The sequence below is a fragment of the Macaca nemestrina genome, chromosome 4 (genome assembly GCF_043159975.1).
Source record: "Macaca nemestrina isolate mMacNem1 chromosome 4, mMacNem.hap1, whole genome shotgun sequence".
NCBI classification, from domain to species: domain Eukaryota; kingdom Metazoa; phylum Chordata; class Mammalia; order Primates; family Cercopithecidae; genus Macaca; species Macaca nemestrina.
Genome location: NC_092128.1, coordinates 121831445 through 121975623, shown reverse-complemented (window position 1 = coordinate 121975623; position 144179 = coordinate 121831445). Strand labels below are relative to the sequence as shown.

At 42.6% G+C, this 144179-nt stretch overlaps 3 long non-coding RNA genes across 3 annotated transcripts; 1 reads left to right on the top strand and 2 right to left on the bottom strand.

Moving 5' to 3' along the window:
- Positions 1–32977: 32977 nt before the first annotated feature.
- Positions 32978–42400, bottom strand: LOC139362553 (uncharacterized). Its single transcript, XR_011621701.1, has 3 exons — positions 41890–42400; positions 35832–35964; positions 32978–33021 (listed from the first exon to the last, which is right to left on the bottom strand). It is a non-coding gene; the product is annotated as an uncharacterized lncRNA (long non-coding RNA).
- A 13676-nt stretch (positions 42401–56076) lies between these two features.
- Positions 56077–106730, bottom strand: LOC105492385 (uncharacterized). The gene is made up of 3 exons (XR_011621700.1): positions 106682–106730; positions 64961–65198; positions 56077–56703 (listed from the first exon to the last, which is right to left on the bottom strand). It is a non-coding gene; the product is annotated as an uncharacterized lncRNA (long non-coding RNA).
- Positions 105555–122341, top strand: LOC139362552 (uncharacterized). The gene is made up of 3 exons (XR_011621699.1): positions 105555–105670; positions 115436–115540; positions 122013–122341. It is a non-coding gene; the product is annotated as an uncharacterized lncRNA (long non-coding RNA).
- The last annotated feature ends 21838 nt before the right edge of the window (positions 122342–144179 follow it).

The window sequence follows — 144179 nt, the reverse complement described above, 5'->3', positions numbered from 1 at the left end:
ATGTGCGTGTTGGTTTAGGACACGGGGCAGGGGCTCCCAAAGGATAGCAAACACTCTTTCCTAGTCCGGTATTCAACAATTTGTGAATCTTTCAACGAATAGAATCAGACTCAGTCAATGTAAGAAAACCGTCTGAGCCAATACATTTTCATTTTTGTGTTATTTTATTTTGTACACCAAAGATTGATGGCCTGAAATGTGTCAAGGAAAACAATAATTAAGAAAACTACAAAACTCTCTCCAGTTGTAGAAGTACAGATACTTGAATTCAACTATTTTTCACAATTTCCTTGGAAATACATGCCATCTGGTGATCTCTTTTAACCCCTGCAGGCAACTTTATTCTTAATTTTCAGTATACTTTCCCAGGACAGATTCAAAGCTACTTGGATCAAAGTTTTAAAATGCTGCTGCTACTAGTGAAGGGATTAAAATTATGAAATAAAGACTGCATATTACCATACTGTATATGGTCCATGTGTTACAATTCATATTTGAATAAGAAAATGTTTGAAGACTTTCTTAGCATGATTAAGAAGAGGCAAGCAATAAAAAGCACTGTATAAAAACCAGCCTCATTTCATAAAGAAGATATTTTCTTGTAATGACTTTCTGACAAAATTAACGAATGCCTGGGCCAGCGCATTAAGAAATAAATTATCACCATGATTCTTTCTGACTAGGATAAGACTTTCCATGTGCCTTTGCCTATGGGAAGGTAATTCAGGGGCTGAAAGATGTGGGAGCTATATTTTTTATTTTATAATAATTAAAAATATTTTTATTTCTTCACAAAAAAATCAATGATATTTTTAATTAAATTTAATCTTGCAAAGGAAAGAGGAAAAAAATCCTTTTATTGTGAGACCCCAGTGGGCTAGGCTTCAAGATTACCTTGAGTGTTCTCAGCACCCTATGATCAGCTTGGGAAGAATAATAAACAGCTTGATACCAAGCGCCCTGTTATGAGGCCTGCACATGCTGTTAGAGGCAGAAGCCAACAGACAGGGTTCAAGAGTATGTCTCCAATAACAACCCAGGCCAAGGTTATCCATCAAATTTACTCCGGAGTAGAAAAATCTGACAGCTCAATTTCACATCGAAGCTCTTGAGGGAAACCTGATTGAATGATAAAAATAGTATCTATTTTTATTGTATGTGTATAATCAATATACTGTGCACTCTTCATAATAGCCATGAAACCATTTTAATATGAGGATATTGAGGTTCTGAGTGGTTACAACTAACCAGTTATGTGGTAATTAAGCCAAAGTTGAATCCCAGTCTCTCCGCCCCTCTAATCTCTTTCCAGACTGGGAAAACTGAGAGATCTTTAACAGATTGTTAGTGGTCTGAAGAAACAATCTGGGCTCCTTATTCTACAGAGAAGCATCTCAAGTTATGTTTCTAAAAACAATGACAGGATAACTCTGGAATCGTGTTGGCACCCAAGTCCAGAGACAAATAGACTAAACACACGCTCCATTTGAAACGGGCAGGAACAGGTTCAAAAAGAGAAGAGAACCAAGCATCAAATGTACCCAGGAAATAAAACCCATAGGAAACATTTAAGAAAGTCTGGGGCCAATTGCTGCAAAGGAGCCTGAGAGGCCTCCTGCAGGACATTCTTGACCTCACCTGCTGGTCCAGGATGCTTTGGCCTGACTCAGAATCCAAGCTGAGTGGCCAGAAGCACACAACTTGTGCATCGGATCTTAAAAGCCAAACAGCAGCCAGTCATTGTTGTCATCTTCAAGCATATGACCAGGGGGCTATGAACCCTCATAGGAGTTAGGTTAGAGAGAAGGAGTAAGAACTAACAGTTCTAAACACTAATCAGTTGTTGAAACTGGTTTTACAATTGGTGAGCCCTTCATCTTCCTGAGTGAGGAAGTCTCTTCTTCCCTGAAGTCAAGAGCAATTACTAGCTGAACAGTCACGATTCTGTTCTAGGAGTAGGTAAGGCTTCACATATAAAACGTCCATTTTTCAAATTCTTTCATCAGAACCCCTACTAGGTTGCTCTCCTCAAACATTACAAGAAAGAAGATTGAAACGTGGAATCCTTTGAGGTCAGAAGAGCCAACGATGAACAGCTAGGTAAAAACATTATTCTGGCCCAGTTCCCTTGAAACAAGAACTCTTACATTATTTCCTTTTAAACTAAAAATAATTCTTCCTTTTTTCTTCTTTTCCTTACAATGAAAGAAATAATATTCATTAGAGAAGAATTATGCAACATAGAGAATCTAAAATAATGACATAAATCCACATTTGTACCACTCTGATAGAAGAGTTGTACTTTATTTTTTTCTTTGTAAATCTTATTTCTGAAGGAGGTATGTGTGTGTGCGTGTGTGTGTGTGTGCGTGTGTGTGTGCATGTCTGTGTGTGTGCATGCATGCACATGTGCTCAAAAGGATTATGAAGAGGAAGAGGATTTCCCTCTAGTGGAAAACTGGCCATGAGGCTTGAGGGAAATCCCAGCTGGGGGAAATTCCTGGGAGCAGGCATTTCATATTGGTGATAGCCAATATTAAATTGTGTATTGTTGGCTATCTGTGATGTAACATTCCTCCACCACTTCCATTATTCCCCTACCTTCAGCAAAATCTTCTCTACACAGTGCCTTCTCTTGGTGATATTTTGTCCAGAAAGAAAGGTGGGGAAAGGCATTGTGATAAACTTTTTAGTTGCATTCAAGTGGATGGAATTTAACAGTCACAGGAGCAGAGTTGCAGAGTGGAGAAGCAAAGTTCAGTAGAACAATCAAACAGACTTAGAAAGCTGGAGGCCCTCAAACAATCCTTCCTGGTTTGGGAAAAGAATCTGGACTGCTTACTCTACAAGAGAAGCATCTCAAGGTGGATTTCTAAAAACATTAATGAGAGGATGACTCTGGAATGGTATAGAATCTGGGGACACTAACGTTGCTGAGAAATCTCAATTGGTCCCAAGCAGCCCAGTGTTGAGGCACCCCATTTCACAGAACACAGTCGAGCAATCCAGCAACCATTAACTTAGTGTACTGTAAGTGTTCATGTAGACTTTCAAAACAATGCCTAATGGAGTGTAAATCTGGGATATAACCTTGGGAAAGTTAATTACCTTCTCTGAACCTCACTTTCTCCTTTGTAAGGTGGAGATCGCTATACTTCATTTGCACTGTGGTGGAGTAAGTGAACTAACAATATAAGGGGAGTGTCTTAGTTTATTTACATTGCTATAAAGGAATACCTAAGCCTGGGTAATTTATAAAGAAAAGAGATTTATTTGGCTCATAGTTCTGCAGGCTGCACAAGAAGCATGGCGCCAACATCAGCTTCTGATGAGGGCCTCAGGCTGCTTCCACTCATGATGGAGACAAAGTAGAGCCGGGACGTGTAGAGATGACATGGCAAGGGAGGAAGCAAGAGAGAAAAGGGAGAGGGGTCAGACTCTTTAACAACCAACCAGCTCTTGCAGAAACTAATAGAGTGAGTACTCACTCATTGCCAGGAGGATGGCACGAAGCCATTCATAAAGGATCATCCCCTACCACCCAAAAACCTTCCATCAGGCCCCACCTTCAACAGTGTAGGTCAAAATTCCACATGAGATTTGAAAGGGGAAAAACATCCAAACTATACCGGGGGTGAGAACAGTGCATGGCACATAGTTGGTGGTTCACGGACATGAATTTCCATTCCTCCTATTGGTAGCACCTGTACTGAGCTTTTTAATACCCATTAGGCTCCCACCAGTGTTCATATCATGGTCATTTCTCACATTGGAGTTTCCTGGTGTGAACTTTCAGGATTTATATATCACCTCCTTTGGATCAGCTGCTCAGTGCCTTGCAAAAGGGTAATATCATAAGTTAATATGTTTGTTGGCAACAATATGCCCGTGAAAGAAAACTTGTCAGCCTCCTACTTGGACTATCACTCTGTTTGTTTTCAAATGCAATGCTTTGGAGTTATCTAGACAAGCTGGAACAAGTTGAAAGGAAATACAGCAGTAAGAGGAAACTCCTCGTTTTTCTGCATGTGAAATAGCTGCAGAAATTGTGCTGAGGAGCTAAGAGGAGAGAAGATTCAAAAGACTATAATCCTCGTCTTCAAGGGCCATAGCTTGAGACATATTTGAGAGTATTTATGTTCAGTAATTTTCCATAAGGATATAGTGACTGTGTTCTAAGAGTGCATTACTGACTCGCCAGAGGACGGTGGAAGCCATTTCCTCAGCTGTGGGCCTAAGAGAACTATAGCTGCTGTCTCTCTGACACCTAAAATTCAGGGGTTCTAAGAATCAGAGATATTTGGAATCAATAATTGATGATCCATGAAATACCTGAGCAATGCCCAGAAATCTATAGGGTTAACAGCATGGAAGTCTGTGGCATAAAGGAAACTGAGCTGTCTGCACCATTACCTGCCTATTCCTTGACAGAAATCACAGTGATCTAAATATATCTTGTGCTGATTTTGATCAGAAGTATATCTGAATCATTTTTATTTGGTCTCCAAATGAGCAAGGACTAAGCCAAAATTAAAGCCAAAACTCCTCTTATGTAGAAGAAGAAAGGGTACCATTAGCTTGATCTATATTACCTCAGAGGCTAAAACTAGGACCACTGAGTATAAGGCATAGGAGAAAATTTTATGCTGAGTGTAAAAAGGAGCCAGAGAGGTGGAAATGTAGACTGAGTTATCTCAGCAAGCACTGAGTTCTTCATGGATATATTCAAGTAGAAACTGTGCGGCCACTTAGCGAGAATGTGGCAGATGACACATAATGACCTCACAGTCCTCAGCTAGGTCACCTTGAGGCTTCCTTTTACATCTGAGAAGTTACAGGATTCTAACACAGCACCATAAAAACAGGCCCCCATGGAGGACACCTCCAAGCAGATAGCAAGGTGGGACCATAGAGTCACAGGTCAATGTTGCAGGGATCTTCAATCTGTCAAGGTCCTATCGTGCCCCTCAAACCACACTGCCACAAGATAGCGAGTTGTCTGGAATTTTACCTACTACTTCTGTCACTTGGGCATCATGTATCAGACAGTCACAACTGATGTCTATGGTTAGGAAAAAGACTGACTCCCCAGATGAATTGGTCTAGGAATTTTTAGCCCGAAGGAGACACTTAGAAATGGATGGGTCCAGACATCAGCATGGGTGTCCTGTTGGGAAAAACATTCATTGTGGATTCCAATATGCTTCTTGTATTTATCTCGAGCTTGCAACTACTACGGAATAAGACAGAATGGGGTGTCTTGAAGAAAGGGCTGTGGAAGCCATGGAAGGGGCCAGGTTAGTCACTTATCAATTCAACTTATGAATAATAGTAATTTGCCACTCTTTCAATGAGCAAAATATAATGATCTAAGTCTTCCCTGCCTGTAAATTCTGCTCGTTTTGGATTATTCTTCAGCCCATATCTTCAGCACATTCTAAAATGCCCACCAGGCTCATTCGGGGGAATAAGACAAAGTTTTCCTTTTTGCATCTGATTGAAATACTGTTGTTTGGTTTTTTTATCATCAGTACTTTAAGAAATTTTAAGTTCACCCCCTACTCCTGTATTGAGGAAGGACAGCAGGACCTGTGATCCTCCTTAAACTGGGGTGCTCCTTGGGATGCCAGATCTGCTGGGATAACTCAGAAATCCCTGACACATAGCTTCAGTTCCAGGTCGCCCACTTCCAAACAACTTACCTCTGCGCTCCACAAGGATTTCAACAACCTCCAAATGCCAGAGGCAGATGTCGGAAGCTGCCAAAAGGAGCAAGCCAAGACAGCTGTACTACAACTTCGCGCCTGCCTGTAGCGGTTCGCAGACGAGGCAGCACCCACTAAGCCCTGCTCCGCTAAGGCAGACGGCTTCTAGGAAACACAAAGCCATTTGTTACCTCGCATGGTTTTTGCATAACTTGCTTATGAAATTCTGGCATATGTCCAGTTCTTTGTCCTTGTTCTCACACAGCACAATGAATATATCATTCCATTAGCCCACAGCTTAGAGCCGATTTCACTATCATCATCCGTTTAGGGCTTAATAGTGTTTACCGAGGCTTTAGCAGAGTTCTTTGTGACATGCGGCAGAAGCCAGCCTAGCAACTGTAGCTAACAGGCTGGGAGCAAAGCCATGCCGATGCAAAATCAGTGGCTTACAGCATCTCAAGGCATTTGGCTGGTGTGCTTTGAAAAATCAAGAGGCTCTAACAAAAGAAAATAAACTGCTAGGGACCAAGACGGACAAAGGAAATAACGAGCAACATCCTGAGAAGCATTACAGTTTTTAGCAGCCTTGGATGAGGAGGAGGAAGGAGGGGAAAGAAGGTGATGTGGCCCATTTATCAGACCGCGCAGTGGGAGTTGATGTCAGGAGAGAGCATTAGTACTTGGTAACAGCCGCCCACAGGCACTCGATGTGATTCAGAGATGTCTGAGCAGGGGCTGGTGGATGCAACCAGATGTGCCCCACTGCCCACCTCTGTGGCTATGAGACCACCTTCATCAGCACTGGGGCAGATGCCAAGCCCACTGCCTGCAGGGCCACACTGTCCTTCCTGGTCTTACCTACCCTCACCCAGGACCTTCAGCTACCCAGAACTTTCAAGCTAACTAACTCCCCAGTCCTCCTTACCAAACCCCATTTGTGAGCTGGGTTTCCAGAATGTTCACTCTCACTAGATCCAGTTTAAATTGGTTTTGTTTTCTGACAGTTGCATTTTGGTGTTTGGTCATCCAATGGCCGATTGTAAGGATACCTTCTCTCTCAATGGCAATTTCAGACACAAACAAGCCTTTGTTTTGAGAAAGGCCTGGGCTATAGTTCTGTGCATGAAAATGTTAAAAGTAAATGTTCCCATGAGTCATCTGAACACCCTGAATCCCATACTGATTTCACAGGAATCTTCTAGAAAATTATACTTCATTAGTTTCTTCAGGTTTTTCAGGTGTTACATTTTTACTTTTCTTTGCCTTTGTTCCTATCTTTCCCAATTCTTAAGAGAACAACTACATCTTAGGAGTCAAGCAAAGTCCAGTTTCCACTTTGTGCCTCATGTCCTGATTGTGTTCGGTTCTCAAAATCCTCCCGGGAAGATGATTTTCTGTTAAAGGTGGCTGACAGGAGTCAAGGGCCATGCAGAGGCAGTTCAGACGTGGCTTTCTACTTTTCACTCAAATCCCTTGAGGGCTGTCTACTGGTGCATCCCAGGAAAGAGAGAAACTTCTGTGGGGAGGGTCGTAGATGGTCCCCAAGTTCTCAGGTCCCTTGCATATTGGGCCAGGTTAAGCTTCGCAGGAACGGGGTCATCACCATGTTGCAGACGCTTTTCATTCCTTGGAGGTGCCTTATGATCTCTCCACCTGTTTCCTTGATATAATTTATGTTTTCTTTTTCTCATCAGTAAAATTGAAATAGTAATAGAACCTAGAGCTCGCATTGCTGATTGACCTCTCTCAATTTGCCCACCACCCTGAGAGACCAGGGCCAGACATAGAGCCGTTAGGAGTCAGCTCGCACATGTGTGCTCCTGCCCTGGGCTCCCATTACAGCTGCAGCATGTCCACAGGCGATGAGTGAGAACACGTTCACCTGCACCAGCCTGCCTCCCCTCCCATCCTCTGTCTCTCATTCCCATCGCTGATCTTACTGATCCTGCCATTCTGAATCTCCTGCTCCAGGTTTCCAGGTTGCCTGTGCCCCCACCCCCCACCCCCGCCCGCCCGTCTTCAGGGGAGTGTCTGTTGCAGTCTCACAGAAATCTAATCCTGAGTGGCCAGATTTAGCCCTGCCACTATGAAGGTGGAAAACTGCTTGGAGACATGAGGGAAGAGAATTTGATCCAGCGCTTGACTGCAGGCTGGTGGGGTCGGCGGGGCCAGGACGGTGGCACACGGCCACCTGAGGGAGGGACACCCAAGGACCAGGATCATGCGGGACAAGTCAACTCCTGCTGCTTCTCACCTACCTCCCGCTCTGGGACAGAATCAGCAGGGGAGAAATGCCACCTCTGGAGATTGAGGAGTGCAGGGCAAAGCCCCCAGACATTTAGGATTCAGGTTCTTATTCAGGCTTCAATAGGAGAAGAGGAGCTAGGCAGATTTTTGTAGGTACGTAAATCAACATACACAAGAGACAGTGGGGCGCAGGCTTCCTGGCTACTTCTGGCTGACCCGGGGAGAAGGGGCTGCTGCATTCCTGAGTTTCCTCATGTGGGAATGTGGAGAGCAACACCACACAAAGCATTCCGTGGATTAATGCACGAATAGCACTCGGCCCGGAGTCTGACTCACAGCAAGCACTCAGTAAACAAACGCAATTAAAATTATCTACAGCTTGATATTCATCTGAAGTGTCTGGAAGTGCTAGAAGGGGGGCCTTATATAAGGGATAAATGCAAAAGGCTGCAGAGTGATAAATGAAGCCACTTAGCTGCTTTAAACCTTGAGACACCAGACATACATCAGCAGAGATCATCTGGACACCCCCCAATGCCGCGTGCACATCAGGAGATGCAACTGCGTTTGTACCAGTCTGGGGGAGCCTGAACAGGGTGGCACCTGCTTTGCCCACTCAGAGGGCACAAGCTCCATAGCAATAATCCTTATGCAGAAACCTGAGAGTGGCGATCCACCTTCAAAGCAGGGTCCCAGAATAGGGAGCTATGGGTTCCCTGGTGAATCTGGCCCAGCAAGATTCAATACGCCAAGGTACAGTAAGCAGGCAGTCACTGCATGCAATATCCACAGCAGAGCAGAGCAGGGCTATTCAGAAACTGAGCAGGCTGCAGTCCCAGGCAGGTGCGCTCACCTTGCAGAGAAAATGGAAAGATTACTGGAAAGTGAAGTGGGAAGGAGAACAAAGCCAAGGGCAGGAACTAACACCCTGGAGTGAAGACAACCAGGGACCTCTCAATTTGTGCAGGGGAAGTGGGTGCAGTGGAGGCCGTGTAGGAGCTGGGCTCTGCACCATTGGGGGACTGTGGGTCCTAACAGAGCGTGGAGTAGCACCGCCATTAGGGGTTGAACTGTGTGTCCCCAAAACTCATATGTTAAAGTCCTAAGCCCCCTGTATATCAGAATATGGCCCTATTTGGAAATAAGGTGATTGAATAGGTAATCAGTTGAGATGAGGTCATACTGAACTAGGGCAGCCGCATTCTGATATGACTGATGTCCCTATAAAGAGGGCAAGTTCAGAGACAGACACATACTCAGGGAGAAGGGCATGTGTAGATTGGAGTGATGCTGTCACAAGGCAAGGAATTACCAGGAGCCAGGAAAGAGGCCTGAAGTAGCTCCTTCCTAGCACCTTCAGAGCACGATGGCCCTGGGCACACCTTGATGGCAAGCCTCCAGCTCCCAGAACTGCTCAACAATATGTTTCTGTTGTTCAGGACACTCAACCTGTGACACTTTGTGATGGCAGCCTAAGAAGACTAACACAACTTCCCAGACTGGCTCAGGGTCAGGAGCCAGATGAGAGAAGGGTGGGTGAGGCTGATGTGGACGCAGCGGGAGGGTTGGGAGAAGGTTACCCTGCTGTGGAACACAGCACCCCAGAATCTGGAGTCATGAAACAACAACATTGGTCTTGTTCATGAATCTGCATTTTGGGCAGGACTTCGATCCTGGAGCCCATGAGCCAGGCACAGGCAGGGCATCCCTGCTCTGCTCGTTGTCACTGGTGTGGCTGAGGGCTGAGGTGGAAGCGTCTCAAGATGCCTCACTCACACACGGGGCTCCTGCAGGCCACAGGCACAGCCAACTCAGCGGGGCTGGCAGTGGGAACATCCACTGGGGCTGTTCATGCGGCCTCTGCTTAATCACAGCATGGCAGCCAGATTCCAGGGTGAGGAGACCAGAAGAGAGTGAGAGACAGAGAGAATAGGACAGAGAAAGAAAAACAGAAGAACAGAAACAGAAGGACAGAAATGGAGGGAGACAGAGACAGAGAGAAACAGAGGGAGACAGAGAGACAGAGGGAGGCAGAGAGAAAGATAAAGAGAGACAGAGAGAGAGTAGGACAGAGAGTAACAGAAAGAAAAAGACAGGCAAAGAGAGAGACGGAACAGAGAAAAAAGGAGAGGTAGAAACTGAGACACAGAGAGACAGGAGAAACTGTACCCTATTATGACCTGGCCTCAGTGGTCACTCAGCATCCCTCCATCACACTCGTTGGTTGAAGTGTCAGTAGCCCACCCAGGTTCAAGAAAAAATAAGCTTGATTTATTGATGGGGAGCGGCAAGCTTCTGGAGGAGCATGTGGAACCAGAACTACTGCCATGGCTATTTTTTTTAAAACACCATTTGCCACAGCCTGCCCTCTGGCTTCTATAGAGAGTCACATTAATGCATTAATACATTAAGAAAGTTTTAAGTGGTGAATTGATACTGGAAGTATTCAGTGCAGAGGATACAGAAAAACTAATTTGCTCTCTTAATAACAGGATAAATGAAAAAATTAACTTTATTTGGCAAAGACAAAAAGACACTGTCACAGTTCTATTTCCAGCACTTTTTCCACGAACAATCAGTTCTCATTGTCCATATGTATATTCAGCATTGTACTTTATTCATGCTAAATCTTACTTCCAACTCCCTTTTCTATATCATCTCAGATTTAAATAAGTCCTTCCTCGGTCAAATACTCAATAGAATAAATGCAATTGGCTGTCAAGATGATTTGGTCAATCTGGATAAATTTCCTTCTAAATTATATTAAGGATGGAGGCTCCTATAAAGTCGTGGGTATACAACATTTAATTTTATCATGGTGGCATATTAAAAGTATTCAAATTCAATGAACTAATTTTGCTTATTATTACCCTAAATTATATCCTCTGGTTCAGCAAGAGATTAAAGAAGATCTTAGTTTCTCCTCTTGTAGTCCAAGCCATATAGTAATGACCTCACATCAATTCCACCTCTTCCCCTGTTTTCTCCACCCCTGCCTTTCCAGGGACGAATCAGAAAGTGAGCAAAAAGTTTAAAGGCAGCAAGGACAGATGTTTTTATTTTATTTTCCAGAGGTGCTTCATGGTACAGAATAAAAATTATATGTAAGCCTATATAGTAGAAAGGAAATCTCGCTTCTTTTTTTTTTGAGCCCCAGCACGTCCTCCTCCTTGAGGCAACTAATGTTAATAATAATATGTACCTATGTAATCTTATTGACATAAATGTGAAGACGTTTTACCCACTGAGCTGCTCCATGTTCATTATTTTGACAATAAATCTTGGAGACTCTTTCCCATCAGCTCCTAGAAGGCTGCAATATTGATTGCGATGGCTGTCTGGCATTCCACTGGATGACAACCCTCCATGACACAGCCAGTGCCTTATGGTGGGCGTTTGCGCAGTTCCCATTCCTTGGGTTTTTGTCAGTCACACAGGACAGCTCTTCCTTGTCTGGAAGCCATCAGTCTGAGTGGTGGTGTTCTCCCAATTTATCAATGGACTTTGCTCAACAAAGGGGCAAGAGGCAGAATCTGGAAAGCACCTCTGCTCCCCATGAAAGGGGTGTTCTTGGGATGGCTTCACCACCTCATCCAGGTCGTAGGATATATCCGTGTTCTTGCAATTGAACTGCACAGGGGCAGGAGGAAATGCCGGAGAAAATCACCATGGGCACCGCTTTACAGGGTCCACTGGACTCTTACGATTCTAACAGCCCAGCAGAGATTTCACACTGTTCAGTGCAAGTGACACTGACTCTCAAACACATCTTAGTGGAGGAGGCATTGTCCACCTTTGTGTTACCCTACACTGGTGGTGTGGCACACCGTTGCTCAGCCCATTAGGGTCTTGTCGCCTGAGCTGATTCCGTCTCCACAGATGCTTGCCACGAGTGCTGGGGCCAGGGCCTTTTTTCCCCATCTCTTCCCTTTGCCTCTCTGTGGGAAAGGGTCTGGACTCACACAGAATTACAGGCTCCATGACAGTGTGCCTCAGGTTCCTCTGTTAGAAAGGATGGGGTGAGGGAAGGTCAACTCCACCTTCGTGATACAGCTCTTGGTGTGAGGCTGGGCTACAGTCCTGAAGCCAGCAGTGTCTAGGGGGAAGGGTCAGGCTTACGGCAAGGAGTGTAATGACTGCTTAGTAAGTGTTCTGTGATGCCAGGAAGCTGCCCTACCTGCTCAAGCCTGGAATAAGAGGGGAGAACAGAGACAGGGGAGCCCACCTGACATAGCCCTCTTCTGCATTGTTCTGAAGTGGGCCTTGCCAAAATGATCCCTACCTGGCCGTATTCCTTGACAGATAGCTCAGAGCCACATGAAGTGTCTGGAGATTTCTCCACTTCCTGCCTGGTTCCATGGAGCAGATCATGGATCCAGATGTAAAGATCACATTTGTGGTCACCAAACTCTAAACTGTTTTGCAAACCAGAGCTCTGCAAGCCATATTGAGCTCACATAAGCCTTTGGTTTGTTGGAACATAGAATTTAAAAGTATACATTTGCATCTGTAGCTTGTCATGCCCTCTCAATTCACATGAGTCCCACAGTCCCAGTGAATCTACAACGGGTGCTTCCTACAAGTGTGCCACCTGCTTGGCCCCTGTGTCAGCAGTTAAGATGGGATTGTCAGCCGGGCGTGGTGGCTCACGCCTGTAATCCCAGCACTTTGGGAGGCCGAGGCGGGCGGATCACAAGGTCAGGAGATCGAGACCACGGTGAAACCCCGTCTCTACTAAAAATACAAAAAATTAGCCGGGCGCGGTGGCGGGCGCCTGTAGTCCCAGCTACTCAGGAGGCTGAGGCAGGAGAATGGCGTGAACCCGGGAGGCGGAGCTTGCAGTGAGCCGAGATGGTGCCGCTGCACTCCAGCCTGGGCGACAGAGCGAGACTCCTTCTCAAAAAAAAAAAAAAAAAAAAAAAAAAAGATGGGATTGTCTTCTCCTCCTCTCTGTTTCTCAGGGCTCTTCAGGAAGGTGGAAGCTTCAGCCTACATCCTGCAGACTTCCATGCACACGGTGGCCTTGGTAAGTTATGTAAGAAAAGGAAATGCTGATGTCCTGTATTATCAAATAGAGATAATAGCACTTATCTCCCAAGACCGTCATGAGATTCAGGATGATCTGGGTAAAAGGCCTGGTTCCAAGGCTGGTGCAATGGGAAACGGTCAATAAACATCTTAGTGTTCTTCCTGCATCTTCACCCTGAGCAACTGTCAAAATGCTTCACATTGAACATTTTGTGTTCTACTCTCTCTTTAGACAGCATAAAAGCCTCCCTCCCTCCAAGTAAAACTATTAGTCAGGCGACTTGATATAAGCCTATGTTCTCAGCATAAAGAAGCGTGATTGATGTAAAGAAAGACACAAAAGCCAAAAATTCAGCCCTGAGTGCTTCTTGCTTCCAACTTGAAGACAAAACGCCTTCTGACATATTATTGCTTAGACTGCAGGAAGCAGTGAGTGGCTGATGACATTTCCAAGGGCCGGTAAACATTTTTCTAAGGTGCCTGACCATGCAGAAACATTTTTTTGTTTGTTTGTTTGATAGAAAGCACTGAAGTTCCTCTGGGTTTTAAGGAGAACTCGGTTTTGCCTGTGTAGGTTCCATGAGCTCCCTTCGAAAGGCTGCTCATACTAAAAATGAGATAATGCCAATTTCCCAGAGACACAGCTAGATCCGGGGATTTTGAGACTTTTATTGTAGGACCCCGATCGGCAAATTCATTAAGTTTGGATTTACGGGTTGTACTTGATTTCCTATTCCTGCCAGAGAGAGTTCTTTTTAAGTTAGGTCTTTACCTATTTTTAGGAGGATAAGCAGAATTTACCTATTTTTAGGAGGATAAGCAGAATTATCGTGATGCAGAATTAGAGCCTCAGAGACTGCAACGTCCTTAAAGCTGGGAAAGGGGTTGTTAGAAATGGGACACTGGCACCTGTCACCTTGCAGGGACAGGCATCTGTCATGCTGAGAGTTGGGGTGTGAACCATGTCTTCGTGGCTCCATTACTCACTGCCTTGTTCCCTGGGCCTCAGGGGGTCACAGAGCATTATGGGAGAGGGAGAAAGGAGGACCAACTCCCAGCTGCCGCCTCCTCTTTCAAAGTCCATATCACACATTTGCTCCACTTGTGCCCTTTCCTTTTCTCACCTAAATTATATTTTCCTCAGCAGCAACGATTTGCAGCTTGTAACTCAAATTCCCAAGGAGGAACCTCACGCAAATGCCCTGCTCTTCTGTATACGTAATTCTCTAATAATCCTATTTTGAGCCCCTTGTCTTAGAATAGTGCCATTCAGTGGAGACACAATGTGAGTCACATGTAATATTCCAGGAGCCACATTCTAAAAATTTTAAAGGAACTGGTCAAATTAATTTTCACCATAAATTTTTAGCCAAGTTTGTCTAAAATGTTATCATTTCAACCTATAATAAAGATGAAAAATAGTAGTGATCTTTTTTCAACTAAATCTAAATCCAGGGTGTACTTTATGCTTACAGCAAATCTCAATTCAGACTGGCCACATTTCAAGTGCTCAGGACCCATCTGTGGCTGATGGCTACCATACTGGGCAGGCGATACAGTTGCCAGGGGGTGGGAAGGAGCCACCATGGGTAAGGGTGAGCACGACGAAGATCGCGTTCCCCAAGAGCTGTGCTCTTGTTGAGTAGCAAGATGTAGCAAGAAAACAGCAGAACGATTAAGAACAGCAGCTTCTGCATCAGAAAAGCCTGGATTTGATAGATTAGCTACCCCCTTGTACCAGTTATTTAACATCACTAAGCCTCGTGTGATCACACACACTGAAGAACATCAGTAATAGGATCTTCTCTTGAAATCGTTTAAGGATTGAATAAGTTGACGCTTTCATGTGCTCAGCCTTCCGGAGGTACCTATACTCTTAAATTGGAAGTTGTCTTCACCTCTGCACCAATCTCCGGTATCTGAGGATCCTACCTTCCTTTCCCTGTCTTTCTAAGGGGCTTGGGTATGTTCTGGAGAGGAGAGCTGGCCCCAGCTCCTAATGGTGGGAAAATATTGAACAGGAAGTGGCACCAAGCCTCATGGAAACTCTCAGAAGACATGGGCAGTCCGCATCTCTACTTTCCCCCAGTTCCTGGGAACATCCATTTCTATGAGCATATTTATAATATTGTTTTGTACCTGGATAGTTACATGAAGGTTTCCCTATGGACTTCTTAAGGGCAAATATTTTTAAATGCCTCTTCTCCTAGCTCTGATTCCTGGGAATTGAGCTACCTAGAAACCAGCCATGCTGTGCAGACTCTGCTCTAGGAACCCCCTTTCCCCTGCCTGGCCACACCACAGAGGAACAGGCTGCTGTCACACAGCTCCTCCTCCAGGGGAGGGAGAAATCAGAGGAGGAGAGAGGCTCCAGGCCATCTGGGTTGAGGAGTAGGGTTGGGGCCTGCTGAGGATGGCGCAGCTGGAACTGCCACGGGTAAGGAGAGGACAGGTAGGTGAGGACCTGACACTGGCTGGAAGGAAATGAATGGATGGGACCTCTAGAGTTCCTGGTCTCTCACCTCCTCCTTCCAGCTTCTCCTGTTGCCCCATCTGCTCCTCCAGCCCCATGCCGTGCCAGCTCTGCAGGCACTTTGCCCTCTTGTGATGATTTTTCATCCCTGGCTTCCCTTTACAACTCATACATTTCATGATGTTTTTGAAAATACATCCATGGCCAATCTGCAGGAGCATCAACTGGGAGCTTCATAAAATGAAAATCCATGGGCCCCACTGGCATCATGCCACAGTAGCACTGGTGGGATTGAGGAAGGATGCCAGGGCACTGGTTTACACTTCCCTCAGCAGCAGCTCCAGAGTCACCTGGGAGCTTGTGGAGAATGCTCATTCTCAAGCCCCAATTCTCAGACTGAGAATTCTCAGTCTCAGAATTCTCAGACATTCTCAGGTCTCAGCTCAAGACCAACAGAATCCAAAGGCCTGAATGGAGCCCCGCAAGCTGCTTTGACCAGCCCTCCAGGCAATGCCCATGTGGGCAAAAGTTTGAGCCCTGCTGCATTAGAAGATGTCAACATACTTCAATGGCAAAGGATGCGGACATTTATCACGCTCATTCTACAAAGCAGGAGGTATTACGTCATGCTCTCAGACACATTACATCTTTCCTGGTGACCCCAAGTTATCCATGAAGCCATGAGGGGTAGGGATCCCCTGGTTCTGAGAAATGGCCTTTATCCACTTCACAGTGGCTTCCCCTTCTACCTCTTTTCCTCTCTGACTCCTCTGGAGATATTGCCTCTAACCCCCCATCCTTTTCTGGGTATTCATATCAGCCCAGGTGCCAGACCTGAATCCCGAGGAAGGAAAAAGTGGCAATCTACATTCATGCCAGGTCCCCAGATTCTTCTTCTTTCATGTCAAAAATGTGACAGTTCCACACTGCACGGTGCTGTCTCCTAGGCTACGATGGGCCCAGGGACTCCAGTGCCCAGCTCCCACTTACCCCAGGCTTGGTCTCCTCCCTGCCTAAGCTCCAACCCCAGCAACCTTGTTCCTTTACAGCTGTTGCTATTGGTCAATAAAAATGCCACACAGAGATTCTATGTGAAGCTAATGAGGAGAATGTCAGTGGCAAAAGTGTTCTTTGCCCCACTCCTTTTTCAAAGAGTTCTTGTCCATTGTTCTGCTCTCTCCTGGGATGCATACTGTTCTCTCTCCATAAGGCTTTTTCCTTGATCTACAGCTGTGGTTCTCAACTGTGCACACCAGAGTCACCTGGAGAGTGTGTAAAAAACGCACATGGCTGCAGATGACTGGCCGTGCTGCCAGGGTTTCTGATTCTGGTGAGCCTCGGTATTTGCATTTCTACTAATTTCCCAGGTGATGCTGATGCTGCTGTTCCATGCACCATGCTTCAACAACTGGCGGTAGTTCTTAACAGCGTGGTGGAATCATCTGTGAAGTCAAAAAAAAAAAAAAAAAAAGCAATGGTAGTCCCAGCTACTCAAGAGGCTGAGGCAGGAGCATCACTTGAGCCTAGGAATTCAAGGCTGCAGTGAGCTATAATCATGCCTGTGACTATCCACTGAACTTCAGCCCGGGTGACATAGTAAGCCCACGTTTTTTTAAAAAGTAGGGAGCCATGACAACCTACCTAAGACCAATTAAATCAGAATTCTGGGACTGGAACTAGCCTATGCGTTGATATTTTTTAAAGCATCTCAGAAGATTCTAATATGCAACCAGTGTTGAGACTATCTGAAACCCAGTCAGTAGCAAGAGACTCAGATAGCTGTTAGCCCACAAAATGCCATGGAGGGTCTCCTATCTTCATAGGCTTTCAGGTTTCATTGTTATTCTTGGTGCAGTGGGAAAGGGGCCCCGAAGAGTGCGAAGAGCTGAGAGGGGTCGGGGAGTCTGACCAGGTGATGCAGGTTCCTGGCTCCTCCTCTCCTCTGCACAACCAGACTAGCGGGATGAGGAGCCTGTCCTCTCCTTTCCCCTTCCCACGTACCTTCCCCCAGCTAAGGATACCTCCTCTTGCTCTCACCCAGGCTCCTTCCCCTCCACTGAGAGGTGTAGGCACCAAGAGGAAGGGAGTAGGCTGCAGAAGACCCATGGGGGTCCTGAAGTGGCCTTTGCAAAAATTATAGCAGTGAGAAAATTATGGCAGTGGGAGACATCTGATCTAAACAACCCCACTCTTGCCTTTAGCTTTCAAGCTGCCCTTGTGTATTCCTGGGCTTAAGCCAGGCTAACTTTGGGAGACATTTAGTTTATAGTTTAAATGATAATATCCCTTCCCCGAAACTCAACTGCTTTTGTAAAGCTAGTGAGAGACCATGAGGCTAGAAGGGTGAGGAGCCTGAATCCTGCTAAGATGTAGACATAAATAGTCATCAGTTATTATTCTGGAGGTCACGAGATATGCAACTTCCCCAATTATGCCTGCCAATAGCATCACTATCGTAGAACCTGAGATTGGCCTTTTGCAATATCTTTCCAGGTGTTTTGCGTGTCTTACAACCAATGGCTCCACGTGGACCTGCCAGTGCTCCTGTAACCCCACCCAGAAGTGACTCAGCTCACAGGAGGACAATTTCCCACACCCTTATGATTGCACCCCAACGAATCAGCAGCAAGCACCCATTGCTTAGCCTCCCCCATCATTTCCCCCAAACTAACTTTGAAAAATCCCTAACCTATGAGCCTTTGATAAGATTGATTTGAGTAATAACTCCGTCTTGCACGTGGCATGGCTGGCCTCACATCAATTAAACTCTTTTTTTCCTGCAATGCTATAGTATTGATTTTCTTTGTACAGCAAGCAGGAGGAACCCACCAGGTGGTTACAGTCTCAGACACAGTTCCCAGACCTCAGACAATACAAGGGGAGGAGAGAGAAGAAAGCTGACAAGCCCCAGCAGCCCACAGGAAGGGGATTTAACAAGAAGAGAGGATTGCCTCAAAGGGAAGGATTGAAATATCTGTTCCACTTCTGTTCACTCTGCTCTGATTCCTGGTTAGAGGAACAAGATCACTATCTATAGGATATGTCTATAAACTGGACCAGGGTAAGTCAGAGGCAGCTTGTACTTTGAACTTTTTGAACTTGTATCTTCTTGTATCTCTTCCTTTTATATCTCAAGTCTGATTATTTTTTATGAGGTTTTTGGGAAAATTTACATTTGTGAGTAGAAACTGATGTCCATCTTTTTCCTGCATCTTTGGAGGTCTGAAATTTAATAGGACATATAAATGTAACCATGATTAAAATAATAACATTAGCTTTTATTGTTGATAGCCAGTGCGTTTTGGTGACAAATTTCTGCAGTCAACAAATTTCATGGAATATTGTTGGAATTCTTCCAGAATTTGGGGGAATATGTGAAAAAGCAGAACAGTACTCTTTCTGTGGTCCTGTTGTAAGAATCACAATTTGGCCGAACCCAGTGGCTCATGCCTGTTATTCTAGCACTTTGGGAGGCCAACGTGGGCAGATCACCCGAGGTCAGGAGTTTGAGACCAGCCGGGCCAACATGGTGAAACCCCATCTCTACTAAAAATACAAAAATTGGCCGGGCATGGTGGTGCATGCCAGCTCCTCGGGAGGCTGAGGCGAGAATTGCTTGAACCTGGGAGGCAGAGGTTGCAGTTAGCCAAGATCACACCACTGCATTCCATCCTGGGTTGCACAGTAAGACTCCGTCTCAAAAACAAACAGACAAACAAACAAAAAACTCACAATGAATATATAACCATACATATTATAAAGCAGTAGATTCTCAAATGAGCATCCACATGAGCTCAGACCTTGTTAGAAATGTAGATTCTTGGGCCCCACCCAAGCCTACCAAATCAGGAACTCTAGAGTGAGGCTCAAGTTGCAAGCCACTCTCAGAAATTACATGCATGCTCTGCAGAGGACTGAGCCCCAGCAGACCCTCCTTCCCACCACCCGGCTGTCTGTCTTGTGGTTTCCCCAACTCTCTACATTCCAGTAATCCTCCACATACTATCGTCTCCCCGAGGACCATCCCTCGGTGCAATTCTACTGGGAAATTTCCCCCTTATCCTCCATTTCTGTACACATCACATTGGAAGTGCCCTGACATCTATTTCTTACAGTGTTTTTCCTTCTCTTCTTTACATTTGAGAACAAAAAAAATAGAATTCTAAAGTCCCCAACTGACTGAACTAACCCTTCTTAGCCAAGAGGACTGCAGAGAAACTACAAAAATTGAGTTCCTGTCCATGGCAGTGTTAAGGAAGCGGGAGGCTAGGAGAGCAAGTCCATTTCATGCTCAACTCCATCTGGAGACTAACAAGGCACATACCTTGCCAGTCACGACCCATGGTCATAAGCTGTTTATAGCCGAAGAAACAGCCTAAAGATACCTGCAAGGACACACTCCTACCAAACAGAAAGTCCAGATGTCTCAATGCCCATAGCAATATATGCTTTCAAGGTAATTATAGTTATGCTGTGATGGACTCACACACTAAAATGTCAAGGACTGTTTCCTCTAAATCAATAGAATAATAAGTTTTGTCATGCTGCCAGCCAATCCACATGTAGGCACAGCTTAGTTTAGTCTTTACATAGATAAGACTCCTATATAAGAAAAACAAAAAACAAAGCCGAGGTGTCCTTTCTCTTGCTTTCTGAAGATGCCGTACTCTGTAACTAAGGAGCTTTCAGTAAACTCTCTCTTCCTACTGCACTGTGTGACTCATCTTGAATTCCATCCTGCAGGAGATCCAGGAACCCTCTCCTGGGGTCTGGATCAAGACCCCTTTTCCAGTAACAATGGGATGGGAGGTCAGACCCACCTTATCATGCCCCCTGCCTTTCTCAGTTTAGACACAACAACCGACCAGCATTCACATTAAAATAGAGGTCATGGGACTGACAGAACGAATTCTTTGTGGCAGTAAGATACCAAATCATAAACAGGACCTAAGGCCACACCAGGCAAGGGTTACATCACTCATCTCTATACTTAAAGAGTCAACTCTGTTCTAATTGCCACAGGGTTTCTTCTTCTCCAGCATCTAAACAAGTGCTGGCCTGGAGATGAGCCACACTGAAACAAGTGCAGCACGTCCACTGCCCGACACTGACTGACTGATTTCATTCTACAACCATAACCACAGCTTTGACTGGACACAGGCTGATTTCAGTGACTTTCTCATGGAAAAGACCACCAACCATGGGCTGAGTCTGAATGGTTCACAGAGGCTGCACACTGAGCACCTGCATGCACTCTCTTGTTTCACCTTTTGAAGGATAGGACCTGATGGGAATGTATTTAAATGTGAAGATTCCACCGCAAAGGGAATATGGGTCATATGTAACATGCGTGTTGTGCACGTTTATTCTGTGTGCATTCATTGGGACCCTTTCCTGAGTATTCACAGTTATTCCTGTAACCTGTTGAATGTGTACATGAGGCCAACCTGTTCAGCGCAAATCCCTGTTCCACCCTTCCCTCCCTTGAAACATCTGCTAACAGTGGTTACGCTTCCCAGCCTGTCAGGATGGCTACCTTGCAGGCTGTAACTCTTTGTAAGAAATAAAGTCTCTTTTCCAAATTTACAGATCTTGTGATTTTTTTTAATGTCAGCACTTTTTAGAATCTTCTCAAATTTGACCTTAAAGAGGACCAATAAAAGTGCTGTGTTAGTGTGTTAGTCCATTCTCATGCTAATAAAGACATACCTGAGACTGGATGATTTATAAAAGAAAGAAGTTTAATTGGCTCACAGTTCCACATGGCTGGGGAGGCCTCAGGAATCTTACAATCACGGCAGAAGGCACTTCTTTACAGGGTGGCAGGAGAGAGAATGAGAACTGAGCAAAGGGGGAAACCCCTTATAAAACCATCTGATCTCATGAGAACTTACTCACTATCACAAGAATAGCGTGGGGGAAACTGCCCCCAAGATTAAATTACCTCCCACTGGGTCCTTCCCACAACACGTGGGGATTATGGGAACTACAATTCAAGATGAGATTTGAGTGGGGACACAGCCAAACCATATCAAGTGCTAACTGGTTTCATTTTCCTGACATATCTAATTAACTTATCCTAGTTTTGCTGGGTTAAATTTTTGCAAAATATTAGACTGGGGCATAAGAGCGTATAAATGAAAAATCCTTCACAGACCAAAAAATCATTCTTAAGTTAATAAAAATTGGAATAATGGTAGGAAAAAAAAAAAGCTTTGAGTTTTCTTTTTTTTTTTTAATTTATTTATTATTATTATACTTTAAGTTGTAGGGTACATGTGCATAACGTGCAGGTTTGTTACATATGTATACCTGTGCCATGTTGGTGTGCTGCACCCATCAACTCGTCATTTACATCAGGTATAACTCCCAATGCGATCCCTCCCCCCTCCCCCCTCCCCATGACAGGCCCCTGTGTGTGATGTTCCCCTTCCTGAGTCCAAGTGATCTCATTGTTCAGTTCCCACCTATGAGTGAGAACATGTGGTGTTTGGTTTTCTGTTCTTGTGATAGATTGCTAAGAATGATGGTTTCCAGCTGCATCCATGTCCCTACAAAGGACACAAACTCATCCTTTTTGATGGCTGCATAGTATTCCATGGTGTATATGTGCCACATTTTCTTAATCCAATCTGTCACTGATGGACATTTGGGTTGATTCCAAGTCTTTGCTATTGTGAATAGTGCTGCAATAAACATACGAGTGCATGTGTCTTTATAGCAGCATAATTTATAATCCTTTGGGTATATACCCAGTAATGGGATGGCTGGGTCATATGGTACTTCTGGTTCTAGATCCTTGAGGAATCGCCATACTGTTTTCCATAATGGTTGAACTAGTTTACAATCCCACCAACAGTGTAAAAGTGTTCCTATTTCTCCACATCCTCTCCAGCACCTGTTGTTTCCTGACTTTTTAATGATCACCATTCTAACTGGTGTGAGATGGTATCTCATTGTGGTTTTGATTTGCATTTCTCTGATGGCCAGTGATGATGAGCATTTTTTCATGTGTCTGTTAGCTGTATGAATGTCTTCTTTTGAGAAATGTCTGTTCATATCCTTTGCCCACTTTTTGATGGGGTTGTTTGTTTTTTTCTTGTAAATTTCTTTGAGTTCTTTGTAGGTTCTGGATATTAGCCATTTGTCAGATGAGTAGATTGCAAAAATTTTCTCCCATTCTGTAGGTTGCCTGTTCACTCTGATGGTAGTTTCTTTTGCTATGCAGAAGCTCTTTAGTTTAATGAGATCCCATTTGTCAATTTTGTTTTTTGCTGCCGTTGCTTTTGGTGTTTTAGACATGAAGTCTTTGCCCATGCCTATGTCCTGAATGGTACTACCTAGGTTTTCCTCTAGGATTTTTATGGTATTAGGTCTAACAATTAAGTCTCTAATCCATCTTGAATTAATTTTCGTATAAGGAGTAAGGAAAGGATCCAGTTTCAGCTTTCTACTTATGGCTAGCCAATTTTCCCAGCACCATTTATTAAATAGGGAATCCTTTCCCCATTTCTTGTTTCTCTCAGGTTTGTCAAAGATCAGATGGCTGTAGATGTGTGGTATTATTTCTGAGGACTCTGTTCTGTTCCATTGGTCTATATCTCTGTTTTGGTACCAGTACCATGCTGTTTTGGTTACTGTAGTCTTGTAGTATAGTTTGAAGTCAGGTAGCGTGATGCCTCCAGCTTTGTTCTTTTGACTTAGGATTGTCTTGGAGATGTGGGCTCTTTTTTGGTTCCATATGAACTTTAAAGCAGTTTTTTCCAATTCTGTGAAGAAACTCATTGGTAGCTTGATGGGGATGGCATTGAATCTATAAATTCCCTTGGGCAGCATGGCCATTTTCACGATATTGATTCTTCCTATCCATGAGCATGGTATGTTCTTCCATTTGTTTGTGTCCTCTTTGATTTCACTGAGCAGTGGTTTGTAGTTCTCCTTGAAGAGGTCCTTTACATCCCTTGTAAGTTGGATTCCTAGGTATTTTATTCTCTTTGAAGCAATTGTGAATGGAAGTTCATTCCTGATTTGGCTCTCTGTTTGTCTGTTACTGGTGTATAAGAATGCTTGTGATTTTTGCACATTAATTTTGTATCCTGAGACTTTGCTGAAGTTGCTTATCAGCTTAAGGAGATTTGGGGCTGAGACAATGGGGTTTTCTAAATATACAATCATGTCATCTGCAAACAGGGACAGTTTGACTTCTTCTTTTCCTAACTGAATACCCTTGATTTCTTTCTCTTGCCTAATTGCCCTAGCCAGAACTTCCAACACTATGTTGAATAGGAGTGCTGAGAGAGGGCATCCCTGTCTTGTGCCAGTTTTCAAAGGGAATTTTTCCAGTTTTTGCCCATTCAGTATGATATTGGCTGTGGGTTTGTCATAAATAGCTCTTATTATTTTGAGGTACGTTCCATCAATACCGAATTTATTGAGCATTTTTAGCATGAAGCGCTGTTGAATTTTGTCAAAAGCCTTTTCTGCATCTATTGAGATAATCATGTGGTTCTTGTCTTTGGTTCTGTTTATATGCTGGATTATGTTTATTGATTTGCGAATGTTGAACCAGCCTTGCATCCCAGGGATGAAGCCCACTTGATCATGGTGGATAAGCTTTTTGATGTGTTGCTGAATCCGGTTTGCCAGTATTTTACTGAGGATTTTTGCATCGATGTTCATCAGGGATATTGGTCTAAAATTCTCTTTTTTTGTTGTGTCTCTGCCAGGCTTTGGTATCAGGATGATGTTGGCCTCATAAAATGAGTTAGGGAGGATTCCCTCTTTTTCTATTGATTGGAATAGTTTCAGAAGGCATGGTACCAACTCCTCCTTGTACCTCTGGTAGAATTCAGCTGTGAATCCATCTGGTCCTGGACTTTTTTTGGTTGGTAGGCTATTAATTATTGCCTCAATTTCAGAGCCTGCTATTGGTCTATTCAGGGATTCAACTTCTTCCTGGTTTAGTCTTGGAAGAGTGTAAGTGTCCAGGAAATTATCCATTTCTTCTAGATTTTCCAGTTTATTTGCGTAGAGGTGTTTATAGTATTCTCTGATGGTAGTTTGTATTTCTGTGGGGTCGGTGGTGATATCCCCTTTATCATTTTTAATTGCGTCGATTTGATTCTTCTCTCTTTTCTTCTTTATTAGTCTTGCTAGCGGTCTGTCAATTTTGTTGATCTTTTCAAAAAACCAACTCCTGGATTCATTGATTTTTTGGAGAGTTTTTTGTGTCTCTATCTCCTTCAGTTCTGCTCTGATCTTAGTTATTTCTAGCCTTCTGCTAGCTTTCAAATGTGTTTGCTCTTGCTTCTCTAGTTCTTTTAATTGCGATGTTAGAGTGTCAATTTTAGATCTTTCCTGCTTTCTCTTGTGGGCATTTAGTGCTATAAATTTCCCTCTACACACTGCTTTAAATGTGTCCCAGAGATTCTGGTGTGTTGTATCTTTGTTCTCATTGGTTTCAAAGAACATCTTTATTTCTGCCTTCATTTCGTTATGTACCCAGTAGTCATTCAGGAGCAGGTTGTTCAGTTTCCATGTAGTTGAGCAGTTTTGATTGAGTTTCTTAGTCCTGAGTTCTAGTTTGATTGCACTGTGGTCTGAGAGACAGTTTGTTATAATTTCTGTTCTTGTACATTTGCTGAGGAGTGCTTTACTTCCAATTACGTGGTCGATTTTGGAGTAAGTACGATGTGGTGCTGAGAAGAATGTATACTCTGTTGATTTGGGGTGGAGAGTTCTATAGATGTCTATTAGGTCTGCTTGCTGCAGAGATGAGTTCAATTCCTGGATATCCTTGTTAACTTTCTGTCTCGTTGATCTGTCTAATGTTGACAGTGGAGTGTTGAAGTCTCCCATCATTATTGTATGGGAGTCTAAGTCTCTTTGTAAGTCTCTAAGGACTTGCTTTATGAATCTGGGTGTTCCTGTATTGGGTGCATATATATTTAGGATAGTTAGCTCTTCCTGTTGAATTGATCCCTTTACCATTATGTAATGGCCTTCTTTGTCTCTTTTGATCTTTGATGGTTTAAAGTCTGTTTTATCAGAGACTAGTATTGCAACCCCCGCTTTTTTTGGTTCTCCATTTGCTTGGTAAATCTTCCTCCATCCCTTTATTTTGAGCCTATGTATGTCTCTGCGTGTGAGATGGGTCTCCTGAATATAGCAGACTGATGGGTCTTGACTCTTTATCCAGTTTGCCAGTCTGTGTCTTTTAATTGGAGCATTTAGTCCATTTACATTTAAGGTAAAGATTGTTATGTGTGAACTTGATCCTGCCATTATGATATTAACTGGTTATTTTGCTCGTTAGTTGATGCAGTTTCTTCCTAGCCTCGATGGTCTTTACATTTTGGCATGTTTTTGCAATGGCTGGTACCGGTTGTTCCTTTCCATGTTTAGTGCTTCCTTCAGGGTCTCTTGTAAGGCAGGCCTAGTGGTGACAAAATCTCTAAGCATTTGCTTATCTGTAAAGGATTTTCTTTCTCCTTCACTTATGAAACTTAGTTTGGCTGGATATGAAATTCTGGGTTTAAAATTCTTTTCTTTAAGAATGTTGAATATTGGCCCCCACTCTCTTCTGGCTTGGAGAGTTTCTGCCGAGAGATCTGCTGTTAGTCTGATGGGCTTCCCTTTGTGGGTAACCCGACCTTTCTCTCTGGCTGCCCTTAAGATTTTTTCCTTCATTTCAACTTTGGTGAATCTGGCAATTATGTGTCTTGGAGTTGCTCTTCTCGAGGAGTATCTTTGTGGCGTTCTCTGTATTTCCTGAATTTGAATGTTGGCCTGCCCTACTAGGTTGGGAAGTTCTCCTGGATGATATCCTGAAGAGTGTTTTCCAACTTGGTTCCATTTTCCCCCTCACTTTCAGGCACCCCAATCAGACGTAGATTTGGTCTTTTTACATAATCCCATACTTCTTGCAGGCTTTGTTCATTTCTTTTTCTTCTTTTTTCTTTTGGTTTCTCTTCTCACTTCATTTCATTCATTTGATCCTCAATCGCAGATACTCTTTCTTCCAGTTGATCAAGTCGGTTACTGAAGCTTGTGCATTTGTCACGTATTTCTCGTGTCATGGTTTTCACCTCTTTCATTTCATTTATGACCTTCTCTGCATTAATTACTCTAGCCATCAATTCTTCCACTTTTTTTTCAAGATTTTTAGTTTCTTTGCGCTGGGTACGTAATTCCTCCTTTAGCTCTGAGAAATTTGATGGACTGAAGCCTTCTTCTCTCATCTCGTCAAAGTCATTCTCCGTCCAGCTTTGATCCATTGCTGGCGATGAGCTGCGCTCCTTTGCCGGGGGAGATGCGCTCTTATTTTTTGAATTTCCAGCTTTTCTGCCCTGCTTTTTCCCCATCTTTGTGGTTTTATCTGCCTCTGGTCTTTGATGATGGTGATGTACTGATGGGGTTTTGGTGTAGGTGTCCTTCCTGTTTGATAGTTTTCCTTCTAACATTCAGGACCCTCAGCTGTAGGTCTGTTGGAGATTGCTTGAGGTCCACTCCAGACCCTGTTTGCCTGGGTATCAGCAGCAGAGGCTGCAGAAGATAGAATATTTCTGAACAGCGAGTGTACCTGTCTGATTCTTGCTTTGGAAGCTTCCTCTCAGGGGTGTACTCCACCCTGTGAGGTGTGGGGTGTCAGACTGCCCCTAGTGGGGGATGTCTCCCAGTTAGGCTACTCAGGGGTCAGGGACCCACTTGAGCAGGGAGTCTGTCCCTTCTCAGATCTCAATCTCCGTGTTGGGAGATCCACTGCTCTCTTCAAAGCTGTCAGACAGAGTCGTTTGCGTCTGCAGAGGTTTCCGCTGTGTTTGTTATTGCCCTGTCCCCAGAGGTGGAGTCTACAGAGACAGGCAGGTTTCCTTGAGCTGCTGTGAGCTCCACCCAGTTCGAGCTTCCCAGCAGCTTTGTTTACCTACTTAAGCCTCAGCAATGGCGGGCGCCCCTCCCCCAGCCTCGCTGCTGCCTTGCCTGTAGATCACAGACTGCTGTGCTAGCAATGAGGGAGGCTCCGTGGGTGTGGGACCCTCCCGGCCAGGTGTGGGATATGATCTCCTGGTGTGCCTGTTTGCTTAAAGCGCAGTATTGGGGTGGGAGTTACCCGATTTTCCAGGTGTTGTGTGTCTCAGTTCCCCTGGCTAGGAAAAGGGATTCTCTTCCCCCTTGTGCTTCCCAGGTGAGGCAATGCCTCGCCCTGCTTCAGCTCTCGCTGGTCGGGCTGCAGCAGCTGACCAGCACCGATCGTCCGGCACTCCGCAGTGAGATGAACCCAGTACCTCAGTTAAAAATGCAGAAATCACCGGTCTTCTGTGTCGCTCGTGCTGGGAGTTGGAGACTGGAGCTGTTCCTATTCGGCCATCTTGCTCCGCCCCCCAGCTTTGAGTTTTCTTCTGCACTCCACCACCAGCCTTTCAGCTGCTGTTGAGCTTCATCTGCTCCTCAGTCTCCTTGCATTCTAAGGGAGGCTGAAGAGGGCCCTGCTGCAGCTGTGTTCCTGGGAGCCCCGCTGCTCCGAGAGCCACTTAGGCTTTTGCGAAAACATTTGGGGAAGAAAGTTGCAAAGCAAAATATAACTTTCAAACTTCTATGATCTTTTACGTCCCTCTGGTATGAAATGTGTGTGATTTTATGGAGTCTCCCAGGGGAGCATGACAGCAGCATGTAAGGCGAGGCTCCACTGTCTGGGCTGAACCAGACTAACCAGCATGAGGCCACTGTGCAGGCTAGGCTAAGCTGAGGCTTGGACCATGGGAGAAAGTAGAAATAAGTTCAAGGGCAGAATCACTGTTGGGACAATGTGAGGTGATGGTAGGTTGGTGAGAGCAACTGAGTGAGGTCCCAGGGGTGTCTTGGAGGAGGGCCTGACCTGGCAGTTCCAGCAGGAGCTCACCTCTGAGGGGCACGGCTCACACATCCCTCCCTAAGCCAGGACGCAGCACCACTGTGTGTACCTGTGTGTGCCTGCGTGTACCTGTGTGTGCCTGCGTGTGACTCAGTGCAACTGTGTGTGCCTGTGTGTGGTGGCTGCTTTCTCCTCAAACATTGAGTCATGCAGGGAGCATGGATTCATCCCAAAGCTCCTTGTCTACTCTTGCAGCAAACACTCATTTTATGGCCAAGGAAATTAAATTTTACTTAATTGGTAAAAGCAGAAATATGGGAAAACATTCATTTCAGTAATATTCCGATAAAATATTTGAGGTGCTGAATATCCCTATTACCCTAGTTTGATGATTACATCCTGTATAAATGCATCACAATATCACATATACCCCCCAAAATACGTACAATGAGGATATATCAATTCCAAAAGTTTTTATTATCCTCATGGATGTTTCCATCACTTAATTTTCTTTGTTTTCCAGCAGTACAAAATATTCTAGCTAAAACTGATACTCAGATACAGGATACCGCTAAAGACAATGCAGAGCCACGGACACGGGGTGAGGATTGGGGCAGGCCTCAAGGCCCCAGGAGCAGACGGCTGCGGGGTCACTGACAGGGTCCCAGGAGAGCCCCATTCCCGGGAGAGGGAGGAAGGCCAGGCTTGTTGGGGCACGTGTCCATCCTTCACTAGGTCAGTGGCCCGGAGGCACAGAGGTGAGACAGATCCTCAAAAGAAGAAAAAGCGCTGACAGAACACCTTAATGAAGAGTGCGGAAAGGATGCCGCAGCAGCAGCCCAGCTGTGTGTGGGAGTGGCCTCCGCAAGGGATGCACCGCGGTGGCAAGCAGGAGCTGGGTGGCCCTCCGAAAGGCACGTCAGAAGCCAAAAGCAACAGGACAAGAAGGAGATTTCGTTATCATAAATGCTGGTGGCAAAGATGAGATTGCTGGCAGAAATAGAACCTGGAGGAAGGAAAGAGAGAAGCGGGAAGCAGCATGACGGTGTTTTCATCAGGGCTCTGTGTGACGCCACATCAGTTGGCTCTGCCTCCTGATAAAACGTCCAGTAAAATGATTATCACCAACGAGCGCTTTCAGAGAGGGATTCATTTTCAGGCAGATGCAATCAGGGAAGGGCGAAATTGATTCGCGGTGGATATGATGAGAGCAGAGGCTGCCGGGGGGTCCCCTCCATAGCACTTCACAGACCTGCCACAGAGACCGGGGACAGACCTGTTTTCAGTCTTTCCTTGCCTAGAGAAAAACATTCTGTGTCCCTCCCAAACACACAAACTTTTAACTTTTCTAAGTCTTGACCTGAACAACTTTTAACTTTTCTGTTCCTGACATTTTAAGTGCTGAAATATATTTAAAGATTTAACTTAATATGGGTTTAACACTTTTTTTTGTATTTCTGAGTACAAATAGGATAAATATCATTATTGGAAATACTTAAAAGGTTCATATTCAGCCGGGCATGGTGGCTCACACCCATAATCCCAGCACTTTGGGAAGCCAAGGTGGGCAGATCACTTGAGGCCAAGAGCTCAAAACCAGGCCTGCCAACATGGTGAGACCCCATCTCTACTAAAAATACAAAAATTAGCCAGATGTGGTGGCACACACCATGGCCTGCATCAGCTCCATGACCCTAGTCATAAAGACGACTTCGTGTGCCATCACCATTACAGCAAATCAATTGCATTGTTTCTTCTAGTAACACAGCTGAACTCAAGATTACCCAACACATCCTGCCCCTCAGAACTCCATTGATATGACTGTGTCCCCACCCAAATCTCAATTTGAATTGTATCTCCCAGATTTCCCACACGTTGTAGGAGGGACTGGAGAAGGTAATTGAATCATGGGAACCAGTTTTTCCCATGCTATTCTTGTGATAAGGAATAGGTCTTATGAGATCTAATGGGCTTATCAGGGGGTTCCACTTTTGCTTTTTCCTCATTTTCTCTTGCCACCACCATGTAAGAAGTGCCTTTCACCTCCCATCATGATTCTGAGGCCTCCCCAGCCATGTGGAAATGTGAATCCAATTAAACCTCTTTTTCTTCTCCATCTCGGGTATGTCTTTATCAGCAGTGTGAAAACGGACTAATATACCCATTTCCTACCTACCCCAGGCCTAAAAGTTCTGTGGTTCTGAAACAGAGTGATCAAAACGACTGTGAAGCCAATCAAACCCAAGAACTTAGCCCTAAAGATGTTCTTCTTTGGGGACTGGCGAGGGTGTGTAAAATTGAGAACACACTAAAGGAGATCATGGCAGTGATGGGTCAAGAGAAGTTACTTTCATTGAGCACCTACTATGTGTCATGCTCAGGCACAGTTACCCATGTTTCCTCATTTCCTCCTCATGGTGCTGCTGAGAGAGACAGTCATCAGCTCTCCTTGACAGATGGAGAATCAGGCTGTTTGACTCACCCTACAGGAAGCATCAGCATTTAAAGTCAGGAGCTTAAGGCCAGCAACCGTGAGCCGTCTGGCCTATGACACATCATTAAGTAAGGTCAGAGTAGTGTAGAGCATGAAGGCTTTGGAGGCCCAGACAGAACTGAGTCCTGTCTCTGCTCCTTAATAGGTGTGGAATCTACTTGATTCACTGAAATACTCTAAGCCCCAAGTTTCTCACATGTAAGACAACATATATGTATGATAACATACATTAACATACACCACACAGACATGTTGTGAAAACAAGACTTAATAGTGTGCTTGGCTCATACACATTTAATAAAATGGTCCCTCATTTGCCACTCCAAATTCACATACCTGTCAACTCTAAGCTCAAGATTTAAATTCAGCCCATCAGCCTCCAGAACCTCTGAGCTGTCTGCCCTATGGCACATCACTGAGTAAGCTTCGAGTAGGCCCTGCAGAGCAGCAGCCCTGCGTCTAGCACCACAGACTGCAGCCTCCAGGGCCAGGCATCACTGTGTCCAGCACCACAGACTCCAGCCTCCAGGGCCAGTCATCACCATGGAACATGAAGAGCAGTAAGGCAGCATCATTGCCCCTCACTGCCTTGTGTTTACAACTTACACAGCTTTGTATCACACCACCCTAGAGAGAGATGTATAGTGTTAGACTCATTGTGGCCATAGATACAGTGGTAGTCACCCAGGGATCAGCACAGAATTTCCTTTGCTTGGCAACAATCCCCACATCACACACAGCGAGACATTCTATGGACACATTTGTCTATTAGTTCCTGTAATTGCAAGATTTCTCCCATAATATTTTGAACAAAGTACTACTGAGCAAACAAAAATTAATGATTTTCAAAATAAAATTTAGTTGTGGACTGGGCTTATTCTCTAGTACCAAGGTCTCCATCCAGGCCATGGTTTTCACTAAGCATAACCTAGGCTCCCACTGATCATGAAGCCACATGTCTGTTTTGTTACAATTCAGTCACACAATAGGCCTCCATTCTGGTTTCTTGTTCTTTCTCTCATCTTCCAATAGGTTTATTCTCATCTTCAGGGGGTCCTAAACAGAGAAATGCTCTGCCAGGAGACACTAGCCTTTTCTTTTCTTTTTTTTTTTTTAGATGGAATCTCGCTCTATCGCTCAGGCTGGAGTGCAGTGGCACAATCTCGGCTTGGCTCACTGCAACCTCCGTCTCCCGGGTTCAAGTGATTTTCCTGCCTCAGCCTCCCAAGTCGCTGGGACTACTGGCACCTGCCACCATGCCCAGCTAACTTTTGTATTTTTAGCAGAGACGAGGTTTCACCATGTTGACCAGGCTGGTCTCAAACTCCTGACCTCAGGTGATCCACTCACCTCGGCCTCCCAAAGTGCTAGGATTACAGACGTAAGCCACCCCACCTGGCTGACACTAGCCTTTTCTGTTTCCTCTGTTTATCCCTCTTCACCTTGAGGCCATGCTAATTTAAGTATCAGATGGCTACACACACACATGCATACACACTTTCACATAGATAACACTTTTGAGTACATGATGCTCTTTGATTGATCTGATCCATACGTTACTGGTGCACAACTCAAACCATTATGACACTGAATTTCAGTACTTAATATTATTGGACCTCAATTTTCTTCCCTGTAAATGAAGATGGCAATGCAAGTCCCAAGAAGTCAAAAGGAGGTTTCCGTGAGATAATGTGAGTAAACTCCTAATAGAGTGCCCCCTCTCCATTAGCTGCTCAATCAGCTCCCTGTTTTGATACTATTTACTGATTTTTCCTTAGATTACACAACTTAAACTGTTCAGGAGCCAGCAAGCTAACTCTCAATGTCTCCTTCATTAAGACTATCATCAGACATCTCTTTATTTGCTCACACTCATTATGCATATGCTGAACTAAAAAAATAAAACTGTCAATCAAATACAACAGAACAGGCCAAAAAGGGACATTTACTGTACAGCATGCTACCACAGGCAAAATTGAATTCAAAAACAAAGGCAGATGGACACACTAATTGGCAAAGCTGACGGCACACCTTTTGTTAAGTCTCTTCATAATGAGTAATTATCGGGATATATAGAGAATGAAATGAACACTGCATGAGCTCCCAAAATTCTTCAGCAAACTACAATGGAGCCTCCTTGTGCCACATGTCATTTTTCAAACATACCTTACATAACTGCTGGTCGTATAGTTTCCTCCAAAGCAGAATAACCACGTAAGAACTGAGGAATACAAGAACAAGGATTAGCATTAGTCCTGAAAGAAATTTCAGGCAATATACTTCTCATTTGGCAGGCTAGGCTTCCAACAGTAATCGATGACTTAGGGATGGGCAAGAAGATCCTGCTGTCCAGAAAATACTTCCCCACCTACTCAATGATGCACTCAATCACTTTATCCATACCTGTTCCAATCACCCTGTGGCTCTGACTTGCAATGCTTGATATGGGTGGTTCTGCCAGTGAGTTTGGTAGGAGACTCATGGGAAGTTTTCAGTGTCCTCAGTTTCTGCATCCTCATGGGGACCAGTCAAACTCCCCAGCCCTTTCTGTCTATTCGCCAACCCCACATACCAATCCCAATGCCTCTCAGGTGGGAGGCAGGTAGAGGAGCTCCATTCGTGTGACAGATGACTCACCATGGGGAAGGTGGGCAGGAAGGTTACTCAGAGCAAGACATGAAGTGGGGTGAGTTCACATGACCATGGCCACGGCAGACCTGGAAGCATGGGGTGAAGGGAAGCAGTAGTAGGAGGAAGGGTCTTTCAGCTCAGACAGAGGCTAACAAGTCAGAGAATAAGCAGGGCCTCCCACACACAAGATACGGTTGGAAGCCATGACGCTGAAGAAGCCCAGGTACATGAGGTCAATTACAGGGCTACTTGCCTATCTTGGAGTTTGATTTTGTTACAAAGCTACTGACATTCGTCATATTTAATAATTTAAATTCAATACAAATAGGTTCAAACTACCATGGTGTGGATGCACCATCAGGGTAGCCCGCGCAAGTCTTGGTCTCTAAACCAAGAAATCGGTGCGAAGCCTGGGACATGGGCAGGCCTGAACCCACTGAGCAAACAAGGGACTAAGTGAAGGAGCGGTAAGGACAGCAAACACCACTGCTTTCTTCTTTGCTTTGAGAAAATTGTACAAGACACAACAGAAAAACAGAACTCAAATCTGACTTCTGCTCCGAATGGTGACTATCTCCTTTTGCCACTCCTTCCTCTTGGTGTATTCATAGTCTGTGTCCTTAAAAATCTCTCATGGGTTTCTCTTGGGATCAACACTTAGCTCACCAGTCTATAATCTTCCTACTTCTGAGTCATAGAAACCCTTGGGAAATTCATGAGACCCTTGACTAACTCTATGGAATGTTCTTTCTTTCCCTTTGAAAGTAGATTGAAGTATTAAAAACTGTAACTATTTGTATTCTTTTTAAAGTAAATGGCATCAAAAGCTGTGTGGCCCCTTTTTCACAACATGCTCACATGTTGAAGGCAGTGAGCAGTGTGTTTGCTGTGTTTCTTCAGCACTAGACAAAAAGAAGAAATGTGCCTTTCAGGGCCAAATGAGAAGACCTAGTGCTATGAGGTTCACCAGTGAGTCCACCCTGTGGACCGTGCACTACGGACTGTCAGCAGCTCATCCCACCCTTTGACACAGTTTCCCTGTTCTGTCCATGGAAATGAAATGAGCTGACAACCAGCTCTCGGCATCCAGCCCTCCAGCAGATGAACAGGACCATGCCTGGCTGGGCCGACAAGGTCCTTCCCGGGCACAAGACCAGAAGCTGTCCTTGCAGTACTTGGCACCATCTCAGGGAACAGAGGGGCACTAAGAGCCTTACAACTGAGCCCTGTCTCTTGGTTTCCTGAAACTTCTACCGCCTTCAAAATCTATTCTCCTTATCCAGACACAGAAAGAAAAATACTGCATGATCTCACTTAAATGTACAATCTAAAAAATAAGTCAAATAAATGAAATCAGAGAGTAAAATGGTGGTTACCAGAAGTGAGGAGGGGGAGGAATGGGAAGAAGCAGGTCAAAGGTTACAACTTGCAGTTAGGGAAGATGAATAATCTAGAGATCTAAGGTACAGCATGGAGACCACAGTCAATATTGCATTAGATAAAAGAAGTTTGCTAAGAGAGTAGCTGTTAGGTGCTCTTACGACACATATACACAGAAAAGTAACTATGGAAAGTGATGGATATGTTAATTTGCTTGACTATGGTAATCATATCACCATGGTATACATATAAAACATCTTGTTGTACGCTTCAAATATATATTATTAAGATCTATGGAAGTCACACACACACTCTCACTCCTAACATTAAAGTTGGAGTAAATACTCTTCTGTAGTAAGTCTATTTTCTGTTAAATCTCTCTCTCTCTCTTTCTCTCTCTCTACACACACACACACACACACACACACACACACACACACACACAGAGTCGGTCCTCCATCTCCCTGGATTTCCGGTTGTGGATTCAACAAATCAGGGATCAAAAATATGTGAAAAAAATTGTGTCTGTACTAAATATGTACATGTTTTTTATTGCCATCATTTCCTAAACAATGTAGGTTATATGTAAATTCTACACTATTAGCAATAAGGAATGTGAGCACCAGTGTTTGGTATCCTTGAGGGTCCTAGAACCAATTCCCCAAGATATCAAGGAAAAACTGGGTATGTACAGTCCTCTTTTCTGTATCTCTAAATATACATATATTTATATTATATATATAGTATATTATATTAAACATATATATTTATATATGTATGTTTATACACATACATGAAACTCAAATTATATATCTATATTGACTTATACACACACACACTTATGTATATATTTATACACATACAAGCCAACCTCAGTCCTGCTGGAGGCCTGGACACTCCTTCCCCAGCCACTCCTGTAGCTCCTCACTCCTTTCAGGTCTCAGCTTAAACTTCATCAGAGAGGCCTTCCTGGCCATTCCAGGAGACCACACGCTGGGGCTGTAACCTCTCCACACTCACCTGATCATCCTCCATCTTAGCTCTTCCCATCTCCTGGCATTTGTCTTCTCTGAAGGCAGGGCATTTTACAGTTCCCTATTGTCTGCCTGGATCCCACGGTTATGCCTGGCATGTGGTCGGTGCCCAGTAGATGCTGGTGGAAGCCAGAGAAGGAGAGGCACAAAAAGGTCAGTGGAGGTTGTTTGTGATTGCTTGGCCAGGCTGCCAAGGGCCTGTACTGTACTTCGTGTGGCCAAGTCATTCAACTCTACTCAGTTTGGGGAGCTCTTCAGTATCTTTTCAGTGAATTTTTTTTAAAGAAAACCCGTGTCCAGTGATGTGATTTGCAGCCAAAGACCCTAGGTGGACACACCCCCTAAGTGTTCTCTTCTCCCTGAGGAACCCAAGGTTCCTCCTAGCACGTGCTTCCTTGTCACCCACTCTTCTCAGCCCCTATGTCCAGCCATAACCCAGGCCCTTCCACTGACTGGTGGTGTCACCTTAGAAGCCCTTAACTGCTCTGAGTCTCAGCTTACTTGTCAGTCCCATAGAGATTTCAGCCACCTCCCTCCTGGTGCTGCTGTCTTGGGTTTAGGGACATACCTAGGGAAATATCTTATAAACAGAGAGAGCTTCATCAGCACAAAGCATTATAAAGTCAGGTATGTGAGGTTTTAATTGAAGAAAGGAGGTGTATTAGTCCGTTTTCATGTTGCTGATGAAGATATACCCAAGACTGGGCAATTTGCAAAAGAAAGAGGCTTAATCGGACTCACAGTTTCACATGACTGAGGAAGCCTCATGATCATAGTGGAAGGCAAGGAGGAGCAAGTCATGTCTTACATGGATGGCAGCAGGCAAAGAGAAGATGAGGAAGATGCAAAAGTAGAAACCCATGATAAAACCATCAGACCTCATGAGACTTATTCACTGTCACGAGAATAGCATGAGAAAGACTTGCCCCCATGATTCAATTACGTCTCACCAGGTCCCTCCCACAACACGTGGGAAATCAAGATAAGACTTGTGTGGGGACACAGCCAAACCCTATCAGGAGGCAAAAAGAGAAAAAGTAAAAGCATCATGGGATTGGGGTGAATGGAATTAGGCGGCTGGAATTTTCCACCATGTAGCTGTTCGTTAGTGGGCTCAAAGGCCTTCCTGTTGTCATGCATCTAAACTTTTATCATTTAAATAAGACCTGGGGTCTACATTTGAAAGGGTTTATGTAAAATTCAGGAATGTTCTTAAAGAAAGTTGACACGTCTTAACACATTTCCTTATGGCCTTCTTGCATAAGGGCAGATGAGGATGGAGGAACCTCAGTCTCCAGTCATCCCAGTGAAAATACTGACCTAGATTCAACTTACTAGCACCTCCTACTTACAGAAGTAATGAATGGATGATCATCATTTCACCGTTATAACAATTTCTAAGTGGTCTTGCCATACCCACAGAGGGCTTGGAGTGAATGTAGAGATAATGACATGCATCATGAACCTTTATTTCTCACAAAAAAAGAGATATTTTGAACCATCCACCTTCAGGGTTAGGCCAGCTGTTGGAAACTGACTTTTGGGATAAACAGCTGCACATGGCCTCTATCCTTTCTCCACAGCCTCCAGCCCTGGTCTATGTGTTGAGCACTATAAAACCTAGCATTTAAAATAAATATGAAGGAGACACCCTCACTAATGGAAGAGGCTCCAAAGGAAAAATAGTTCTAGTACCCTCTGCCCTTCCTCCTAATCCTACCTGATCCCCACGTTGTTGTTGTTGTTTTTATTACTCTCTGGACTTATTTATTTAGGGTGAATTTGGCTACAGATCCTATGATATTAATCTTTTTGACCAAGAGTTGGTTCCTTACTCTACGTGGAAAACCAGGGGGTCAATATGGATCTCCAAGCATATCCTGCCCCAGAGGCATTCGAGCCAGAGTGACTCCATCTTGAGTGAGGGCTAGGAAAATGAGGCTGGACTTGCTGGGCTGCATTCCCAGAAAGTTAGGTATTCCTAGCCTTTAGATATTTGCAGTTAAGGAAACAGATTGATAATGTCAACTAAACAGACCCAGATTTGGGAGTGTCCTGATATCTCAATATCTTGAAAATAAACACATTCCTAATTTTGCTTTAAAGAAAATAGTATCGATTCTTGCAAAATATAGCAATTAAGAAAATTAATCCTTTATCACAAACCCTTGTAGCAGAGCACATCTCCTCATGGTCTTTTTTATCCTATATAAATGAGTCTTGTATCTAGGGTGAACACATTCCTCCTCTTACTTTGGGAACAGCCTACTCTGTCTATGGGGTAGCTGTACTTTCACTACCTTACCTTCTTAATAAACTTGCTTTTGCTTTTCACTGTGGACTTCTCCTGAATTTTTTCTTGCATGAGATCCAAGAACCCTCTCTTGGGATCTGAATCGGGACCCCTTTCCTGTAACACCTGAACAGGGGCAGCACCCACCACCTGGGTCCTGCCTCAACTGCTCAAGTGTGGCACCACTCCCAGCCAGGGGCCTGCTGCTCCTTGGTCCTGGCCTTCCAAAACCACTACCTAGTAAATGGGGTCTGTGGTGGGGAAGGTAACTGCCATTGGCTGTAACGCCTTTATCTTGCTTAGGGTCAACAGAACTGGCAACACAAAAATCTAAATCTTTTCTGGTCAGACTGTGGGACTTTTAATACAAATTGTATCTTCCTAGACACTGAGCAGGACCCATGAAAGAGAAACAATAGTATTCTGCAGGATAAATATTCTATACACAAGTTAAACACGTTCTACCTTTTCTCAAAGACAAAACATTATTATATAATAATAAAAACTTGGAAAAACGTGCTCTCCATACATTCTCAGGAAAAGGAAACCATCTTCTATATTGGGCTTCCCATTCCCGGGAGAAATTGATTGTGTTGCTTCCCAGGGGAAGCCACGAGGGAGTAGAACATCAAATAAACTGATTCTGAAACAAAACGACATTCACCAAAGGTTGTTCAGATAAAGAACAATTCTTTCTGCGGCTCTCACAGCTTCCCCAGTGCCCTTTAACACGGGTGCAGTTGTGTGGAATATCGCTGCTGTCTGGAGTTGGGTTTGGCAGGCACAGGCAGCTCAGTCACATTAAACAGATTCATTTAACAATCCAATGAGCCGAATGGCACGCACAGCCAACAGGGGGTATAGTAGGAAGCAAGTCTCTCTGAGCAGGCATCCACCTCTCCCTTGAGGCTGGAGGAATCAAACAAAGCCAGCCCTTTCCAAGGAAGCTGGTGACTGGCCTCCCCCTACCTCTCCCAAACACCTGGCCCTGTCTTGGAATGCCACAGACACGCCCCCAGGCACTCTTCCCCTCATCCTGGCCATGACCAAAAGATCACAACAGACAGAGGCCCTACAAAATCTAAGTCCTGTTTGTTTTCAGGATTAGCATCATGGAATACTATTTTGACACACTTATAGCAGGTCGACGGCCTTCTTTGAAGAAATAGAACCTCCAGCCTTGTAAAAGAACGTGCAGATTTGGAGAGTTTGAAAAACAAGGAGGTATCTAATTAGTATCACCTCTCCAGCATCCCAGCCAAGGAGTTAAACGACACTACCCCTGGCCATGATGCTCCTTCTCAAGACAGCTCTTTCTATCTGCCACAGATTTATGAAAACATGCTTCCTGGTATTGATTTGAAATTGCTCTTTTCTCAAACAGTGGATCTCTCCTTAATTCCATGATTTTTTTTTTTTTTACATTTTTTTTAAAAAAGTTCCACAGTGTTTAGCATTTACTAATCCATGCCATTCAAAGATTCTTCTTTTTGATCACAAGTTCCCTCCAGTCTCTATAGGACTTCTTAGTTATGTACCCTCCATGCTGTATGCTCCTTTTTATAATCAGAGGTCATTAGATAGCTCCTGTAACAGGATGAATCCCAACAGGAAACAGGATGATTCAAGGAAGGTTATTTACAAAGGGACCAATTATGACAGTGTAGGTGTAGATGGGGGGCCGGGGTGGAGGTGGCGGGGAATGACAGGACCAGCAGCAGCACAGATGTTATCACCTTCAGACTAGGAAAGGCAGTGGGAGGAGGAAGGTACCAGAACCCTAGAGCCCAGAGAGTGGTAGCCTGGAGGTGGGCAGTGACTTGTGAGGGAGGGACCTCGACAGTGCTAGAGAGAGCCAGGGGAATAAATCCCTGCCTGATCCACCTCCCTCCAGCTGTTCCCCTATAGGGCGAGGGGTCTGTTTATTGTATTTTAAGTGACAAATAATAGATCTACAGAAGCACTCCCCTTATTCTCAGCTCTACTTTCCCAGGTTTTGGTAACCCATGGTCAACTGCAGTATAAAAATATGAAGATATTGTGTGAGAGAGAGGAGAGGAAGAGAGAGAGAAAGACCATATGCACTTAACTTTTATTACAGTATATTTTTATAATTATTCTATTGTATTATTAGTTATTAGTCTCTTACTGTGCCTGATTTCTAAATTAAACGTTGTCATAGGTATGTATGCATAGGAAACATAGTATATATAGGGTTTGGTGCTATTCAGTCTCAGGCATTCACTGGAGGTCTTAGAATGTATTCCCTATGGACAACAGGGACTACTGTAACATTCATGGGATACAGTGTGATGTTTTGGTCCATGTTTATATTGTGGAATGATTAAATCAGGCTAATTAACATAACCATCCCCTCATATACTTATCATTTCTTTGTGGTAAGAACATTCAAAATATATCCTTCTAGCAATTATTAAGTACACAATACATTGCTATTGACTACAATACCCTGCTGTACAATAGATCATTAAAACTTATTCTACCTGCCTAACTGAAACTTTGTACCCTGTGACCAACATCTCCCTATTCTCCATCCCCTCACCCTCTGCCACACCCTACCTCTGATAACCGCCAATCTATTTTCTACTTTCATAAATTCAACTATTTTTGCTTTCATATATAAGTGAGACCAGGCAGTATTTGTCTTTCTGTGGCTGGGTTATTTCATTATAGGCAGAAGAATGAAATTAGGCCCTTATCTCACCCTATCTACAAGAATCAACTCAAAATGAATGGAAGACTGAAATGTAAAACCTGAAAATATAAAACTACTCAAAGAAAATAGGAGAAAAGCTCCATGACACTGGTCTGGACAATGATTGTTTTGGATAGAAATCCAAAAACACAGCAACGAAGGCAAAAATAGACAAATGGGATTACATCAAACTAAAAAACTTCACAGCAAACGAAACAGTCAACAGGGGAAGAGACAACCCACAGAATGGGAGAAAATATTTACAAACAGTGTATCCAACAAGAGGTTAATATCCAAAATATATAAGGAACTCAAATAATAGCAACAAAAAAAAAAACCAAATAATCTAATTTAAAATGGACAGAAGACCTGAATAGATATTTCTCAAAAGAAGACATACAAATGGCCAACAGCTATATTTAAAAATGATCAGCATCACTAGTCATCAGGGAACTGCAAATTAAAGCCACAATGAGATACCATCTCACACCTGTCAGAATGGCTATTATTGAAAAGATTAAAGGTAAGTGTTGCTGAGAATGTACAGAAAGGGAACCCTCGCACACGTTAGTGGGAATGTAAATTGGTACAGCCACTAGGAAAAATAGTATGGAGGTTCCTCAGAATCTGAAAACATATCTAGCAATCCTTCTTCTGTGTATGTGTCCAAAGAAATTGACATCAGTATCTTGAAGAGATACCTACACGTGCATGTTCACGACAACATTACTTACAAGAGTAAAGATATGGAGTCAACCTAAGTGTCCATCAGTGGATGAGTGGGGAAAGAAAATGTGGCTTATATGCGCAATGGAGTACTATTCAGCAATAAAGAAGAACAAAATTTTATCATTTCAGACGACATGCAAGAACCCAGAGGGAGTCTGTTGAAGCCTCCTACAAAGTCAACTCTAAGAAAAGGCAGAAAAGGGAGGAGTGCATCTGGTGGCAGGTTCCCTGTGCAGTCCCCTGGACTCAAAGGGGACTCTCCTTGTTGTACCTGTGCAGTAAATTCCCTTCTAAGGATCTTCTCACCTCGTGGGCGTTTTGCTCTCCCATTCCTGGTATCACTGCTTGGAGTCTTGTCTACCTGTCCTGGGAACTTTCTGAAGCATGTCTTCCTGCAGTCCTGGTGACTCAGCTGAGGGGCCGTCTCCCTCCTGGGGATGATCACTAATCATAGCTTTGCATACTGCCCTCTGGACTCCTCCTGTCATTGCCCTGTCTCCTAGTAACGCTGACCAAGGCAGGGACTCAGGGGCAGGAAACCTGGGTTCTAACTGGACCAAGGCAAGCCTGAGCCCCTGGCAAGTGTGTAGCCTGCCTATTCTGAAAGTCCAAGGGCCTGAGTCCATTTAGAAGGAGGAGGCCTTTGCTTGGAGCCGAAACAACGAGAGACTTTGGGAGGAAGGCAGAGGCTCCTGCTCCAGTAAACAGCACTTGTCACAGATTGGAAGTGGTCAGCAATTCTGCTTCTGTGAGGATGCAGCAGCTGCATGGTCTACAGCTCTGATCACATGGCCTGTGGGCAGCCCTGGGCAGCAATGTCAACAGGCTCCTGTAGAAACAGACAGCAGTGGTCAAGTGACAGCATCCAAAAGGATGAGCTTGGCGTTGCTTAGGAACACACATGAGACATCTCTGAAGATGGCTGGAGTCTGGGAAAGGACAAGAGTTTGGATGGGGGAAAGGGTATGGTCATCTGTGACAACTGAGAGTCCACCTACATCTGAAGGCAGGTGCATTAGAGAAAGGCATGCTGGGCTTCCTGTTCCTCAGCATAGGGCATGACAACAGTGTCCCTACCTGTCCTCGCTGTTGCTATTGTTTGTTTCATTCTCCCTTTAGGAGAAGCAACAGGTACTAAGCTGATTTAAAACCTTGTCAGAGTCCTCGCTGTTAGCCCAAAGACATGTCTGCAGACTGCTCAAGATGTGACCTTGTCCTTGGGCTACTTTGCGTGATCTGTGCACTAGCACCATGGAAGCCCTTCCCATTATACCCACTCTTTCTGGTCATGGATTTCTACACAATTTTGTTTCTCCTCAACTTTTCCTCAAACTTTCAAGACCTCTCTCCTCCCTGTGAAACAAGCCCATTCTTTATAAAACAGCCTCTCATTCTAGCAACACTCAGGTCACATCAAGGCCCTAAATGTTGTTCTCCCCAGTTCTTGCTGGTCACTCTGTGCCCGGGTTCTGATGGGAATTACTCCTGAAAATAGATCCTTTGCTCTCCTTGGGAACTGAGTTTCCATAACGTCAGAGCTATGGTTTGAATGGTCCCTCCAGAATGCATGTTGAAACTTGGTTCCCAACGTGCCAGTGTTGACAGATAGGGCCTTTAAAAAGTGATTGGATTATGAAGGCTCTGCCTGCATAAATGGATAAATTAATGGGTTGTCACGAGAGTGGGGCTGATGGCTTTATAATAAGAGAAAGAGAGACCTGACCTAGCACATGAGCACACTCAGCCCCCTCACCATGGGATGCCCTGCACAGCCTCAGGACTCAGCAGAGTCCCCAATAGCAGGAAGGCTCTCACCAGACACAGCCCTCTTGACCCTCGGCTTCTCAGCTTCCATAACTGTAAGAAATAAATTTATTTTCCTTATAAATTACCCAGTTTCAGGTATTATGTTGTAAACAACAGAAAATAGACTGAAACATTCAGTTTCCACCAACATAAACTGAAAGTCTGTCCAAGTCTCTGGCAGGGAAATGCCTATGACTGTCTCGTAGAAAGCTACTAGGCCAGGCGCAGCAGCTCATGCCTGTAATCCCACCACTTTGGGAGGCCGAGGTGGGTGGATCACGAGGTCAGGAGATCGAGACCATCCTGGCTAACACGGTGAAACCCCGTCTCTACTAAAAATACAAAAAATTAGCCAGGTGTGGTGGCGGGCACCTGTAGTCCCAGCTACTCAGGGGGCTGAGGCAAGAGAATGGCATGAACCTGGGAGGCGGAGCTTGCAGTGAGCGGAGATCGCACCACTGCACTCCAGCCCGGGTGACAGAGCGAGACTCTGTCTCAAAAAAAAAAAAAAAGAAAACTACTTAACTACCACCATCCAGTTTCTTGTTTGTAGAATCGAGAGATTCCACTAAAGGATCGCCACCCCAAATTTGATGGGTGCACAGCCCGGCATACAGAAATGATGTTAGAACAATGCCTTCCTTTCACACTCTGACCACAGTGGCAGCACTGTCTCTTGCTTCACCTGCAGCTTCTGACTCCCAAATCTACCTGCAGAGACTGCATTGAAGTAGGTGACTTGGTGATTCCCATCAAAAAGGAAGACGGGGGAAGAAATGCTCCTGCAAACAGTGACCAGCAAAGAGGTGGTCCTACCTAAAAGGCTACCAACCATGCAGAGGAGAATCCAAGACAATCCCACGCCTCCTCACGGGGATTCCCTGGTGGTGACATTATATCTCTTTTGATCCCAGAACACACTTGCTCTGTGGCATCCCATTATCTCCAGGATATTGACTTCTTCACAAAACTCTTCCAAAAGCATGCTTATTTGTTTTCCTTTTCCCCAGGGGACTTCAAAACTCTTGAAGCACTCACATCATGCATGGAGCCCTCCTAAGATGGCCAGAAAACTTTACCAAAGAAAGCACCTAGAAATTCAGGCAAAAGCAGAAGGAAAGATGGATGTGGAAATGTTGACCCAATTTCCTTTACCATGAAATGTTTTAATTTTATTCCACTTCTTCAAAAAGGAAGCCCCTCAAGACTCCAGGCCAAGTAGTCTCTGACCTCTCTCCATCTCCTTCAGTTCTCCCTTCTCTCCCATGTTCCCAGGGGATGGTAGACATGGTCCCCAGATTGAGGACATGGAAAGAGCTATTGAGGAAGTAGAGACTCGGGGCAAGACAAGTATGTCCTTCAATGCCTTTGGACTGTCTGTATCTTTCTGTCATCCTCAGGTTTAATGAAAACCACTTCTCATTGGCATGCATGCCGGGGCCTCAGAAAATAAGCAAGTCACTGACCATGAGTGGCGGCTGCAAAAGAGCCTCAAATGCCTCTCTGGGCTATACAAGGTCTCTGGGCTATTCACAGATTTTCCTATTAAAAGCCCATGAGCTCTCAGGAATGCCAGGCTTCTCCACATGTGTCCCTGCCTCAGGCTTTCCAAAGGGTTGGCTAACTGTCCAGCATTCAGTATTTGGCCTCAGCTTCCCTCTCCATTATATTAATACGTTTCCATCTGCCCAGCTTCCTGTCTACTGGCTTTTGCTCTTTTTAGCCAAAGTGTAGACAAAATCACATTTTCCTCTTTTGGTTAAAGATGCCCCATGGTCATATCACATGTGCTTCAGCCTCTTTTTTTGTTTTATTTCTACCATTTAATTCAAGGCTTTTGTGAGACCTTTTGACATTTATCCCCCACGTTTTCCAGTTACCCAGTTACCTTACAAGGAAACAGCCTTTTTAAGGCTTTGCAGAGTGCTTAGCCCAGTAAACAAATCACTTCTCTGCTGTTTATTTGTTTGGGACAATGAAGACTCTTGTCAAGAAACAAGCATTTCCACCTGGCATTTATGATCAATTTCTGTAGCTATTTAACAAGGCCATGAGCTTTTTGAGAAAAGTCTACCTACTCTTTTGTCTTATACAATTCATGGTTACTAAAGGTTCTTTTCTAGCATCATGAATAAAACATCAAGAAAAATAGACTGGTCTCTGCCTTTTATTTATGAATCTTGGTTTTTCTATAGAATAAATACTCACCCTTGTATGTGTCTCCACTGTGCCTAGTCTCTTATGCAGCTCACTGGGAAGGTAGACACAGGATCTTTGTGCCCATCCCATAAAGGGCCAAACAGCACTGCATGCCGGGAAAATGTGTAGAGATCAGTGCAACGCAATCCTCACCAGAAAGGGGCTTTGTGCAAATTGTGAAGACAGAGGCAAATAGGTTTTTCCATATTTCATCACGCTAACTTGTTACAGCAAACACACTGGACTTGTACCTGAAATGAAGTCATGTTTTAAGAATAAATATTAAGCAAAACAAGCTGTAATGCTGCTCAGCACATTATGGTTTTCTGAGCTGTGCTTCAGCTGTCTGCTTCTGCTGTCCAGCAATGACTCAGAAACGACTGAATGACCACAATGAATCAAAGATCTGGTACACACTGAATTTGCTGAAACCATCATCCCTCAGATTTGGAAAAGTCAGACCCAAACAGTATAGGTCTCTTTGTGCCTTAATTACTGAGATAAGTGGACAATCCTTGGTTTCACTTCAACTGGCCCAAGGAGGCTTGGCTGGAGAGATTGTTTCCACTCTCCTGTAAGCTTATAAACAAATCAGGAATAATCTGTCTTCCTTGGCTCAAGCTTGGTTCATTAGCAGAACCAGAAAACAAGGCTCCATGCCAGGCTCTGACAGCCACCACAGCTACACGCCGTGTGACTAATCAGCACTGGCAACACATGTACTTGGGTATCCAAGAGCCCACCACAAGGGAAGCCCCCTTAGACTGGAGGAAAGGGGGAGCTGGAGGAGACCCACCCATCATGTCTCCAGCCTCTCTCTCTAGACAGACTCAGGGCTAGGCAGAAGAAATAAGATGCAGGAAAGAATCCCTCCTAATTCACCCACAAAAGCCAACAGAATTCAACATGCATGACAAGACTCTTGGAGTGGACATTTTCAGTTCTCTGTGGGCAAAGACATCAGCAACAGGACACGCTCCCAGGACTTGCCAATCTCCGCCTACTTGCCTTCCGAGTGCTCCTGATGGCTATGCCGACCAGGATTCAATGAGAGTGATGACAGTTGATGCTAGCCCCAACTCAGCTGCCATTTGAGAGGAAAGGCCAAGAAATTTACCCAGGTATCAAAGCACATTTTCATTAGAACCTTGCCTACCCCACATCTAACCTTGATCCCGGGTTTGTACTCAGCAACGCCAGCGCACCCCAGAGGTCCACCTACAAATTCAACTCTGAGTTCACTCCACATGGGAATATTCTCACCTACACAAGCTCATTAGAGGTGGGTTTCTAGTTATGATAAATCAATAAGAAATAAGTCTATTTTAACTTACTTGAAGAAGCAAATTTAATAACTCTAGGACCAAAGAAAAATAGCATATTCTGATCAGCTTGAGGTTCTATCCACTGCACTTAGAACAGTGCCTTTCAATGAACATTTGTCTCCTTTTTCATTTTTCTCTTTACTAGGATTCACAGATAAAGGTCTATGGACATCCTTGGAACTTCAGAGATCAAGTTCACGCAATCCTCACCGGAAAGTAGCTTTGTGGAAAATGTGAAGAAAAAGACAAATGGATCTTTCCTTTAGATATGACTTGCCTAAGGCTACTTGACTACACAGTGGTGGAGCCTGGTTTTCAACTGAGAGCTTTGTGGCTTCTCGTTTAACACTAGTTCCCACTATATCATGTTGCCTCTGTTCTGTAGTATTTCAGCAAGAGGTTTTCAGGTGGCTATGCTGGACCAGTCACTAAGGTAGGTGCTGGAATCCAGAGATGAGTATGGTAGTTTCATCCCTGTCCACACGTGCTCACAGTCCCCAGTACAAGGTGGCAAAAGGGCAGAACAACCCCTAGAAATAGGAGGCAGCTGCTCCCTGAGTGCAGCCTCAAGTGACAAATCAGCATTACGCAGGTGACTCTGGGTGGCTGGCATGGGTGCTTCTGACAAAACCTCTGCAGAATCAGTGTGGGAGGGCACTGCACACCTGTTGAGACAGACAGTCCTCATCCTGGAGTTTGGTTAGGACAGCGTGCACACACACAGAAGCACCAGAGGATTTGTTAAGGCACAGATTCCTCCCACCTACCCCCACCTCAGACCCCTGATTAGGGAGGGCAGGGCAGGGCTTGGGGAATGTGCACCTTCTAAAACATTCTCAGGGGATATTGATGCTGCTGGTTCGGGACCACCTGTGACCCACTGGGATAAGAGGCTGAATAAGAGGGAAGGGGCAGAGGCACAGAGGACTGCTTCTCTTCCTGTGTTAGAGGAACAAACTACGGATCTGACAGAGGTAAACTGGTTAATTAATGTGTGACATTGTTAGGAATGAAGAAGCTGAAGTATGACTTTTGCCTTCATGCACCATCTTATTTTCTCCTTCTCCTCTTCTCAGGAATCCAAACCCCACACAAATGGCATTCAGTAATGTTAGCTTCTCTCTCTCTCTCTCTCTCTCTCTCTCTCTCTCTACCCCTCTTCTTTCTCTTTCTCCTTTCTCTTTCTTTTTCTTTCTCTTTCTCTTTCTCTCTCTCTCTCTCTCTCCCGCCCCCCTCCCTCCTTCCCTCTCTGCTGCTTTCCAGGAAGGAAGTTTCTGTAACGTGGTGACATTCATGTGCAGGAATTCAGCATTACCACCACTCATAAAGAACAATCCCCAGGGAAAGACTGAAGATTAAGTCAAAAGAATTCAGCAAGAATGAAAAACACTCAAGCGTCAGTGGAAAAGAAATTTGGGAGCTTTTTCTTACTGATTCCACATTAAAACACGACAGGTCCAGTATCTGCTTTCTGGATTTGGTAATAATAATAGAAGCAGAAAGTAGGCAGTGGTGAAAAGTGGTAAGTAGTCATGCATCACAATCACGCAATCTACTGATACTACACACAATAATGCCTGGTGTCTACCTGCTACACAAGACCAAATCAACTCCACCTTCAACACGGTTGTGTTGTTAATGGGTACTTATTACTTTCTTGTCTTCCTCCTGCATTTGCACTACCTGTGCTGCTATTGTTAACAAATATTTTAAAATCTAAATTATATTATTTAATCCTGTTAACAGCTCCATTAAGTCAGCTGGAGAGCTGTTATCTTTGATTAAAAAGATTTTACATACAGAAGTTACTTACGCAGAATTCCTTGTAAGCGTAATCCAGCTGGCTTTGAACTTGGGCCTTATGACTTCTACCCTGTCACTTCTTCACTTTGCCATCCATAAATATGTACAGAAAAAAGATTCATGAACACCACAGCTCACTAAAACAGCCTATTGCCCCACTAAAAACTCATTTTATTATAGACAAACATTTTAAAGAGCAAAGGAATGACAGTCAACCCTTGATTTCTTACATAATGCAGTTCTGCCTTTCATGAAGGGCCTGTAAGGGCTCTAAGAGAGTGCTCCGAAACAGACCTCACACATGTGGAAACCGGACACAGGACAGAGGTGGCCCCATATGCCAAAGGGAAGGGAGTCTTTGCAACAATGTGGAAACCGGACACAGGACAGAGGTGGCCCCATATGCCAAAGGGAAGGGAGTCTTTGCAACAAATGGAGCAGGGAAAATTGCACATGTGTTTTTAAAACGTGAAATGGGATTTCTACCTCACACCAGACACAAAAATTGATCCACATCCATTCATAAAAGATATCAAAAAGAGGCCAGGTGCAGTGGCTCATGCTTGTAATCCTAGCACTTTGGGAGGCCAAGGCGGGTGGACCACCTGAGGTCAGGAGTTCGAGACCAACCTGGCCAACATGGTGAAACCTCATCTGTAATAAAAATACAAAAAAATTAGCCAGGCATGGTGGTACACACCTGTAATCCCAGTGACTCAGGAGGCTGAGGCAGGAGAATCACTTGAACCCAGGTAGCAGAGATTGCAGTGAGCCAAGATCACACCATTGCACTCCAGCCTGGGTGACAGAGTGAGACTCTGTCTCAAAAAAGAGAGAGAGAGAGAGAGATAATTCACATCACCAAGTAGGAGAAGATATTTCCTCTAGTTAAAACAAAGGATTAATATCTAGGGTATATAAAGATCTACACATCTACAAGAAAAAGACACACAAAGCAATAAAAAATAGACAAAATGTTTGAACAGGTTTTTTACAAGAGGGGAAATCTAAAGAGTCAGTACATATGTGAAAAAGTTGATAACCTTGTTAGTAATAAATGAAATGCAAATTAAAGTTACAATGAGATACAATTATACTCCTACTAGATTTAGAAAAATAGAAATGTATTTTAACACTAAGTATTTATAACATTGCAGAACAATGTGAACTCCCATTTAATATTCTTGGGAGTTTGATATAAATACTTCAGAAAACTTTTTGATACTTTCTGCTCAATTTAAAGATGCATATACCCTATGGCCAAGCAAGTCCATATCTGAAAACATATAAAGTTATGTACCCCAGAGAAACTTACAGGAAATGCACCCAAATATATGTAAGCTAGTATTCAAAATATCCAAAAACTGAAAGCAGCCCATATATCTATCTGCATGAAAGTGGATATGTTGTGTTATGTTCATACAATGAAATAATATAGAGCAATTGTAATCGATGAGCAACACACAACAATATGAATGAATTTAACAAAAGACATATTTAGAAGAAAATAATCTACCATGTGATCCCACTTCTATTGTATAAAATCAATAAAAACATTACAGCCAGCTCTCTGTATCCATGAGTTTCACATTCACAGATTCAATCAACGGTTGATCGAAAACTTTTGGGAAAAATATCAGTAAAAAATAAAAATACAACAATCAAAAATAGTGCAAAAAAATATATATCAACTATTTACACAGCAATGGCATTGTATCAGGTATCAAAAATGAACTTAGAAGTGACTGAAAGCATATGGGAGAATGTGCATAGGTCATATGAAAATAACACACCATTTTGTATCAAGGACTTGAGCATCCTTGGATTTCAGTACTCACAAGGTGCCCTGGAACAAATCCCCCATGAATACTGAGGGAAGACTGCATCCTTAGGGATACGCACAGGGAGGTAACGCAACATAAAGAAAGCATGAGACTGATTGACGTAGATGTTCAGGACAGTGATTACCTTTAGTGAGAGGAAGGATGTCGCAATGAAGAAATAGTACAAAAGGGTGTGTGTGCTGTATTCTCATCAAGGCTGACTTTATGGCTGCAACCAGCACCATTGCACAAAGCCCATTCTTAGAAGACACTGTATTTGGTTTAATGCTCTGCCTCTGTCATCTTGAAATTCCTTTTTTTTTTTTTTTTTTTTTGAGATGGAATTTCGCTGTTGTTGCCCAGGCTGGAGTGCAATGGCATGATCTCCACCCACCGCAACCTCCGCCTCCTGGGTTCAAGCAATTCTCTTGCCTCAGCCTCCCAAGTAACTGGGATTACAGGCATGCACCACCACGCCTGGCTAAATTTTTGTATTTTTTTTAGTAGAGATGGGGATTCTCCAAGTTGGTCAGACTGGTCTTGAACTCCCGACCTCAGGTGATTCACCTGCCTCGGCCTCCCAAAGTGCTGGGATTACAGGCGTGAGCCACTGTGCCTGGTCAAAATTTTTTATAATTTTTTAATAAGGGGACTCACACTCGCATTTTGCACTGAGTTCCATAAATAACATAGCCATTCTTGATTTTTGTTACAGGGTATTTGCTGTATAAACTTGCCCTTAGTGTTCTGTGCACTTTAGGGAATGTGTGCTATATTTAATAAAAGAAAATCATTAGGAAAATACTATGAAAAAATTATTTAAAGCAGAGGGGTTGTGGGTTAGGCCACTGATATGGTGCCGGTAATGATGTTCTCCAAACTGCACTGAAAATTTTATCAGGGTAACTCTCACTAGTCTTTCCTCAGTAAGGGACTCAGGGGCAAATTGTATTGTTTTCCAACCTCTACCAGCCTGTAAACTACTCTCTTCATCTGAATCAAGTCAATTCTCAACCCATAATTTTTATGTATTAAGTCCATTCTGGAAGAAAGTGGGGAGAAAGGACAAATAATATATCATTGACAACTGTAAATCATGACATCCCTAAGAGAAGAGAGAGGTGGAGAACTCTGCAGACTACTCTGGCCACCATTACCCAAGTTAACTTATTACACCTGGAAAGATTCAGAACGGATGAGTCTCAGAAAGTGAGTTGCTGAACACATAGCTTTCCCCAACGTGGAAAGAAAAGAGCTGAGGACAGCCAGCTTTCGATGGTGGAGAAGCACTGAAGGTACCTGGCGCATGCGCCGCCCCAAGAGAATCATGGAGAGACACAGAAATGTCTAATCTAACACTGAAGGACAGGGATAGGGATGGAGCTGGAAGTCTCAGCACCCTAGGATGTACAGGTGAGAGCCAGCCTGCAAGAACTTCTGAATTCACCGTCAACCTCCCTGATTTCTCACTAGTGAAGAGGGGCACACCCTCTTCACTTACAAGGTTAGGCAGCCAGGGTGGGACCCAGCTTGAGCTTAGCCCATACCTCCTCTTGGGATTCGCATGTGGCCAAGGGCTATGGCAGGGTGGAGGTGCAGTAGCCTTGCCTCTGTCTGTGTGAGTTGAACTGAGTTGGGATAGAGTTACATTGACATCCCTTTCTACTCTCCCCATCTGGGGGTTCTTCAGGAACATATGGAGAGACATCAGCCTTACTACACTCGGTTTTCTCCAGAGTTGTCTTAATATCTTCCCCAGGAAATGAAAGCAGAAAACTGTCATAAAAGTTCATATGTAGATCTCTGGCTTTTTAGAAACTTCCCCTTGCTAGTTTATAAACACGTCGAAGGATGGGTTTTTTCCTCTTGACCCAAGCTTATAGAGCAGAGCCTACTTCCTAATGAAGGATCCTTATGTGGAGGAGAGACCCAGCACTGGTCCAAGTGTCACCCTCGAGGAGCTGCGGGAGGTGGGCAAGGCATGAAACCCCTTTGCAAGTATTTTCCAAACACTGGGAATCAACAAGCAATCTCTCTCTAAGTGCCTTCCCGTCCCAGAACTTGGGTCAGAAAGCTTTCCAGTTCTACTTTTCTACAAATGCCTGGGAAGGCTTGAAAAGTACGAAGAATCACACCTAAATGTGAATGAAGGATCACAAACTATTGTGTGTGTACATGTGCCTCTTCGTGTATGTGCACGTGTGTGTATGTACGTGTGTGTGCATAGGTGTGTGCACGTGTGTGTGTGTATGCAAGTGTGCACATGTGTGTGCATGTATGTGTGCGTGTGTGTGTGAAATGCAAAAAGAAAAGAAAGTCTGCCCAAATGGAACAAGCTGGAGGTCTGCCCTGGGAAGCAGCGAATTTAATTCTCTGTGGATCTGGCTGTGAAGAAGAGTGAAGCTGTGGGAGTAAAGCATGAGGAGGAGGAAGATAAAGTAAAACAGAGAACTCTGCTATTTTAACAGTTTATAAAATTTTGTCTTTAAAATCTTTTGTGACTCTAAAAACAGTTTCTGAGGAAGGAGGCTGCTGAGTATCGGGAAATGTTTAGTGAGCTGAGGGCCAGAGAGACCTTGCTTCCCACCCCCTCAATTATACCTCCCTGGCCACCAAGGACAGGCTTGGGTTTAAGAGAAGTAATCTTAATGCTAACAGTGGCAATTCACCACGTAATAAAATGTAACGCCGCGTTCCCTCCAGCCTCTGCCAGGCCTCTGTGGAATCCGGACTCAATCACCTACTGCTAAGGGCCGCCCGAGCTGTGGGTGAGAAAAGACCGCCTAGTGGGCCTTCTGGTTCTTACTGATTTATGACTTGGGCGAGTGGATTAACTGCGTTGCTTCCGTTTTGTCAACAGTAAAAAGGAGATAATGGTCCATTCCTCACAGGGTTTTATGAGGACTGAGTCAATACTCATCAAGGGTTTTAAATGGCACCTGGCACATAGCATACTTTGGCCAGCTATGTGTCCTGGACTAAAGTTCTTAAACCATGACCCCCTCATTTCCCACATTTGTAAAGTGAGGGTTCCCGCTCAGCCCGCAGTCACCGCCGGCTTCCCCACATCCGGGCCCACCCAGCGGCACCGCCAGGGCAATCAGCTACTGCCACGCCACCCCCAGCCACGGGCAGCCACACGGACACCACCCAGCCACCCCCAGCCACAGCCAACACGGGCACCGGGGGCCACACGGCCATGTTGTCCCAGCCATGGGCATGCACAGTCAACGCAGGCACCAAGGGACACACAGCCACACCACCCCAGCCACAGGTGGGCACAGCCAACATGGGCACCAGGGGCCACACCAATAGCCCCAAGCAGGCCTCAGCATATTTCCCTTCCATTTTCATGGTACAGTAGAAACTAAAAAGGGAAATTCAGAAGACCATCCCGCCAAAAAGGAAAAGCACACGTTAAAATGGTTTGAAGTCATGTCCAAAACCTTTCCATTCACTCAACCTCAGTCTTGTGATCTTGCAAAATGGGATTAAGTAAATGACAATGGTTCTGTCACCGGGTGGCTGTAGAGATTAAATAAGATAATGTAGGTTGTAAAGCTCCCTGTGGCTGGCACCATATGTGCATTTGATAGAACATGCTCTTATTGTCATCGTCATCATCATGCCAGATACTGATTGGAAAGTCCATCCCATCTCTTGCTACCAAATAATCAGCTTTTCAAGGGCAAGGACTGTGTCTTCCTCATTCCGATATCCATCACACTACCCTACATTGTAGAGTAACTGGTTAAAATTATGCTATAATCTCACTAAGTTGAATAGTATATTTAGATAATTTGTCCTATTGGTTCTCAGCACTGACTGTACATTTAAATCACTTTGACCAGCTTATAAAGTACCTGTGACAGTTCTTTACCCCAAGCCAATTAAGTCCACATTTCTAGGGGAAGTTTTCAGGCATCAATATTATATAAAAGCTCCCCAGAGGACTCTAAAGTACAGCCAGAGCTGGGAACCAGTGTGCCTGTCACTCACTCCCTGTTCATCCATTTATTACTGACTACTAGGTACCAGGTATGGCTGTGGGCAACGAAGACAAAAACATAAATGAGATGCTGCTCATTCTCACAACCTGCAGCGAACTATGCATAAGGCCTTCGTTAATAAATTATCACAGCACGGGTGTGGGTCCTGAGATGGAATCGTGTACACGGGGTACTACACCTGCTAAAGGAGAACACAAAGTTCCTTTAGAGGAAGAGAGATTTTCAAATGAGGGAGAGGATTAGGGAAAATGAACTTCCATTAATGGATTTTCATGATTATGCCTTCAATGTAATTGTTATGAGACAAATCCATGTGGAGTCTGTTTATGAAATAAACACATTCCATTGTATGACATGTAAATGTCATTGTATGAAATATAGAAATATGTTGGTGGAATGATCCACTAAAGGATTCTTATAAGAAACTTCTTTCAGAGCTGCTTCTTTGCTCAGCAGAATTACCATTTTCCTCCTTTCCAGCACTGTGACTTACCAAACTTGTTTCCCTACCCACCTTGAACTCCAGAAATATTACAGACACAGTTCTGCTCATTAGTGAATATTGTGTTTAAACTATGGCTAAACTATGAGAAGTTTTTCTTTTTTTTCTTTTGGCCCACTACTCTTAGTTTTGAAATTACTTCAAATTCTCTGTTTTGACATGATGGAAAGAAAACAAATACTAATTATTTCAAATAATTTATCCAAATGTCCTTACCCTATAATTCCTTCACAAAAAAAGCATCTACGCTTTGCATTCCTTACTTAAGCCAGGTTAGAAATGGAGAAGGGGCAACACAGATTTATTAAATCCTTATCATGTGTCAAGCAGTTTGTAATTTGCTTTATGTATATAATTTAAATTGATTATTTTAATAATCCCATGATTGTGGTACTAACCTCCCATTTTAGAAGAGCAGAAGAAAAATGAAATTCAGATACAGTGGGGTTAGTCCAATGAGGTGTTGAATGATATCTGCCTTAATGTGGGATCTATTATATTTCCAATTAGTACCTCTTCTCTCAAGGTTTGCTGTTTGGTCATCAAATATTTCACATCCCTTCCAGCGATGTTTCAAATGCAAACCCTGAGTCTCAGCCATTTCCCATCATGTACGTGCACTCCTTAATTTAATAAATTAAATCTATTGCTAAATGAGGCACATCCAGAGCACTTGGTGTGATAAAGAGTTGAATCATAAATGGATTCCGCCCTTAAGGGAATTTATAAACTATTAGAGGGAGGAAAACACACATATAATAATTAAAACTTGTGCAGCAGTACAGCTCTATCCAAGACAAGGAACAGCTGAGGCTTTCTCCTCTGCTGCGCATCATACTGGGAGGCCACTGTCAGGCAATCCCCATGCAAGTGGCTGTTGGGGCAGGAGCAGGCACTGAAGTGGAACCAGGGAGAATCAGGTACTGGAACCAAAGAGAGAAAACACTCACGGTGCCCAATAGTATATCTAGAACTGTAATGTACACAGCCGTCTGACTAAAGGGCTGCTCATGATTCCCCAGGTCTAAGGTGGGCCTGAAATTCTGTGATTCTAACAAACTCATACAAGAGGCCTGGGATGATATTTCAAGAACAACATTTTGAGTAGCAAAGGTCAACATTTTAAGTTCAATCGTGTGAGTGTGGAGCTGGGAACAGGCCAGCAGCCTGCAGGTCATGGAGGGACACACAAGTAGGCAAAGACAAGGATGAAGTGGAGGTCAGAGGGCTCCCATTCACACCATCCAGCTGGCCATGACACCACAAATTCACTGTCATTCCTCTGTGTGCACTAAAAGGTGGGTGGAGGAGCCAGTTTAAAGCATGCAATGATGGGACAGGTCATCATTCAGGGCTTTCATTTAAAATAATTAGTCCAAAAAAAAACTGGAAATGGAGCTATTACAGGAAACTCAGTGATTCTGGCCTCAGTAAGAAACAAGAGATTTGGGACCAAGTTAACAAACATCCACTATTATTTTGGAGCAGTTGAATTTTGCTCATCTCTTCAGCTCATTGGTTGTCTGTTTCCATGGTGGTGGTTGTAGGTTTGTCTTGATTTATTTTTGGTCATGGTGGAGTTTGGAGATGTCAGTTACATTCGGCAGCAGAGAGACCTCGTAGCTAATGTTGTGGACGGGGCCAACACAAATCTGTTTTGAATGAAAGAGTTGAGTCAAAAGTGCTGTGTAAATACAACCTAAGCATTAGTCATTGGGGTTTTTTTAGAACATAAATTGGCCAGTTAAGAGTGCCCCCTGTTTGTAAGAGAAAAAATACCCTATAAAGTACAATCTTAATTCAATACCAGAGTACTATTATTTATTTAGCATTAACACAAATATGACTAATTTCTGGCGTATGTCTTACTGAGTGTTGGAATTTTGAATTCCAATTTTGAATTTGTCTTCTTCACTGTTTGCTTTATGCTAGAGCATGTAGTTTCACTGATTTTCAAAAGGAACCTGACTTTTCAGTTCTGAATCATAACTTGAAAGCGACAGCCACAATAATTTGACAAAATAGTCCCTCACACAAACTTCATGCCCTGTCATCTAGTATAGACTTCCAAAAGCTCAGCCATTTCCCCCAGAGAGCTCTGGAAGTGGAAGCCAAGGGCACATAGATTTTAAAAAATGAAGTCCCAGCTGTTCTGGGCCAGTCTTGCATTCTGGGTGAGTACTAGGCATGCAAAGTAAACAGTTACTAGGATGTTAATAATCTGAGGAGCAAACTTGGCCATCAAGTTTAGTTCTTTGTTCCTGGAAAATAATAGAATCAGGTGCTTGTGAACAAAGAAAGGCTGCCTAGCTGGTTCCAGAAGGATGAGCCATTTGAATCCATGGTAAAAGAAGAGCTAGAAATCAAGTTCACCTGAAGAAAGGATCCAGGAATTCACTCCAAAATCCAAGTGGGAGACATTCTGCCCATGTATGCTTTGGGCTCTCGACAACTTGGTTAATGTGAATACTATGCCACTTAAACCATCTTCCATGCCCCTAAACATATGATGGAGTAGGGCAGGTGAATGGAGGTGGAGGTGAAACCTACTAGAAGATGAAGAACACCGCAATACTGCAGTTGCAATATGGATATATAAGATCTAACACCTACATAGGGCAAACCAGCCTTGAATCTTACATAATCCTTTCTCCACCATGCACCAAGACAAGAACAGGGCAAGGAATAGGAAGAAAAAAGGGGTGGAGGTGGTTATTTTTAGTCCTAGTTCTCATTTCAACCAGGGACTATCACTCTCCAGACTCAGCAGATGGCAGGCCAGACAGTTTTGTCTGATGATCTAATTAGTTTTCAGCACCTCATTATCACCTCACAATGGAACCTAGAATAAAAGCTTAAAGTGCAGAATGTTTAACCGGCTTATTTGAATGCAGTAAAGTGAGTTCTTTAAGTTAAATTCTTTCATCAGCAATGGGCTTTATCTACTCAGGAGGCATTTGAAGAGAATGAAGATTTAGGTGAGGACTGTTAATAAAGTAGCATGTCTCTAATATTGAAATGCTGTCAAAAATATGATGTGGTATTCCAGATATAACAGAGATAAGCCACAACATTCTGTAGTAAAAAGAAACTGAGAACCAGAAGAACTGAATTCTAGTTTCATCTCTGCCACTAATTAACCATATGGCTAGAGGCAAGTCAGTTTCTCTGAGTGCCATTCCCTTATCTGTGAAATGCAAACACGGGGCCAGGCAGATGGACTCTACATTTTCTTCCAGTTCTAATATCCTCCTATTTAGCAACACTTCTGTAAGGTCAACTCTGCAGCCTTCTACAACACACTTAGGAGATGTAATTTTTTCAGATAAAATAATTTTCAAAATTGCTAAGCATGAGGGTTTTTTTGGAAAAAAAAAATAGAGCATAATTGCTTCGGCAGTGTCATCTCTTTCCAGCAACAGCGTTCAACACACCCTACGTCCAAATGCACTGGCTGAGCTGGCAAATGCCTGAGCTGAATCCATGGAGAGTTAGCAGCCTATGGAGGTTCCACAGTAGCCAACCTCAAAATCCTTCGCAGGACAACTGCATCAGTAAGGACTGCTGATCCCTGGGGACTCTCAGGGCAGTGTGACCTTGCTGAGCCTGAGAGAGACTGTGGGGCAGACATGATGTTCTCTACTTTTTTCAATGTCTGGCTCCCACTTGCTGCTTAATAATGTTGCATAAAGACACAGTACAAAGTATTTTTGTGCAGTGGTTAAAATGCACCCCAGATGCAGGATTTTTTACCTGTTGGCATCATATCTTTTTCTACCCAAAAGGGGTAGTCACACGTGCCTATTTAAATTTAAATTTAAATTGACATTAATATTAGATGAAATTTAAAATTCAGCTCCTCCTTTGCACCAGCCACATTACAAGTGCCCTGTAGCGGTGGTACTCACTAGTTGGCATTTCATAGATAAGGGAATGGATAGATGCATGGTTGGTGCACTGGGGACCTCAAATTGGGACAGTGTGGATCTAAATCATTTCTAATTCCACTGGACAGTGCTGATCTAGACTGACCATTCCTGACTCCATGAAATTACTTTTTGGTTTTGACTTAGAGTACACAACCAGCACTGAAACATTCTTTGTGTGTTAATACCTTAAGAGGCAGGGTGGGGTGGCTCACACTTTTAATCCCAGCATTTTTGGAGGCTAAGGTCAGTGGATCACCCTAGGTCAGGAGTTCAAGACCAGCCTGACCAACATGGTGAAACCCTGTCTCTACTAAAAATACAAAAATTAGCCAAGTGTAATGGTGCACACCTGTAGTCCCAGCTACTCAGGAGGTTGAAGCACAAGAATTGCTTGAACCTGGGAGGCAGAGGTTGCAGTGAGCTGAAATCATGCCATTGCACTCCAGCCTGTGTGACAGAACAGGACTCTGTCTCAAAAAAAAAAAGAAAAAAGAAAAAAAAATCATAAGAGAGCTACTGTAGGTCATTTTGGGCCTAGGAAGATGTGATCTAACATGGCATAATTTAGCAATTTCTTTAATTTGTCTTTGGAGAAACCACCAAGTGCTCTTACCCAAAAAAGTCAACTAAAATTGAAAAATCTCAGCTGGGAGTGGTAGCATGTGCCTGTAGCCCCAGCTACTTGGGAGGCTGAAGTGGGAGGATCACTTGAGATTGGAATTAGAGGCTGCAGTGAGCTGAGATCATGTTGATGCCACTTCACTCCAGCCTGGGCAACGGTGAGACACTCTGACTCAAAAAAAAAAAAAAAAGAAAGAAAGAAAAATCTCAGGTCACAGACAGATATGTTTTAAAAATTCTAGTCAACAATTTATACTCTTGATTATTTCATAACCTAAAATATCAAGCTTACTCACATACTTTATATATTTACATTTATATCCTTTATTTATAAGCAAGTAGATTTGCAGATTGTGCTGAAATATCATCTCAGAGGAAGAAGACTGCTAAGCTAATCTATACTTCTGTCCTCTACCCTCCTACTACTCTTTTTGTTTTGCTACTTTAGGCTTTTACAGTCCCCTTTCTGTATTCGATCTAGTTGAAAGGTTGGCTTTTGTTTGCATTCATGGCCTTCCCTTTGTGGAGATTTATTTATTTTTCCTTTTGATCTCTCTTCCTTGAAAAGGTTAATTCATAAATAAAAGGAAGGAGCTGATGATTATTTCTCATGACCACTAAAACTTGATCTTCATTGTTCTCTTCCTTTGAAGGATTCCTCCCCACTTCTTTACGTGAGGTGTTCTATTTGGAGCACAAGACACACTTTAGTTGCCTGGGTCAGATGTAGGAATTACTTAAAATTCATACAAACCCCTTCTTTTATAAAATATGGAATCACAAAATATTGGTTTATATCAGAAATTATTTCAACACTACCGTTAGGCTAGTGTTGCTCTCAGAAAAAAAAATAGTAGTATACGTGATTTTTGTAATTAGCTTCTATTTCTTTTTTCAGTACTGATTTTTCCATTTTCTCCTGGGATTCCTGCCTCCTCCCCTCTAGGAAGACATTCAGAAGATCTCAGTTGCCTGAGCCTAGGGGAGAGAGCTGCTACTGCCTGCCGTGTCCATGAGGAATCAGCCCGATGGGGAATGGAACCAACACAGAAGAGAGACAGACGTGAGATGCAAATGGGGAAACTGCAGGCTGGGGACATCTTCTGAGCCTCCAAGTTCAACCAGCCTGACAGCTAGTCTGTCTTCACTCCAGAACCTTTTTCAGTCCTGAAGTCTGAAATACCTGTAGAATTTCAGTGGAGCCTGCTTCCTATGGGTTCCGAAATTCTTTATCATGCACGGTTTAAATTGTGAAAACCTCTAGAAAAAATGTCTTAACTTGGTAATAATTTAATGCGAATTATCTTTAAAAAGTGGCATGTATTTTAACAGAGGAAAACTTTTCTCAAACTATCCAATTTGCAGTAGCACAAGAAGGCAGTTGTGAGATTCTGCTAAAATTAATAGGCACATTGTTAAGTAATTATACAATATTAAAATATCACCAAGGGGACAGAACTGGAGATAAATGTCCTCATCTGGACTGGATGAAGCTCTTCTGGGAGACCATGTTATGAAGTTCTTTAATTTAAAAAATTACATTTCCAGGGCCTAATATTGTCAGAAAGACAAATAATCTGGCTCAGTAAGATATATAGATTTAGAGGATTGTACTTAAGGGCCTAGCACCGTGGCTGTACATCATTGTCAAGCAGGAAGGAGTAGAGCTACAGATGCTGCATCCCTGGATCGACCGTGCAAGTGTTAATAGAAAACGTATCCTTGAACATCTCTAAATCTGAGATGCCTGAGAGCCCAGTCTCTTCCTGATACATTGCCTTTGGATGCTCCCAAACACATATGCTGTTTTTTTGTTTTTGTTTTTGTTTTTGTTTTTGTTTTTTGAGATGGAGTCTCACGCTGTTGCCCAGGCTGGAGTGCAGTGGCGCGATCTCGGCTCACTGCAAGCTCCGCCTCCCGGGTTCCCGCCATTCTCCTGCCTCAGCCTCCTGAGTAGCTGGGACTACAGGCGCCCGCCACCGCGCCCGGCTAATTTTTTGTATTTTTAGTAGAGACGGGGTTTCACTGTGGTCTCGATCTCCTGACCTTGTGATCCGCTCGCCTCGGCCTCCCAAAGTGCTGGGATTACAGGCTTGAGCCACCGCGCCCAGCCACATATGCTGTTTTAATATAGGTTTATTATTATGTAGGTATGGGAAGGCCAGTAGATTGGAAGATGACTGACTGCCACCAGAAAGACAGATTATTATTCTCACAGATCCCAAGATGAGGAATATGGCACTCCATCGAGAGTCACACAAGGAAGCACCAGGGCCATCCAGAGGCAGAGGGAGTGAGGAACCGTGAGTAGGAACCTTCATTTTGGTATCCACTGGAATAAATGGGTATGGCAGTGTACACAGGCTTAGGATCAGATAGGGCTGTGCCTACTTATCTGGTGTCTGGCCATGTAGTGAATAGGGCAGGAGGATGGTGACCTGAGTGTCAGAGCCCCATAAAGGTGGGGCTGGGGGTGTGGGCTCCAGTTTAATTGTTGTCTTAGTTTAGGCTGCCATAACAAAATACTTTACATAGGCTGAGCAGCTTAAGCCACAAATATTTATTGTTTATAGTTCTGGAGGCTGTGAAGTCCAAAATCAAGGTGGCAGGAGATCGAGTGTGTGGTCAGGGTCTGCATTCTGGTGTGCAGATGGCCACCTCCTCGTTGTATCCTCACAGAGCAGAGAGCAGAGAGGAAATAAGCAGTCCCTCATGTCTCTTCTTATAAGGCCACTAGTCCTGTCAGAAGGGCTCTACCCTCATGACCTAATCACCCCCCAAAGTCCTCACTTACTAATATAGCCCATTGCAGATTAGAGTTTCAACGTATGAACTTTGGGGTGATACATTGAGTTCACAGCAGTTAGCTGGCATTTGAAGAGCGTGCTCATGTGTGAGCTGCTTAGTGTTTCTAGGAATTGGCTAGCCCTTAATGTCTCCAGGAATTGGCAAGCCTCCAGAGTCCTCAAAGCCCCAGATGTCAAAGCAACCAAATACAGACAGTAAAAGATACGGTTAATGCACATAGTTAATGGCTCACCCTCAACACCTGCATGGGTGTCTGAAGGGTGCTCTGGGGCCTCATATTAGGTGGCAAAGGAGGTCCCAGCTTTCCCATAGGGATGAAACCCTGCAGAATGTGCTGATAACGAAAGTAAGGCCAGTCTTGATGCCTGCCATTCACTGCCAACACTTCATTTCACAATTCTTGCTATCTGAAACACATGAAAGGTGTTCTCTTTCGTATGTTGTGTGAATTCTGGAAAACTGAACCAAGGAGCAGACCTTTATCCTCTCTCCCAAAACCCTCTCAAGAAAATTCTAATTTAAAAAATGAACTTAAGAGTTGGCTGGACCTTCCTCTTTTCCTCAAGGATCCCTGACACTTTTGCAGACTAAAGTTCTTGTGAAGACTTGTAAGCCAGGTAAAGGGCTACCTTCTCTGTTATTCAACGGTCTGTAAAAAATCACTAGCTCATCACCAGGATGAGCCTGCCTCCCAGGGACAGCACATCATCCTAAACGTCCCAGCCAGCAGACCTCTGCACTCTCCTGGTCAGCACAAGCACCCTGTCTTAACTCTCTTACCCTACACACAGACTGTTACCAGAATGCCAGGGTTTGGTCTAGGTTAGGTCCCATTTCTCGCTGCACAGAAAGCCAATCACTGAGACAATGAGTATTGCAAGGGAAGAAGGCTTTTTATTCTGGTGATATCAACAGAGAAATTGAGAGAAAAGTCTCAAATCCATCTTCCCAACTGACTAAAATTGGGGGGTTTATATAGCAGGGAATGAATGTGGCTATGTGTAGGAAGGACTCAGGGAGGGGTAAGGAAGCAATCATGAGGAATAAGGGGCCTGGCGTTTATTGTCTGGATGCCATGAGTCAGTGAGTTTCAGTCCCTGGCCGGGGTCAGTTTCCTGAGGAAGAAACTCAGATGAGATAAATGTAAGTTTCAAGTTTTAAGATGAAGGGTCAATTTCTATGTTTATTCAAGAACCTGTAAATATTACTTCTATGAAACAACTGGACCAATTTCAAGACCAGTGAGAAACTTGCTGACCCCAATGACGGCCCCTGCCCTCCAGAGGGACTGCACAGTTCTGAAACAGACCTCTCCCCTACATCTGGAAAAGGAATGCTCTTCCCTGTCCCTGCACCTAGAGAAGCCCGAGAAACCCCTTGCCTATGCCGCACACCTCTCAATCAAAAACTGAAAATAAACCAAAAAATGCAGCCTATCAGCCAAGAGTTGCCTGTCCCTTATCTCCAGCCTAAGAAAACCGAAAAGAACCCACTTAAACAAAACTGAACTTTTCTCTTACTTTGAATCTCCCCATTCCCTGGAGACCCCAACAGCCTGAACAAAGATGCAGAAGCCAGGAGAGAGCCCCAAACGCCCTGGAGCTCGTTCACCTGTAAGGGAAGCAAAACACTGCAGAGAGCAGGGCAGGACACAGCTGGTGTGCTAGTGCAGGAGGGCGGAGAATGTCTGTACAGGGCAACCTGGCTGCATGCTATCACCTGGCGGGCAGGGGAACACAAAATAATGATGCAGCTCACACCCCCAGAGACTCTGACTTAATTGGTGTGGGCAGTAGCCTGAGCACTGGGGTTTTTAATAGCTCCCTGAGTTTAGCCAAAGCTGAGAAGCACATCTATAAGAAGATATTGCAAAACATTGTTTCTGACTTTTTAAATGTGATAACAGAACTGGAAAGTCATGAATTCATAACCTGGAAGGACCAAGGGGATGCTTCCTCACAACAAAGTATATTGAGCACCAGAAATCCTTTTTATTTATTTAAAAAATGTTTATCTAGCACTTATGTGCAAAGCGCTGTTAAAGTACCTTAACAGTATTAACTCAATTACATTCATAATGAACCTATGAGATTGGTACTGTTGTTATCTACTTTTTAAATATGGTAAACTGAGGTGGGCGTTGGGTAAAGAACATCCACTTAATTCAAACATTCAAATAATATGAGCAAAAAGTTTGGATGGGAAGGACAGGCCATGGAGGGGGACACTTCTCAATCTTTAACATGCACACAGGTCCCTGGGATCTTGGTACAGGCACAGATTCTGACTCAGGAAAGAGGTTTGGGAGTCTGCCTTTCTAACAGACTCCTGGAAATGCTCCACAGTTAGCAAGGAGAATTAATTTGTGAATAACGGTGGTTCAGAAGAGGCACAAAGGATAGTAAAGGAAATAGAAGAAATTTTCCCTGAGGTGAAGAAAGCCTAAATTTTTAATGGAAACAGTTTATTTCCCCAGAAGGATTAATGAAAATAAAGCACTGACTGACCATGAGGGGCCCTCATCAGTATCCGGAGTGACTAGACAGCTTACCAAGTAAAAGGCATGGGACTCCATGGACTCCTGACATGCTACTAAAAGCTGGAACATGATTACAACCCATTTGGTTTTCCTGCAAAGAAACCTTCATCTGTCCAAAGCCCCTTCTCCGTGACCGGAAGAAAGGCATTTCAGGCTGGTGAGGACTGGAAAGAATGACTACAGCTCATTTTCTGAGGAAGCTTCTAGTGGAAGTGCCCAGCCTGGAGAATATTCAGTAAGAACAATGATCCTGAAACAAAAGAACCCAGAGAAAGCAGCAAGTGAGCCTTAAAATATCACAAATGTTAAACAGCAAAATTAGAGGGAGTCAGGAATTGCTTTGGGAAAGTCAGGGCATGGCCCTGAGAGTCAGGTGGGCAACTGGTTGGGTTACCTGTGAAAATGAATGGTTAGGACAAGAGCAGGTTGTAGGCTGTACAAAGCCTATCTTCCCAGTCCACTGGGCCTCACAACACTGCCTCTCATCTGCATCGGGGCAGCAGGTGGTACAGAGACAGAAAGACCCCATGCAGACAGCAGGCCACTGTGCCTCTCTCCACACCAGGGACCGGTCAACAACAGCAAATGTGGCCACCCTATCCCTCAAATCCCTTTACTCCAGCCTCAAAAGAGTTATTTAACTCAATATTTATGACAAAGAGAAAAGGATTTGCTGAAAATTGCTAACCCCACAAAATTGAATAAGAAATTTAGGCAGTTTTGTATACATTAACCTACCCAGGCTATGATCATTCTTTGACATTCAGAAAGATTTAGTCCCAAGACTTTTAGAAAACCCCAAGTTTAGGAACACATAAATGCTTGTGCAGTCTATGGGCTTTCTCGGGAAATTTATTGCTATTAAGAGCCATTTACATTCTGGGAATTTCCTTAAACTACATGCTAATCATCTTTCAATCCTCGTTAGGTTTTATCTCTGAAAGAGGACTGGGCAGCATTGGCTGGAGAACTTCCTGGATGGTTTCACTGATGAATCAATTGGCTGTCACTTGTGGGTTGGTAGCAAGAGTGAGGCTGGATCTCTGAGCATGCAGAGCCCATACCCAAGGCTGGGCCCTGGGGGTTCTGGTTTCGTGGCAAGAAGTCATGTTGTGGACTTGATGAGGACTCCCCTGTCACCCAGACTTGAACCCAAGAGAACAGTCAAACCGAGAAATGTTGTGCCTGTGGGTAAACTATAGCTCCCCAGAGGCTGCAAAGTAGAAAAACAATGCAGAATTTACAGCTTGATGATTTCTAGGAAGCTGCTTCAACTCTAACCCTGGCCAAATTTACTTACATTACTATTGTTCTTTTATCCAAATAAATAGATGATTTGGGTATATTAAATCAATCAAGTCAGTTTTACTTTCTTTTTCACATTACTTGGAGTGAAAATTTGGAGAAAGCACTCCTCACCCATGATTAGTGAATTGTTTCCTAACAGACATGACTGCTCCCCAGTGAGTTGTGTCCATGGAGTGCCAGGAACCATGCCCAACTGACCACAACACATCACCTGAGGACACTGGAGGTGTCACAAGGTCTCCAATAACTAAATGGGAAACAGGACCTTTATGGAAGGGGCGCACTGCTCTGCTGCAGGCAGGGCACACACTCTCTCTGGGATGTGGTCCCATGGCATGGAGAAGACAGACCCACTTCATGAGTCTGGTTTACCCTAAGCAAAAAGCTCCATGCTGCTGGCCCATCCACACAGGTGCCTTTGAGTGAGACTGGATCTAGTCACCACCCTTGCCATTTCCTCAGAAGCCTTACCCCTGCAATTCTGCAATGTGGCCCGGCACCTCACAACCCTTCAGACCCTGCACCTGTTCTCTCCGGCGGGTCCGCTGGCCCCGTAAGTGCCCTGTAGAGAAACGTGAGCTGTGGGCATTTGGTAGACCAGGCAGAGTGAGCAGACACCCCATGGCACCGTCCTACCTGATGACTTTGCTTTTTGAGGCTTGGTGAGCCTCCATCTAATAATATTAATAGTTGCTATCATGATATAATAGTTAAGATTTATTAACTGCCTGCTTTGATGTGGGCAGAGTTCTGCATATTTTTCCAATATTAGTTTATAGCTTTAACTTGCATTACTCCATTAAAAACACAGTAGGAATCAGATGAAGTTTACCTGGAAAGAAGATGGGCCATAGGCTACATTCACAGGGCAGGGAAGGGAAGCAGGGATGGCAACTTCAAGGGCCCTGGGAGGATTCCTAAAGGAGGAAAAGGTTCTGATCTCATATGTTCCTGTGGCTAGGCTGGTGTAGTCACTGGTCCCAATTTTAGCAAAGCTGAGGAACACTGTATCAATCCCAAAACCATACTATCATCTTACCAAGTGCTTACATAACAGCCGTGATGCATACTCTGAAGGTTTATAAGCCAGAATTAAGGACATTGTTAAAAGAGAGACTCCACCCACTGCGGCCCCAGCCCAGGACTTCAGGAAGCTCCTGTGGGCCAGCCCCGAGCCTTGACCACCAGCCCAATGTTGTGTGTGTGTGCTCTGCACCACACAGCCAGAAGGAGCCAGAGAAATCTCGATGGGTGTGCTTCTTGACGTCTTTCCTAGGTTTTTTTCTTCCACCTGTTTCAAATACTGTGTTTTCCCTCATAGCTGCCTTGCAGACACTAGCTCTCCTCAATCGGATGCTCCCACTAGCTGATCTAATTTCTTCCATGGCTTCATCTAGCTAAAATTCATATAATACATCCTAAATAAATATAACCACTCCAGACTTGTCTCCTGAGCTTCCAGCCTGGAAATGCAATAGCTGGGTGCCAATGTCACTTGGGGTACATACACCACAGACTCTGCAGTCTCATCGTGTTCCCTTACAAGGCCTGATATTCCCTCCTGGGGTCTACCTCAGTGAATTGCACCCATTTTCCAAAGGTGGGAACTGGAGTCAGTGCTTCCCTCCTCTTCTCTGTCTTCCATATCACGTAAATTACCAAAGTCTTGTTAATTACACCTCTATGTATCTCTTGAAGCTCTTTCCTTCTTTGATCTGTTTAATCTTCCCTGGTTTGATCTTTCAGCATTTCTCCCCTGGTTACTCCCACAGCACCCTTTGAGCTTTTCTGCTCTTAAGGAACTCTCCAAATTACCAGAATGTCGCATTTACTAATTTGCACATCTGCTCACACTCCTGTTTAAAATCCTCCTCTTTCTCTGAAGTTCCAGAGACTTCAGAATAAAATTCGACATCCTTGACCTGACATCTTAGGCCCTTCAAGATCTAGTCGTGATGTTCTCTGTAGCCTTGGCTTCATTGCACCCCTCTTCCTCTTCCACCTTCTGCTGCTGGCCCAAGCACAATTTGCTTTGCCCTACTCTCCTGCTTTGAAGCTCCCTGACTAGAGAGTTAAACTCCGGCTAAGCTCTGTTCATCCTTCAAGACTCAGTTCCTCTCTCTTCACATCTGCCTTGGCTTTTCCTACAAGATATGGTGACATCCACTGATAAGCAATCGAAAGCAATGAATTAGAGGGAGCAGAGAAGGATAGGAAGCAAGTTTCCCCCATTGCCTCCTGAGTTACTGTTGCCTCTGACTACCTGGCATGGGCTGTGGAGGAAACGCAGACAAAAGAAACACTGTTCTCTCAAAGGCCTATCCAGAAATATCAGAAGTGGCATCATGCACAAAGAGTTGTATAAGCTGGATATTGGCAAATTATAGAATTCCATTATTATTCTTCTAAACATGGGAGAAAAATAAATATCATTCTTTCTGTTGCTATTTCATGGAACTCTCTCATATTGTTCATTAGATTTCATTTCTAAGAAATCTTTAGATTTCTAAGCTGTCTTTCATTCACCTCAGCATACAATAGTCCCTTGTTATCCACGGTTTCACTTTCCATGGTTTCAGTTATCCGGAATCTAATTGAGAAATTAATCTTTATCATACATACATTTATATGTATAGGAAGAAACATGGTATATATAGAGTTCAGTACTATCAGCAGTTTTAGGCATCCACAAGGGGTCTGGAAACGTGTTCCCCTGGATGAATGGGATCTACTGTATGGCTACTACCCTCTTGCTGCAGGCCAAGCACTGAGCAAGAAGCTTGGAACTATAGGCAAGCATGACCGAATCCTACTCTTCAAGGATCTCCTGGAATGACCATCACCCTGACACTCCCAAATACACCACTAAAATTGAGTCAGGCAGCAGACGCACTTCCAGAATGGTGATGGAAGCACTTCTGAAAATATGTTCCTTGGTGAATGCGGCAAGAGCACCTGGGAAATTTCCAACATTGATTTGCTTAGGACACTGTAAATTAAGACAGGCTTGCAACAATCTTAAGGTGTTTACTCAAGAAAAAATCTGAATTTTTGTAAGAAAAGTAAGCTTTGGGTATTTTAACTTGTTCTATTATCATCCCCTGTCCCTACCTCCACAGTAGCCTGAAAACCAACAGCCTCCACAACAAAGGCTGGAGACAGAGGAGGAGAATAGACTCTCCAGTTCCCCCACATTGTATTATTTTTAATTTGTAGCTTTTCCACAACAAAAAGTTACAAGATACATAGAGGAAAAGGAACTGGGGGCTACACACAGGGAAACAATGTGGTCCCTAGAAATTGACACTAAGGAAACCCAAATGTTGAACTTTTAAGACAAGAAGTTTAAATCAGCTATTACAAATATACTCAATGGGTACAAAAAATAGAAAGAATCATTAGGAACTACTATTTGATAGCACAATAGGGTGACTATCGTCAATAATAACTCAATTGTATATTTTAAAAGAACTCAAAAAAATGTAATTGGATTGTTTGTAACTCAAAGGATAAATGCTTGAAGGGATGGATACCCCATTCTCCATGATGTGCTTATTTCACATCGCATGCCTGTATCAAAACATCTCATGTACCCCATAAATATATACACCTACTATGTACCCACAAAATGTTAAAAAATAATAAAAAATTAAACAATAAATATGATCAAAGAACTAAAGAAAATCATGTCTAAAGAATTTTTTTAAGTATGAGAATAATGCCTGATCAAATAGAGATGACTACTAAGAAATAGAGATTATAAAAAGAACAAGATAGAAATTCTGAACTTGAAAACCGTAAGAACTGAAGTGCAAAATCTATTAGGACTGAACAACAGATTTTAACTGACAGAAGACAGCAAGAGCAAAGTTGAAGAGAGTCAAACTGAGGTTCTTTTATTTTGAAGAATACTAAGAAAAAAATAAGAAAAATGAACAAAGCCTCAAAGATCTGTGGGACACCACTAAGCACATCAATACACACATGAATGGGAGTCCCAGAGAAAAGAAGAGGAGAGAGAGAAAGGTGCAGAAAGAATATTTGAATAAATAATGGTGAAAACTCTCCAAAGATAATGAAAATAATAATGTGCACATCTAAGATGTTCAATAGAATCCAAGTAAGAAAAATTTAAAACTACATTGTCAAAAGACAGTCAAACGGAGAATCTTGAAAGCATCAAAAGAGACGTGATTGAATATATAGTGATCCATAATACAATAACAGCTAAATTCTTGTCAGAAACTATGCAAGCCAGAGGGAGTGGGATGACATACTTAAAGTGCTGAAGAAAAAGACCATCAACCAGGAACTCTGTTTCCAGCAAAACCATTAATTAAAAACAAAGAAGGAATTAAGATATTCCCAGATTTAAAAAAAAAAATGGAATTTGTTGCTAACAGATCTGCCTTACAAGAAATACTCAAGGGAGGCCTGTAGACAGAAATGAAAGGAAGTTCGCATGAAGAGGAAATCCACAGGAAGAAATAAAGAGCATTGATAAAAGAAAATATAAAAAGCAGTATAAATACAATTATATTTATATAATAACTCTTTTCATCTCCTATCTTACACATAAGAAAACTACATAAAACAATAATTATTAAACTGCATTGATAGGTTTATAATAAATACAGATATAAATTGTGTGATGATACTAGCCTAAAGAGAGTGAGAATAAATACCATTAGGGCAAAATGGTATTCAACTTACTGAAATTCAGTTACATTATTCTAATCTAGATGTTTTAAGTTAAGATGTTAATTGTAATCCCCAGAACAACAACCATTAATAAAATAACTAATTCCATATTATATATATGAACACATATATACATAAATACATATATATTTATAAAGAAACAACAAGAAAATTAAATGATAGACTAGAAAAACCTATTTAACACAAAAGGAGGCGGTAATGAAGAAATAGAGAAACAACAAATTTGATATAAAAGAACAAAAAGTGAAATGCAAATGTAAATTCTACCTAAACAATAATTACATTAATATAAATAAAGTAAGTACCCCCAGTGAAAAGCAGATATTGGCAGATAGGTTAAGAAAACAAACAAAAACATGGTCTCACTATATGTTATATAAAAGAGACTTTAGCATCAAACACAAAACTAGGTTGAAAGTAAAAGAATGCCAAAAAGAGATACCACGCAAACAGTAACAAACAGAGAGGCAGAGAGGCTAGATTACTATCAGATAAAATATAGTTTAAAACAAAAGTTATTACTAGAGACTAAAACAGATATTTTATAATAATAACAAAGTCAATCCATCCATTAGATATAATAACTATGAACACATGCATCTAACAACAGATCCTCAACAAATGTGAAGCAAAGACAGAGAAAAGAAGGGAGAAACAGGCAATTCAACAATAATATTGGAGACTTCAGTACTTCACTTTCAGTAATACAGAGAATAAAATAGGTAGAAGATCATCAAAGAAATAGACTTGAATAACGCTATAAACCAACTAGTCCTAACAGATATTCATAGAACACTCCACTGAACAGCAGCAGAAAACAGTTTTCTCAAGTGCACATAGCACACTCTCCAGAACAGACCATGTGTCGGCATATAAAATAAGCCTCAATCCATTCAAATTTTTGAAATTATAAAAAGTATGTTCTCTGACTGCAAAGGAATAAAATTGGAAATCAGTAACAGAAGGAAGTGTAGGAAATTCAAAGATAAATGAAAATTAAATGACACATTATTAAATAGGTAATACATCAAAGAAGAAATCACAAGGGAAATTAGAAAATATTTTGTGTTAAATGAAAACAAAAACACAACATACTAAAATTTATGGGAAGTGGTTAAAGTAATGCTTAGAAGAAAAGGTATGGCTGTAAACAACTATGTTTAAAAAAAGAAAATCTCAAATAAATACCCATCCACCTTAAGCTAACAAAACTCAAATCAAGCAGAAGAAAACAAGATTATAGTGAAAATAAATTTTTAAAAAAGAAAACCAGTAGAAAAAATATTGAAACCAAAAACGTATTATTTGGCTGAGTGCAGTGGCTCATGCCTGTAATCCCAACACTTTGGAAGGCTGAGGCGGGCAGATCACCTGAGGTTAGGAGTTTCAGACCAGCCTGGCCAACATGGTGAAACCCTGTCTACTAAAAAAATACAAAAATTAGCCAGGCATGGTGGCATAACCTGTAATCCCAGCTATTCAGGAGACTGAGGCAGGAGAATCGCTTGAACCCAGGAAGCAGAGGTTGCAGTGAGCTGAGATGGTGCCACTGCATTCCAGCCTGGGTGACACAATAAGACTCCATCTCAAAAAAAACACAAATATATATATATACACACACACACACAAATATAAATTTATATATATACAAATATATATAATATATAATTATATATGTATAATTTATATATAATATATATATATATAATTTGAATAAAATAAATAAAATTGACAAACCTTTAGCTGGCCAGAAACAAATGGGAGAAGATATATATTACCAATGTAAGTAAAGAAAAAGGGACATCGCTATTGACCATACATAAACAAGAAGGATTTTAAGGGAATACTGTGAAAAATTGTATGTCAATTAAATGGACAAATTCCTAAAAGGATACAAACACTAAAGCGGACTAAAACATAAAAAGAAATTTTGAACACATCTATAAAAAGCAAAGTTATTAAATTAGTAATCAGAAAAGCTAACCACAAAGAAAGGTCCAGAACAAGATAATGTCACTAGTAAATTATTTCAAATATTTAATGAATAATCATCAATGTGCCACAAAGTCTTCCAAACACTAAAAAAGGAAAAAGCAATTTTTAATTCATTCATTATTTCTACTCAAAATTTTACCATTCAGGTAAATTAGGGGGAAAAAAGTAAAAATTATCCAGATTGGAAAGAAAGAAGTAAAATTTTCTCTGTTCACAGGTGACATGATTTGTACAAAGAAAATTCTAAGGAAAACACACACACACACACACATGCACACACACGAAAGAAATAGAATTGAGAGTCTGGAAATGACCTCTTACATTTATGATCATTTGGTAGTTTTACAGGAAAGTCAAGACAAATCAAGAAGGAAACTATATTTTTAACAAATGATGCTGGAAAAATTGGATATCCACATGCAAAAGAATGAAGGTAGATCCTCACCTCACACCATATGCAAAAACTAACTCAAAACGGATCAAACACCTAAATGAAAAAAACAAAACTATAAAACTCCTAGGAAAAAAAACATAGAAATAAATTCTCTCAACCTTGGGTTAAGCAATGTTTTATTAGATATGACACGGAAGCACAAACAATAAAAGAAAAAAGTGGACATACTCCACTTGATAAATTTAAAACTTTTGTTGCTCAAAGGGCACAATCAAAAAAGTGAAAAGATGATCTACAGAATGAAAGAATCTGAAAGTCATGTATGTGATAAAGACCTAGTATCCAAAATAGTATAAAGACCTCGTATCCAAAATAGTATAAAGACCTCCTGCAATTCAACAATAAAAAGACAAATAACCAAATTTTTAAATGAGCAAATGACTAAAATACACATTTCTCTAAAGAAGATAATATACAGCTAGGCATGTTGGCTCATACCAACATGCTTGCTGGGTCCCCAAGCAGGCCATTTCTGCCTGGCACCACAGGGACCCTTTGGGAGGGCAGCCAGAGGTGTGGGGGAAAATGCCACAAGGAGAAGGAAGTCTCCAATTTGACCAGTTTTGTAACGATTTGAACTGGGTGAAAAGCCTTCTGCCCAGAACTCAGGGGAGGGCATGAATCCAGTTTTCAGACTTCACAGGCAGGGGATGAACAAAAGCCCTGTTCTTTCTCAAAGGGGAGGTGGGTAGCCTGGGGCAGGTTCTCAAGCCCTGCTCACCCACTGCCTGGAAAGAAACTCAGACTGTTAGGCAGGGCATGGTGGGACTGAGTGCAGCCTTTCAGATCATGCGGGAGCTGGGTGAGGCTTGTGACTGCCAACTTTCCCCCACTGCCCTGACAAGCTGCATGACTCAGCAAGGGCAACCATAATCCTCCTAGGTACACAACTCCATTGACCTGGGAACTTCACTCCCTTGCCCCATGGCAGCCTCAGCAAGAACTGCTTAAGGAGAGTCTGAGCTCAGACATGCCTGGCACTGACCCCATCTGATGGGCCTTCTCTATGCATCCTGGTAGCTGAAGACAAAGGGGATATACTCTTGGGAGTTCTAGGGCCCCACCCACTGCTGGTTCCTCTCCATACTACTGCAGCTGATGCTCTCTGGAAAGTGCCACCTCCTAGCAGGAGGCCAACCAGCACAAAAATAGAGTATTAAACTATCAAAGCTAAGAACTCTCACTGAGTCCATTTCACCCCCTACCACCTCCACCAGAACAGGTGCTGGTATCCATAGCTGAGAGACCCATAGAGGTTTCACATCAAAGGACTCTGTACAGACAACTCCCAGTACCAGCCCAGAGCCAGGTAGACTTGCTGGGTGGGTAAACCCAGAAGAGAGTTAACAATCACTGCAACTCAGCTCACAGGAAGCCACATCCATAGGAAGAGGAGAGTACTACATCACGGGAACAACCCATTGGATCCAAATAATAACCCTCAGCCCTAGACAGAGCCTAACCAAATGAGAAGGAACCAGAAAACCAACCCAGTAATATGACAAAACAAGGCTCTCTAACACCCCCAAGAAATCACACTAGATCACCAGCAATGGATCCAAACCAAGAAGAAATCCCTGACTTACCTTAAAAAAAATTCAGGAGGTTAGTTATTAAGCTAATCAGGGAAGCACCAGAGAAAGGTGAAGTCCAATGCATGGAAATCAATAAAGATACTAGAAGTGAAGGGAGAAATATTCAAGGAAATAGAGAGCTTAAAGAAAAAGCAATCAAAACTTCAGGAAACATTGGGCACACAGAAATGCAAAATACTCTGGAAAATCTCAGCAATAGCATTGAAAAAATAGAAGAAAGAAATTCAGAGCTTGAAGACAAGGTCTTTGAATTAACCCAATCCAACAAAGACAAAGAAAAATGAATAATAAAATATGAACAAAGCCTCCAAGAAGTCTGGGATTATGTTAAACAACCAAACCTAAGAATAATCAGTGTTCCTGAGGAAGAAGAGAAATCTAAAAGCTTGGAAAACATGTGGGGGAATAATCAAGGAAAACTTTCCCACCCTTGCTGGAGACCTAGACATCCAAGTACAAGAAGCACAAAGAACACCTGGGAAATTCATCACAAAATATCATCACCTAGGGACATCGTCATCTGGTTATATAAAGTTAAGATGAAGGAAAGGATCTTAAGAGCTGTGAGACAAAGCACCATGTAACCTATAAAGCAAAACTATCAGATTAACAGCAGATTTCTCAGAAGAAATCCTACAAGCTAGAAGGGATTTGGGCCCTATCTTCAGCCTCCTCAAACAAAACACCTACCAGCCAAGAATTTTGTATCTAGCAAAATTAAGCATCATATATGAAGGAAAAATACAGTCTTTTTCAGACAACCAAATGCTGAGAGAATTCACAACTATCAAGTCACGACTACAAGACCTGCTAAAAGGCACTCTAAATCCTGACACAAATCCTGCAACTACATCAAAACAGAACCTTTTTAAAGCATAAATCACATAGGACCTATAAAACAAAAATACAATTTAAAAAGCAAAAACAACAACAAAAACAAAAAACAAGGTACACAGGCAATAAATAGTATGATGAATACAATGGTACCTCACATCTCAATACTAACATTGAATGTAAATGGCCTAAATGCCCCTCTTAAAAGATACAGAACTGCAGAATGGATAAGAACTCAACAACCAACTATCTGCTGCCTTCAGGAGACTCACTTAACACATAAGGACTCACATAAATGTAAAGTAAAAGGGTTGAAAAAGGCATTTCGTGCCAAATGGACATCAAAAGTGAGCAAGGGTAGCTATTCTAATATCAGACAAAACAAACTTTAAAGCAACAGAAGTTAAAAGAGACAAAGAGGGACACTGTATAATGAAAAGGCCTTCTCCAACAGGAAAATATCACAATCTTAAACATATGTATACCTAACACTAGAGCTCCCAAATTTATAAAATGATTACTAGCAAACTTAAAAAATGAGATAAACAGCAAAACAATAATAGTGGGGGACTTCAATACTACACTGACAGCACTAGACAAGTCATCACGATAAAAGGTCAACAAAGAAACAATGGACTTAAACTACACCCTGGAAGAAATGGACTTAACAGATATATACAGAACATTTCATCCAACAACCACAGAATACACATTCTATTCAACAGAACATGGAACTATCTCCAATATACACCATATCATAGGCCACAAAATAAGCCTCAATAAATTTAAGAAAATTGAAACTATATCAAGTACTCTCTCAGACCACAGTGACATAAAACTGGAAATCAACTGGAAAAGGAACCTTCAAAACCATGCAAATACATGGAAATTAAATAACCTGCTTCTGAATGATCATTGGATCAACAATGAAATCAAGATGGAAATTTTAAAATTCTTCAAACTGAATGACAATAATGATACAACCTGTCAAAACCTCTAGGATACAGCAAAGGCAGTGCTAAGAGGACAGTTCATAGCCCTAAATGCCTACATCAAAAAGACGGAAAGAGCACAAACTGACATTATTAAGGTCACACCTCAAGGAACCAGAAAAACAAGAGCAAATCAAACCCAAACCCAGCAGAAGAGAGGAAATAACCAAGATCAGAGCAGAACTCAATGAAATTGAAACAAACAAAAAAAAATACAAAAAATAAATGAAACAAAAAGTTGGTTCTTTGAAAAGATAAATAAAATTGATAGACCATTAGCAAGATTAACCAAGAAAAGAAAAGAGAAAATCCAAATAACCTCAATAAGAACTGAAACAAGAGCTGTTACAAATGACACCACAAAAATACTATGAACACCTTTATGTACATAAACTAGAAAACCTAGAAGAGATGGATAAACTCCTGGAAAAATACAACCCTCCTAGTTTAAATCAGGAAGGAATAGATACCCTGAACAGACCAATAACAAGCAGCAAGATTGAAGTGGTAATTTTAAAATTACCAACCAAAATAAAAGCCCAGGACCAGATGGATTCACAGCAGAATTCTACCAGACATTCAAAGAAGAATCAGTACTAATCTTTTTGACACTATTCGACGAGATAGAGAAAGAGGGAACGAACCCTCCCTAATTCATTCTATGAAGCCAGCATCACCCTAATAGCAAAACCAGGAAAGGACATAACTAAAAGAGAAAACTACAGACCAATACAGACCAATATTTCTGATGAACATAGATACTAAAATCCTTAACAAAATACTAGCTAACTAAATCAAAAACAAAAATCAGATGATCATTTGCAATAGATGCAGAAAAAACACTCGACAAAATCCAGCATTCCTTTATGATTAAAACTCTCAGCAAAATCAGCATACAAGGGACAAACCTGAATGTAATACAAGTCGTCTATGACAAACCCACAGCCAACATAATACTGAATGGGGAAAAGTTGAAAGCATTCCCTCTGAGAACTGGAACAAGACAAGGATGCCCACTCTCACCACTCCTCTTCATCATAGTACTGGAAGTCCTAGCCAGAGCAATCAGACAAGAAAAAGAAATCAAAAGCATCCAAATCAGTAAAGAGGAAATCAAACTGTCACTGTTTGCTGTTGATATGATCATTTACCTCGAAAACCCTAAAGACTCCTCCAGAAAGCTTCTAGATCAGATAAAAGAATTCAGCAAGGTTTCTGGATACAAGATTAATGTACACAAACCAGTAGCTCTTCTATACAACAACAGCAACCAAGCAGAGAATCAAATCACTAATTCAACCCCTTTTACTGCAAAAATAAAAATAAAAAATAAAATACTTAAGAATATACCTAACCAAGGAAGTGAAAGACCTCTACAAGGAAAACTACAAAACACTGCTGAAAGAAATCATAGACAGCACAAACAAATGGAAACACATCCCATGCTCATGGATGGGTAGAATCAATATTGTGAAAATTGACCATACTACAAATTCCTTGCAATCCCCATCACAATACCACCATCATTCTTCACAGAATTAGAAAAAACAATTCCAAAATTCATATGGAAATAAAAAAGAGCCCACATAGCCAAAGAGCCCACATAGCCAAAGCAAGACTAAGCAAAAAGAACAAAACTGGAGGCATTCCACTACCTGATTTCAAACTATACTATAAGGCCATAGTCACCAAAACAGCTTGATACTGGTATAAAAATAGGCACATAGACCAATGGAACAGAATAGAGAACCCAGAAATAAACCCAAATACTTACAGCCAACTGATCTTTGACAAACAAAAGCATAAAGTGGGGAAAAGTTGCCCTTTTCAATAAATGGTGTTGGGATAATTGGCTAGCCACATGTAGGAGAATGAAACTGGATCCTCATCTCTCACCTTATACAAAAATCAACTCAAGATGGATTAAGGACTTAAATCTAAGACCTGAAACTATAAAAATTCTAGAAGATAACCTTAGGAAAACCCTTCAAGACATTGGCTTGGGCAAGGATTTCATGACCAAGAACCCAAAAGAAAATACAATAAAAACAAAGATAAATAGGCGGGACTTAATTAAATAAAGAGCTTTTGCATGGCAAAAGGAACAGTCAGCAGAGTAAACAGACAACCCACAGAGTGGGAGAAAATCTTCACAATCTATACATCTGACAAGGACTAATACCCAGGATCTACAATGAACTCAAATGAATCAGCAAGAAAAAAACAAACAGTCCCATCAAAAAGTGGGCTAACAACATGAATAGACAATTCTCAAAAGAAGATGTACAAATGGCCAACAAACATATGAAAAAATGCTCAACATCACTCATGATAAGAGAAATGCAAATCAACATCACAATGCAATACCATCTTACTCCTGCAAGAATGGTCATAATCAAAAAATCAAACAGCCGTAGATGTTGGCATGGATCCAGTAATCAGGGAGCACTTCTACACTGCTGATGGGAATATAAACTATTACAGCCACTATGGAAAACAGTGTAAAGATTCCTTAATGGACTAAAAGTAGAACTACCATTTGATCCAACAATCTCACTGCTGGGTATCTACCCAGAGGAAAAGAAGTCATTATACTTGCACATGCATGTTTATAGCAGCACAATTCACAATTGCAAAATCATGGAACCAACTCAAATGCCCATCAATCAGGAAGTGGATAAAGAAACTGTGGTATATATATATTCCGTATATATACTCATATATATACATATATATATTCCATCTCATATATATATATATATATATGATGGAATACTACTCAGCCATAAAAAGGAATGAATTAATGGCATTCACAGCATATATATATATGTGTGTGTGTGTGTGTGTGTGTGTGTGTGTATATATATATATATATGAGATGGAATACTACTCAGCCGTAAAAAGGAATGAATTAATGGCATTCACAGTGACCTGGATGAGACTGGAGACTATTATTCTAAGTGAAGTAATTCAGGGATGGAAAACGAAACACCATATATTCTCACTGATATATGGGAGCTAAGCTATGAGTAAACAAAGGCATAAGAATGATACAATGGACTTTGGGGACTTGAGGGTAAGGGTGGGAGGGACCCAGAGATTAAAGACTACAAATATGATGCAGTGTATACTGCTCAGGTGACGGCTGCACCAAAATCTCACAAATCACCACTAAAGAACTTAGTCATATAACCAACCACCACCTGTACCCCAATAACCTATGGAAATTTTTTAAAAATTTAATTTAATTTAATTTTTAAAAAGAAATGGTAAATAAGCACATGAAAAAATGCTCCTCAGCATCAGTCATTATGAAATGCAAATCAAAATCATGATGAGATACCAGTTCACACTATCCTTTTAGCTTTCTTTTTTTAATTTTAGGATAGCTAAAGTAAAAAAAGATGAAGTGTTTGTGAAGACCTGAAGAAAATGGAAGTCTCGTACATTGCTAGTGGGGTGTAAAATGGTACAACCACTTTGGAAAATAGTTCAACAGCTCCTCAAAATCTTAAATATAAATTTCATATAACTGAAAAATTTTATTCTTGGTGTATACTCAAGATAATTAAAAACATATGTCCGCACAAAAACTTGTGTATCAATGTTCTAAGCAGCATCAACCACCAAAAAGTGTAAACAACTCAAATGTCTGTCAACTTATTAATGGGCAAACATCATGTATTATATACATACAATGGAATCTTTTTCAGCCATAAAAAGAAATGAAGTACTGACTCATGCTACATGGATTAACCCTGAAACTGTTAGGCTGGGTGAAAGAAGCCAGTTACAAAAGAGCACATGTTGTTGATTCCATTATATGAAAAGCCCAGAATACAAAAATTCACGGAGACATAAAGTAGATTAGTGGTTTCCAGGGGACTAGGGGAGAGGTAAATGGGTAGTGAGTGTGAATGGGTACTGTCTTCCTTTCTGTGCTAATAATTTTCTAAAGTTAGATAGTAGTGATGGTTGCACACCCTGGTAAATAGACTGAAAACCGCTGGTTTGTATACTGTAAAAGGGTGAATTTTATGGTATACATCTCTATAAAATCATTATTAAATATAGAATTAGACCAGTGAATCTGATCAGTGAATTAACACAGGGCTGTTTGAGACCTGGGGACAGAATGGATCACTTGCCAGGAGGTACACCATCTACAACTTTATTGTCATTTAAGAAGTCCACCATGTGAGCTTTTCATCTAACCACCTTCCTTGTCTGCTTACTCTATACCCTAAATGTGATTATTCCCACCACCCTACTCACCTCTTTCCAACCCTTCTTCCACTCCAGTGAAATCTGTGATCTCACTGCAGCCCTGGTTGCCTGATGGTTCACATCTGTGATCAGCCCGTCTTCTCACTGTAAAGCCAAGGTTTACACAGCAGAGCTCCCCAGGAACACTCAAGATTGCATTTTCCACCCGCACAAGAATAAATGGGGTTTAAACACGTGATTGGAGTCAGAGTCTTGGCTTTGACCATCTCATATGAGTGCTTGGATTGGAAGTTTTAAGCAAGGCCATGCCACCTTTACTTAGTGTTCAACATTCAAACAATAAACAGGTCTATTTTTCACTTATAGGAGTGCAGATAGGAATAATAACATAGCCACATTAGTTATGTGGGCATTTGTAAATGAGAAAACTACTTCAGAAAGAACAGGTCTATTATATGGCAACAGATTAGACTTGGCAGGTCTTTCTGGCCTGAGAATGAGAACATTATATTACTTGAAAGGGCATACATTTACCCAGCAATTCATACAATACAGAATAAACCAGAAGCTGGAAATTAGTAAACATAACAGTGCTTTTTGCAAAGAACCTGGCATTACACTAAGATCTAAAAATAGAAATATGTGGAACAAGAGCCCGGCACAGCAGCATCTCTTATCCTGCTGTGTCTCCCTGAACCACTGCTATTACCTCAGCTCAGTCCTGCACCAGCCCTTGCCTGGACTGTGAAAATTGCTTCTTAATTGTTTCTCTGATTCCATTTGAAGCCCCTCAAGCTGATCTTCTACACAACCTCTCAAGATAATCTGTCTGAAAGGAATCGTGTCCATAATCCACAAGATTCAAGTTACACGACACGTGGAGCTCTTTCTCTTGTCATCCTTCTTGCTGTCACCTCGTGATGCAGTCTGGATGAAATCTCTTGCAGCTTTGTTGCAAGTCATTCACTAATTTAGCACTGCCAGGTACCCTGCTAGAGGCCTGATTTCATTTCACATATTTAATCTTTCCAACAAAACTGCCCCACTTAACAGGCTAAGACATGAAATAAATTGTGAACGTCACCCGGATGGAAAGAGTGGGGCAGTCCAGATCCTCCAGTGTGCATGCCACACCCAAACCCCTTGACTGCTTTATTGCTGGATCACGTGTGCTCTCTGAGGCCTGCATGCCTTCGCTCATACGTGTTTTCTCTCCGACATGTTTTCTATCTGGAAAACGTCTCTCAAGGCCCAGGTCAAGTGCCAGCTTTGCTGTGAAGGCTCTGTGACTCCCCAGAAGCTGCTCCCCTGACGTCCCTCCCTGCACTTCCCACGTGTCCCTGCGCTACTTCTCCCATCACTGCAATGGCCTCAGAAGACTGTTTCCCTTTCATCGAGGTACGACATGCAGTAGAAGCACAATAATTTCTATTTTGCTTTTTAAAACTTTTCCATTTTTTATTGCATTAGAATACACGTAACATAAAATTTACCATCTTAACCATATGAAGTGCACAGTTCAGTGATATTAAGTATATTCATAATGTTGTGCACCCATCACCACCACCCATCTGCATAACCTTTCATGCTGTAAAACTGAAACTCTGTACCTGATAAACACAAACTCCCCATTCTGTCCTCCTCCCAGCTTTTGAAAACCACCTTATGAATTTGACTAGTCTAGGGACCTCATGTAAGTGGAATTGCACAGTATTTGCCTTTTTGTGACTGGTTTGTTTCACTTAGCATAATGTCCTCAAGGTTAATCCATGTGGATTATGTCTTAGAATTCCCTTCCTTTAAGGTCAAATTGTTTGTTTACACCATTTTTTTGTTTATACATTCATATGTCAGTGGACCCCTGGGTTGCTTCCACATTTTAGCTATTGTAAATAAGGCAGCTATGAACATGGCATACAAATGTCTCTTGGATATGCTGCTTTCAATTATTTTGACTATGTACCCAGCAGTGGAATTATTGGATCACAAGGTAATTCTGTTTTTTAAGTTTGAGATACTATCACGTTGTTTTAGTGGCTATAACATGTTACGTTCCCACAGAGAATATACAAGAGTTCCAATTTCTTCACTTCCTCACCCACACTCGTTACTCTCTGATTTTCGATAGTAGCCATCCTCCTGGATGTGAGGTGGCCTCTCACTTTGGTTTGCACTTCCCTAACGACTAGCGATGCTGAGCATCTTTCCATGTGCTTATGGACCATCTGGATGTCTTCTTTAGAGAAAGGTCCGTTCAAGTCCTTCAATCCATTTTTGAGTAGGGTTGTTTATTGTTGTTTATAGGTTGTTTATTGTTGTTAAGTTTTAGGAATTCTATTCTAGTTATTAATCTCTTATCAAATGTATGACTTTCAATTATTTTTACCCATTCTGTGGATTGTCCTTTTACTCTGTTTATATTCTCTTTTGATGCAGAAGTGTTTTCATTTTCACGAAGTTCAATTTGTCCACAATTGATAGTTACACAGTGACAGTCACAAGGATAACACAAACTTTCTATTTAACTCCTATATTTGCCTTTTGTGTTCTGAACAGATCCGGTGTTGTCATTAGAATCCACATTCTGTCTTCCTGAAGCTTTAGGTTGAGGATGACCCTGTGCCAAGGGGCACTCATGGGGAATGGGGTACGGTAGGATAGCATCAGCACCGCAGTAAACCCCAGAATGCACACGTCCAGGCATGCCCTGAGAAGTGAGGAGAGGAAACCTGGGTTTAGGGCTCCAACCAACAGGCCTGCAGAGGGGGGTTAGGGAAGCTGTCAAACTAACCTTTCAAATTCGAATTTTTTTTTTTTAGACAGAGTTTCATTCTTATCCTCCAGGCTGGAGTGTAATGGCGCTACTTTGGCTCGCTTGAACTTCCGCCTCCCGGGTTCAAGCAATTCTCCTGCCTCAGCCTCCCAAGTAGCTGGAATTACAGGCGCCCACCAACCAAGCCCAGCTATTTTTTTATGTGTTTTTAGTAGATACAGGGCTTTACCAGGTTGGCCAGGCTGGTCTCGAACTCCTGACCTTAGGTAATCCAGCTGCCTCGGCCTCCCAAAGTGCTGAGATTACAGGCGTGAGCCACTGCGCCTGGCCAAATTTGAATTTCTTTAATGTATACATGTAAAATATTTTAGCACATTTGGAAAATACAAAAAAAAATTTTTTTAAATAAAATAAAAAGATCACTTAAAACCCATGACCTGGAAATAACTGCTGTTAAGCGCCAGTGAAATTTCTCCCCAGTGTTTTTGGTTTGCTTGTTTGTTTTCCACTTCTCTGTGTATTGTAAGGGATACACTTTTCTGCTGGGCTACTGTTTCAAAGAAAAATTTCGTAGGTGACTTTTCCCCCTTGGGGACGCTTAGCAATGGCTGGAAACACTTTTGGTTGTCAAGGGTACTACTGGCATTTAGTGAGTAGAGACCAGAGATGCTGCTAAACATTCTACAATATCCAGGACACACACACACACACACGCACACACACACTCAGAGTAAAGAATGATGTCCACAAAATGTTAACTGTACCGAGGTTGGGAAGTTCTGCTCTGCACCTGCATTATCTTGCAGGCTTGTTAAAGCACGGGTTGCCAGGCTCACTCTCAGAATGTCTCATTCCATTCGTCTGGGTGGGACCACAGAACCTGCATTTCCAACAAGCTTCCTGGTGACCCCATACTTCCAGAGTTAGGAAGAGCCAAGGAGGATCACATCTCCACCTTTCCCTAGCTCCCCACTCACCCTCCCAAAGAGGGGAGAATGAGCTGCGCTGTGGGGGTGGCATCCACTATCTACCCTTCACCGCTGACTGGAGGCCCTGCGTTCAAATCCACCTTCTCTCTCCCTGATGGCGAGGCTCCCGGGTGAGTGGCATCTGCTCTCTTCAAGGCCAGAACGCACAGGGACGCCCTTCTCCACAGGTGTCCATTCCTGCCACCTACCTCGACCTGGGTGGGAGGAGAAGGAAGCCCACCTGGCCCCAGAAGCTGGTTTATGCTCTGCTCAGCCCAGTGCCACCACAATCAGCTCATTTTTCACCCCTTCTCATGTTGGCCAATTTCTCATTCATTTCTGAATTTAGAGGGAAAAGGGGGTGTGGTTTATGGGTCTCTTTAAGCTTCACCACAAGGGGTTTTGACTGGAAATTGAAAAGGAGACATGTCCTTACAGCTAGCCACATGCAGGACTAACTTCACATGTGGGAAGTGGAAGGTCTCAGTGGTGGCCAAGGAAGGAGAGTGGCTGTGGGGCTGGGGACTCTTACTTACCAGTTGGTGTCCCAGCAGCTTGTTGTGTCCAGCAGCCATAGGTACCCAGTTGTGCGTTTAATAGGCCCCTGGCTGTTTTTAAAAGGTACAAACTTTAGTCAACTCTGGACAAGCAATGCCAACCGCTGGCTTTGACCTTAGCCTGTGAGGTGAGACAGAAATGAGATGAAAGGCTTGTCTCAAAACAGACCACAGGCTTTTGAGCCATTGCCGTGGGAACTATTTTTGCTCCATTTAAAATGTATTTTCAGCCAGGACTGCAGACGGGGGCCTTAAACAGGCACGGTGGTTCCTTTTCAGGAGGGCTGCAGAGACCCCACCACTGAGGTTCCTGCCTTTATATTGTTAATGCCATCCACTCCATCGCTTCCCTCAAACATCTTACTGGTCTTCCTCTCATTTAAAACTGTGTTGCAGCTGGACTTTGAAGATGCAGGACAGTCACTTTTTTTTAAAGTCACACGGCCCCCATGAGGACTCCACTGTTGCAGTGTTTGTTAAAAACAAACAAATTCTTGTGATAGTTTGCTAAGAATGATGGTTTCCAGCTGCATCCATGTCCCTACAAAGGACCCAAACTCATCCTTTTTTATGGCTGCATAGTATTCCATGGTGTATATGTGCCACATTTTCTTAATCCAATCTGTCACTGATGGACATTTGGGTTGATTCCAAGTCTTTGCTATTGTGAATAGTGCTGCAATAAACATACGTGTGCATGTGTCTTTATAGCAGCATAATTTATAATCCTTTGGGTATATACCCAGTGAAAACCAAACACCGCATGTTCTCACTCATAGGTGGGAACTGAACAATGAGAACACCTGGACTCAGGAAGGGGAACATCACACACCGGGACCTATCATGGGGAGGGGGGAGGGGGGAGGGATTGCATTGGGAGTTATACCTGATGTAAATGATGAGTTGATGGGTGCAGCACACCAACATGGCACAAGTATACATATGTAACAAACTTGCACGTTATGCACATGTACCCTACAACTTAAAGTATAATAATAAATAAATTAAAAAAAAAAAAAAAAAAACAAATTGTAAGCCTGAAGCCTGTCCTTGGATTTCAAGGACTCAGACAGTGAGCTCAGCCATAAAGAATGATCAATGTTATCAAGGAATAGACCAATTATACAATTATAGGGGAATCTGCTTCTTTCTCTAGGGCGTGGCTGTTTACCCAGCTAAAGGCTCTGTAAAGAGGGCGTAGGCCACACATTTTCTCTAGGAATCCTGCTTCCTCAGGAGATCAATGAGAGGCTGGACTGGGTGTGACTCTAGATTTTGTCATTAGTGTCAGAAGAGAGGCAGTTGCAGACAAAAGGAGAAGCCCTGATTATACTGGAGAAAAAAGAGGAGCTCCCTTAGACGAATGTGAATTTTGAGGCAGCCTCCAGCCACATAGAAAAGGGGTACACAGGAGCGCTTCACCCCATCTGCCCCTGCTATTTCAGGATCACCGAGGAACAAAATGCAGTTTGCCATGATGTCCTCAGCATCACTGCTGTCCACAGAAATCCACCCAAAGGCCGCAGTAGTGACCCCTCTGTGGCTCCTTTCAGAATGAGAAGGCAGAGGTCACGGGATTGATTTGGACAGCAAATGTTTTTGATTGACCCAGAAATTGTTGATTTCACATTTCTCATTCTGGGGGATCCATAACATGAAACCTAGAAGAAAAACAAATGTCTAGGCCTAAAAGCAAAAGGAGAGTTTAAAAGAAAAACAGCACTGCGATAAAACAACAGCAGCACCACAGGAGGAGGGACCACCTTAAGCAGATGACCATGGTGGACACCTGGCAAGGCTGCCTGAAGAAACGGAGGGTACAGAGACACCTGATGTGGAGGGCAGATCCAGAGGGGACGGGGAAGCGTGATGTGGAGGGCAGATGCCTGCACAGTTTTCAAGGCAGCCATGCTGAGGAAGTGTGTAAGTGACTCAAATGGACGCTAAAGCTCTCGCTCGGCTGAGGCATGGAGGCAAGGCTGCAGTTTTATAGGGTGAGGAGGAGGGGCCTTGTGGTTTGGCTCAGAGATAGAAGCTGGGTGGGTGGGGGAAGGAAAATAGATTAGGCTTTCCTGGAGATGACCTCACTGCCTGGGTCTTATAATTGTAAAGGAACGTCTAAAAATCTCAGGATCCCCAAACTTATGCCTGGAGGCTGAGTCATGCAACACCCCCTTGCAAATGAATAGCTGTGACCAGTGCTATGCATCAACCAGGTCCTCGGGGAAAGGTGAAGAGCCTCAGGCGTCTGCACAGGGCTGTCCCCACAGACCATTCATGAATCAATTCTTTGTCTGCCCTCTTATAAGAAAGGACATGCCAGTTGTAGTGTTAGGTCTGCAATCTAAGTCTAGCTCCTATAACTAAAGTCACATTCCACACTAATGTCAATAACAAGCTTCTCCTCCCAGGTGCAGAACCAGGTCTAGATGAGATCAGCCCTTCCTCTACCTCATTCCTTCTCTCTTCGTGTATCCACCTTATCTTAGGTGAAATGTAGATTTACCGGGCACCAACCAAAGTCTCACAGGAATGTAATCACTCACCTTACCACCTGCCGGCCCGTCTCCCTACATGCCCTCCCCTATTTAAGGAAATGGTATAAATATGAAATCTCTCGAAAACCTCTTCAGGAAAACAGCCACACATGTGTCTGTGGCTCGTGATTTTCCCGGTGCACACTGAAGCTGGCTGAATAAGCCTTGATGATTGAGGCCTTTCCCTCACTCATTTCACAACCACCTCATCCATGCCATGCCCTCCCCTACACGGTCCATTTGCACATGGCCAGTATTGGAGGCAAGGGTTGAGGAAGGAAATTGAGTTTCTGTTGGATCTGAGATTCAAGTTTCTAAATGGACACAATTGAACTAGGCCCTTAGTAAGGGAGGGTGCCTGCAAATGAGAAGCCTCTGCCTGGGATGAGATGGGGCGTGTGGAGTTGCAGGGGTGGCCCCTCGGGCTGGGAGGGCCAACAGTCTTTATCCTTTTATCTCACTAGGTTCTGCTGTCCAACACGCCTATGACCTAGAGCTGGAATTCTAAAGTGCTTTTATCACTCTTCTTAGGACATCTTGGGCTGGCTATAAAAGGAAGAGGTTGAGAAAGGCAAATTAGAAAGGTGCAGGAAAGAGGAGCCCATGAAAGTAATGTTTCATGCTGGAACAGAATGTGTTCATGCGATGGAGGTCCATCGGGACAGGAGCTGGGGAGACTGGGGAAGGGGATGTGCCTGGGAAGAGGCTGGTGACCCAGACCCCAGCACCTGAGTCAGAGAGCAGCAAAGAGCAGGGAGCAGAGAGACCAAAGAGGGCCACAAGAGAGGCTGGAGACGATCCCCTCTGTGAGGTCCAAGGGCCTCATAAAGGCTGCTGAAGACTGAATTTGTCAACATGGAGTGGTCCTGGATTATGACTTGCTTAAACTTATGATTCTGAGATGGCAGAAGTCAAATCAGTGTGAAAATTATTTTATTTAAATAAGCAAGGAATGTGAGTCTTGAATGTTAGATAGAAAACTCCCCTAGATCTTGGCTGGGCGCAGTAGCTCACATCTGTAATCCCAGCACTTTGGGAGGTCAAGGCGGGTGGATCACCTGGAGATCAGGAGCTCGAGACCAGCCTGACCAACATGGAGAAACTCCACCTCTACTAAAAATACAAAAATTAGCTGAGTGTGGTAGCGCATGTCTGTAATCTCAGCTACTCAGGAGGCTGAGGCAGGAGAATCACCTGAACCCCAGAGGTGAAGGTTGCAGTGAGCCGAGATCACACCATTGCACTCCAGCCTGGGCAACAAGAGCAAAATTCCATCTAAAAAAGAAAAGAAAAGAGAAAAGAAAAGAAGAAAGTTACCTTAGAGCTTAATGGAGCATGGCAGAAGATGGAGGAAATTCCAAAATCCTTAATAAGTGTAGCAAGTGATCTTAAGGGATGCCAGAATCTGTGAAACAGAAAGAAAGGGTTTTTGCATAATCCTGGAAGAATCCAGGAAATTGCAAGGGGAAGCCAGGAAGTCACCACTGCTCCTAACAGGCTATGGGTATGTGGAGTGTCCAGGAAACGTCAGACATCTCAAAAGGACCATCATGGACGTAGGGTTCTCAGAAGGGATCTGTTGTCCACAAAGGCAAGCAGCAGAGAGAGCTTGCTGGGAACAAGATGAAGACAGAAGAGGATTGTTTGTAACACATACTGTGAAGTTTCAAGAGGAAATGAATCACCAGCCTGACCAACATGGAGAAATTCCGTTTTACTAAAAATACAAAATTAGCCAGGTGTGGTTGCGCATGACTGCAATCCCAGCTACTCAGGAGGCTGAGGTAGGAGAATAGCTTGAACCTGGAAGGCAGAGGTTGCTGTGAGCCAAGATCATGCCATTGCACTCCAGCCTGGACAACAAGAGTGAAACTCCATCTCAAAAAAAAGAAAAAAGAAACAAAAAGGATGGAATCTTTGGAGGAAATATGGAAATGTACAGAAATAAAGGAAAAAGGAGACTTGAAAGGCAAAGGGAAATGCATTTTGGGACTCCCCTAAAGATTCAAGGGCTGAAGGGCTTGTATATTACAAACAGGCACTGAGCTCCACCCCAAAAATGGTGAGGCCAGGATACACCACAGGGGATTTTAACCATGGCATCCTGTCCATTGGTTTGGCATGTGAAGGGGAGGTGCTCAGTGTGTATTTTAAGTTTACTCAAAGTTTACATAATAGAAACATTTTTGGTTGATAGAGACACGTTTTACTCCTCAGTCTCATAGCTACCTCCTCCCAGAGCCTCTGGCAGCAAAGGCTGAATGACACTGCACTGTGAGTAGTTGATTAACGTTCATGAGGGAACCTTCTCTAGGATAAAACTGGCAGAGTTCAGACTTACAAATGTTTGAAAAAATGTTAATGCTCATAACTTTTCTGTGTCTTTATCATGGAGATGGAGACACAACCACTTGATATCCAGCACACGAATCAAACACTTTATGAGGTTTACTTTTCTTCCCCATCACAGTCTGCCTTTCAGAGGTACCAAACCCTACAGGGCCTGGATATAAAGAGTACAGTGACAGCAACCATCTACAGAGCCTGATGATTATGTTCCAACACTGACTGTCTGGACGTTTAACCACATGAGGTAGGTATAAGTCTCCCATTTTACTTCTTATACGAAATAAATAGCTGATGCATGTCTCCTCACTGGAAACTAGTAGGTTGGTGCAAGAGTGATTACTTTTGTACCAACTGAATATCATTCTCTCTTATTTTTTTCCATGTGTTTCTAAAATGCATTACCACAGAAACTCTTCCAATGGTAATGTAAAATAAGATAAAATAAGTCGCTTTCAATGGAGATATAGTCAAAGCCCTTGAATGGTTTATAAAAGACATCAACCCTAGGGGAAAAAATTGATATTATCCATCTGTTAAATCACCCTCTTAATATTGAGTGCACTTTACCTCCCCCTCCTTTGTCCCTAGTGTGAGCACAGTTTTACACCTTTAGAAAACAGAAGCTTTTGGCCAGGAGTGGTGGCTCATGCCTGTAATCCCGGCACTTTGGGAGGCCAAGGCAGGCAGATCACCTGAGGTTGGGAGTTCAAGACCAACCTGACCAACATGGAGAAACCCCATCTCTATTAAAAATACAAAATTAGCTGGGGTGGTGGCGCATGCTACTCGGGAGGCTGAGGCAGGAGAATTGCTTGAACCTGGGAGGCAGAGGTTACAGTGAGCCGAGATCGCACCATTGCACTCCAGCCTGGGCAACAAGCGAAACTCCATCTCAAAAAAAAAAAAAAAAAAAAAAAAACAGAAGCTTTTTCCCCTCCACCTCCCACAAGAAGACTTTCATACTCACTGAAAAAGTGATATAACATTTTCTGCAGATCTACTTATTTGCAAACAATGTCTTTCCAAATCATTACTGGTATAAGTGTTGTTGTTTCCTTCAGAGTCAAATAACAAAGCTATATGATTTATTTGTGGAAAGCATTTCATTTAAAAGTGAAACAAAGAAAAACATTTAGATAGTCCTCATGCAAGAGGCTCATTTCTAGACTATCCAACATTGTGTTTATCCTCCAGTGGATTATGTGGGTGGCACAGAAAATCTTTCAGGCAGAAAAACTGCTACAGAGAAAACTTCTTTGCATCCTGCTAGGCATTCCATCTGGCTGGACTACCATAGCTGGAACCTGCTTTCAGCTGTGAAACTTTGTAAAGTGCATTTCCGCCTCCTTAGTTCTTATTTTTGTAGGAGTCTGTCCTAATTCTCAACTATACAATTATTTATGGAAAGGTGGCCATCTGATAAATTTGTTGAAATCTCATTCCCCATCACATCTCCTGCTCAGTGCTCACCCTCAGGTCTTGAAAGTGCAAACTCTCAGTCATTCATGAATGAAAGAATGAACAAAAGCAGAAGAAAAGAGATGATCATGATAGATAATCATGAGATTATCTATTCATCCTTTTGGTTGTATTAAGAATTGTATTCATCTGTTCTCACACTGCTATGAAGAAATACCCAAGACTGGGTAATTTATAAAAAGGTTTAATTGACTCTCAGTTCTATATGGCTGGGGAGGCCTCAGGAAACTTACAATCATGGCAGAAGTCACCTCTTCAAAGGCAGCAGGAGAGAGAGAATGAGAATCCAGCAAAGGAGGAAGCCCCTTAAAAAAAAAATCAGATCACAGGAGAACTCACTCACTATCATGAGAATAGCATGGGAGAAACTGTCCCATGATTCAATTACTTCCCACTGGGTCCCTTCCACAACACATGGGCATTATGGGAACTAATTCAAGATAAGATGTTGATGAGGACAGAGCCAAACCATATCATTCTGCCCCAGCCCCTCCCAAATCTCAGGTCTTCACATTTCAAAACAAATCATGCCTTTCCAACTGTTCCCCAAAGTCTCAACTCATTCCGGCCATTAACCCAAAAGTCCAAGTCGAAAGTCTCATCTGAGACAAGGCAAGTCCCTTCCACCTGTGAGCCTGTGAAATCAAAAGTTAATTACTTCCTCGATCCAATGGGGGTACAGGCATTCGGTAAATATACCTGTTCCAAATGGGAGAAATTGACTGAAACAAAGGGGCTAAAGGCCCCATGCAAGTCCAAAATCCAATAGGGCAGTCATTAAACCTTAAAATTCCAAAATTATCTCCTTTGACTCCATGTCTCACATTCACGTCATGCTGATGCAAGAGGTAGTCTCCCATGGGCTTAGGCAGCTCTGCCCTTGTGGCTTTGCAGGTTACAGCCCCCCTCCCGGCTGCTTTCATGGCTGGCATTCAGTGCCTGCAGCTTTTCCAGGTGCACCGTGCAAGCTGTCAGTGGATATACCATTCTGAGATCTGGAGGCAAGTGGCCCTCTTCTCACAGCTCCACCGGGGCAGTGCCCCAGTGGGGACTCTGTGTAGGGGCTCTAGCCCCACATTTCTTTTTCTGCAGTGCCCTAACAGAGGTTCTCCATGAGGGCTCCACCCCTGTAGCAAACTTCTGCTTGGACATCCAAGTGTTTCCATACATCCTTTGAAATCTAGGCAGAGGTTCTCACACCTCAGCTCTTGATTTCTGTGCACCAGCAGGCCCAACACCACATGTCAGCCATCAAGGCTTGGGGCTTTCACCCTCTGAAACAATAGCCCAGGCTACTTGTTGGCCCATTTTAGCCTCTGCTGGGACTGAAGCAGCTGGGATGCAGGACACAATGTCCCAAGGCTACACAGAGCAGGGGGCCCTGGGCTCTAGGCCCTAGGCCAAGCCCACAAAACCAATTTTCCATCCAAGGCCTCTGGGCCAGTGATGGTAGGAGGCCCTGTGAAGGTCTCTGACATGCCCTGGAGACATTTTCCCCATTATCTTGGCAATTAACATTTGGCTCCTTATTACTTATGCAAAATTTCTACAGCAGGTTTGAATTTCTCCCCAGAAAATGGATTGTTCTTTTTCTACTGCATTGTCAGGCTGAAAATTTCCAAGCTTTTATGCTCCATCACCTCTTGAATGCTTTACTGCTTAGAAATTTCTTCCACCAGATACCCTAAATAATCTGTTTCAAGTTTGAAGTTCCACAGATCTGTAGGCCAGAGGCAAAATGCTGCCAGTCTCTTTGGAAAAGTAGAACAAAAATCACCTTTACTCCAGTTCCCAGCAAGTTCCTCATCTCCATCTGAGACCACCTCAGCCTAAACTTCATTGTCCATATCACTATCAGCATTTTGGTCATAACCATTCAACAAGTCTTTAAGGAATTTCAATCTTTTTCACATTTTCCTGTCTTTTTCTGAGCCCTCCAAGTCACTAGGAAGTTCCAAACTTTCCCACATCTTTCTGTCTTCTTCTGAGCCCTCCAAACTGTTCCAACCTTTGCCTGTTAGCCTGTTCCAAAGTCATGTCCACACTTTTGGGTATCCTTATAGCAGCACCCCACTCACTCAGTACCAATTTACTGTATTAGTCCATTCTCATGCTACAGATTTCTTGTGTTGGGTATGAAGAAATACCCAAGACTGGGTAATTTATAAAGGAAAGAGGTTTAATTGACTCACAGTTCTTCATGGCTGGGGCAACCTCAGGAAACTTACAACCATGGGGAACGGCACTTCTTCACAGGGTGGCAGGAGAAAGAATAAGAACCCAGCAAAGGGGGAAGCCCCTTATAAAATCATCAGATCTCGAGGGGGCATTTTAAGATGGCCAAATAAGAACAACTCTGGTCTGCAGCTCCCAGCACGATGCAGAAGATGGGTGATTTCTGCATTTCCAACTGAGGTATCTGGTTCCTCTCATTGGGACTGATTGGACAGTGGATGCAGCCCACAGAGGGTGAACTAAAGCAGGGCAGGGCATTGCCTCACCCGGGAAGCACAAGGGGTCAGGGATTTCCCTTTCCTAGCCAAGGAAGCCATGACAGACTACCTGGAAAAATGGGACAACCCTGCACAAATACTGTACTGTTCCCAAGGTCTTGGCAACCAGCAGACAAGGTGATTCTCTCCTGTGCCTGGCTCGGCAGCTCCCACACCCATGGAGCCTTGCTCATTGCTAGCGCAGCAGTCAGAAATCAATCTGTGAGATAGCAGCCTGGCTAGGGGAGGGGCGTCCACCATTGCCGAGGCTCAAGTAGGTAAACAAAGCAGCCAGAAATCTTGAACTGGGTGGAGCCCATGGCAGCTCAACAAGGCCTACTGATTCTAGACTCCACTTCTGAGGGCAGGGCATAGCTAAACAAAAGGCAGCAGACAACTTCTGCAGACTTAAATGTCCCTGTCTGACAGCTCTGAAGAGAGCAGTGGTTCTCCCAGCACAGCGTTTGAGCTCTGAGAGCAGACAGACTGCCTCCTCAAGTGGGTCCCTGCACCCTCTGTAACCTAACTGGGAGACACCTCCCAGTAGGGGCCAACTGACACCTCACACAGGCAGGTACCCCTCTGAGATGAAGCTTCCAGAGGAAGGATCAGGCAGCAATATTTGCTGTTCTGCAGCCTCCGCTGCTGATACCCAGGCAAACAGGGTCTGGAGTGGAACTCCAACAAACTTCAACAGACCTGCAGCTGAGGGCCCTGACCGTTAGAAGGAAAACTAACAAACAGAAAAGAATAGCATCAACATCAACAAAAAGGTCAGCTACACTAAAACCCCATCTGTAGGCCACCAACATCAAAGACCAAACGTAGATAAAACCACAAAGATGTGGAGAAACCAGAGCAGGAAATCTGAAAATTCTAAAAATCAGAGTGCCTCTTCTCCTCCAAAGGATCACAGCTCCTCACCAGCAATGGAACAAAACTGGACAGAGAATGACTTTGATGAGTTGACAGAAGTAGGCTTCAGAAGGTCGGTAATAACAAACTTCTCCAAGCTAAAGGAGGATGTTCAAACCCATCACAAGGAAGCTAAAAACCTTGAAAAAATGTTTGATGAATGACTAACCAGAATAAACAGTGTAGAAGAGACCTTAAATGACCTGATGGAGCTGAAAACCATGGCACGAGAACTTTGTGATGCATGCACAAGCTTCAATAGTCGATTTGATCACGTAGAAGAAAGGATATCAGTGATTGAAGATCAAATTAATGAAATAAAGCGAGAAAACAAGGTTAGAGAAATAAGAGTATAAAGAAATGAACAAAGACTCCAATAAATATGGGACTATGAAAACACCAAATCTACATTTGATTGATGTACCTGAAAGTGACGAGGAAAATGGAACCAAGTTGGAAAACACTCTGCAGGATATTATCCAGGAGAACTTCCCCAACATAGCAAGGCAGGCCAACATTCAAATTCAGGAAATACAGAGAAAAACCACAAAGATACTCCTCAATAAAAGCAACCCCAAGATACATAATTGTCAGATTCACCAAGGTTGAAACAAAGGAAAAAGTGTTAAAGGCAGCCAGAGAGAAAGGTCCAGTTACTCACAAAGGGAAGCCCATCAGACTAACAGCAGGTATCTCAGCAGAAACACTCCAAGCCAGAAGAAAGTGGGGGCCAATATTCAACATTCTTGAAGAAAATAATTTTCAACTCAGAATTTCATATTCAGCCAAATTAAGCTTCAGAAGTAAAGGAGAAATAAAATCATTTACAGACGATCGAATGCTAAGAGATTTTTGTCACCACCAGGCCTGCCTTACAAGAGCTCCTGAAGGATCCACTAAACATGGAAAGAAACAACCAGTATCAACCACTTCAAAAACAGGCCAAATTGTAAAGACCATCAATGCTATGAAGACACTGCCTCAATTAGTTGACAAAATAACCAGCAAACATCATAATGACAGGAGCAAACTCAAGTATAACAATATTAAGCTTAAATATAAATGGGCTAAATGCCCTAATTAAAAGAAACAGACTGGCATATTGGATAAAGAGTCAAGACCCATCAGTGTGCTGTATTCAGGAGACCCATTTCACATGCAAAGACGCACATAGACTCAAAATAAAACTATGGAGGAAGATCTACCAAGGAAATGGAAAGCAAAAAAAAAAAAAAAAAAGCAAGGATTGCAATCCTAGTCTCCGATAAAACAGACTTTAAACCAACAAAGATCAAAAGAGACAAAGAAGGGCATTACATAATGGTAAAGGAATCAATTCAACAAGAAGAGCTAACTATCCGAAATACATGTGCACCCAATACAGGAGCACCCAGATTCATAAAGCAAGCCCTTAGAGACCTACAGAGAGACTTAGACTCCCATACAATAATAATGGGAGATTTTAACACCCCACTGTCAACATTAGACAGGTCAATGAGACAGAAGGTTAACAAAGATATCCAGGACCTGAACTCAGCTCTGCAACAAGCAGACCTAATAGACACCTACAGAATTCTCCACCCCAAATCAATAGAATATACATTCTTCTCAGCACCACATTGCACTTATTCTAAAATTGACCACATAATTGGAAATAAAGCACTCCTTAAGAAATGTAAATGAACAGAAATCACAACAAACTGTCTCTCAGACCACAGTGCAATCAAATTAGAACTGAGGATTAAGAAACTCACTCAAAACTGCACAACTACATGGAAACTGAACAACTTGCTCCTGAATGACTACTGTGTAAATAATGAAATGAAGGCAGAAATAAAGATGTTCTTTGAAACCAATGAGAACAAAGACACAAGATACCAGAATCTCTGGGACACATTTAAAGCAGTGTTTAGAGCGAAATTTACAGCACTAAATGCCCACAGAGAAAGCAGGAAAGATCTAAAATCGACACCCTAACATCACAGTTAAAAGAACTAGAGAAGCAAGAGCAAACACATTCAAAAGCTAGCAGAAGGCAAGAAATAACTAAGATCAGAGCAGAACTGAAAGAGACAGAGACACAAAAAATCCTTCAAAAAATCAATGAATCTAGGAGTTGGTTTTTTGAAAAGATCAACAAAATTGATAGACTGCTAGCAAGACTAACAAAGCAGAAAACAGAGAAGAATCAAATAGAAGCAATAAAAAATGATAAAGGGGATATCACCACCAATCCCACAGAAATACAAACTACCATCAGAGAATAATATAAACACCTCTACACAAATAAACTAGAAAATCTAGAAGAAATGGATAAATTGCTGGACACATACAACCTCCCAAGACTAAACCAAGAAGAAGTTGAGTCTCTGAATAGACCAATAACAGGCTCTGAAATTGAGGCAATAATTAATAGCCTACCAAACAAAAAAAGTCCAGGACCAGAGGGATTCACAGCAGAATTCTACCAGAGATACAAAGAGGAGCTGGTACCATTCCTTCTGAAACTATTCCAATCAATAGAAAAAGAGGGAATCCTCCCTAACTCATTTTATGAGGCCAATATCATCCTGTTACCAAAGCTGGGCAGAGACACAGCAAAAAAGAATTTTAGACCAATATACGTGATGAATATCAATGAGAAAATCCTCAATAAAATATTGGCAAACTGAATCCAGCAGCACATCAAAAAGCTTATCCACCATGATCAAGTCAGCTTCATCCCTGAGATGCAAGGCTGGTTCAACAAACACAAATCAATAAACGTAATCCATCACATAAACAGAACCAACGACAAAAACCACATGATTTTCCCAATAGAGGCAGAAAAGGCCTTTGACAACATTCAACAGCACTTCATGCTAAAAAACACTCAATAAACTATGTATTGATGGAACGTATCTCAAAATAATAAGAGCTATTTATGACAAATCCACAGCCAATATCATACTGAATGGGCAAAAACTGGAAGCATTCCCTTTGAAAACTGGCACAAGACAGGGATGCCCTCTCTCACCACTCCTATTCAACATAGTGTTGGAAGTTCTGGCCATGGCAATCAGGCAAGAGAAAGAAATAAAGGGTATTCAATTAGGAAATGAGGAAGTCAAATTGTCTCTCTTTGCAGATGACATGATTGTTTATTTAGAAAACCCCATTGTCTCAGCCCAAAATCTCCTTAAACTGATAAGCAACTTCAGCCAAGTCTCAGGATACAAAATCAATGTGCAAAAATCACAAGCATTCCTATACACCATTAACAGACAAACAGAGAGCCAAATCACGAGTGAACTCCCATTCACAGTTGCTACAAAGAGAATAAAATACCTAGGAATCCAACTTACAAGGGATGTGAAGGACCTCTTCAAGGAGAACTGCAAACCACTACTCTAGGAAATAAAAGAGGACACAAACAAATGGAAGAATATTCCATGCTCATGGATAGGAAGAATCAATATAATGAAAATGCCATACTAGTCAAAGTAATTTATAGATTCAATGCCATTCCCATCAAACTACCAATGACTTTCTTCACAGAAATGCAAAAAACTACTTTAAAGTTTATATGGAGTCAAAAAAGAGCCCACATTGCCAAGACAATCCTAAGCAAAAAGAACAAAGCTGGAGGCATCACACTACCTGACTTCAAACTATACTACAAGGCTATAGTAACCAAAACAGCATGGTGCTGGTACCAAAAGAGATATAGAGAGCAATGAAACAGAACAGAGGCCTCAGAAATAATACCATACATCTACAACCATCTGCTCTTTGACAAATCTGACAAAAACAAGAAATGGGGGAAGGATTTCCTACTTAATAAATGGTGGTGGGAAAACTGGCTAGCCATATGTAGAAAACTGAAACTAGATCCCTTCTTTACACCTTATACAAAAATTAATTCAAGATGGATTAAAGACTTAAATGTTAGACCTAAAACCATAAAAATGCTAGAAGAAAACCTAGGCAACACCATTCAGGACATAGGAATGGGCAAGGACTTCATGTCTAAAACACCAAAAGCAATGGCAACAAAAGCCAAAATACACAAATGGGATCTAATTAAACTCAAGATCTTCTGCATGGCAAAGAAACTACCATCAGAGTGAACAGACAACCTACAGAACAGCAGAAAATTTTTGCAATGTATCCATCTGACAAAGGGTTGATATCCAGAATCTACAAAGAACTCAAACAAATTTACAAGAAAAAAAACAACCCCATCAAAAAGAGAGCAAAGGATATGAACAAACAGTTCTCAAAAGAAGACATCCATGCAGCCAATAGACACATGAAAAAATGCTCATTATCAGTGGTCATCAGAGAAATGCAAATCAAAACCACAATGAGATACCATCTCACGCCAGTTAGAATGGTAATCATTAAAAAATCAGGAAAAAACAGATGCTGGAGAGGATGTGGAGGAATAGGAATGCTTTTACACTCTTGGTAGGAGTGTAAATTAGTTCAACCATTGTGGGAGACAGTGTGGCAATTCCTCAAGGATCTAGAACTAGAATTACCATTTGACCCAGCAATCCCATTGCTGGGTATATACCCGAAGGAATATAAATCATGCTACTATAAAGACACAGGCACTTGTATGTTTATTGTGGTACTATTCACAATAGCAAAGACTTGGCATCAACCCAAATGTCCATCAATGATAGACTGGATTAAGAAAATGCGGCACATATACACCATGGAATATTATGTAGCCATAAAAAAGGATGAGTTCATGTCCTTTGCAGGGACATGGATGAAGCTGGAAACTATCATTCTCAGCAAACTATCACAAGAACAGAAAACCAAACACCACATGTTCTCACTCATAGGTAGGAATTGAACAATGAGATCACTTGGACACAGGGCAGGGAATATCACACATGGGGGCCTGTTGTGGGGTGGGGAGCTGGGGGAGGGATAGCACTAGGAGAAATGCCTAATGTAAATGACAAGCTGATGGACACAGCAAACCAACATGGCACATGTATACCTATGTATCAAACCTACATGTTGTGCACATGTACCCTAGAACTTAAAGTATAAAAATAAATAAATAAATAAATACTGAGAGGAACTTCTAAAAAAAAACCATCAGATCTCATGAGAACTTACTCACTATCACGAGAATAGCATGGGGGAAACCACTCCTGTGATTCAATTACCTCTCACTGGGTCCTTCCCTCCACACATGGGGATTATGGGAACTACAATTCAAGATGAAATTTGAGTCAGGACACAGCTAAACCATAGCAAAAATGGTTTTACTTTGGTGATTCATCACCATGGCCCCTACTGGAGATAACACTGCACCTGGCATATAGCTGACTCTCAGCAAATATAAATTAACGGCAAATCATGAACAAAACATTCATAGTCAAAAAAAAGAGAGCCCGTTATTCCTTTACTTCTGCTGTGTGGCACCTGACAAAAGCTGCAGAAGGCAAAGCTGGGAGGAGGGCACCCACTGCCTTTGATCTGCTTCACCAACTCCAGCCTGGACCCCCATTCTCTCGGCACCTTGATTCCTGTCAACCAAGCAAATATGCTGGGTCCAGTCAATTGTGAGCAGATGTCCTGTCTCCATCTTGTAGTCATCACTCTTCATTTCAGAAGAGCACATTCATCATTCCATAAATGTCTAGGCAGTATCCAGCCTTTGCTAGACCATGTGCTCATCTAGTGATTAGGACAGGCTTTTAATTCCTCTAGGCTTTGGCTTTTTGAGACATACAATGAGATCATTAGGCTCTATCCTGGTGGTCCATCTGGCTCTTATTTAAAATAATCCTGATACAATGTAAGGCCTTTCCCCTAGTACTCATGAGTATTTGTGTTTTAAAAGGTGTCCATAAAGTCCAAGGAATTGAGGAAACAGACAAGTCTGTGCCCCGCATCCCACCAGCTGACTGCCTGTGGCAGTCCCACTGAAGGCACAGGTGGAGGTGGCACGTTTCCTCTAGGCCTCCTATCCCCGGCAGCAGGGTAGCACTTTTCCAGCTCAACACGGCCAGAAGACACTGGTGAACATTGCCTCACCTCTTGTGCTAGTTCTCTTTCAACTGCAGATACAGAAAGTGAACCAGAGCAACTAACAGGGATTGTGTTGCTTACACACTGGAAAGGATGCTGAGGCGGCCTCAAAGGAAGCTCCTAAAGGGCTGTGGTTTCCACAACTGGAACACGGATTCACTACAGCCAGGACTTTCTTCCCTCCTCTCCCCTTCCTCTCACTCTCTCCTCATCTCCCTTTTCTGATTTTCTCTGCTTAACTTTATTCTGTAGAAAAGCTTTTGCATGACATGGGTAAGGTCGCTGCTAGCAGCCCCAGCTTCCCATTATTCCAGATTAGTGACTCTACCTAATTGTTTTCCAATATCTATATCCATTTATTTAAAAAATATTTACCAAATTCCTCCAGTTCTGGGTGCTTGGACTATATCAATAGAATAAAGAACAAGGCAAAAAACAAAATCAAACTAAACTAACTTTCTTGGAATGAAACACTGGACCAGCTACTTGATAAGAATGCTAGGATTGGTAGGGCCTGGGTCATATGCTCATTCCTGAGATGGGAATTGGAGGATTGCTGAGATTGACAGCCCTAACAAGCACATGGAAATTTAAAATAAAAAAAAAAGAAAAGAAAAGAAAGAAAAAGAAAAAAAAATGGATGTACCCAGAGAGGCACCTTCCTCTCATATCCCCTTCTCTCTCCTGTGGACTCTTCTCCATCGCTTGCTGCATAATTTCCTACATTATTGTACTCTCACATTCTCCAAGGGCCATGGCTCCTGTCCCATTTCCCTGCCTGCCTTTTCTTCTCCCCTGACCCTGAATAACTTCAGCACCCACCCGGGTGATGTATGTAACACTTATCTTCAAAACTCCTGTACTCCTAGTCACCTGTAAGCAGCAATGTAACTTCATCTTTGAACTTGGCTGTGACTCAGAATGGTTTGGCTTCACAGACACAAACTTGAAAATCCTGCCCTCTGGCTTCACTCTCCCATCATTTGCATCTATCATTCCTATGAACCTTGTTCTTGAAACTCATCAGAAATTTTGTCGTAGGCCCCTATTTTCAAGAATCTCCCGGGATTTGTTTTTCAGCCCTACCCAGGCTAAGCCCAAGGTATGGCTGCAACTCTGTTAAGAGTAGCACTGCATGGCCAGGTCACCCTGGCAGTGCTCTGTATACCCGAGCATCGCTGCTCCCATGGCTTCTGGGTAATTACGAAAAGAGTCTGGGAAACCTCCTGACCTCTTCTCTGGAGTTGGCTGTTTCACCATTTTCTCATCTCTCTCTCTCACTCGCTGTTGTGGCATCCCATCTCTTCCAGCCTCGGGTCTTGCTAGCTTTCTTCCCTTACATTGTTTTCAGAACATGTTTCCCCCAATGACTTCCTTCTGTTTCTCATATACTCAACTTCTTCCTTGCTCAGCACTTGGAAAGTTGCACCCCTCTCCACTTCTCCAGGCCCGGTATCCTTCCATTCTCCTGCTTGCCCTGGAAGGGGACTGTAGGTGGCATGCCCATCAGATGGGCTTGAGTACAAGGGTAATACCCAATCATTTTCATATTCTCAGTGCAAGCGGAGTTTCTGGCACTTAATAGGCACTCTCCAAAATAAAACTGTTGACTTGAAGAAAGTTGAGTCTTGCTGGGCTGGATTAGATTAAATTGCACTACATGATGTTTGTGCCAGAATTAGAGTGCTGGAGGGCACTCATCAAGGATCAAGTAAGATGGGAAGTGAAGATATAACCTGGGCGCAGCTTCTGACAACAGCATAGATTAAAAAATGCAACAACTCGAGCGAGAGCTTACCTAAAATGACCTATATTTTGCACATCCTTATCACTTTAGAGTCAAAACAATTCAAAGGAATCCAGAAACTGCTGAGATTGGCTACAGATAAATTCACCTGCTCTGAAAGAAGTTAACAATTATAACTGGCAAGAGGTAACATAATAGTAATAAGGAAAAATAACTTTTCAGCAGTCTATACTCAAAATGTTTCACAAATACTTGCACAAAAAAAGAAATAAATTGAAGTCACTATGGAAAGAACTCTCAACTAATGAGCTTGACATCAATTAATTCAGTCCATCATGTTCTTTCACCCACCACCCCCTGCCCTTTCCCTATTTTATTTTTTTATTTTTTATTTTTTTTAACTTAGTCTTGCTGTGTCGCTCAGGCTGGAGTGCAGCGATGTGATCTCAACTCACTGCAACCTCCGCCTCTCAGGTTCAAGCAATTCTTCTGCCTCGGCCTCCCTAGGAGCTGGGACTACAGGTGTGTGCCACCACGCCTGGCTAATTATTGTATTTTTAGTAGAGACAGGGTTTCACCATATTGGCCAGGTTGGTCTCAAACTCCTGACCTCATGATCTGCCCACCTCAGCCTCCCAAAGTGCTGGAATTACAGGTGTGAGCCACCATGCCTGGCCTTATCTACATATTTTTTAGTTTATCCTTAACCCCTGAAATAGCTGAAAGTCAGGGAATTTACAAACTAAATGCACTGCTTTAACTTAAGATGCTCTCATTAGGCAACTAACCCGTATAAGCAGGGCAGGGGCTGCGGAGGATGCAAAGGTGAGCACATCACCACTGCCAGGAAAGGGCTTCCAGGTTGCTGTGTGGAGTGGTCCTGGAATGGAAGAGGGAAAGAAATGAGGGAAAGATTGTGGTGTGCCCTGAGCAATCTTAGATCCTCATTTGCCTATCTTAAATTTGAAAATTTTTCATTTGAGACTCACTGCAGGGAGGGAGTTAAATTTGTACTTCCCAGCAATCTTTCTCTTGCAAAGAACCTGGAGTGAACCTGGGAAATTGGCAAGAATCATATTCATCCTATCAGAGTATGTTCTAACAAGTCCCTGAGAGGAAATGGTATTTTTCAGCGATGAGCAGCAAATGAAATGTGGTTGACAGAAGGTCAGGAAAATCTTCAGCATGGGGTGTCTCTCAGAAGAGCTGGAGCTGGGCATGGTATTGGGGTAGTGAGGGCATGGACACTGCTGAAAAAGATGGGAGAAGAGCCCACAGGGCCACTAAGCCTCCACCAAGGGAAATGGTACCGCTCCCAAAGGCCATTCCTACTGCATTTGCCAAAAAGCGTGGAGTGATGGAATGTTAGCAGTTCTGGAAGAAAAAGTAGAGACAATCTTGTCTAATTCCCTGCTTTGCAAACCAGAGAAGTGGCTTATTGCAGAGTACCCAGAAAGTTGACAGCTGATATGTGGCTAAAATCCAGGTTTACAGCTTTCCAGCCAATGCTCCATCCACAAAATCAGCAAAGAACTGCTCAGACACACCTCTCCTCAGCTTTGCAGCTGCTCCACAACAAATCTGCTGGGCCTTGGTAGCTTTGATCCCTACAAAGACACTAAACTATCCGAGCCAGAAACTGACATAGAAACTCCCAAATATTGTTTTGATTAATGACTATTAAAAACAAACATAGAGTTCATAAAGTGATGAAGATTACCATGTAACCCATTAAGTGAGATCAGTAAAATTAGTATCAGAACCATGAGAAAAAATAATACTAATAATAATAAATCATCTAACCATCTCCTTTGAAAATGAGAAACCACTGACGCTGTAGGTTGACTCTTTCACTGTGTGGGTTAAACTGTCACCTACGCCAAGTCCTTTGTGAAATTAATACATCCCCTACCAGCTTAGGATCTCTACTTGTCCAGTCAGCTCCAGTGACTCCTTGACCCTGCATATCAAGAAACACATTTCAAATACTCACGTAACTTTTCCAAATTGCACAGAGGAAATAATCTCAAACTCCTAGAGTATAGAAAGCAATAATTCATGAGATCTCTTATTACTTATTTTATTGTTCTTTTATAAGCTTTTAGCAGAAATCCACGCAAGTAAATACTAAAATATTAAGTAAAAGCTCACAGCAAGTGGAAATGCAACAGGAAGTCCACAGAAGAATGAAATAATACATTGCAGAAATAAAGCCCATTTGAGCCTGTGCCACTGGTACAGATGAGCCCTAGATTGGCTCTGAGGTTCCTAGTGGCCAAAGCAGAAACAGAAAGAGAGACAGAAAGATAGAGAGAGAGAGTGAGAGAGAGAGATACAGTATTAACTCTTACAATGAATGAATGAGGTATCTGTTTAAAATTTTTCATCAACTGTACTAGGGAAAACTATCATATCCCTTATCTCAAATGAGGAAGCAGGTTTAAGGAGTTAAGCTATTTATCTAAACTCAAAAACCTAAGGGGGTTGAAAGCTTTGATTCCAGCCTAGGTCAGCCCAACCCCAAAGCCCATGATTGTGACACACACAGGGGTGGAGACAGAGCTGACTCCTGATCCTGTTATGTCATATTGAGAGCAAATAGAATGACTTCTTTATTGTGGTGTTCAAAGTCTTGTCTAAACAATGTGGACCCTGTGCCACAGCTCTGCTGTGTCCCAAAATTTTGTCCTGGCATGCAGTCCTGTGTAGACAAGTCTCACAGATGGCATTACTGGAAACAAGGTAATGTGAATGAGTACAGGATTTGGAGACCCACAGCCTTGGGTTAGAATCTTGGCCTCATCCCTTGGGTAGGGCATGACCTCCAGTTCCCTCATCTATCAAGCAATGATATTGTAAGGAAGAAAAGAGATTTTCCTTACCTTCTTATATTCTTTGACTAGGGCCTGGAAATTAAAGTGACAAAAGCCAGGAGAAAAGTCAAACAAATTTTAGCTGATGTTAATATTTTAATTTTTATGTGCACAAAGGCCTTCAGAGGAAAGAAATGAAGACCCTAAAGAAGTAGTGAAATTTGGTGGATTCATATACAATTTCAACAAAGAGTGATAAATTACGGAAAAGTAATAAGATAAAGGAAAAAGGGCTTGGATTTCTAGGGGTGGTAAATTGTGAAAAGGTACATATATAAGAAAAACTAACAGAAAACAAGGGTGATTGCAGTTAGGTTTGTTTACACAAACCCATCTCCATGCTAACCTTCTCTCTCCAATGATAGATAATGGTTGTTTTTCCCCCTGCTGGTATGGAGTAGGAGGAGGCGAAGACCTTCACAAAGGAAAATTTATGCACTGCTTTTAGGAAGATACATGGAGAGTGTGCTGTTTCTTAATTGCCTGCAGCTCAAAACAACCCCCATGCTAAAGTGTCATACTTCAAGGAGGCATGTTCCCACTCTCTCCAATATCAGCCCTGCTGATCAGAAATTGGGATTATAAGTGATTGTGTGTACAATATCTAACAAAGGGCAAGTACTCACTTAATGCTGATGATGCCACTGTAGCCTCACCAGCTCTGCCATTCACTGTTGGAAATTTGTTTTTTTTTTAAATATTGACATAGTTGCTAGAGGAAAATTATAGAATGTCCTCATAGGGTTTTCAGGTATTCTCTCACCAAATTCAATGTTAACCTCTTATTCAAATCATAACCCACAGTCTTGCTAAGTTTTACTTAGAAATGAAAGACAGCCTGTGCCTCCCTGGAGGTGTACCTTCTCTTTTTTGTTCTTACCTTGCCCTGAATCAAGCATGCTTGAACCGCCAATCTCTTCACGCTCTCTCAGCAGAGGCAGGCCAAGTCCTCAGCAAGACAACTTCTTTTTGCAAAAGTTCCACTCCTCAGGAAAACCTGGTTTCAAAAGAAAGCCATTTTCCAGTCCCCCAGAGGACATTTATAGACACAAACCTTCAAGAAATACATGAGAGGGAAAGCAGTCCTGCCTGGCACTCTCAAATCAAATGCTTATGCTCTTAAAGAGCAGTTGAAAGAAAACAGAGATTGCTGTCATTCCCATACCATATCTTGGATTCAACAAAAAAGTTGTATCTGACGAGTCAACAAAGGTGAGAAATTGGCCAAGAGGAGAGGAGAGGAAACCTCTCAAACCTCAACTCAGCCCAGCTGAGGAGTGAGCACACAATGCAGCTGTCAGGCCCCATTCAGAACACACTCCAACACCCTTGTCAGCACAGTCCTCCAGACCTCCCTCTACTCTGCAACAGGGGCCAGGACCACAACAGGGCCATAACCAGGGATGCACTGAACAACCACAGCTGCACCATGCTCTGGCACAAACAAACAGAATGTGAAATAATTTTGGCTTAAGACTCAATTTAGTTCTCTCTCTCTCTCCATATATATATACATATACACACATATATATACACATACACATATTTATATGTGTATCTCCATATGTATGTGTATATATATATTTGTATGAGATATGTATATCTCCCCATATATATATAAAATAATATACATATGTGTGTGTGTGTGTGTGTGTATATATATATATTTGTATCACAACATTAGCTCCATACGAGGCTCCAAAATCCCTTGAGTTCAAAAACATTTCCATGGAGAAAATTCCATCAGGAGAAAAACAAGGCAGTACAAGGCTTCTTCCTGCCTTGATTCAGAGGTCATCTCTGTCAGAAATTGATAAAGACCTAGTCTGTCACCCCAGTCACCATCTGTCCCTCACCCAATCTCCAATCATTCAGCTCAATGTTTGCATTCTAAGGCATTTGTTTGGAAAATCTCATGTTTTCTTAACAGATTTTAGTTGGTGGTAGCAGGGTTGAAATTCCAATACTTGTGGTATAAGGTTGGTGCATCATTTCCCCACACTCAAATATAGTCAAACAATTTATTGAGGGAAAATGGCAGATAAGAGGCAGGACAAACTAGCAGCTCACACTCAGATGGACAGAGCAGCATGTGGAGACCCATATCATGAACTTTTGCTCCAACACCTACCACAGGAACATGCCAGGAAAGTTGAGAGAATCCGTAGACCCTTTGAAGTAGGTGGATTGCTGCTTCAGGCTCTGTGGGACAGCTGAGGAACTGTTGAGTCAGCTTGCTTTCTCAGCTGGGAGTCTGGTAGCCTAAGGCAAGTTCTCAGCCCTGCTCACTGGCTGCCTGGAAATAAACTCAGTGCTGTTGAGGGGCCACAGTGGGCGTAAGACTGGCTTTTCAGACTGTGGGCTGTGTGGGAGCTGGGTGAGGCCCCTATCTGCTGGTTTTCCCTCACTTCCCTCACGACTTGTGTGACACAGCAGAGGCAGTCATAACCCTCCTGGGAACATAACTCTATTGGCCTGGAAACCACACCCCCATCTCCACAGCAGCCATAGCAAGCCCTGCCCAAGAGGACTCTGAGCTCAGACATGCCTAACCCTGCTCCCACCTGGTGGTCTTTCTCTAGACCTGGTAGCTGAAGACAAAGGACATAATCCTTTGGGAGCTCTATGGCTCTGCCCACTGCCTAAGAAATCTGAACACCTAACAAGCCAACCCTAGGGCAAGTTTGCATCCTCCCTATAGTATTGCAGCTGATACACTCTTGAAAGTGCCACCTCCTGGCTGGAGGCCAACAAACACAAAACCAGCACACTAAACAAAAATACAACTAAAGACACTCACAGAGTCTATTTTACTCCCCTGCTACCTACACCAGAGCAGGTGCTGGTATCCATGACTGAAAAACCTGAAGACAGATCACATCACAGGACTCTTTGCACATACTCCACAGTACCATCCTGGAGCCAGGTAGCTCCACTGGGTGGCTAGATCCAGAAAAAAACAAAAACAAAAACAATCACTGCAGTTCAGTTCTCAGAAAGCCCCATCCCTAGGGGAAAGGGGAGAGCACCATATCAAGGGAGCACCCTGTGGGACAAAAGAATCTGAACAGCAACCTTGAGTCCCAGATCTTCCCTCTAACATAGTCTACTCAGATGAGAAGGAACCAGAAAAACAATTCTGGTACTATAACAAAACAAGATGATTTAATACTCCCAAAATATCACACTAGCTCACCAGCAATGGATCCTAACCAAGAAGAAATGTCTGAAGTGTCAGAAAAAGAATTCAGAAGGTTGGCTATTAAGCCAATCAAGGAGGTACCAGAAAAAGTTGAAGTCCAACACAGAGAAATGAAATATATAATACATGATATGAATGGAAAATTCTTCAGTGAAATAGACAGCATGAATAAAAAACAATCACAACTTCCAGAAATGAAGAACACTTAGAGAATTGCAAAGTACATTGGAAAGTCTCCGTGATAGAATTGAACAAGCAGAAGAAAGAATTTCAGAGATCGAAGACAAGGCTTTTAAATTAACCCAAGCTAATAAAGAAAAAGAATTTTTTAAAAATGAACAAAGCCTCCAAGAAGTTTGGGATTATGTTAAACAACCAAACCTAAGAATAATTGCTGTTGGCCAGGCGCGGTGGCTCACGCTTGTAACCCCAGCACTTTGGGAGGCCGAGGCGGGCAGATCACAAGGTCAGGAGATCGAGACCATCCCATCCCAGCTCACACAGTGAAACCCTGTCTCTACTAAAAATACAAAAAACTAGCCAGGCGTGATGGCAGGCACCTGTAGTCCCAGCTACTCGGGAGGCTGAGGCAGGAGAATGGCGTGAGCCCGGGAGGTGGAGCTTGCAGTGAGCCGAGATCACGCCACTGCACTCCAGCATGGGCGACAGAGTGAGACTCCATCTCAAAAAATAATAATAATAATAATAATAATTGCTGTTCCCGAGGAAGAGGAGAAATCTAAAAGTTTGGAAAACATATTTGAGGGAATAACTGAGGACAACTTCCCCAGCCTTGCTAGAGATCTAGACAATCATATACAAGAAGCTCAAAGAATACCTGGGAAATTCATCACAAAAAAAAAATCATCACCTAGACACATAGTCATTAGATTATCTAAAATCAAGACAAAGGAAAAGATTTAAAGAGCTGTGAGGCAAAAGCATCAGGTAACCTAAAAAGGAAAACGTATCACATTAACAGCAGATTTCTCAACAGAAACCCTACAAGCTAGAAGGAATTGGAGTCCTATCTTTAGCCTCCTTAAACAAAACAACTAACAACCAAGAATTTTGTATCCAGTGAAACTAAACTTCATAAATAAAGGAAAGATACAGTCTTTTTCAAACAAATGTTGAGAGAATTTTCCAGTACCAAGCCAGCAGTACAACTACTGCTAAAAGGAGTTCTAAATCTTGAAACAAATCCTCATAATAGACCAAAATAGAATCTTCTTAAAGCATAAATCTCACAGGACCTATAAAATAATAACACAATGAGAAAAACACAAAGTATTCAGGCAACAAATACCATGATGAATAGAATAGTACCTCACATATCAATACTAACACTGAATATAAATGGCCTAAATGCTCCACTTAAAAGATGCAGAATGGCAGAAAGGATAAGAATTCACCAATCAAGAATCTGCTGCCTTCAAGAGACTCACATGACACATAAAGACTTACATAAACTTACGGTAAAAGCATGGGAAAAGATACTCCAGGCAAATGGAAACAATAAGCGAGCAGGAACAGCTATTCTTATATCAGACAAAACAAACTTTAAGGCACCTACAGTTAGAAAAGACAAAGAGGGACATTATACAATTATAAAATGACAGTCCAACAACAACAAAAAAAATCACAATCCTAAATATATATGCACTTAACACTGGAGATCCCAAATTTATAAAACAATTACTACTAGACTTAAGAAATGAGATAGACAGCAACACAATAATAGTGGGGGACTTTAATACTCCACTGACTGCACTAGACAGGTCATCAAGATAGAAAGTCGACAAAGAAAAGGCCAACCACGGTGGCTCCTGCCTGTAATCCCAACACTTTGGGAGGCCAAGGGGGGCAGATCGCAAGGTCAGGAGATAAAGACCATCCTGGCTAACACGGTGAAACCCCGTCTCTACTAAAAAGACAAAAAAATTAGTTGGGCATGGTGGTGGGCGCTTGTAGTCCCAGCTACTTATGAGGCTGAGGCAGGAGAATGGCATGAACCCAGGAGGCAAAGCTTGCAGTGAGCCGAGATCATGCCACTGCACTCCAGCCTGGGTGACAGAGCAAGACTCCATCTCAAAAAAAAAAAAAAAAAAAAAAAAAAAGAAAGTCAACAAAGAAACAATGGATTTAAACTATACCCTGGAATACATGGACGGATTTAACACATATTTACAGAACATTCTACCCAACAACTACAGAATACACATTCAATTCATCAGGGCATGAAACTTTCTCCAAAATAGACCATATCCTAGGCCAAGAAATAAGTCTCAATAAATTTAAGAATATTAAAATTATATCAAGTACTCTCTCAGACCACAGTGGAATAAAATTGAAAATCAACTCCAAAAGGAACCTTCCAAACCATGCAAATACATGGAAATTAAATAATCTGCTCCTGAATGATCATTGGGTCAACAACAAAATCAAGATGAAAATTCAAAAATTTTTTGAACTGAATGACAATAGTGACACAACCTATCAAAACCTCTAGGATACAGCATAGGCGGTGCTAAGAGGAAAGTTTATAGCCCTAAATGCCTACATCAAAAAGTCTAAAAGAACACAAATAGACAATCTAAGGTCACACCTCAAAGAACTAGAAAGTTTATAGCCCTAAATGCCTACATCAAAAAGACGGAAAGAGCACAAAAGATAATCTAAGGTTATACCTCAAAGAACTAGAGAAACAAGAACAAACCAAACCCAAACTCAGCAGAAGAAAGAAAAAACCAAGATCAGAGCAGAACTAAATGAAATTGAAACAAAAAAATACAAAAAATAAATGAAACAAAAAGCTGGTTCTTTGAAAAGATAAATAAGATTGATAGACCAGTAGCAAGAGTAACCAAGGAAAAAAAAGAGAGAGAAAATCCAAATAAGCACAATCAAAAACAAAATGGGAAATATTACAACTGACACCACAGAAATACAAAAGATCATTCAAGACTACTATAAACACCTTTACTTGCATAAACTAGAAAATCTAGAGGAGATGGAAAAATCCCTGGAAAGATACAATCCTCCTACCTTAAATCAGGAAGAATTTAGATACCTTGGAATTTAGATAACAAGCACTGAGATAGAAATGGTAATAAAAAAATTACTGACAAAAAAAGTCCAGGACCAGAGGAATTCACACCTGAATTCTATCAGACATTGAAAGAAGAACTGGTACCAATACCTTTGACACTATTCCACAACATAGAGACAGAGGAACTCTCCTTAAATCATTCCATGAAGCCAGTATCACCCTAATACCAAAACCAGGAAAGGACATCACAAAAAAACAACAACAACAACAACAACAACAACAACTAAATGTCAATCCTCAAGAAAATACTAGCTAACCAAATCCAACAGCATATCAAAATGATAATCCACCATGATCAAGTTGGTTTTATACCAGGTATGCAAGGACAGTTTGACATCTACAAGTCAATAAACGTGATACACCACATAAACGGAATTAAAAACAAAAGTAACATGATCATCTCAATAGATGTAGTAAAAGCATTTGACAAAATCTAACATCCCTTTATGATTAAAACCCTCAGCAAAATCAGCATACAAGGGACATACTTCAAGGTAATCAAAGCCCTATGACAACCAATAAAAGCCATCTACAGCCAACATTATGCTGAATGGGCAAAAGCTAAAAGCATTCCCCCTGAAAACTGGAACAAGACAAGGATGCCCATTTTCACTACTTATATTCAACATAGTACTGGAAATCTTAGCCAGGGCAATCAGACAAGAGAAAAAACTCAAGGGTATCCAAATCAGAAAAGAGAAAGTCGAACTGTCAGTGTTTGCTGATGATATGATCGCATACATAGAAAAATCCAAAGATTCATCCGAAAAACTCCTAGAACTGTTAAATAATTTCAGCAGTTTCAGAAAACAAAATTAACGTACACAAATCAGTAGATCTTCTATACTAACAGCGACCAAGTGTAGAATCAAATCAAGAACTCAATCCCTTTTACAATAGCTACAAAAAACAAAACAAAACAAAACAAAACTTTAGGAATCTATTCAACCAAAAAGGTGAAAGACCTCTGCAGGGAAAACTACACAACACTGGTGAAACAAATTATAGATGATACAGACAAATGGAAACACATCCCAGGCTCATGGATGGGGAGAATCAATATTGTGAACATGATCATACTGCCAAAAGCAATCTAGAAATTCAATACAATTCCCATCAAAATGTCATCATCATTCTTCACAGAACTAGAAAAAGAATTCTAAAATCCACATGAATTGAACCAAAAAAGAGCCCACATAGCCAAAGCAAGACTAAGCAAAAAGAATAAATCTGGAGTCATTACATTACCCAACTTCAAAATATATTATAAGGCCATAGTCACCAAAATGTACAGCGTGGTACTGGTATACAAATAGGCACGTAGACCAATAGAACAGAATAGAGAACCTAGAAATAAATTCAAATACTTACAGCTAGCTGATCTTCAACAAAGCAAACAAAAACATAAAGTGGGGAGAGGACACCCTACTCGACAAATGGTGCTAGGATAATTGGCAAGCCACATATGAAACTAGATCTTCATCTCTCACCTGATACAAAAAAAAAAAAAAAACTCAGTATGGATCAAAGACTTGAATCTAAAACCTGAAACCATAAAAAATCTAGGAGATAACATTGGAAAAACCCTGCAGACATTGGCTTAGCAAAGACTTCATGACCAAGAACACAAAAGCAAAGTCAACAAAAACAAAGACAAGTAGATATGAATTAATTAACCAAAAAGCTTATGCCAGCAAAAGAAATAATCAGCAGAGTAAACAGACAATCCACAGGGTGGGAGAAAATCTTCACAATCTATACTTTTGACAAAGGACTCATATCCAGAATCTACAATGAATACAAACAAATCAGCAAAAGAAAAAAACAATCCCATCAAAAAGTGGGCTAAGGATATGAATAGACAATTCTCAAAAGAAGATATGCAAATGACCAAAAAACATAAGAAAAAATGCTCTACTTCACTAATGATCAGGGAAATGCACATGAAAACCGCAATGCAATACCACCTTACTCCTGCAAGAATGGCCATAGTAAAAAAAAAATCCAAAAATAATAGATGTTGGTGTGGATGTTGTGGGAATGTAAACTAGTACAACCACTATGGAAAATGATGTTGAGATTCCTTAAAGAACTAAAAGTAGATCTAATATTTGATCCAGCAATACCACTCCTGGGTATCTACCCAGAGAAAAATAAGTCATTATACAAAAAAGACATGTGCACTTGCATGTTTATAGTGGTACAATTTGCAATTTCAAAAATATGGAACCAACCCAAATGCCCATCAAGCAAAAAGTGGATAAAGAAAATGTGGTATATATATACACACACATACTTACCATGGAATACTACTCAGCCATAAAAATAAATGAAAAAAATGGCATTTGCAGCAAACTGGGTGAAATTGGAGACCATTATTCTAAGTGAAGTAACTCAGGAATGGAAAACCAAACATTGTATGTTCTTACTCATAAGTGGGAGCTAAGCTATGAGGATGCAGAGGAAGAAGAATTACACAATGGACTTTGGGGACATAGGGGAAAGGGTAGGAGGGAGATGAGGGATAAAAGACTGTACATTGGGAGCAATGTACATTGCACAGGCGACTGGTGCACCAAAACCTCAGAAATCACCATTAAAGAACTTATTAATGTAACCAAACACCACCTGTTCCCCAAAAACCTATTGAAATAAATAAAAATAAAAATAATTTTAAAAAACAAATACAGTCATACATCACTTAACAACTAAGATGTGCTCTGAGAAATGTATCATTATGTGATTTAGTCATTGTGTGACACCATAGAGTGGACTTACACAAATCTAGGTGGTGTAGCCTACTACACAACTGGGCTACATGGTATAGCCTACTGCTCCTAGGCTACAAACATGTACAGCATATCACTGACTGAATACTATAGGCAGCTGTAATACAATGGTAAGCTTTTGTATATCTAAACATATCTAACCATAGAAAAGGTAGAATAAAATACAGTAATATCATCTTATAGGACCACCACTATATATGCAGTTGGTTCGTCCTTAACTGAAATGTCATTATGTGGCAAATGACTATAATTTTACTGTCCATGTCTACATCAACTGTTCTTAATTTGTGTTGCTGAGAATACCAGTTTCAGTAGATACTTCACAGAAAGGTACAGGGAGGGACAGAGAGATGAAAAGGAGGAGAGTTAGAATAGGAAGGAATTATATTCTATTTCTCAGAAATTCAATTATAACATTTGCATAGTAAAGGTACTGAGAAACCCTGTGCTAAAGAAATCTGTTTAACTCATCCGTACCTGATTATATTACACCAAAATACCCTTTTTTGTTTTCATACCACTTCCAAATAGAGGAGTAACCACATACCAACTAAAACCAGGAAGTCAAGAGGGCTGGCAAGATGGCTGAATACGAACAGCTCCGGTCTGCAGCTCCCTGTGAGACCAACACAGAAGGTGGGTGATTTCTGCATTTCCAACTGAGGTACCCGGTTCATCTCATTGGGACTGGTTAGACAGTGGGTGCAGCCCACAGAGGGCGAGCAGAAGCAGGGTGGGGTGTCACCTCATCTGGGAAGAACAAGGGGTCAGGAACTCCCTCCCCTAGCCAAGGGAAGCTGTGAAGGACTGTGCCAAGAGGCACTGTGCCATGAGGAATGATGCTATCTAGCCCAGATACTACACTTTTCCGATGGTCTTTGCAACCCACAGGCCAGGAGATCCCCTCAGGTGCCTACACCACCAGGCCCCTGAGTTTCAAGCACAAAACGGGGCAGCTGTTTGGGCAGACACTGAGCTAGCTGCAGGAGGTCTTTTTTCATACTCTAGTGGCGCCTGGAACACCAGCAAGACAGAACTGTTCACTCCCCTAGAAAGGGGGCTGAAGCCAGGGAGCCGAGTGGCCTTGCTTAGTGGATCCCACCTCCACAGAACCCAACAAGCTAAGATCCACTGGCTTGATATCCTTACTGCCAGCACAGCAGTCTGAAGTCACCTGGGAAGCTGGAGCTTGGTTGGGGAAGGGGCATCTGCCATTACTGAGGCTTGAGTAGGCTGTTTTCTCCTCACAGTGTAAACAAAGCTGCTGGGAAGTTCGAACTGGGTGTGGAACCCATCTCAAGGCTACAAAGCCGCTAGAGCCAGTCTGTCTCTCTGGATTCCTCCTCTCTGGGCAGGGCATCTATGAAAGAAAGGCAGCAGCCCCATTCAGGAGATTGTAGATAAAACTTCCATCTCCCTGAGACAGAGTACCTGGGGGAAGGGGCAGCTGCGGGTGCAGCTTCAGCAGACTTAAATGTTCCTGCCTGCCGGCTCTGAAGACAGCAGTGGATCTCCCAGCACAGCACGTGAGCTCTGCTAAGGGATAGACTGCCTCCTCCAGTGGGTCCCTGACCCCCATGCCTCCTGACAGGGAGACACCTCCCAGCAGGGGTTGACAGACACCTCATACAGGAAAAATCTGGCTCGCATCTAGCAGGTGCCCCTCGGTGATGAAGCTTCCAGAGGAAGGAGCAGGCACAAATCATTGCTGTTCTGCAGTCTCCAATGGTGATACCCAGGCAAACAGGGTCTGGAGTGGACCCCCAGCAAACTCCAGCAGACCTGCAGAAGAGGGCCCTGACTGTTAGAAGGAAAATTAACAAACAGAAAGCAATAGCGTCAATGTCAACAAAAAGGACAGCCATACAAAAACTCCATCCGTAGATCACCAATGGTAAAGACCAAAGGTAGATAAATCCATGAAGATGAGGAAAAACCAGTACAAAAAGGCTGAACATTCCAAAAAGCAGAATGCCTCTTCTCCTCCAAAGGATCACAACTCCTTGTCAGCAAGGGAACAGAGCTGGATGGAGAATGAGTTTGACGAGTTGACAGAAGTAGGCTTCAGAAGGTGGGTAATAACAAACGCCCATGAGCTGAAGGAGCATGTTCTAACCCAATGCATGGAAGCTAAAAACCTTCAAAAGAAGTTGGAGGAATTGCTAACTAGCATAACCAGTTTAGAGAACAACATAAATGACCTGATGGAGGTGAAAAACATAGCACGAGAACTTCGTGAAGTATACACAAGTATCAGTAGCCAAATCAATCAAGCAGAAGAAAGGATATCAGAGATCGAAGATCAACTTAATGAAACAAAGCATGAAGATAAGACTAGAGAAAAAAGAAAGAAAAGGAACAAAAAAAGCCTCCAAGAAATATGGGACTATATGAAAAGACCAAACCTACGTTTGATTGGTGTACCTGAAAGTGATGGGGAGAATGGAACCAAGTTGGAAAACACTCTGCAGGATATTATCCAGGAGAACTTCCCCAACCTAGCAAGACAGGCCAACATTCAAATTCAGAAAATACAGAGAACACCATAAAGATACTCCTCGAGAAGAGCAATCCCAAGACACATAATTGTCAGATTCACCAAGGTTGAAATGAAGGAAAAAATGTTCAGTGCAGCCAGAGGGAAAGGTCGAGTTACCCACAAAGGGAAGCCCATCAAACTAACAGTGGATCTCTATGCAGAAACCCTACAAGCCAGAAGAGAGTGGGGGCCAATATTCAATATTCTTAAAGAAAACAATTTCCAACCCAGAATTTCATATCCAGCCAAACTAAGCTTCATAAGTGAAGGAGAAATAAAATCCTTTACAGACCAGCAAATGCTGAGGGATTTTGTCACTACCAGGCCTGCCTTACAAGAGCTCCTGAAGGAAGCACTAAACATGGAAAGGAACAACTGCTACCAGCCACTGCAAAACCATACCAAAATGTAAAGACCATCAACACTGTGAAGAAACTGCATTAACTAATGGGCAAAATAACCAGCTACCATCATAATGACAGAATCAAATTCACACATATCAATACTAACCTTAAATGTAAATGGGCTAAAGGCCCCAATTAAAAGACACAGACTGGCAAATTGGATAGAGTCAAGACCCATCTGTGTGCTGTATTTAGGAGACCCATTTCACATGCAAAGACACACATAGGCTCAAAATAAAGGGATGGAGAAATAATTACCAAGCAAATAGAAAGCAAAAATAAGCAAAGGTTGCAATCCTACTTTCTGATAAAACAGACTTTAAACCAACAAAGATCAAAAAAGACAAAGAAGGGCATTATATAATGGTAAAGGGAACAATGCAACAAGAAGAGCTAACTATCCTAAATATATATGCACCCAATACATATGCACCCAGATTCATAAAGCAAGTTCTTAGAGACCTACAAATATTAGACAGATCAATGAGACAGAAAATTAACAAGGATATTCAGGACTTGAACTCAGCTCTGGACCAAGCAGACCTAATAGACATCTATGGAACTCTCCACTCCAAATCAACAGAATATACATTCTTCTCAGCACCACATAGCACTTATTCTAAAACAGACAACATAATTGGAAGTAAAACACTCCTCAGCAAAAGCACAAGAATGGAAACCATAACAAATAGCCTCTCAGACCACAGTGCAATCAAATTAGAACTCAGGATTAAGAAACTCACTCAAACTGCATAACTACATGGAAGCTGAACAACCTGCTCCTGAATTACTACTGGGTAAATAACAAAAGTAAGGCAGAAATAAATAAGTTATTTGAAACAAATGAGAACAAAGACATAATGTACCAGAATCTCTGGGACACAACTAAAGCAGCGTTAAGAGGGAAATTTATAGCACTAAATGCCCACAGGAGAAAGCAGGGAAGATCTAAAATCGACACCCTAACATCAGAATTAAAAAAAAAAAAAAAGCTAGAGAAGCAAGAGCAAACAAATTCAAAAGCTAGTAGACAAGAAATAATTAAGATCAGGGCAGAACTGAAGGAGATAGAGATACGAATAACCCTTCAAAAAAATCAATGCATCCAGGAACTGATTTTTTGAAAAGATCAACAAGATAGACCACTAGCCAGACTAATAAAGAAAAAAAGAGAGAAGAGTCAAATAGGTGCAATAAAAAAATGATAAAGGGGATATCACCACTGATCCCACAGAATACAAACTACCATCAGAGAATACTATGAACACTTCTATGCAAATAAACTAGAAAATCTAGAAGAAATGGATAAATTCCTGGACACATACACCCTCCCAAGACTAAACTAGGAAGAAGTCGAACCCCTGAATAGGTCAATACCAAGTTCTGAAATTGAGGCAGTAATTAATAGCCTACCAACAAAAAGCACTGCAGGACCAGACAGATTCACAGGCAAATTCTACCAGAGGCACAAAGAGGAGCTGGTACCATTCTTTCTGAAACTATTCCAAACAATAGAAAAAGAGGGACTCCTCCCGAACTCTTTTTTTATGAGGCCAGCATTATCCTGATACCAAAACCTGGCAGAGACACAATAAAAAAAGAAAATATCAGGCCAATATCCCTAATGAACACTGATACAAAAATCCTCAATAAAATACTGGCAAACCGAATCCAGCAACACATTAAAAAACTTATCCACCATCACCTGAGGTCAATAGTTTGAGACCAGCCTAAACAATATGGTGAAACTCTGTCTATACTAAAAATTACAAAATTAGCCAGGCATGGTGGTGGGTGCCTGTAGGCCCAGCTACTCAGGAGGCTGAGACAGGAGAATTGCTTGAACCTGGGAGGTGGAGGTTGCAGTGAGCTGAGATGGTGCCACTGCACTCCAGCTTGGGTGATAGAGCGAGACCCGGTCTCAAAAAAAAAAAAAAAAAAAAAAAAAAAAAAAAAAAAAAAAAAAAACATAAAATAAAAGAGAAAGAAAATAAAAGAAGAAGAAAAAAACAGCTTATCCACCACCATCAAGTCAGCTTCATCCCTGGAATGCAAGGCTGGTTCAACATTTGCAAATCAATAAATATAATCCATCACATAAACAGAACCAATGACAAAAACCATATGAGTATCTCAATAGATGCAGAAAAGGCCTTCAATAAAATTCAACACCTCTTCATGCTAAAAACACTCAATAAACGAGGTATTGATGGAATGTATCTCAAAATATTAAGCACTATTTATGACAAACCCACAGTCAATATCATACTGAATGGGCAAAACCTGGAAGCATTCCCTTTGAAAACCAGCACAAGACAAAGATGCCTTCTCTCACCACGCCTATTCAACACAGTATTGGAAGTTCTGGCCGGGGCAATCAGACAAGAGAAAGAAATAAAGGATATTCAAATAGGAAAAGAGGAAATCAAATTGTCTCTGTTTGCAGATGACATGATTGTATATTTAGAAAACCCCATTGTCTCAGTCCAAAATCTCCTTAAAGTGATAAGCAAGTTCAGCAAAGTCTCAGGATACAAAATCAATGTGCAAAAATCACAAGCATTCCTATACACCAATAATAGACAAACAGAGAGCCAAATCATGAGTGAACTCCCATTCACAATTGCCACTAAGAGAATAAAATACCTAGTAATACAACTTACAAGGGATGTGAAGGACCTCTTCAAGGAGAACTACAAACCACTGCTTAAGGAAATAAAAGAGGACACAAACAAATGGAAGAATATTCTATGCTCATGGATAGGAATAACCAGTATTGTGAAAATGGCCACACTGCCCAAAGTTATTTATAGATTCAATGCCATTCCCATCAAGCTACCAATGACTTTCTTCACAGAATTGAAAAAAAAAAACTACTTTAAAGTTCATATGGAATCAAAAAAGAGCCCACATTGCCAAGACAATCCTAAGCAAAAAGAACAAAGCTGGAGGCATCATGCTACCTGACTTCAAACTATACTACAAGGTTACAGTAACCAAAACAGCCTGGTACTGGTACCAACACAGATATACAGACCAATGGAACAGAACAGAGGACTCAGAAATAACACCACACATCTACAACCATCTGATCTTTGACAAACCTGACAAAAACAACAATGGGGAAAGGATTCCCTATTTAATAAGTGGTGCTGGGAAAACTAGCTAGCCATATGCAGAAAACTGAAACTGAACCCCTTCCTTATACAAAAATTAACTCAAGATGGATTAAAGACTTAAACATAAGACCTAAAACCATAAAAACCCTAAAAGAAAACCTAGGCAATGCCATTCAGGACATAGGCATGGGCAAAGACTTCATGACCAAAACATCAAAAGCAATGGCAACAAAAGCCAAAATTGACAAATGGGATCTAATTAAACTAAAGAGCTTCTGCACAGCAAAGGAAACTATCATCAGAGTGAATAGGCAACCTACAGAATGGGAGAAAAATTTTGCAATCTATCCATCTGACAAAGGGCCAATATCCAGAATCTACAAGGAACTTAGACAAAATTCACAAGAAAAAAACAAACAACCCCATCAAAAAGTGGGCAAAGGATATGAACAGATACTTCTCAAAAGAAGACATTTATGCGGCCAACAAACATATTTCAAAAAGCTCATCATCACTGGTCATTAGAGAAATGCAAATCAAAATGACAATGAGATACCATCTCATGCCAGTTAGAATGGCAATCATTAAAAAGTCAGGAAACAACAGATGCTGGGGAGAATGTGGAGAAATTGGAACACTTTTTACCTGTTAGTGGAAGTGTAAGGAGCTCTGGCCTCGGGGCAGCAGCCAAGTGAACTCCGGACGACGGCAGGGGCTGAAAGCAGTGGAGAAGCTGCAGGAAACAGCGACAGTGCCTGGGAGATGAATGAGGAGGTGCTATGGAACCTAGTGCCAAAGGAATGCTGCACTGTGGAGGATGAAGGGTGGATCACATGCCAGTTAATATCTCGTGGAACTGGTGTTTCAAAGAAAGTACATTGGGAAACACCTACAAACTCATGTATTAGGACCTTTACGAAAGTGAGGTAAGATATAAAAATTTCTTTCTTCTACTTGGTGTTAGAAACTCAAGTTCAAAGTAGGGACATAATATTTTCTGCTCCCTCTTCTCATTCTCTCTTTTTCCCCCTAATTTCCTCCTTCAGGCAAAAAAAAGTAATTAGTTCATCTTTGCCAAGTATAAAGCCAGTGAGATTTTCAGCATCTGCATACGACACATTTCTGATGTAAATCTGGGACTGTCCTCCTATTGTCCTCAGCACAAGGTTCTGGCTCGAGGCATTCGCTTGAAGACCTCTTCCTCTCTGCATCGAACACAAAGGCTGTGGCCTCAGTCCTGACTCCTCATGTATTCAATGAATGCTCTTTGCTTTAAAACAACCATCTTATCATGGCCTACTCTCCTTCCATTCTTATCCCACTAGCCCCAGATCTTAACCTTGGCTCTGCCTCCCAGCAATAAAAACACACCACTTCCTCTCCTAGATGACTCTGCTATAAACACTCCGTCTTCCTCCAACAAGCAGGATACTAGCTCCCCATGAACTAAACTCACAGGATCCCCACATGAGCAGACCCCACAACACATGCCAGTTGTAGGAGCCCATGCTGGGACTGGGATTGGGCCAGAATCCCCCAACCCAACCCCTCTTGAGAGAAGAGCTTTCCAGAAAGCTAGAAATGAGCCCATCGTGCATTGGCAACACCTGGATTTTTCAAATGTTCTCTACTGTGCCGTGTAGAAAAAGAGATGGTTCACTTCAAACCAATATTGACCCACTCATTAATTTGTCCAGCAGATACTTATAGCATGCTTTCTGGGGTCAGGCCCTGGGCATAGAGCAGTGAATAAAGGGGTGAACCCTGCCCACAGGGAGTGAACAAATAGGGAGGCAAAATGCCGTGAGCCAAGGCTGACTGCAGTAGTCCATCTGGTGACAAATTTTTTGATAAAGAAGGCTAAAATCAAATATGTAAATGAAGCATCACTGTTATAATTAATTACATATAACCTCTACTGAGAAAAAGGTACAGCTTGTTTTAGTTGACAGTCCTAAGTTCAAAGGCTGCCCACCGCATCACATAGAGTAATAATCAGGTTATTTACAAAAAATAGACACAGTCATCCCTCATTCAAAAAAACTGCTATAGGCAGAAATAAGTCTTTACAATATATTTTCAAGTAATAAAAAATGAAAGAAAATTACCATATCTAAACCATCATGGTAATAATTGACTTAAGCAAAAAGCACAAACTGAAATGAAATCAAAATGAATGGGTAAAAGTTCAATGAGGAGAAGGATGTTTACATAATCTCAAAATACTTTTACCAATTAATTATACTTTTAACTTTATTTTTTAGTGAGATAAAATAATACTTATGAAATTTACCAGCTTTACCATTTTAAGTGTACAGTTCAGTGATAATAAATACATTTACATTCTTTTTTTTCCCTTCATCCACCCCCACCTGTCCACCTTCCCCAGCCTTGGATAACCACCAATCTACTCTCTATCTTCATGAGATCTACTTTTTAAGCTCCTACATATGAGTGAGAACATATGACATTTGTCTTTTTGTGCTTCGCTTATTTCACTTAACATAATGAATGACCTCCAGTTTCATTAATGTTGCTGCAAATGACAGGATTCCATTCTTTTTATGACTGAACAATATTCCACTGTGTATATGCCACATTTTCCTTATCTATTTGTCTGTTAGTAGGCACTTAGGTTGATTTCGTATTTTGGCTATTGTGAACAGTGCTCCAGTGAACATGAGAGCACAGTTGTCTTTTCCATAGATTAATTTCCTTTCTGTTGGGAATATATCCAACAGTGGGATTGCGGGATCATATGGTAGCTCTATTTTTAGTTTTTGGAGGAATCTCCAAACTGTTCTCCATAGTGGCCGCATTAATTTACATTCCCACCAACAGTATTCGAGTGTTCCTTTTTCTCCATATCCTCTCCAGCATATGCTATTGCCTGTCTTTTTGATAAAAACCATTTTAACTGGGATGATATCTCATTAGCTCACCATAGTTTTGATTTGCATTTCTAAGATGGGTAGTGATGTTGAGCAATTTTTAATATACCTGTTGGCCATTCGTATGTCTTCTGTTGAGAAATGTTCAGATCTTCTGCTCATTTTTTAATGGGATTATTATTGTTGTTGTTATTTTTGAGTTGTTTGAGCTCTTTATATATTCTGCTTATTCATTCCTTTTCAGATAGATAGTTTGCAAATATTTTCTCCCATTGTGTAGGTTGTCTCTTCACTTTGTTGATTACTGTGCAGTAGCTTTTCAGATTAGTGTCATCCCATTTGTCAATTTTTGCTTTGATTACCTGTGCTTTTAAGGTCTTACACAAAAAATCTGTCCAGACTAATGTCCTGGAGCATTCCCCTGACATTTTCTTTCAATGTTTTCATATAATCAGATCTTAGATGTATGTCTTTAATCCATTTTGATCTGATATTTGTATATGGTGAGAGATGTGGGTCTAGTTTCATTCTTCTAGATATAGTTATCCAGTTTTCCCAGCACCATTTACTGTCCTTTCTCCATTGTATTTTCTTGGTGTCTTTGTTGAAGATGAGTTGGCTGTAAATGTGTGGATTTATTTCTTGGATCTTTATGCTGTTCCATTGGTCTATGTGTCTGCTTGTATGGCAGTACCATGCCATACATATGATTTTTGTTCTTGTTTCTGTTAATGTATCACATTGAATTGATTTGCATATGTTGAACCATTCTTCATCCCTGGGATAAATTCCACTTGATGGGTAATGATATTATTAATGCATTGTTGAATTTGGTTTGCTAGTATTCTGTTCAGGATTTTTGACTTTTTAGTATATTTTGAAGTCAGGTAGCATGATGCCTCCAGCTTCGTTCTTTTAGCTCAGGATTGCTTTGAATAACGGGAGTCTTTTTTGGCTACACATAAATTTTAGAATGCTTTTGCTGTTTCTGCAAAATATATCACTGATATTTTCATAGGGATTGCATTACATCTATAAAGTACTTTGAGTAGTATTGTCATTTTAAAAATATTAATTCTTCCCATTTGCAAGCATATAATATCTTTTCATTTCTTCTGTCTTCTTCAATTTCTTTTATCTGCATTTTATAGTTTTCCTTGTATTGACTTTTCATTTTTTGGTTTGATTAATTTCTAGGTATTTTGCATTTTTTAAGTTACTATAAATGGGATTACTTTGTTGATTTCTTTTTCAGATTGTTAGTATATACGAACGCTACTGATTTCATATGGTGATTTTACATTCTACAATTTTATGGAATTTATTTGTCGGTTCTAACAGTTTTTTGGTGGAGTCTTTAGGTTTTTCTGGGCATAAAATCATGTAGTCTGTGAATAACGCTAATTTGACTTCTTCCTTTCCAATTAGGATGCACTTTATTTTTTTCTCTTGACTAATTCTTCGGCCAGAAATTCCAGCGTCATGTTGAATAAAAGTTGTGAAAGCGGGCATCTTTGTCCTCTTGCAGGCCTTCAGTTTTTTCCCATTCAGTATGATGTTAGCTGTGGGTTTGTCATATATGCCCTTTATTATTTTGAGGTATGCTCCTTCTGGGCCCATTTTGATGAGAGTTTTATCATAAAGGTATGTCGAATTTTATCAAATGATTTTTAGGCATCTATTGAAATAATCATATGATTTTTGTTCTTGTTTCTGTTAATGTATCACATTAATTGATTTGCGTATGTTGAACCATTCTTGCATCCCTGGGATAAATCCCACTTTATTATGGGTAATGATATTTTTAATGTGTTGTTGAATTTGGTTTGCTAGAATTCTGTTCAGGATTTTTGCGTCTATGTTTATCAGTAATGTTGGCCTACACTTTTCCTTTTTTATTGTGTTCCTGTCTTGTTTTCATATCAGGGTAATGCTGGCCTCATGGAATGAGTTTGGATGTATTTTTTCCTCTTCAATTTTTTGAATAATTTGAGGAGAAATGATATTAGTTATTCTTTAAATTTTTGGTAGAATTTAGTAGTGAAGTCATCTGATCCAGGGCTCTTCTTTGATGAGATACTGTGCTATGGCTTTGATCTCATTACTTATTATCAGTTTTGCCATTTAATTATTTAAAAAAAATAGTGACTTTAGAGTGGGGAAAAGGGATCAAAATTAACATCACCAATATTGGAAGTAACCACCTTCATGTGCCTCTTGATACTAAGAAGAACACAACATGGCTTACGAAATAATCCTGCATTATCTGAGACATCAGACAAACCCAAACTGAGAGGATGCCCTAGAACATAACTGGCCTGTAATGTTAATGATGTAAAAGACAAAGGGCCAAGAGTCTTCTCCAGATGACAGAGGGCTAAAGAAACATGATTATAAAATGCAATGTGTGCAGCAGGACCAGACCCTGGACCAGAAGCTAAATAGCTATGAAAGACATTTCTGGAAACTAGAAAATTGAAATAAGAATTGTGATTTTGATCATCACACTGCATCAAGGTGAAAGTTCCTGAATTTAGTAACTATACTGTGGTTATGATAGAAAATGTTCTTGTTCTTAGAAAATACACACTGAAGAATCACAAAGTAAATGATAGAATATATGCAATTGGCACTAAAATGGGGTAGAAAACGTTTGATATATAAAGGGAGAAAGAAAAGAAACATGGCAAAATATTAACAGTGGTGAATCTGTATGAAAAGTGTATAAGAGTTCTTTATTCATTCTTGCAACTTGTCTACAAGCAAAATTATTTCAAAATTAAAAAGGGAAAAAATAAAATACTATATGTCAAGACACTACAGAATTGAAAAATAAAATTCAATATTTTTTCTTTCTATTCCAAGTCTTAGTTTCTTCATAAGCACAATGGAAAAATAATAATACCCCTCTCATAGGCTGCTAAGGAACATTAAATAAAATGTGAACACATCAATTACAGAACCACACACATAATAATGGGCATTCAATGAATGCAAGTTCACTCTAAAATGTTGAGTAATTATCCCCAAAAAATAGATACAGGAAAACTGGTGGAGTACATGCTCCTTACCCTTTATTTCTAAAACTAAATAGTATTGTGCACTGAAACTGTGCTAACTGAAGTGAGTCATATACCTATTTGGTTTCCCTTGGTTAAGATGTTTTCTAACTTTGTTCAATTTTATTCTATGTGCAAATATGTTTCTGTACCTAATATTGACTCTACAAAGTGTTCAGTATGTGAGCAGCCTCCAAATTAAAATTTTTTAAAAAACAGATTCATGTGCTGGGCTTGACACTTAATAATATCTGAATGAAAGCAGCAGCAGCAACCTAAACACCAGTGTCCTCACTAGATTTCAGTACCAATGTCTGGATAACATTTTTCACCTGGAAGGATTGAGAAAATAAAATGGAAAATGAGACATAATTTTTTCAAATTTGAAGGGGATCAAGTTCAACAAACACTAGCGTTAACATGAGCCAATACAAGCAGAAGGAGTAAATGGGAAAGAAAATTACCTTAGAGATTTCTGAATCCAGTACTCTGAGAGTAACAACCATTTGCCTTGTATGTGTGAGGCACAGTGGATGCCCACCCTGTAAGTTACATGTTATTATTCCCATTTTCTAGATGAGGAAAGTAAGGTCAAAGAGTTACGTATTTGCTCAAATCGCTATTCACTTAAATGGAGAGCTCCTGGATACTAGGAGAGTTTTCCTTTCTGGCCTCCAGATGAAGCCAGTAAAGGCAACATTCTATTTGCCTCTGAGCTCACACAGCCCCATCTCCTCCTACTGTGTCCCTTGCCCCTCCTATGATGTTTTTTTATGCATATACTTCTGCTCCAAGGGAAAAGCAGAGGTTAGGAAGAATTATGGATCTATCCAATCCAGGTTGCATTATTTACCCCCAGCAGCATCTCTAGGTTTTCCTGGAGGCAAGGACCCAAGGTAGTAAAAACAAGACTACAAAGAAATTAGGAAATTCGAGTTTAGCCCCAGCTGGTCCACCATACAGGGTTGCTTAATTCCTTTGACTTTGTTCCCCCTGAAGCGTTGAGAAATTAAGTCCTATCATTAAGTCCTCCAGCTCAGCACTCCTGAGAGGTACACACTGGGGATCAGTCATACTAAGGATCCCCCAAATGCATGGTTCTGAGAAACCCTCTGAGAGCAGAGAAATAAAAAAGAGGATGGTCCTGGACCACGTGATCATGCGACAGACTAGAACGCCAGAGTCCAGCACCGGGCCCCTGAAGATTTCTCAGTTATCTGGGTGGCATTATCAGTTCTCATGAGATGTGGGGCTCTCAGCAGTGGACAGCGAGGGCTGGGCATAAAACAGATTGAGAATAGAAAATTAGCCCATGGAAAATACTGATTTGAATGTTTTCTCTTTTTTAACATTCAGCTTTTACCTATTTTTAGAGCTTAAAAAAAATTTCAAAAACATTCAGGTGGATAAAGAACATGGTAGACACATATCTGTCTTCCTGAACAACACAACCCGCACAGCATATTGCAGGTGTGCAAGAGCTTGATTAGACATGGGCACACACGGTACTCCCAACAGGTAGAAAGGATTTCCTTTCATGAGACAGCTCAGGTTAGAAGATCACGCTCCAGGCCACCCAGCTCGCAAGCCAAAGCCCGTTTTCTGAGTCTATGTCTACTGCTTTCTCCACTCTTCCATACTCCCTGGTTCTCTTCAAAGTACTTTTAACAAAGTCAAACTCAGTATCATTCCAATATAATTTGTCCCCAAAGTTGCCTTCATGTTAAATCAAGACGCACCTTGGGTTGCGGTTTAAACACGGCAAGATGCTGCGGGGCCACACACAGGTACACCACTCCCTCCCTCCCCAGGGAGGGTGGCAGGATCTGCTGAGAAACCTTGTCTCCCCTCCCTCCCAAGACACCTTACATGGAAAACCTGATTACTCCTATACTCCTGTTCGTTTAAATCCCCTGTGGCATCAAAGATTTATTTATTTATTTTTTTTTACTGACAATGATTGCCCTTTCCATGGTAAAGTAGCAGCCAGGAGGGAGGCAGCCCCATGGGTGTGCTCCTCGTGACTAATTAGCTGCTAGCAGAAGAGAGCAGCCCCACACAAGTGACTGATTTCCATGTGTTCCTCAAATGTGATTGAATGCAGAAGCGCATCTTTGAAATATCCATCTTGTTGTCAAAATGGTAATCATGACACAGGGCTGCTTTATTACACAGAACCAGAGTCAGGCAGTTACGGACGCAGCCAATGATGGGCTCTACAGACGCTCTCTAAAAATAAAAAGGAGAAGTCCACCTGCCAGCCCCACTTAGAGCCTGTTTCTAAATGTTCCTACAGTCTTCTCAAGACAAGTGGAATAAACTTTCTGAAGCAGTTATGCGACTCTGATTCTCAAACTCAGCTCCCAAATTCCAGATCCAGTGGTAAATTTGACAGTCATTTTCCTGACATAACACCACCTCTATCACCAACTCAAAGCATCAGGGAGTAAATGTTTAGAAGTTTTAGTTAAACAGAACTTAGTATTTCCCAATAGATGGAGAAAAGTCAGCTTGGTTCAATAGGCCAGTGTCAGTGGAAGTCAACTAAGCAGCTACTGTGCAGCAACTTTTGCCCATCACATTCATGCCCTTTCCTCAGGGCTCCCTTAGCCCTGGAAAACCACAGCTGCCCAGTGAACCGCAGTGACCTAGCTGAAGGTCAGGATCTTAGCAGGAAGGACCTGAGGGTGGAGAGCAGTGTGGCATGCCCTGGGCACGTGCCTCACACAGAAGGTGCCCCAAGCATGCGAGTGAGGAGGTTGGCAGGGTCACTCACAGCAGTGGTTCAGGCAGAGCACGTTACCACTCATCCAGCAATGGGGTTTTATCCAAAGGAAGAGGCACTCTTTAATCACCTGCCCAGCTCCAGAGATACAAAGCCTCCAAGGGAATATAGAAGCTCACGGTCAGCCCAAAATTGAAAGGAATACAAATGAAAAGCAAGGCAGGGGGATGACCAAGGAGGTAGTTGGTGATGTTGTACTAGGAATGGAGACAGATGAGCCTGGAGTTTGGCCTGTAATCAACGTGCTGCATTTTACATAAGAGAAAGCTGCTCTTATGCAAAGAGCTATGAGCTATGAAAATGAGCTAGGTCCTATGTGGTAGCCGATCTCCAAGAGCCTCCCCATGATCTTCACCTCCTGGCATTCAAAATCTTATGCAGCCCCTCCCACAATCAAGTATGGCAGAAGTGATCTCGTGCCACAGATTATAAAGACACGCCCCGCAGCTTCCGTCTTGGGCATACCTTTGCTTGTCTGATGCTCTGTCTGGAACCACCTGCTCTGGGAAAGGCCATGTTGTGAGTAGCCCCATGGAAAGATCCACAGGGTAAAAACAGAAGCCTCCGCCCACAGCCACGTGAATGCATCCTCCAGCCCCAACCAATGTCCAGAGACTGCAGTGGCACCTGACAGCTAGCCTGCAGCCTCATAAGATACCCAGAGCTAAAGCCATGCAGCCCAGCCACCTCTGGATTCCTGACCCTCGGAGTCTGAGTGAGATAACACATGCATGTTGTCTCCTGCCGAGTTCCAGGGTAATTGTTGCACAGCGATAGGTAACCAACACAGCTGACAAGGAAGTGACAACTCTGCCAATGAAAACAACCCAGCAGCGTGTGGCGGAGTCAGCAGTGTGGAGGAGATGCTTGCAGTGAATCTTTAAAAGTTTTCATTGAACAGGGGTGGAGGGAACAGCATTAGAGATGCCTCCCTATTAGTCTGCTGGGGCTGCCATAGCAAAGTACCAAAAGCTGTGAGGCTTAAACCACAGAAATGTACTTGCTCCCAATTCTGGAGGCTGGAAGTCTGAGATCGTGGTGCTGCACAGCCCTCCCTCTGAGAGGAGGCTGAGAGGGAAGGACATACTCCAGGCCTCTCCTGGGCTTGTAGATGGTGTGTCCTTCCTGTGTGTTTATATCATCTTCCGTATGTGCATATCTGTGTCCAAATGTCCCCTTGTAAGAACAACAGTCCTATTGGATTAAGGCCCAACTTAATGACCTCATTTTAACTTGATTACCTCTGTAAAGATCCTGTCTCTGTCTAAGGTCACATTCTAGGTACTTGGGGGTAGGGCTTCAACACAGGAATTTTGCGGAACACAATTCATCCCCTAACACGTCCTCGTTCTGTAACCTCCAAAGCACCTGCCTCATTACCAGGTGAGAAACAGGAGTCCCAGTTAGCAGGCAGCATTTCTTAGGAAGAGAACTCACATCCAGTGTTTTTTGTTTTTTGTTTTTTGTTTTTTGTTTTTCACATGGAGTTTCACTCTTGTGCCCAGGCTAGAGTGCAGTGGCGTGATCTCGGCCCACTGTACCCTCCACCTCCCAGGTTCAAGCAATTCTCCTGCCTCAGCCTACCAAGTAGCTGGGATTGCAGGCATGCACCACTATGCCCAGCTAATTTTTGTATTTTTAGTAGAGATGGGGTTTCACCATGTTGGCTGGGCTGATCTCGAACTCCTGACCTCATGTGATCTACCCACCTTGGTCTCCCAAATTGCTGGGATTACAGGCATGAGCCACTGTGCCCAGCCGAGAACCTCCATTCAGTGTTCTAAATCCACAGCTCAAAGCCACCATGCTCAAAAACGGCCTGCACAGGTGTTCTTTGTGACTTTGCCCTGCAAGAGGGAGAAACAGTAAAAATGAAGACAGTCTTTCTACTGTAATTTCTCCAGAATTGCTTTTTAAACTAATGCCCTGTCAGCCACATAGAGGTGACATTCAAAACTGAAGTCAGTGCTAGAGAGTGATCTATATGTATATGAAGCCATTTTCATGTTGTTGGTGAAAATGAAATCTGTAATATCCTTTCTTGTATCATTATTGCTCTTCTAAATGTGTACCCAGAGGCTATTCTGTGATGGCCACCTACAAAATTTAGAACAAATGTGTTTCTGTAGCTGTCACAATTATTCAAATGTAAGAGAAATGTACACTTTCCTGAAAGATTAAATTTGAAGTAGTTTTGTTTTAGTATTCAAAATTCACCTTTGAACGACAATAAAGGATACAAGTCTTTCCTTTCCCTAATGTCTAAGAGAAGTATGAAACTCTTTAATGCCTGTCATGATTAGCTTTCTCTGCAGGTTGCCAGGATACCCTGGGAGTGTGCGCTTTACTGCCAGTGGTAAACGACCGTGTCCACCAATACTTGAGATTTAATATGCAGAGCTAGAGATGGAATAAGAAAGACGACGCCTCTGTCATTTTTCCGCATCCTTCCCACTGATGTGACTGGCAATGTGGGACTGGAATTAGAGGACAGTGAGATTAATTTCAAGCACTTTTAAGGAGCATGTAAAAACTGTTTCTTTGTAAGAGGATATGATTGTTAACATAAATCTCAGAATAAATGATGTAGACCCTTCAAAAATCACAAGATTTGAAGGAACAAGTAAAACTCTAGTACGAATCAGAAAACACACACTAGCAAAAAAAAAAAAAAAAAAAAAAAAAGACTTATTGTAAACATAACTTATCCTAGCCAGGTTTCCAAAACCTAGACTAGAACTTAGGAAGAAGTGAGAATTAAGTCCCTTCTGGTTCTGGTACCTACTGGATGCTGAAACCTCTCTCCAACACACCTGAGCCCTGCCTTCATCCTCTGTTAAGAGAGACATTTAAATTTGGTGTAAAAGGCATGTGTTGAGAACTAGAAATAAAACAATAAATGGCCATCTATCATTAAAGAAATTATAGATCACAGAGATAAACATAAATTCAAACAAATTTAATAAATATGAAGTCAAATCTTGTTCTAGTCATTGGAATACATGGGGGAACAAAATGAAGATCTTATGAAGCTCATAAACGAATGCAATGCAGAATGAGCAGTGGGAAAGGCTCCAGAAGACCAGAGAATGGGCCCTGAAATGAGACTGGGTGCTGGAGATAGCCAGGTCATTTCTTCCTTTAACACATTGTACTGTGCCAGAGTGCCTCATATATGTCCGAAATTCTGCCAAGTACCAGTGATATAATGAAGAGTAAGAAAGGCCCTGTTTCTGCCTTCTGGAATTTAAATTCTAGTTGGGAATACAGACAATTCAATGAGCAATTAAAACGAAGTACAATCACAATTAACTTTAGTTCTCATGTAAGAAGTCATGATTGTGATAATTAAATTACAGGACAAAGTGCCTAGCACAGAGTAGGCACTCAAAAAATGTTTGGTATTTTTACAAACTAAACAGTTTACTTGTATGCAGAGAGAAGTTACAAACAATAGTACATTGTAATGATTTCAGGAGCAAAGAAGGTTAACACAGGAAGTTTTGATGGATCATATAACCTTGAATTAAGTACAAGGTCTTTGTTCCCCATCTCTGTGGACTCCTATTTGTCCAGCCCAGACTAATTTTTCTCTCCTGATTTCACTGTCTAGGAGAGCTCATTAAGAGATTTACCTGATCAGACTAAATGTTTCTTTCCTTAATCCATCTCATTACACTTCCAACACCCCTGGTACTGGCCTAAACATTTGAATTTCATAGCTCCATTAATGCAAATAGAATCTCATCAAGGTCTAAAGATTCCTAGGAGAGCAGGCATTGAATGTCTTCATTTGAATGCATAAGATAGCAGCATCCCCTTGCATATTTCCCTTGTTTACAATGATTCCTTTGGTCAGAGGTGAGATCATCAGTGCTATGCAAAGGGAATGAATACATTTCAGATTCTCTAAGTGCCTGAATGAACCCAGATCCCCTTATTCAATTTCAGACACATCCAATAAAGTGTTTGTGATCAGATGAAGTAGGATTGAGCAGCGACCTGTACAGAATTATTAACTTTCAAAAGCAATTGATACTTATGACAAAATGAAGAACGATGAAAGACAAAAATAATAATAATAATAAAAGAGAGGTCACTGTCAAAGTATGCAACCAGTAAGAAACCGCTGCTGCTCTCTCAGAGGATCTGCACGATCATGGCTCACTGCAACCACCACCTCCTGGGTTCAAGAAATTCTCCTGCCTCAGCCTCCCAAGTAGCTAGAAAGAGCAAATGTGAATTTGAATCTTTGCCTCAGTTCTACCAGTTAAGAGACCTTGATGAAGTCAATAAACTGTCTTTGCCTACCTTCTCCATCTGAAAACAGGGATAATAATCTTCACCTCAGAGCTGCACTGAGTGTTGGAACCGAACTGTCGATTCCCTCCTGGGCAGGGGTCGCCGCGAAGGATCACCGACACGAGATTCACAGCAGAGAGTTATTTATTACTAGCGCGCTAGGGTCCCAAGCTCTAAGTTGGCCCTGGGACCCCGAGTGCTTGTTACAGGTTGTTTATATAGGCAAACACAAGTTCAAACACAGCTTAAGGCGCGAAATTCAAACAAAGCTTTAGGCGCGTGGTAATTGGGTCTAGCTATGGCCTGAGCAAGGTGTCTTGTTCTAATTGGTTAGAGCAGGACCTTATGAGGTTTTTTTTTCTTAGAGTTACTGATTCCGGGAACTTCGAGGCAGGGTGGGACCCCCGGAATTGGCAGGGTGGGACCCCATGAAGTTGTTTCCCGGAATTGGCAGGGTGGGACCCTATCAGGGTGGGACCCTATCGAGGCAGGGTGGGACCCTATCCAGAGCCACCTGGTGTTAATTTTTTATATGAGGCCTAGTTTCTAAGTTTTATGAGGCCTAGTTTCATTCCCTCCTCTTTTTGTGTCAGAGGCTCAATCTTGAGCCTTTTCTTCAGTCCTGAGGGTCTGGTATTGTTGGGTCAGAACCATAGCATGTACTATGTTTAATCTATTTTTAATAAGGGTGAGCAGGCGGTTGAGTATGCACGGCCCGAAAGTCAGGATGAGCGTGAGCAGGATGAGGGGTCCTAAGATGGTGGAGATTAGGGTGCTAAACCAAGGGGATTGGTTGTACCAATTTTCAAACCAATTTTGCTGAGATTATCTCTCTTTTTTCCTCTTGTCTAATCTTTCTCTTAGTTTTGCCATAGAATCTTTAACTACTCCTGAATGATCTGCATAAAAACAACATTGCTCTTTCAGGGCTGCACAGAGCCCGCCCTCTTTCAGAAAGACAATTTCTAGTCCTCGTCGGTTTTGTAATACAACTTCAGACAGAGAAGTCAAGGACTCTTCAAGTTTTGTGATAGATTGTTCTATGGCTCTAAGGTCTTCATCTATGGCTATTCTAAGTTGTTGCAGATGATGGTTACCATGCACTAGGGCTGCTGTCCCGGTCCTAACTCTAGCCGCTACCCTAATTCCTAACATAACGGCGAGGGTGAGGGAGATAGGTTCTCTCTTTGGTCTAGTATGAGTTTTTTGCTTATACCGGAGATCAAAGGAGTCTCCAGAGTGATAGTATACTCGGGGAACAACTTGTACCAATACGCAATAGTGGGTGCCGCTGCTAAAAACGGCTGTGGATACACAGGGGGTGAGCCCAGTGTTGCAAGCCCACCAGTCCGTCTCGGAGGGGACCAAATAGTGATTGGAGCTGGGTACTGTCAAGGTTACATTACAAAGATGCTGGTGACTAGGGGGCACTCGGCCTATGCAGGTTCCCGACCCAGAAACCTCAGCCAGGGTTAGTTTTCTTTGTTGTTCCTACGCGCATCCAGTAGGATTGGCGGAGTTAGTGAAATTATTAGTGGAGGCGATGCCTTCATAGTGAGGGGGGCCTGTTGCCAGACATAGCCAGCAAGAGGAGGTAAATTCTGGCTTTGTCTGGTTTAAAGCGAAATAGGAGCCTTTTATGAGATTTAGGAGCCTGTCACCTATTCCTAAGTCAAGGGGCCCGCGGGTGACGTTTTGGGCTGAGGGTGTGTATTTAGAGGAGGTGGAGATTAAGGGCGGGGAAGTGCTTTTAGGAGCTCTTGGTTGGGGCTCTCTCGATGCAGGAACCAGGGGCTTCCCTGTTTCTGATAAAACTTGGTTTGGTCCTACTGCGACAGGGGCTGTGATAGGGTTGATTATTAATTTGATTTGGATAGGGATTCCATACAGTGGCTTTTGGTATAAATATAAGCCTCATGTTAACCCGGATATCCAACGGTTATCAGATTTTGCTGCATCTTCAAACTTGATGCGGACCAGATTACAAGTTTTTGAATATCGGGTTCTGGTGCAGCGCTGGACAAAGGACATGGTTATGTACCAGGGTTTCGTGGCCCATTTCCATTCTTCATCATTAGTAGTTATACAGGACCAACTAGCGCAAAACAGGGCATCTATTTCTCCACAAGTTTTCCTCATTTCTCCTGTCCTGAATCCGGGACAGGCATAGAACCCGTTCCGGCTTACGGACACCTTTCTAGCCTGTTTTCTCCATTCTCTCCCTTCCATGTCATCTATCTTTGCTATTTTGTCTAGGTTGAAATAGAGGTCAGGGAACCAAGTCCATATAGGAGCAATTTTTGAGGTTTTATCTAAGACCTCATGAGTACTAAAATCAGTTACCTGCCAGGTCAGGTTATATGGCCGGTGGGGGTTATTACTGCCAGCGACGCAGGGAAGGAGGGCTAGTAACAAGCAAGGGGCTAGATACGAGAGAGTCTTATCTTGAGCGGGTCCTCGGAGCGTTGGAGTCTCCATGTCTCAGGTGGTGTTGGTCCGGGCGTCCCTGGAGCAGCCTTGGCGTGGGATGCGTGGATCCAAGCGGAGATTCCGTCAACCTTTATGGCTGTGGGCGTGGTCAGGAGAACAATGTAGGGTCCTTTCCACCGAGGCTCCAGTCCTTGAGTGCGATGCCGTCTAACGTAGACAGAGTCTCCCACCTGGAAGAGGTGACTGGTTTGTGGATGTCCTGGTTGGTACAGTTCTGCCAAGGGGGCCCAGATTTGGGCCTGTACTGCTTGGAGTCCTTTTAGCCAGGCCTGTAGGTCAGTCTTAGGATCGGAGGGGGAGAAGGAGTTAAGCAAGGTTGACAAAGGGGGAGGTCCTCCATAGAGGATTTCATATGGAGTGAGCCCAAAACGGTTAGGCGTATTTCGGGCCCTTAACAGAGCTAAGGATAGGAGGCGTCTCCAATCTTTTAAACCAGTCTCTAAGGTCAATTTAGTAAGGGTCTCTTTTATTGTTCTATTCATTCTTTCTACCTGTCCTGAGCTCTGGGGTCTATAGGCACAATGTAATTTCCAATTAATCCCCAATATCCTGGCGAGCCCCTGACTTACCTGAGAAACGAAGGCCGGCCCGTTATCTGACCCAATTACCTTGGGAAGTCCGAATCTAGGAAAGATTTCTTCCAAAATTTTCTTGGCTACTATGTGTGCCGTTTCTTGCCGGGTGGGGTAGGCTTCTACCCATCCTGAAAAGGTATCTACAAACACCAGTAAGTACTTATATCCAGCATAGTGAGGCTTTACTTCAGTGAAGTCTATTTCCCAATAGACTCCTGGGCGGTTACCACGAGTTCGTTTCCCTTCTGGCACTCGGGTAGCCCCAGCGTTTACCTGCTGACAGACCTTATAGGCAGATGTCACTTGTTCTACAAGGGTACTTGCCTTTGGGATTAGAAAGTCAGTTTTCTCAATCAGTAATTTTAGCTTTCGACTACTCAAGTGTGTCCAGGCATGCATCTGCTGGATCATTGCCAGGGCCTCCTTTTGGGGAAGGACTATTTTTCCTCCTTTTTCCCAGTTTTTAGTGTCTTTGTTTTCTATAGCCCTTATGGCTTTTGCTTTTTCCTGGTCTTCTGGGGTATAAGTATGTTCAATAGTTATATGGCTGGTTTCGTCAGGTTCTGTGGCTAGGGTCAGTACTTCCGCCATGGCGGCTTGCCTGGCCGCTTGGTCAGCCTGTCTATTTCCTACTGCGACTGGATCCTGTCCTTTCTGATGCCCGGGGCAGTGAATTATAGCCACTTCTTGAGGAAGAAAAAGGGCTTTTAATAAGGCGATTATTTCAGCTTTGTTCTTGATTTCCTTTCCTTCTGAGGTTACGAGACCTCTTCTTTTATAGATACTTCCATGAGTATGAGCCGTTGCAAAGGCATATCGGCTATCAGTATAAATGTTAGCTTTCTTTCCCTTGGACAGCTCTAGGGCCTTGGTTAGTGCTATTAACTCAGCCTTCTGTGCAGACGTGCCAGGAGGTAATGATTGTGCCTAAATGGTGTTGTGACCATCTACTACTGCCGCTCCCGCCCTCCAGGTACCTGAGTCAAGGTAACTGCTGCCGTCTGTGTACCAGGTGTGATTCGCGTCTGGGAGTTCTTGGTCTTTAAGGTCTTCTCGTGTTCCATGGGTCTCAGCCAGTACTTGCCGACAATCGTGTGGGCTTGGTTGGTCTTCTGGTACCGGCAGCAGCGTAGCAGGGTTTAGGGTGACCGGAGGGCCAAACTGGACGCGATCCGTGTCCAGTAGGAGGGCCTGGTAGTGGGTTAGGCGTGCGTTGGTTATCCACCGGTCCGGAGGCTGCCGCACTATGGCCTCTAGAGCATGTGGGGTAATAACAGTCAGTCGCTGCCCAAGGGTTAACTTAGCAGAGTCCTTGACCAGCATAGCGGTGGCTGCCATGATACGGAGACACGGGGGCCAGCCGGCCGCTACAGGGTCTAGCTTCTTAGACAGGTATGCTACCGGTCTTTTCCAAGGCCCTAATTTTTGGGTCAAGACCCCTTTGGCAATTCCTTGCCTCTCGTCCAGGAAGAGGGTAAAGGGCTTTGAGGTGTCTGGTAACCCAAGACACCTTGTCTGGCCGGGGCAGACAAGAGTGCTTGTTTTAGTGCCTCAAAAGCCAATTGATGCTCTGTCAGCCAGGTGAAAGGGGTGCTCTCCTTGGTGAGTGCATAAAGGGGGGCGACCAGTTCAGCAAAACCGGGTATCCACAAGCGACAGAACCTAGCAGTTCCTAAGAATTCACGTACCTCCCTGGGATTTCATGGTGGTGGAAGGCGAGCCACTGTCTCTATGCGCCCAGGGGTGAGCCACCTTTTCCCTTCACTCAGGATATACCCCAGATATGTTACCTTGGTCTGACAGAGCTGTGCCTTCTTGGCGGATGCCCGGTATCCTTTTTCACCCAGTGCCTGGAGTAGATGCCTGGTACCTTGTATACAGGTTTCTTTTGTAGGAGCAGCCAAGAGGAGGTCATCCACATACTGGAGTAGGGTCACTTCTGGATTTTGGGTCCGGAAGTCGGTCAGGTCTCGATGAAGAGCCTCATCGAAGAGAGTGGGAGAGTTCTTGAATCCTTGGGGAAGCCGGGTCCAGGTCAATTGGCCTGAAATTCCTTTCTCAGGATCCTTCCACTCAAAGGCAAAGAGTTCTTGGCTTTGGGGGGCCAAAGGTAAACAGAAGAAAGCATCTTTTAAATCTAATACTGTATACCAGTCATAGCCTGGTTTTAAGGTGCTGAGTAAGTTGTAAGGATTAGGGACCGTGGGATGGATGTCCATGGTTCTTTTGTTGATTTCTCTCAAGTCTTGGACAGGCCTGTAATCCTGAGTACCAGGCTTTTTTACTGGCAAAAGAGGAGTGTTCCAGGGCGAGTGACAAGGTCGCAACACTCCGACTTCTAGAAATTTGTTAATGTGCTGCCGAATTCCTATATGAGCCTCTTGGCTCATGGGATATTGCTTGATAGACACGGGCACCGCCGTGGGCCTTAGATCAATTATGATTGGGGCTTGATACTTAGCTAGCCCGAGTCCTCCCGTTTCCGCCCAAGCTTGGGGAAAATCTTGCAACCAAATATCAGGGAGGCTAGTGATGACCGGAGCGTCGAAAAGCCGATGCTCATCTTGCAGAGACACAGTTAAGATTTGGATGGGCTGACCGTCCTGATTTAATACCTGGGCCCCTGTCTCAGAGAAATGGATTTGGGCTCCGAGCTTGGTCAGAAGATCTCGCCCTAGGAGGGGGTAGGGGCATTCAGGTACCACCAAGAAGGAATGTGTCACCATTCCTTGTCCAAGATTAACTGTCCGGTGGTTAGTCCACTTGTGCAATTTTCCCCCTGTTGCCCCCTGGACCCAGGATGTGCGGGAAGACAAGGGCCCGTCTGCCTTTGTCAAAACTGAATGTTGGGCGCCTGTGTCCACCAAGAAGGTGGTGGGTTGCCCCCCTACAGAGAGAGTTAGCCGGGGCTCGGGGGGGGCTCCAGAGCCTTGACACCCCTATTCGCTATCTTCACCTAGGGTGAGGACAGCGGCAGGTTTCTTTTGGTCTTTAGGACGCTTGGGGCAATCTTTGATCCAATGTCCCCGTTCTTTGCAGTAGGCACACTGGTCTTTTTCCACTTTTGGCCGCCTTCGCTTCTCTCCCTCTCTCCCTGGTCCTTTCTCTTTTACAACTGCCGCCAGGATTTTTGTTAAATGCTTATTTCTCACTCGGTCCTTACGATCCTCTCGCTCCACCTGTTCCTTCGCTAACCTGGCTTCCCTTTCCTCAGGGGTTTCTCTCTTATTATATACTTTTTCTGCCTCCCTAACTAATTCCTGTAATCCATAGGTTTGGATTCCATCTAGTCTTTGGAGTTTTCCTTTGATATCTAATGCAGCTTGATCTATGAATGCCATAGCTACGGTAGCCTTATGTTCTAGGGCCTCTGGATCGAATGGGGTATACATTCGGAACCCTTCCAGAAGCCTTTCCATGAAGGCTGCCGGGCTTTCATCCCTTTCCTGAGTTATGGTTCTTACCTTGGCCAAATTTGTGGGGCGCTTTCCTGCCCCTTTGAGACCCGCCAACAGAGCCTGGCGATAGATTCGGAGACTCTCCCTACCTGGTGCCGTTTCATAGTCCCAGTCTGGGCGGGTGAGGGGAAATCCCTCGTCTGTTTCATTGGGAAGTTGGGTTGGGAGGCCTCCTGGTCCTGGCACATTTTTCCGGGCCTCCAGGAGGACTCGCTGCCTTTCTTCAGTGGTTAGGAGAACCTGCAAGAGTTGCTGGCAATCATCCCAAGTGGGCTGGTGAGTGAGGAGAATGGATTCTATTAACGAGGTTAGGGCCTGGGGGTCTTGGGAAAAGAAAGGGTTATGGGTTTTCCAGTTGTAGAGGTCAGAGGCAGAGAAGGGCCAGTACTGGACCGTGCGATTGACAGTACGGAGGGGAAAAAGGGAGGATTGCCAAGTGGAAGGGCCCTCTGGGTCCTCAGTCCGCCGCAAGCGGAGACGAGGAGGTGTCGGCGGCGGCGTCCGAGGGGTGAGTTTGGGCGGGGCTGGAGAAGGAGACGGGGTGGAGGGAGGGGCCGAGGGAGAAGTTGGAGAAAGGGTAGGAGCCGAGGTGGTAGAGGAAAGAGCTGGGGACAAGACAGGGGGCAAGGGTGAAGCGTAAGGTGGAGGTCCCAGAAGGGGGTTTTGAGGTGGAGGAGGCAGGGGGTCAAGAAGGAGGAGGTCCCTCTGGGGTTCGTCTGGGAGGACTGGCTTATGCGGGTCTGGATCCCGATTCTTTGGGGCTTCTAAGGCAAGGAGGGTAGATTGGGATGGGGAAGGGGGATGGAGGAAGGGTTTCACCCAAGAGGGAGGATTTCGGACCAGATCCTCCCAAATAATTATGTAGGCCACCTGGTCCGGGTGTCCGAGTGGCCCAGGATCCATCACTTTTGCTTTAACCTGCAAGATAATTGAGAGGTTAAATGTTCCGTCCCGGGGCCACTCCCCATGGAGGGTTGGCCATTCGGACGAGCAGAATGTTTTGCATCATCCCTTACGGACTTCTACAGAGAGATGGTGGGCTCGAGCCCAGACGTCAGGGAAGTGAGTCAAGGTTAGAGACAAAGGAGTCGTCAACGTCTGTCCCATTCCGTCCACGTATAACAAGGACAAAACGAAAGAAACAAAAACAAAGACCAGACAAGTAAGGAGAAGCCGCGCGGCCAGAGAGTGGCGCCACAGGATCACAAAATATTCAGACGGCAGGAGCGACCTGCCTACGGATTTACGAAGGCTGACTGAGTCGTCAGCCTTCCCCCAGACTACCGCCAGGGCGTCCCCTGAGGGCATAAGTGGGAAGGTGCTGGACACGTCTGTCCCCCTTCCCCACTTAATTCAGAAGGAGTACTCCCCAGAGCTCAGAGTTAGCCGGCAAGACAGACAGAACAAAACGAAAGTACCTGGTGGGTCCGTTCAGTCAGCAGTCCGTGGCCCGGGCCAGATGGGTCTCCGCCGGATGGGTCGGGGGTCCTCGGACGACCCCACTTCCCGGCCAATGCACCAAATGTTGGAACCGAACTGTCGATTCCCTCCTGGGCAGGGGTCGCCGTGAAGGATCACCGACATGAGATTCACAGCAGAGAGTTATTTATTACTAGCGCGCTAGGGTCCCAAGCTCTAAGTTGGCCCTGGGACCCCGAGTGCTTGTTACAGGTTGTTTATATAGGCAAACACAAGTTCAAACACAGCTTAAGGCGCGAAATTCAAACAAAGCTTTAGGCGCGTGGTAATTGGGTCTAGCTATGGCCTGAGCAAGGTGTCTTGTTCTAATTGGTTAGAGCAGGACCTTATGAGGTTTTTTTTTCTTAGAGTTACTGATTCCGGGAACTTCGAGGCAGGGTGGGACCCCCGGAATTGGCAGGGTGGGACCCCATGAAGTTGTTTCCCGGAATTGGCAGGGTGGGACCCTATCAGGGTGGGACCCTATCGAGGCAGGGTGGGACCCTATCCAGAGCCACCTGGTGTTAATTTTTTATATGAGGCCTAGTTTCTAAGTTTTATGAGGCCTAGTTTCACTGAGGACTCAAACAACAGCAGAATAGAGGAATGATTTACATAGCACTTGGAAAATAGGTAATGTACAAAGAACCAGAGATACAATAGGGATTAATTTCTTGAAAAGTCTATGTATACACACTTAAACACTCACAGAAACATACGAGGAATCAGGAAAGAGTTCATTTCTTTCTTATTCAAACTAAAATAAGAGATTTTTCTAAAGGCTAAAAAACACCCAACTCATTATTTGGCTATTATGAGCTTGATATCAGAATTTAAAAAGGATAGTACAAGAGAACATAATTAGAAATCACTCTCATTAAGGAAAGTAAGCAATATTATATAAAAATACCTAGAAATTATTTTCCACAGGGTACTAAGAATGCATAAGGATCAAGTAGGACTTCTCTAAAAAACACAAAGATTTTGCAACCTCAAAAATCAATTTTTTTCTTTTCTTTTTATTTATTTATTTATTTATTTATTTATTTATTTATTTATTTATTTTTGAGACAGTGTCACTCCATTGCCCAGGCTGGAGTGCAGTAGCACGATCTCAGCTCACTGCAACCACCACCTCCTGGGTTCAAGAAATTCTCCTGCCTCAGCCTCCCAAGTAGCTGGGATTACAAGCGTGCGCCAACATACCCGGCTAATTTTTGTATTTTTAGTAGAGACGGAGTTTCACCGTGTGGGCCAGGGTGGTCTTGAACCCCTGATCTTAAGTGATCTGCCCATCTCAGTCTCCCAAAGTTCTGTGATTACAGGCATGAGCAACCACGCCTGGCCAGAAATCAATTTTAATAATTTAAAATAATTATTTTAATAATGAAAATAATAAATCCATTTTCATAGAGCAATGAAAAAATGACCATTTTGAAATAGTAAAATTGAATATTTATGATTAAAAATACACTTAGCAAGCTGGAATAAAAGGGATTTTCATACTCTGATAAACAATAGCTTACAGGAATCCAGAGCAAACATGATAACTAATACAGAAACAAAAACATATTACCACCTCTTTTTAACATTGTACTGAAGATCCTAGCCAGTACGACAAGAAAAATTTCTTAAAAAGTTAAGACAAAAAGAAATAAATAAAAGTCTCTGTTCAAACAATATATTGAAAATAGTATGGCATCTCCAATAGCGTCAGTAATGACTCTATTAAAACTTTTTTATTTAAAAAAAAAAAATGCAAGGAGAGACATCAGCAAGATGGCTGGCTGGAGGTGTGTAATGTTCACCCCTACAACAAAAAAAAGACCGGAATAAGCAACAAAAATAAGCTACATTTCAACTACCTAAAGAAGACACTGGAATACAGCAAAGGATGACAGAAACCCTGTGAAGCATGGAAACTAGGGTGGCCCCATAAAGAGAGGAGTGATGTTTTCTGCCTCTGCAAAACCATATTCCCAGCCAGGATCAGCTCAGAGCCAGCAGAGACTTCTCATTGTGGGAGAAAGGTAAGCAAGGGATTCCCAGAAGCCCCCATTAGCACTACAGACTCCTGCAGTCCTTGCTACAGGAGAGTTCACAATTCTCACAGGCCCTGAGTCTAGTTTACAGGTCTGCCTGGAGTCCACATGGCTGCATTGCTCTAAAGAAGGAACCCGTGTGAACCAAGCTGC